Source organism: Lissotriton helveticus, chromosome 12 (assembly GCF_964261635.1).
Source record: "Lissotriton helveticus chromosome 12, aLisHel1.1, whole genome shotgun sequence".
In the NCBI taxonomy this organism is placed as follows: domain Eukaryota; kingdom Metazoa; phylum Chordata; class Amphibia; order Caudata; family Salamandridae; genus Lissotriton; species Lissotriton helveticus.
Window position 1 is genome coordinate 15,852,001 of NC_136073.1, and position 144,179 is coordinate 15,996,179.

A 144,179-nucleotide genomic window follows, 5' to 3' on the forward strand; every position below is an offset into this window, starting at 1 on the left:
CAGATTGATCTGGGTTGGCCATAAAAACTTAGGAAATGCTCCCTAAATGGATCTGAAGCACAATAAACTGCTGACCATGCACTTCTCTAGGAGCCCTCCTCTGGTAGACTCCAATGAGAGCTGCCCTGAGGTCTCACTAGGCCCACTTGCTGCCAAGTACCCCAATACAGGCCATGAACAAAACAAATCAATGTGCTTAATATTGATGTGACAAATATATTTGTTTAAAAAAAAAACAGGCCTTAAAACAGAACCACCATATGTCCCCCACTGCTGGGAATCTTAACATGGTCACAGCTAACCGAGTGTGTGCGGGAAGAACCAGGCACCAGGGTTCAGGCTTGGCAGCGGTGGAGAAGGGTTGGGGGTGGGCTTTTAGAACCAGCGGGGCTCCACACTCAAAGTAGTCCAGTGAGTTTACAAAACTCAGCCCCCAAAGCAAACTGTATTAAGAGGATGGGTAAAATCAACACAAAGGAGAAAATAAATAAAAAAAAGTCCTTTGGCGCAATGCATGAGAAGAAAAGCTGTTCGGTGCGTAGAACAAGTGAAGAGATGCCCACCCATTGCCTTTCGCTCCCTGGGCTCAGCTGAAAATAAAAGGTAATTTTGTTTAATAAAATTTAAAAAAAAAAACACTAATCACCTACTCTGTTGGTGGAGGTGTGAAACCCCAGGATAACACTGAGTAAAATTTCGCAACGTCACTGATCAGACTATCTCAATTATTACATCATTAAAAATTTAAGATTTCACTTCCTGTAAATTTTATATATATTATATATATATATATAATTTCTCATTTTCTGTTTCTTTTGCACCCCGCAGGCCCATCCTGCCACTGCGATGGGGTCAGACCAGGTTGTACTCCTTCAAGTTGAGCTGCAAGATGGTGTCCTTGACAGCGGCAAACACAAAGCGGATGTTCTCCGTGTCTGTGGCGCACGTGAAGTGGGAATAGATGATTTTGTCGCTGTCGGGGTTTAGGTCCACAAACATCTTGAGGATGAACTCGCGGGCAGTCTGGGCATCTCGCTGAGGACCTGCAGCGACAAGGGAAAGATTAGTGCTCACCAAAGTCTGATAAAGAGGCCAGAGTGGTTTGTCTGGAAGAGGGTTGCAAAACCCACTGCACTGTCCCCTCCCAAAACCAGCTATACTTTCAAAACCAACCGAGTCAAGCAAACTTCCTATCAGACAGGGCATGGCGCTCTTCCCATCCTTCATACGTTCTCTGGTGTAAAAGATATTCACCTGCTCTGTTTCCACAAAATGACACAACCCTTCCGTGCGTTTCATGACCATAGTGGACGCACCACTATAAGTGGGCTACTGGCCGCACAGACGCAGACCCACCAGTCTGAAGGTTGCAATGCCCACAGGAGCACCGAGAGCCTATTAGCTCTTCAAGTGGAAGCTTAAAACCTTTGATATTTGAGGGTGAGTAGATTCAAAGTGGCCGTGTGACATTAGGTGCTTATTCCAGCACCAACCTAGGAACACAGCACAATTCACAAACCAACAGATTAACCGCAGCAAAGGGTCAGCGACTCTGCACATGCTGGGCTTTCCAAAATAGCAGGGATACCCACTGGGACTGCAGAACACATACAAGCTCATTCCCAGCAAAGAAAGTCAGGCGGTGCCATGTAATGACAAAAGTTACCCATTTTGCTCAAGCCCCTGCTGTGAAGTTACTCTAGAAGCTTGCCAGAATGGGCAGTCCATGAAGCACTCACCATCAAACTCTGGAAAGTAGTCCACGAGGTGCGAGTACATGATCTTATCTTCCAATAAGTCCTTCTTGTTAAGGAAAAGGATGACCGATGAATTCTGGAACCAGGGATAGGTGATGATCGTGCGGAAGAGTGCTTTGCTTTCCTCCATGCGGTTCTGCAGATAAATATTAGCAATATTAATGCACTACTATGAGACCTTGCACAATCTGGAGGACAATGTACAGAAGCCATAAATACAGGGGTCTAGCAGTCTAAAAGGTGGCGAGCATACAACAGTGACTAGCTGAGTCTACAACGCAATGCGCACTCCAAACATACCTAGGCTCAAGGCATTGAACGTCTTGTAACATCTATGTATTCATATTCCATGGATGCAGACTTGCTATTCGTAGCATCCGCCGTAGCATCCTTAAATCTACACAGAGTCACATTACCAGCATGGTGGTCTGCACCAATAAGTAACCAAGGTAGATTCACTTCTGTACTTTGTGTAATCTTATGTACATAGGACCAACAACTCCCAAGGTGAAGCCACGTATTCTTAAGCATTGTAGCAAAATGAGATAAGCCACACAGCCAGAGCACTTCTGGTGGACCATAAGAACATTGCCCAGCACATTTCAGCGGAGATAAGGAATCAAGTTATCAACCAGATAGTCATTTCTCCAGTTAGAAATATTAAAATTACCTTTAATGTAAGCAAGTGCAAATTGATTGACTTCACAGAGCATGGACTCCAGGTGTAAGAGGAAGCGAGCCACTTGCTGGGGCCCACTCTACACAGTGGAAAGACCGGTATTTCTTTGGATATCGCATGCATGATTCCATGAAGCATCTCGGGTATCCTGCCGTTAGCACGTTAACTGAATGCGTGTGATCTATATCGATTTCTGGTACTTACGTGTAAATCACACTGCTGCTTAAGGTATACCATGTGCAAAGCTGTGCACGATCACACTTATCAGACTTTTCTTTTATACTCTGGAATAAACACCGACTTGGAACATTAACGGGTAACATTGTTTAGACTTCTCATTTCGCTTGCAAGATTGTGAGGTTAATATTTAGCCATGAGTTTTTCTTCATTTGTAGTCTGATTTCCAACTCTTTACTTACAAATTCCTATATATAAAGTAAAGTCCACATTTGTAACGCGCACAATCACCCGTAAGGGTCTCTAGGCGCTGGGGGCCGTCGGGAAGATTAAGCGAGCTATTGCCCAGAGTCACATGGTGCTGGGCTAATCTGCCGCCGGGGCCGGGGATCGAACCGTGATCCCCAGATTCCAGCGTCAGTCGCCCTGGCCGCGGCGCCACACCTCTCCCCACAGGAACCACAGCAATAAAGCAAGACAAGGGGACTTGAGAAGGGGTACCATTATTGTTGGACATTTGGTACTAGGGGCAACGTACCCACTGGGGTGTTCATGTGGTGTGGACTACGTCTCCCAGAAGGCCTTGCAGCCACGCCCAACCGGGCGGGAGATGTTTAAGAGCAGAAGCACCTGGAAAACGTTTCCCCCCTGCACTTTCCTCAAGCCACTGATGAAGAGAGCAACTCGAAACGCGTTTGGCTTTATTTGGTATGATTTCGCCCTTCAAAGAATCCTTTTGTTGGCATGCTGTTCTTTGAAATAAAAGATCTGGTGCACACGACGTGGTCTCATCTGGCTCTTTTCCGAAGTTGGGACTGTTAGTTTTGTGTGTATATATATATATATATATATATATATATATATATATATATATATATATATATATATAAAACAAATCTGCTGGCAGCAGGTATAGTTAGGACCTAGTTTCCACAGACAAAGCTTTTTTTTGTTTAGCTAACAACTTGAACTAGTACACCAATCACTTCAGTGGCTGTCTGGGAAGTTTTGGGGTGATTCGTGAAGTGGGACCAAGAAAAAGGGGGGTGGGGTTGCAAAAAGATTTTTCCCCATGCAGCTTCCCATAGGGATTTCTAACAACTATAGCTTGAATCGCTGAACGGAATGACACCAAATTTCGCAGAAAGCTAGACCTTCGTCCAGAAAGGGTGTTTTTTGTAATTAGGTATACATCGGTTCAGTAGTTTTGGAGTAAATGTTTATGTATATTAAGGGAAGCAAATCCTCTGCGGTACCAAAGGATCTGAAAACTATGACTGATTGGCTGACAGCACTTCGAACCAGGAAGTGTTGGCAGCCATCCTGGGACTCAGCTGAGTCCCAAGACAAAAGATTTAGTATTAAAAAATTGTTCTTTTATTTTTAAAGACAAGGGTGCAGGGTACCTGGCGGGGGCAAAAATTATTATTTTGTTTTTTTGCAGGCAAAACCAAGGTTGATCTGCATGAAAAGGAAAAAAAAGAAAAAAGCAAGTGTGGTTTTCTGTGCTTGTTTTTATATGTCCTCTGGGGTGGGCCAGGGGATGGCACACAGAGGAAGTTTCCAGAGTCAGAAAGGAGGAGGGCATGCTTACCCCCGCATCATCCTCGCTTGCGGACCCCATTCTCTTGGTGTATTGCTGTTCTGGAGGATGCCGGGACCTCACCCCAAGACCCATGCAGAGACACCCCACCCACCCCCCACGTGGAATTCTGCACAAGGGGTCCCCAGTAAAAAAAAAACATCAAGGCTCTCCCAGCTTAGCAGGAGAGCCAATACTATATTATTCACTGCACCCAAAGGAGCGCTCGCATAATGCCCTGCAGAGCCTGAATGTTTTCACCTCCAGTTCGGCAGCTTCTTCCATTGTGATGCCCTTAGGACAACCGGGTCTTCACCAACACCACCAGGAAGACGCAGCCTTTCGCCACAAAAGACGTGAGGAGTCCCCACCCTAAGTTGGGTGGAACTCCAAGACAGTAACCAAGGCAGGAGCTGGGAGTGCTGCACCCTCCAGGAGCCAAGTGTGTGGTTGCATTCATTATGGCATGAAACGCCTATAGGTTGTTAACGGTAGTACATGTATTAAAGCACCCTCTGCAGGCCACGTGTATGGTTGCAACACAGTATTATTACAGTGTGATGCCTTCTTGGGGCTGCTTTTGTGGGTGCAATGTGAAAGTAAAAGATTTATCTAAAATACTCACAGGTTTTACTCATTCTAGATGCTTTATTGGTTCACCATGATGAGGGCTATGATTTCTACTCATGGTATATATGTTTTATCAGTATAAAGTGTTAGTGTATGCTGGAACGTTATTTTTGTATTGCATCTAAGTACACCATGATGATTAGAACATGGGCTTTAGGAGAATGTGGCCCATTTAGGTCACAGGTGATCACACAATGTCATATATTATATTTTCCATCTGCCATTGTACAGATTTGAAAATTATTGCATAGTAATCAGTAGTGTGTGTGTGTGTGTGTGTGTAGAACATGTACTACTACTTTTTCTAAAGAAAAAGTACTGACCAAACAATCACTTATTGAGTGTGGTTATTGTGTGCCAGTGAATGGTGATTACTAGCCCACACCACCTCCCCTGAGTAGGCCTTGGACTGCTCTGCCTCACTACCCTGAGAGAGTCCAGCGCTACAATGGGGTGCTTGGTTGCCAGTAAGGACAATTGTGGACCCATTACTTGCGCAGCGTAGGGTCGGCTTTTTGCATGCGTGTATGGCGGCGGTTGTATTAACGTATTGAAATTAAATATAAGTTTGGGGGTTTTAACGTATAAATTCACTGAGAAAAACCTGCTCACATGGACATTATAGTTAGGTTCATATTTTACACACACAAAACCATAGAAATTCAGCAGCCCTAAGATAACTAAACACTTACAAGGTCCCAAAGGCGAGACCTATTGCATTGCAAATGCTTGTTTTTTTATTAGCCACTAGGCCACCAACCAGAGATTTATTTATTTTTTGGGATGTCAGGGAGAGGCTGCTTGCTCCCCTTTATTGGGGCTATTTTGGCAGTTTCTGCCCCCCCCCCCCCCAACTTCCCCACACAAAAATGCAAGAAAAAATAATTCTGGGTAAGAAAACGTTGGGAAATCCACACAACCCATACATCCCTGGCCTCCACCAGAGTGTCAAATTTTTAGAAACGTCTGGGGTTGGTTGGTTTCCCTAGATGGCCACCGAGCCCGGGACTAAAAAGCCAGGTGACTCTTGTAAAACCAGGTCATTTTGTGTTGGGCAATTTTGATGTCTCCACAATACATTTAGGGTCCTTCCCTGCCGCAGCTGCTTGACCCATCCACACAAGTGAGATACAATTTTTATCGGGAGACTTGGGGGAACGCTGGGTAAGTGTACGAATGTGGCTCCCTGCAGGTGCCAGAACTTTCTATCATAGAAATGTGGGTGTGTTTTTTTTTCTTACAACGCTTGAGGCTTGCAAGAGATTCGCGGTAACAGAACCAAAGCGAAACTCACACTTCACCCCATCCTGGACTCCCCTGGATGTCTAGTTTTCAAAAATGTACAAGTTTGCTAGGTTTACCCAGGTGCCGGTTGAGCTAGGGTCCAAAATCCAGAGCTAGGCACATTGCGAAAAAAAAGGGTCAGTTTTCAAAGAAAAAAAATGTGATATGCCTATTTTGCATTTTGGGGTGTTTGTCATGGGCACTAGGCCTACCCATACAATTGAGATACCATTTTTATCAGGTGACTTGAGGGAACACAGAATTGTAGAACAAGTGTTAACAATTGACTTTCTATACATTTCCAAATATATGACAATGTATAAAGGAAATATCTTATTTTGAAACATTTCCTACAATTCACATGCTAGTATGGGTACCCACAATTTTGGAGATGTGCAATTAACTACTGCTTCTAAACTCTATATTTTGTTTCCATTTCGATGTATATAGGTGTACTTGATTCCTATTTTTCACTCTTTATATGTTACCAAATTATCTTGCTGTATACCATTGCAAGGTGCAGCTCAGTTATTGGCTCTGGGTTCCTCGGGTTCTTGTTGAACCTACCAGTCCCTTATATCACCACAACAAGAAGGGTATTGCGGTCCTAAGGGTATCCTGGTTTCAAAAGTATCTGCGACATCTAGAAGAAGTTACAGGTGAAAACATCTGCACAAAGGACTGTTTTTTTCAACACAATTTCACTATTTTTTATTTCAACTGTTAGTATTTTAAGGAAAAAATTCAAGGCTCTACACATAGGACCATTTGCTGAATTCAGAATTGTGTCTTCTTGTATAGCTTTCCAGGATCCATTATTGCCTTCATACCCATTTCTACCACTAACTGGAAGGAGGTTGATAGCACAAAAAAACCTTGAAAAATAGGCCATTTCACAGTAAAATGCCTTAACAGTGTAGAAAAATGTGGTTAAAAGTTGGCCTGTTCCTGAAAGCTGGGGTGATGTTGATTTTAGGAACACAAACCCTTAGTGGATACCATTTGCAGGGTAAAAACACACTTCCCTATGCAGCACTTTCTCTCCACCCCCGACCCCCCAAATGTAGATTTTTCATCCCCCTCCAGGGGAATCCACAAACCCTGGGTACCTTTAGAATCCTCAGGTTTTTGGAAGAAAAGGAAGCATATTTGACGAGGATTCCTTAAGTCGACCAAAAGTTACAGGGGCCCAAGTGCGAACTACCCCAAATGAAGGGGTTGAGACACTAGCAGGTGTAATTCATGTTTTACTGCATTGTTAATGTCCTCTTGAATGAGGGATGTGAGTGATTTAAAACCACTGAGACACAATGTCTCAAAGCATTTCTGTACCTAAAGGGTAGGATCTGAAGAGGGGGTGCCAATCGCTTCAAATGAACTCCACTGCATTAGCAGAGTTTGGTGTGGCTGTTTAAATAGGACAATGTAAACAACTAGAGAGAAAGGGTCCGGAGGACACTCTTGTACCCCTTAATAACAATAGTAGAAAACAACATAAGAGTGGCCGCATCAATCAAAACACAAATAAGAATTAAGTCATGGAGTAATGATAGTACATACCACCAAGACAAGTACAAAAACCAGATAGGGGTAGGTTAAGTGAACATGCAAAGTGAAAAGAAAAGAACCCTCAGGCACCCACAAATGTTGGTAGCCAATATCTTCATTGGGTTCTTTTTTTGAGACAAGAAATATGTCCAAAATGTGATGAATTAGTGAGTTTAAAAAGAGTGTGGGCTACACCTCAAACAAAACAATCTTTATTACGAGGGTAGTTCTAACTCTATTAAAAACAGTGAAAAGAAGACGGACTTATGTGAGGTTAGGTTAATTTGAACCTTAAAGTCCTATAGAAATATTTAACAAGCATTTGCAATGCAATAGGTCTCGCAGCATTCAAGTTTGAGTTATTGGCATTGTATATGACAATGTGTTGCATGAATTCTTTTCCAAACTCTGTATTGGCTGGTGGTGTTTGTGCCCGGTGAAAGCGTGCACTGACGGATGGTGGTGTTTGTGCCCGGTGAAAGCGTGCACGAACAACTTATGGCGTCTGTGCCTGGTGAAAGTGTGCACTGACGGCTGGTGGTGTTTGTGCCTGGTGAAAGGGTGCACTGGTGGCTGGTGGTGTTTGTGCCCGGTGAAAGCGTGCACTGACGGCTGTTGGTGTTTGTGCCTGGTGAAAGGGTGCACTGGCGGCTGTTGGTGTTTGTGCCCGGTGAAAGCGTGCACTGACGGCTGGTGGTGTTTGTGCCTGGTGAAAGCGTGCACTGATGACTTATGGTGTCTGTGCCTGTTGAAAGTGTGTACTGACGGCCGGTGGTGGGTATGCCTGATGAAACCATGTACTGATGGCTAGTGGTGTGTGTGTGCCTGTTGAAAGTGTGCACTGATGGCTGATGGTGTGTGTGCATGGTGGAAAAGCGTGCACTGACATGTTTAGAAGTAAAGTGCGCCATACTGCGATTGCTACAATAGTTAATTGTGGATGTGCTAACCATTGATGCGTGCACTGATGGCTGGTGGTGTGTGTGTGCTTGTAGAAAATGTGCACTGATGGCTAATGGTGTGTGTGCCTGGTGGAAGTGTGCACTGCCAGCTAGTGGCGTGTGTGCCCGGTGAAAGCGTGCATTGACGGCTGATGGGGTGTGCCTGGTGAAAGTGTGCACTGACGGTTGGTGGTGTGTGTGTGCGCCTGGTGAAAGCGTGCACCGACGTCTGGTTCTGTGTGCGTGTGGTGGAAGCGTGCATTGATCGCTGGTGTTGTTTAAATAGCAACATACTTGGGTCCAGCATATAGAGCACTCTTTTTAAACAGGCATTAAGAGTGAGACAGCACACAATGATCCAATGGTAATTACTAGTTGAAGGCAAATCGCATATAGAACATTAGGAACACTGCAATTCTTTACATTGATTCAGACGGTCCTTGCTGCATTCAGGACATTATCAAAAATCAGTCTGTTTCGTGAGAAGTAATACCTTACATCCTAAACAGCTGTTTTAACAGAATGTTCCCGACTTTAAAAAGAGAGATGACTAAAACATTGGCAGGGAGGCAGCATCCTGAATTTAGGTTGTATGAATGTTACTTTATTGTTTGACTGAAAGAAAAAAGCTCAACTATAATAAACTCCTAGCCAACGCTGCAACACCATTCTGCCAGCTAAGCAAGCCGAGTAAGAAGGGATGTGCGGACTTCACCCGAAGGTGTCAGAGCGAATTCACAATAGAAACAGAACTGATACATGAGAACATTACTAGTGAACAAAATACAAAGGCAAACGTTACATTACATGAGGCAAAAGTGACAATGATAACAAACCGTGCCTTACACAGTGTGTAAGGCACTTTTTGTTATCTTAGTCTAAGCCCGCCTGATTCTATGAAATGGCGGCGGGACGCGGGACAGGCCTTTATCCTTTTCTTTCACTTTCCGTTCCGCACTTCCGCCGCCGCGTATGCGCGTGCCGCGTGCGTGGGGGGCGTGGGCAGCAGGGCTGGCTGCTGCTGAGTGGTGGTGAGCAATGCCAGGCAGCCCCAGGGCACGCACAACATTATGCGGGCCAATAAGCAGTAAGCCCCTGTGCGTGGCATATGGGGCGCGGCAGGCGGCGCGCATAGCCAAAGAAGAAGACAAGAGAAGAACAACGAAAACTACGAACTTAACTGCCTTCCAAGTCCAAGACAAAGCAGCCAGGCGGCCAGGCCCGCCCACGCTGAGCTGCCCTGTCCGATTTCCGAATCCGAGTCCGAAGACCAAAGTAAGTCACTCAGAGTCTGTCACTCCGTCTCCGTCACCGACCGGCGGGGCAGGGCTGCTGCTGGCTGCCTGCCTCCAGGCCTGCTGCGTGCACTAATTAGTTGCTTTCCTGTCGCGCATTTGCCTGCTTCTTATTTATGTCCCAACTTGTCACTCGTGTTTGTCCCTCCTATAGAACATGCTTTCTCGCTTCTGTACTTCTTTGCTCCCGGGGCCGCACTCAGTGTTGCTCTCTGTTCTTGCCTGTGTGCCGCTTCCCTCCATATTGGGTTCGCCCTTGCACTCAACCAGCCCCCCAACCCCTGTTGCTTCCTCGCCTGCTCCATTTGCCCTCGGCTGCTGCTGAAGCAAGCAAGCAGGCAAGCCTATATTATAATAGTTACAGTGCGCAACGCACGCCAGGGACGGATGGTAACGGGCCCCGGCCTATAAACATTAATTATGGTGCCGTGGTGCGCACGCCCTATCGGCCTGGCCTGAGCCTTTTTAAAATTAATTAAATAGTTGGTAGTGGTACGCACTGGAGCCGGGCCGGGCCTTCATAATTAAAATGGTGCACGGGAGTGGCGGCGCGCAGAGTAGTGCTATTTTTATTTTGTATAGTGGTCATTTTCCTGCAGTTTTGCTCTTTTAGACTACTGTAAATAAAATGCGCTTTTATCAGCCAACGTAACGGTGTTCAATGCATTGGTCTTGTTAAGATGAATAGCTAAAATACTAGATTGTTATTCCATCATGTTTTTAAATGTTCAGCATCACATGCTTACTTTCGTGAGCTTTCTATGTACTTATGACATATGCATCATCGTTATAGTTGCTTCAGTCAAGGAAAAAATGCGTGTCTCTGCATCAGATGTTTGGTGATTAGCAGCTGTCCTAAGCAGGTGTTACAAAAGGAACCTTACATTATTAATCTAGTATGTTTGCACTCCGGAATTTTTCAAGCTAGCTCAGTTGGTTGATGCACCTGTTACAATGATGCAACTCTGAATCTGCACTCTGAATCTCCACTCTGAAGCTCCACTCTGAAGCTCCACTCTGAAGCTCCACTCTGAAGCTCCACTCTGAAGCTCCACTCTGAAGCTCCACTCTGAAGCTCCACTCTGAATCTCCACTCTGAAGCTCCACTCTCCACTCTGAATCTCCACTCTGAATCTCCACTCTCCACTCTGAAGCTCCACTCTGAAGCTCCACTCTGAAGCTCCACTCCACTCAGAAGCTCCACTCCGAATCTGCACTCTGCACTCCGAAGCTCCACTCCGAAGCTCCACTCTGAAGCTCCACTCTGAAGCTCCACTCTGAAGCTCCACTCTGAAGCTCCACTCTGAAGCTCCACTCTGAAGCTCCACTCTGAAGCTCCACTCTGAAGCTCCACTCTGCACTCTGAAGCTCCACTCTGAAGCTCCACTCTGCACTCTGAAGCTCCACTCTGAAGCTCCACTCCGAAGCTCCACTCCGAAGCTCCACTCTGAAGCTCCACTCTGAAGCTCCACTCTGAAGCTCCACTCTGAAGCTCCACTCTGAAGCTCCACTCTGAAGCTCCACTCTGAAGCTCCACTCTGCACTCTGAAGCTCCACTCTGAAGCTCCACTCCGAAGCTCCACTCCGAAGCTCCACTCTGAAGCTCCACTCTGAAGCTCCACTCTGAAGCTCCACTCTGAAGCTCCACTCTGAAGCTCCACTCTGAAGCTCCACTCTGAAGCTCCACTCTGCACTCTGAAGCTCCACTCTGCACTCTGAAGCTCCACTCTGCACTCTGAAGCTCCACTCTGAAGCTCCACTCTGAAGCTCCACTCTGAAGCTCCACTCTGAAGCTCCACTCTGAAGCTCCACTCTGAAGCTCCACTCTGAAGCTCCACTCTGAAGCTCCACTCTGCACTCTGAAGCTCCACTCTGCACTCTGAAGCTCCACTCTGCACTCTGAAGCTCCACTCTGAAGCTCCACTCTGAAGCTCCACTCTGAAGCTCCACTCTGCACTCTGAAGCTCCACTCTGCACTCTGAAGCTCCACTCTGCACTCTGAAGCTCCACTCTGCACTCTGAAGCTCCACTCTGAAGCTCCACTCTGAAGCTCCACTCTGAAGCTCCACTCTGAAGCTCCACTCTGCACTATGAAGCTCCACTCTGAAGCTCCACTCTGCACTCTGAAGCTCCACTCTGAAGCTCCACTCTGCACTCTGAAGCTCCACTCTGAAGCTCCACTCTGAAGCTCCACTCCGAAGCTCCACTCTGCACTCTGAAGCTCCACTCTGCACTCTGAAGCTCCACTCTGCACTCTGAAGCTCCACTCTGCACTCTGAAGCTCCACTCTGCACTCTGAAGCTCCACTCTGCACTCTGAAGCTCCACTCTGCACTCTGAAGCTCCACTCTGAAGCTCCACTCTGAAGCTCCACTCTGAAGCTCCACTCTGAAGCTCCACTCTGAAGCTCCACTCTGAAGCTCCACTCTGAAGCTCCACTCTGAAGCTCCACTCTGAAGCTCCACTCTGCACTCTGAAGCTCCACTCTGCACTCTGAAGCTCCACTCTGAAGCTCCACTCTGAAGCTCCACTCTGCACTCTGAAGCTCCACTCTGCACTCTGAAGCTCCACTCTGAAGCTCCACTCTGAAGCTCCACTCTGAAGCTCCACTCTGAAGCTCCACTCTGAAGCTCCACTCTGAATCTGCACTCTGAAGCTCCACTCTGAAGCTCCACTCTGAAGCTCCACTCTGAAGCTCCACTCTGCACTCTGAAGCTCCACTCTGAATCTGAACTCTGAAGCTCCACTCTGAATCTGCACTCTGCACTCTGAATTTGCACTCTGAATCTCCACTCTGCACTCTGAATCTCCACTCTGCACTCTGAAGCTCCACTCTGCACTCTGAAGCTCCACTCTGAATCTCCACTCTGCAGCTCCACTCTGAATCTCCACTCTGCACTCTGAAGCTCCACTCTGAATCTCCACTCTGCACTCTGAAGCTCCACTCTGCACTCTGAAGCTCCACTCTGCACTCTGAATCTCAACTCTGAAGCTCCACTCTCCACTCTGAATCTCCACTCTGAAGCTCCACTCTCCACTCTGAATCTCCACTCTGAAGCTCCACTCTCCACTCTGAATCTCCACTCTGAATCTCCACTCTCCACTCTGAAGCTCCACTCTGAAGCTCCACTCCACTCTGAAGCTCCACTCTGAAGCTCCACTCTGAAGCTCCACTCCACTCTGAAGCTCCACTCCGAATCTGCACTCTGAATCTGCACTCTGCACTCCGAAGCTCCACTCTGAAGCTCCACTCTGAAGCTCCACTCTGAAGCTCCACTCTGAAGCTCCACTCTGAAGCTCCACTCTGAAGCTCCACTCTGCACTCTGAAGCTCCACTCTGAAGCTCCACTCTGCACTCTGAAGCTCCACTCTGAAGCTCCACTCTGCACTCTGAAGCTCCACTCTGAAGCTCCACTCCACTCTGAAGCTCCACTCCGAAGCTCCACTCTGAAGCTCCACTCCGAAGCTCCACTCTGAAGCTCCACTCCACTCTGAAGCTCCACTCCGAAGCTCCACTCTGAAGCTCCACTCCGAAGCTCCACTCTGAAGCTCCACTCCGAAGCTCCACTCTGAAGCTCCACTCTGAAGCTCCACTCTGAAGCTCCACTCTGAAGCTCCACTCTGAAGCTCCACTCTGCACCCTGAAGCTCCACTCTGAAGCTCCACTCTGAAGCTCCACTCTGAAGCTCCACTCTGAAGCTCCACTCTGAAGCTCCACTCTGAAGCTCCACTCTGAAGCTCCACTCTGCACTCTGAAGCTCCACTCTGCACTCTGAAGCTCCACTCCGAAGCTCCACTCTGCACTCTGAAGCTCCACTCTGAAGCTCCACTCTGAAGCTCCACTCTGCACTCTGAAGCTCCACTCTGAAGCTCCACTCTGAAGCTCCACTCTGAAGCTCCACTCTGAAGCTCCACTCTGAAGCTCCACTCTGAAGCTCCACTCTGAAGCTCCACTCTGAAGCTCCACTCCGAAGCTCCACTCCGAAGCTCCACTCCGAAGCTCCACTCTGAAGCTCCACTCCGAAGCTCCACTCTGAAGCTCCACTCTGAAGCTCCACTCTGAAGCTCCACTCTGAAGCTCCACTCTGAAGCTCCACTCTGAAGCTCCACTCTGAAGCTCCACTCTGAAGCTCCACTCTGAAGCTCCACTCTGAAGCTCCACTCTGCACTCTGAAGCTCCACTCTGAAGCTCCACTCTGAAGCTCCACTCTGAAGCTCCACTCTGAAGCTCCACTCTGAAGCTCCACTCTGCACTCTGAAGCTCCACTCTGCACTCTGAAGCTCCACTCTGAAGCTCCACTCTGCACTCTGAAGCTCCACTCTGCACTCTGAAGCTCCACTCTGAAGCTCCACTCTGAAGCTCCACTCTGAAGCTCCACTCTGAAGCTCCACTCTGAAGCTCCACTCTGAAGCTCCACTCTGAAGCTCCACTCTGAAGCTCCACTCTGAAGCTCCACTCTGAAGCTCCACTCTGCACTCTGAAGCTCCACTCTGCACTCTGAAGCTCCACTCTGCACTCTGAAGCTCCACTCTGAAGCTCCACTCTGAAGCTCCACTCTGAAGCTCCACTCTGCACTCTGAAGCTCCACTCTGAAGCTCCACTCTGAAGCTCCACTCTGAAGCTCCACTCTGAAGCTCCACTCTGAAGCTCCACTCTGCACTCTGAAGCTCCACTCTGAAGCTCCACTCTGAAGCTCCACTCTGCACTCTGAAGCTCCACTCTGAAGCTCCACTCTGCACTCTGAAGCTCCACTCTGAAGCTCCACTCTGAAGCTCCACTCTGCAGCTCCACTCTGCAGCTCCACTCTGAATCTGAAGCTCCACTCTGAAGCTCCACTCTGAAGCTCCACTCTGAAGCTCCACTCTGAAGCTCCACTCTGAAGCTCCACTCTGAAGCTCCACTCTGAAGCTCCACTCTGAAGCTCCACTCTGAAGCTCCACTCTGAAGCTCCACTCTGAAGCTCCACTCTGAAGCTCCACTCTGAAGCTCCACTCTGAAGCTCCACTCTGAAGCTCCACTCTGCACTCTGAAGCTCCACTCTGCACTCTGAAGCTCCACTCTGCACTCTGAAGCTCCACTCTGAAGCTCCACTCTGAAGCTCCACTCTGAAGCTCCACTCTGAAGCTCCACTCTGAAGCTCCACTCTGAAGCTCCACTCTGAAGCTCCACTCTGCACTCTGAAGCTCCACTCTGAAGCTCCACTCTGCACTCTGAAGCTCCACTCTGAAGCTCCACTCTGCACTCTGAAGCTCCACTCTGCACTCTGAAGCTCCACTCTGCACTCTGAAGCTCCACTCTGAAGCTCCACTCTGAAGCTCCACTCTGAAGCTCCACTCTGAAGCTCCACTCTGAAGCTCCACTCTGAAGCTCCACTCTGCACTCTGAAGCTCCACTCTGAAGCTCCACTCTGCACTCTGAAGCTCCACTCTGAAGCTCCACTCTGCACTCTGAAGCTCCACTCTGCACTCTGAAGCTCCACTCTGCACTCTGAAGCTCCACTCTGCACTCTGAAGCTCCACTCTGAAGCTCCACTCTTCACTCTGAAGCTCCACTCTGAAGCTCCACTCTGAAGCTCCACTCTTCACTCTGAAGCTCCACTCTGAAGCTCCACTCTGAAGCTCCACTCTGAAGCTCCACTCTGAAGCTCCACTCTGAAGCTCCACTCTGCACTCTGAAGCTCCACTCTGAAGCTCCACTCTGCACTCTGAAGCTCCACTCTGAAGCTCCACTCTGAAGCTCCACTCTGCAGCTCCACTCTGCAGCTCCACTCTGAATCTGAAGCTCCACTCTGCAGCTCCACTCTGCAGCTCCACTCTGAATCTGAAGCTCCACTCTGCAGCTCCACTCTGCAGCTCCACTCTGAAGCTCCACTCTGAAGCTCCACTCTGAAGCTCCACTCTGAAGCTCCACTCTGAAGCTCCACTCTGAAGCTCCACTCTGAAGCTCCACTCTGAAGCTCCACTCTGAAGCTCCACTCTGAAGCTCCACTCTGAAGCTCCACTCTGAAGCTCCACTCTGCACTCTGAAGCTCCACTCTGCACTCTGAAGCTCCACTCTGAAGCTCCACTCTGCACTCTGAAGCTCCACTCTGAAGCTCCACTCTGCACTCTGAAGCTCCACTCTGAAGCTCCACTCTGCACTCTGAAGCTCCACTCTGAAGCTCCACTCTGCACTCTGAAGCTCCACTCTGAAGCTCCACTCTGAAGCTCCACTCTGAAGCTCCACTCTGAAGCTCCACTCTGAAGCTCCACTCTGCACTCTGAAGCTCCACTCTGAAGCTCCACTCTGAAGCTCCACTCTGAAGCTCCACTCTGAAGCTCCACTCTGAAGCTCCACTCTGCACTCTGAAGCTCCACTCTGAAGCTCCACTCTGAAGCTCCACTCTGCACTCTGAAGCTCCACTCTGAAGCTCCACTCTGCAGCTCCACTCTGCACTCTGAAGCTCCACTCTGAAGCTCCACTCTGCACTCTGAAGCTCCACTCTGCACTCTGAAGCTCCACTCTGAAGCTCCACTCTGCACTCTGAAGCTCCACTCTGAAGCTCCACTCTGCACTCTGAAGCTCCACTCTGAAGCTCCACTCTGCACTCTGAAGCTCCACTCTGAAGCTCCACTCTGAAGCTCCACTCTGAAGCTCCACTCTGCACTCTGAAGCTCCACTCTGCACTCTGAAGCTCCACTCTGCACTCTGAAGCTCCACTCTGCACTCTGAAGCTCCACTCTGCACTCTGAAGCTCCACTCTGAAGCTCCACTCTGCACTCTGAAGCTCCACTCTGCACTCTGAAGCTCCACTCTGAAGCTCCACTCTGCACTCTGAAGCTCCACTCTGCACTCTGAAGCTCCACTCTGAAGCTCCACTCTGCACTCTGAAGCTCCACTCTGAAGCTCCACTCTGCACTCTGAAGCTCCACTCTGAAGCTCCACTCTGAAGCTCCACTCTGAAGCTCCACTCTGAAGCTCCACTCTGAAGCTCCACTCTGAAGCTCCACTCTGAAGCTCCACTCTGAAGCTCCACTCTGAAGCTCCACTCTGAAGCTCCACTCTGAAGCTCCACTCTGAAGCTCCACTCTGAAGCTCCACTCTGAAGCTCCACTCTGAAGCTCCACTCTGCACTCTGAAGCTCCACTCTGAAGCTCCACTCTGAAGCTCCACTCTGAAGCTCCACTCTGAAGCTCCACTCTGAAGCTCCACTCTGAAGCTCCACTCTGCACTCTGAAGCTCCACTCTGCACTCTGAAGCTCCACTCTGCACTCTGAAGCTCCACTCTGCAGCTCCACTCTGCACTCTGAAGCTCCACTCTGCACTCTGAAGCTCCACTCTGAAGCTCCACTCTGCACTCTGAAGCTCCACTCTGAAGCTCCACTCTGCACTCTGAAGCTCCACTCTGAAGCTCCACTCTGCACTCTGAAGCTCCACTCTCCACTCTGAATCTCCACTCTGAAGCTCCACTCTCCACTCTGAATCTCCACTCTGAAGCTCCACTCTCCACTCTGAATCTCCACTCTGAATCTCCACTCTCCACTCTGAAGCTCCACTCTGAAGCTCCACTCCACTCTGAAGCTCCACTCTGAAGCTCCACTCTGAAGCTCCACTCCACTCTGAAGCTCCACTCCGAATCTGCACTCTGAATCTGCACTCTGCACTCCGAAGCTCCACTCTGAAGCTCCACTCCGAAGCTCCACTCCGAAGCTCCACTCTGAAGCTCCACTCTGAAGCTCCACTCCACTCTGAAGCTCCACTCCGAATCTGCACTCTGAATCTGCACTCTGCACTCCGAAGCTCCACTCCGAAGCTCCACTCCGAAGCTCCACTCCGAAGCTCCACTCTGAAGCTCCACTCTGAAGCTCCACTCTGAAGCTCCACTCTGAAGCTCCACTCTGAAGCTCCACTCTGAAGCTCCACTCCACTCTGAAGCTCCACTCCGAATCTGCACTCTGAATCTGCACTCTGCACTCCGAAGCTCCACTCCGAAGCTCCACTCCGAAGCTCCACTCCGAAGCTCCACTCTGAAGCTCCACTCTGAAGCTCCACTCTGAAGCTCCACTCTGAAGCTCCACTCTGAAGCTCCACTCTGAAGCTCCACTCTGCACTCTGAAGCTCCGCTCTGAAGCTCCACTCTGAAGCTCCACTCTGAAGCTCCACTGCACTCTGAAGCTCCACTCTGAAGCTCCACTCTGCACTCTGAAGCTCCACTCTGAAGCTCCACTCTGAAGCTCCACTCTGAAGCTCAGCTCCACTCCGAAGCTCCACTCCGAATCTGCACTCTGAATCTGCACTCTGAAGCTCCACTCTGAATCTGCACTCTGAAGCTCCACTCTGAAGCTCCACTCTGAAGCTCCACTCTGAAGCTCCACTCTGAAGCTCCACTCTGAAGCTCCACTCTGAAGCTCCACTCTGAAGCTCCACTCTCCACTCTGAATCTCCACTCTGAATCTCCACTCTCCACTCTGAAGCTCCACTCTGAAGCTCCACTCTGAAGCTCCACTCCACTCTGAAGCTCCACTCTGAAGCTCCACTCTGAAGCTCCACTCTGAAGCTCCACTCTGAAGCTCCACTCTGAAGCTCCACTCTGAAGCTCCACTCTGAAGCTCCACTCTGCACTCTGAAGCTCCACTCTGCACTCTGAAGCTCCACTCTGCACTCTGAAGTTCCACTCTGAAGCTCCACTCTGAAGCTCCACTCTGCACTCTGAAGCTCCACTCTGCACTCTGAAGCTCCACTCTGCACTCTGAAGCTCCACTCTGCACTCTGAAGTTCCACTCTGAAGCTCCACTCTGAAGCTCCACTCTGAAGCTCCACTCTGAAGCTCCACTCTGAAGCTCCACTCTGAAGCTCCACTCTGAAGCTCCACTCTGAAGCTCCACTCTGAAGCTCCACTCTGCACTCTGAAGCTCCACTCTGAAGCTCCACTCTGAAGCTCCACTCTGAAGCTCCACTCTGCACTCTGAAGCTCCACTCTGAAGCTCCACTCTGAAGCTCCACTCTGAAGCTCCACTCTGAAGCTCCACTCTGAAGCTCCACTCTGAAGCTCCACTCTGAAGCTCCACTCTGAAGCTCCACTCTGAAGCTCCACTCTGAAGCTCCACTCTGAAGCTCCACTCTGAAGCTCCACTCTGAAGCTCCACTCTGAAGCTCCACTCTGAAGCTCCACTCTGAAGCTCCACTCTGAAGCTCCACTCTGAAGCTCCACTCTGCACTCTGAAGCTCCACTCTGAAGCTCCACTCTGAAGCTCCACTCTGAAGCTCCACTCTGAAGCTCCACTCTGAAGCTCCACTCTGAAGCTCCACTCTGAAGCTCCACTCTGAAGCTCCACTCTGAAGCTCCACTCTGCACTCTGAAGCTCCACTCTGAAGCTCCACTCGGAAGCTCCACTCGGAAGCTCCACTCGGAAGCTCCACTCGGAAGCTCCACTCGGAAGCTCCACTCGGAAGCTCCACTCGGAAGGGGCAAAGATCGGAGCATCACGGAACTAAAACAAATATAAACAAGGGCTGTGAGTTACTCTGCGCATGCGCGGGGGCAAGCCTGTTCATTCCAAGCCAGCCCCAGCCAGCCTCGGGAAAAACGAAAGTAATAAAAAAGCGAAACTGACACTGCCACTGCAGACAATGCTGCGCGCTCCCGAGGTGAAATCCGGCACTGAAAACGCTCGTAACACTTTGGTGTCCACTCTCCTAAAAACGGATCACATTAGTTGTCGAGCTGACAGCATTCATGCTTCGCATGAATGCTAACGTCAGCTCGACCTAAAAATGGGTCAACATGTTTCTGCTAGCGAGTCAATAATCAACTCAGCATTCGTCAGGACCACAAAGAAATATATCCTCACTCCATGGATGACACACACTAAGGTGCCGAACCAAAACGGAGTGGGCAGAGACAGATATACAACCTTAACTGTGCGATTTGCACAAATGTTGTCTCCTGCGGTCTCTCCAGAACATGAGAGACAGGGAAATATTCTGCAGACAAGAGTCGTTCCCCATGGGCTAGTGGCAGGGGGAAACCTTCACGTCCGGGCTCTTTGCTCCAGGACGACCGCCCGCTTTTGCACCTATATCGGCCTTTTCACTGTTTTTAATAGAGTTAGAACTACCCTCGTAATAAAGATTGTTTTGTTTGAGGTGTAGCCCACACTCTTTTTAAACTCACTAATTCATCACATTTTGGACATATTTCTTGTCTCAAAAAAAGAACCCAATGAAGATATTGGCTACCAACATTTGTGGGTGCCTGAGGGTTCTTTTCTTTTCACTTTGCATGTTCACTTAACCTACCCCTATCTGGTTTTTGTACTTGTCTTGGTGGTATGTACTATCATTACTCCATGACTTAATTCTTATTTGTGTTTAAATAGGACTACATCTTGGTTGTCAGTGATGGCCATGACCCTGCTCAGAAGCCTGGAGACAAAAGACTACCTCCACATGAGGGAGGAAATAAACAAGCATCACTCTATTGTCTGCTTCATCAGCAACTAAAATGTTCTTGAAAAAAGTAAACCTAACATCCGTTGCTGGGTGTCAGGATTGAGGCCAAAAACAGAATCGCCTGAAATACGAAGTACGCGAAACCACATGCTATACTGTGCCAGAGAGCTGCCGTGCCACCACAAAGTGAACCCTCGTGCATTCCCCATCCAGAAGTAATTTTACAGCATACGGATTAAAATAAATATTGAGAATAAACGGTGGAAGCCAGGATACAATAGAGGAGTGTTTGATATTGCTGTGGGGAAAGGGTTAAATCTGGAGGGATGGTTTGACACACATGGGAATTACATTTTATTTGTCTCTAGCTTTTTGTTACAATGATTTTTTTTCTCAGATAGCAAAACAGAAAATAAAAGTGGTTTTAACTGAGAGGCCAGTGAGTAGAATGGGCTCAGTTGATCCTTCATTGGTAACTTTGGTTGCAAAGAAGACAACTAGGAGATTTTCATGGGAGAAGACAACCTAACTAGTCAAAAGTGCAAAATGAAAATATTGAGATGGCGGTTTCAGAGACGAGTCACAATGAACGATTCCTAGCTGGTGCCAAAAATATAAATGAAAAATGCAACAACAACAAAAAGTGAACACCCCCCCCCCAATTGTGCATTTGTAATGTTCACCAGCAGAATGGTGTAACGGATGAGAACACAATGCAGGAATGAGTGTACTTGATTTTCAGATGTGGGATTGTCTCAGCCGGTCCGTTTTCAAGATTAACGCGAGGAGTTTCATCGAGTTGAATGAATACAGTCGGGCTCTTTTTTCGAAGTATGAAGCAACATTCAGTGTTCTGAGCTGCACTAGAGGCGTGAATACAGAACAATCCACGCTGCTATTCAAAGCTATCCCTGCATAAACCGTGACCTCAAGAACGTAGTTTGGGATGGCTTGGGATTATGGATTTGGTAGCCAGGAGTTCTTTTCTATTGGAAATAAGGATTCAAAGTAATACTAGCCACTAACATCTAGGCTTTTAAAAGCAGGTACTAGCGAAGGGTGGGCTAATATATACTAGTTAGCAGCGTTGCTCACCACTCGCAGCTTGGCTAGATACTACAACTTTGGCGAATCCTCTTCCGTACTCGTAGCTGTGCTCTGGAATAAAATAAAGCCTTTGGGTGAAAGTTTCAGTGGAAACTGGAAATAAAAGGTGAATGAGTTTCAAGCCAGGAGAGCACACAGATCAGATGACATCCTTTCAGCTGGAGTTTTACTTCAGTTGTAACTGAGCAGCAATGCTGCCATCCTGTGGCCACATGCAGGCAGCTCGACATTTCTAAGACATTTTGATATTTTGTTTTGAACTAGTAGGAGTTTCTGAAACAGTATTCTCAGTTATCATAAACGACCACATCAAGTCCTTCTTTAATCAGCATAAATAGGGCATGGAGTAATCTAAGCATTCAGTTAACAGGTGTGGGGTTTACTAAAAGACAAAGCAAAAAAAAAAACACTTAAGCAACAAAGTAAACGTGGATTTTATGGAGATTTTGAAGGTCAAAGGGATCCAGCAGGGAGGTGGCTAGGGTGTAAATAGAAGTTATTTCCACAGGAAGGACACTAAAGGCATATGTTGTTGCACCATGTGAGCCTATTTTTTAGGGCACCCTTATTCTATTTCATCCCTGGCCCGTCCCTCAAAGATTTCCCAGGCAGAACCTAACTAGCCTGATAAAAGCTTCTACATAAATACAACCAGAATTAAGCAATACGCATTTTTCGACGTACCAGGGGAGATGACACTACAATAACAGTTTACCAAGTGTTGTCCGGGAGATTGTCCATACACTTGCATGCCTAGATTAGGCCCATCAGGTCACCTTTATCACCGGTGTCAGAAAGTGGGTTTATTATTATACCATTGTGTTAAACACTTGCAGAGTCATAAAACACGTTTAACCAACCCCCTGCTCAACCCGCTGGTAGCAATGGCAAAAGCAGCAGACAATCACCCAGACAAATGTGTGCCAGGCTCAAGCAGTATCAAACATTCAAGTTGAGAACAAATCCCAAAATCACATACTGATCTAAAAATAGCAAAAAACATAATAAAAGACAAAATGAACCAAAAAGGTGCTAGGGAAAATATGGATTTTTAAAACTTTACGGCAAAAAGCAGTAGAAAAACAAAAGAACCACTCAATGTCCGCGTTCATGGTGGACTGATCTATAGGTGTTTACGGGCAGACCCTAATAAAGTAAAACCTTTAAGGTTCTCAAAATCATTCAGTGGCTTCAAGACAGGATACCAGCAAGAGTCCTTCCAAGTCGAGGTTTACCTTCTTGCATGGTCATGCTTTTGAGTCTCAAAATTCTCCTGGGGACAAGGATGAGCAGCATTAGCCAGTAAATGTTTCACAAGACCAGGTACCTTCACTGTGGGTTAAGTCAGCGCAGCCTGGAAGACGTCCATGCAGAACGTGCACCCAACTGGTTCAGTCTCAGCACTTCAACTTGGTTGCCACAAGTCAGAAAAATGATGAAGTACCAAAAGCTTCACTATACTCCGGAAAGTACTCCTGCAGCCTTCAGATCCCGAAGACTGTCTCACAGGCCCCAGCTCTCTCTCCAGCCAAGGTTCTCTCTGGGTCCAGTAGCTACTGGTCAGCCGAGTACTCTTCAGAGAAGGAAGGCCCTTCTGCCTTATGTCCCTAGCAAAAGCAGGCCCTCCACTTGAGTTGGAGGCTTGTTACAGACCCTAAATACCAGAAGTTCCCCAGTATTGGATCTTTCATACAATCACATGCTTGAATCATTCCCCGTCAAAGTGGTAGTCAGACTGTACCGTAGTAGAACAGTATCAGATCATAGGCTATAATGGCAATGGAAAAGTAAGTTTAATAGCCTGTGTCCTTTCTAAAAATAGAGCAAACTTGAACTAACCAATCAGGCGACAGCACCCTCTAAAACACTCCCCACAGAGTCCCTCAGATATTCTACCGCATGTTGTGTGAAGGAAGTCTCCCTGAGCTTTACTCAGTTTCTTCAGCTATTACCTTGTTTGTGGATCATCACAGGTTATATTACATTTCTCTGATCCAGGCACTAATATGTCAGAGTAGCAGAAAACATGGTAATGGACAAAAAAATAGGTCTATCTTTTTCCTCAAAAACTCACGTTCAGAGAGATGAGGCTATTATTGGGACTACAGAAACTTATATCTGTCACTTCTGAAGAGGACAGTGAGGATTCCTTCACCTCACAGGAGACGGGAAAGGGAAAGGTCACGCCAAGGGTCTGCAAAAGGCGTGCAGCTGAAAAGTCTAAACAAGCATTTGCAATGCAATAGGTCTCGCATTTACGCGTTTGAGCTATTGGTATTGTAAATGACAATGCCTTTTATTTATGAAAAATAAAGCATAAATAAAAGCATTGCCATTTACAATGCTAATAGCTCAAACTCGCTTAAATGCGAGACCTATTGCATTGAAAATGCTTGTTCATTTTGTGGTGAAACTCTCGGCTGCGGGAACGAATTTGAATTTAAACATATTTGTATAGCGCACGTATACCGGGCGGTTTCATGGCGCTGTGGGGTGGCTCAAATTCAGATTACACACTCAAAATTAGCTCAGGCTGGAAATGCCTGCAAGAAGAGAAAAGCTTTAAGTCTCCCTCGGAACTCCATGTAGGAAGCTGAGGAACGAATAGGTAAGGGTAGGAAGTTCCAAAAGGACGGGGCAAGAACAGCAAACTTGCATCCTCCCGACCTCTTCCTCCTAAAGCGGGGGACCACCAGGAGAGAGAGGGCGGCGGATCGCAAATGTCTGCTGGGAACATAAGGGTGAATGAGAGATGTCAAAGGCCGGGGCTGTTCCAGCCAGAGCTTGAAAGGTGAGACAGCCAAGTTTAAACAGAGCTCTCTCTTTAATTGGGAGCCAGTGGAGGGAACACAGAGCAGGGGTAATGTGCTGGGATTTGGGTAAACCAAAGACCAGACGGGCCGCTTGGTTTTGTACAAGCTGGAGTCGGCGCAAAGCATAATTAGGGATACCATTATATAGTGCATTGCCATAATCTAAACGTGAAAGGACCATCGCCATAAGGATAAGTTTGAGGGCTGACAATGAAAAGAAACGTGAGATTTTGCGAATGGTACGTAAAATAAAAAAACAGGCCGAAACCACCGTGCTTACATGTGAATGGAAAGTGAGGTGTTGATTCAGAGTGATCCCCAAGGTTTTGACAGAGAAAGAAGGAAGGGGGGGGGGGGGGGGGGACCAAGCAAGGGGGGCCAAAAGGCAGATGACCAAGAGTTGATTTTTCCACCAGTCAGGACAAGCTCGGTCTTATCAGGGTTAAGTTTTAGATGATTGGAATTCATCCAATCCCTGATGAATACCATCACTGACTGGAAGTTAGAGCTAGAAAGGGAAGAATCAGATAAGTTAAAGATGAGCTGGAGGTCATCAGCGTAGTTGAACACTGTGACCTCCATCTGCTGTAACGCAAAAATAAGAGGAAAAATATAAAGATTAAAAAGGAGAGGGGAAAGAGAAGAGCCCTGGGGGACACCACATTGTACCTTGTGAGCTGTGGCGGAGAAGTGGAGGTGTGCTATGGCATGAAATGTACCAGAGTTCGGGCCAAAATCTATTGGTAAATGGCGCAAATCATCTGTTTTTGTGTGAAACACACATGGGGGTTATTTACCAGCCCCTTGCGCCACCCGTACGTCACTTTTCCCAGTGGCGCAAGGGGCTTGTAAATAGGCCCCAAGGTCTTTAAACTTGAAGCATCGGCGTAGGGCCGCAAATAATCTACTATCTTTGGAAATATACCTTGATTTCAGAGTGAACTCCAATCCAATGCATGAACACCTCGCTACTCCCCACCCAACACACCTCTCACCCACCTCCCCCGGCTGCGAAGGGCTGCAGTGAGTGTTTTCGCGGGAGATGCCCCTTCATTTGGGGTGAACGCCATCTCACACCAGTTGGGTAAGTGACGCAGCGAGCCTGTTAGCACGTGAAAATCAAGCACCTTATTTTCGGGATGCCCTCCCCCACCCCCCTAGTTAAAGGGCAGCAACGGAGCCCCCCCCCCCCTTTCTACCGCGGGGGAGTCGGGAGAATGGGCAGTAATTCTTCACACCACCCCAGAACTCGTGGGCGAGTGAGAGCCCCAGCGGAGCCCTCGGGAGAGCGGCGTCACCCAGTCTGGGCCGGGGTGACTCGTTGCGGCCTGCCCCGCCAAGGCTCCCATGCCAGCCCAGCCGGCAAAGGGGAACAAATCGTGAACAAAAGCAGCGCCGCCTTCAATGCGGCCACGTCGTTAGGGCAACCCCCAACTATTCGTGCCACAATGAGCCGCACTTCAAAGAGTCCCCGTCCAGCGGTGACTCTCCTCTCTTCCTTCTGCCGACGCCCCCACCCCTTGTCCCTGCCCTCCATTTGGGGGGAAATTCATCGGCAATGTGTGTTTTTTTTTGCCCTGTTAATTTTTAAACAATCGGGCCGCTCTTGTACCAAGTAAACAACTCCTTCAGACGAGTGGCGCTTTGGTTTCAAGTGGGGGAAAAGGCATCGGGATTTAATGGGTTTTAGTAAAGTCAGCTTCGCGCCCCTACCACTCACCCAAAAATGGGACACAGGCCAAATAAAAATGAGCTGCCCTGATGAAGTGAAAATAGACTGAACTAACTTGCCATGAAACGAAAGGTCAGCGCAAACGTGTCTTAATAGAGTGTCGCGAATCGGGTGCGCCCTGTGAATGCAGCCGGCCTGTGCATCGCCCATTGCCATGGCAATGCCAGCAACCCGTGAGGGCGCACCATGCGGGCAGAGGCTGGCCTGCCAGGGACAGGGCTTTGAAGTCCTTGCAGGTCGGGTAGGGGCGCTGTGGGCGGAGTCTGCCCTGTTTGTGTTTATACACAAGGACATGCTGTGTGGGAGGACTTTAAAGGTGAGGGAGCCTGATGGAGGGTCCCGTTCTACCATCTAACACCACCAGAAAGGAGAGTTCTGACAGCCTTGGTAACATGAAGGTCTGATGTAGGCCCCGCGTGATAAAAATAATCTGAAAACATCCTAAAATAACTAGCCTCCTCCAATACTAAACAAAGGCCGCAGGGCCCACTATGCATGCAGGCTTACAAACACACGTTTCTGTGCACCAAATAAAACAAGGTGAAAATAGGCCTTCAAAAGAGTGTTTTAGCTTCACTGTCAGCTCCCAGACCAACACGCACACGCACACACACACACACACACTTGCCCTGGTACACGTGGTGCAGCTTCCTGAAACCCCTGCTAACGTTATATTTTGAAACATAGCTTGCACAAGTATAAGCAGCAATTTCTAGCAATAAACAGCATCTATCATGAGAATTCACACTTTCAGATATATAGAAATGTGCGTGACAGAAAAATGTCCTTTTTTGGTAATGTACAACATGTAACCATTGTGTTTAGAAAAGTACAAGATGTTCCGGGAAATGTTCTCTTTCAAAAGTACAAGATGTTCCGGAAATGTTCTCTTTCAAAAAGTACAAGATGTTCCGGAAATGTTCTCTTTCAAAGGTACAAGACGTTCTGTCCTAAAAATGTACGGTACATAATGTACTGAAAACATTTCCTTCCGGTGTCCAAAACACGTGTGGTTAAACCACCTGCACCGTAAGGCCAGGGGCCAGCGTCATCATAGAACCCTAGTTCCTCAATTTTGGGTATATCAAGCCCAACTGTCAAATCTGAAATCAGAGCTTTCCTGCGGATGCCCAGCTGCATGAGCGTGGAAGGTTCTCTCGGCTAGCCGAAGACTATCTGACTTGGGACGTCGACGCCTCACTCAGGTTGTGGATCTCCTAGGGCAGATAGCCCATCTCTCTCTCTCTCTAAATCTCTGACCCTTCAAACTATCTCTCTTCATGAATATAGTCCTGTATGGTGGGCTCTTTTAACATAGGAGATTGGTCTCACTCTCAGTTATTACCAGACACTGAATTAATAGCAGAATGCTCTATTTTAGCTAATTCTACTTACGCCTTCTTTGCCTTGCCCTCATAATCCAGGGCTCTGATAGAAATGTGCACTCTATAACAATGGACCTGTTCTAGATGGTTGGCCCATAGACAGTTGGGTTCAATATTCTTGTACTCAGTAGTGTGGAATCTTTGATCATCTGTGTTAGTGCTCCTTTTAATATATTCCATTCCAGTATTACTTTGAGATATCTTGAGCATTAGTCATCCAGCGTTCTTATCAGACAGAGCGAAGTCTGGATGATATTTAGAAAATTACATTGTTGCTTGAATTGATATGCATTTAGCTCTCTGCTTGTTAATTGAAAAATAAAGCGCCACTCCAACTTGAACGTCTGGTATCTTACATTTGTATTCCTTCTCTTACTCAGTAAAGTGCTGTGATGGTGATGTGCGAATTTTAGTCACACCCAAAAGTGGTGACCACTGACCGAAGGGGTCAAGACTTTCCCCTTCACAAGCCCATAGGAGTAAGTTGTGAGGTCACCTGTGTGTGCGTTATGTAATGGCTTTTTGTGAAGTGCACTTCTACCATTTGATTGTAGGCACTTGTGCGAGGCTCCGTGGGTCTCCGGGGTGTTAGATCCTTGCAGGCGCTGCCCGGGTGAGGAGCGAAGCAGCCCCTCCCGCCCGGCGTCGACGAGTCTTCCGTTTCCAGGCAACGGCCCCACTGGCACCAATCCCAGCGCGGCTCCTCCTCTGACGTCAGAGGAGCTGCGCTCGGGATTTCTGAGGCTCCCGAAGTTCCCGGGCTGCGGCGGTGTTTACGGGGAGGCAACTTAAAATTTCCCTACAATGCCGCTGTGGGAGTCTATACCACGCTGCCTTCCTCAATATGTGCTGGCACAGAGCTCCACAGTGCCTTCCCATGCGTAAGGGGAGAGGAGCCCGGTGAGTGGGGTTGAGGGTGGGGGTGTACGCGCGTGTGTCTGTTTGAGTGTGTCTGTGCGTGCGTCTGTCTGTCTGTGTGCGCGTGTGTCTGTTTAAGGGGGGGTGCGTGTGTGTATGCAGTGTGTGTGTGCCTGTGTATGGCTGTGTATGTGCGCATGCGTGAGTGTGGCTTTGTTTGGAATGGGAATATGAGGCACGGCGACGTGCGCGCTCCAGAGGTCAAATCTCGGCCTGAAAAAGCGCGTGGCACTTTGCTGTCCACATTCCCCCAAAAGTAACAACATAAGTTGTCTCACCCTAGACAGCAAAAAGCGAAATTTCGTCTAGGCGAGACCTAAAAAGACTTACCATGAGTCTTGATAAGGCACTTTTGAGAGAGAGAGAAAATTGGAAAAAACTGTCAGAGGCAGACCCTACAACTCCCTCGTTAAACAGAAAGGGAAGAAAAAAAAGAAGGATTCTGCCAGGGGTCAAAACGTCCTCATCAGAAACATAATGTGCTAGAGATTGCTTCAATAGGTTTCCCAAAACTGGCAGAGTAATTGGTCCTTAGACACCAAGGTTGGCTCAAGGCCACAACATTTGTAATATCTAATATTTTACGTTATAATGGCGAGGCTCTGTTTGGCAAGCTTGTTGACACCTTGCGAGCAGTAAAGCCGACTGACACCGCAAGATCTTTTGGCACATTACAATTTCAAAAGAAGCACCCTTTAGAGGGACCCGCGAAAGAGACAGGTCTGTAACAAGGAGGATACCGGCAATATCAGACTTAAAAACCCTCTCAGTGCCCTTAGGTAGCTCAACCACAGTGACAACGTTCTGGTGCTGCTTACGCCATCCTGTAGGAGACAATTCCAAAAAGTTTTCATCTATTACAGAAAACAGCATCAGACAAAAAAGTCCTGGATCTCATCACACATGGACGTTATAGTTCACCCAGATTATGCCCACCACTCCACCAAAATGTGGGCACCCACTTCCTCTCCATCTGCCTTGGAAGGGAGTGCTCGCTACGCTAACTAAAGGTTCTATACAGAAAGGCCCGCATTCTTCGCAAGGAACAGGCTTCTCGTCTCGGTTTTTTCGCATAGATATGAAAACAGAGGAGGAGCGATCCATCAGAGACCTCGGGAAATTAAACAAATATTTCCGCAAACAATACTTTTACATGGTCACCCTCCGAGACACCACATCACCGCTCTGAATTTGCAGGATTCATACTTCCACATTCCCACAGACCCAGAAAAGTTGTCCCATTTGGCTTAAAATCAGCTTCCTGCATTTTTACCTACTGCCTAGCCCTGTGGCAGTTTTTTTAGGCAGGACAGTCATCAGGTATTCCCCTACTTTGACAAATAGTTGATAAAAGCAGTCATAGAGGCATTCCTATAAAACAGATGGTCCAGGATCTCTGCTCATCTTTTCCACAATGCCTTCAATACCAAAGGTTCTCAACAAGAGGAAAGTGGAGTGGTGTCGTCCCATACTGATAGTCCCCAGGTAGCCGACGCAGCATTGGTTCATGGATCTTCTCCTCCTATTGGATTAAACCACGCTCACCTTCCAACATTATGTACACTTTTGACGATGAACTAAGGCCATGTGCTTCATCTTGACCAGACTGATTTCCTCTTTCGGGCACCACTTTTAAATTTAATGAATTGAAAGATCTTAATGTTCCTAAAGACTACAGGTATATTCTCTCCAAGTAAAGTGGAAGCCACGATAAAGACATGTAAACCATAATGGAATCTTTCTGCCTTTGATATCAACACCCTCCATTAGCATAATCTGGCAGATAACTACCCTATCTCCTCTCACTATCTCAGTTACATTTGGTACACGCGTCTTTTATGGTACGGCTTGCAGAAATATCAAGATATCGATGCTCATCACATTTTCTTTCTTTCTGCTCTTGCAGAATTAGACAGTTCAGGAAATAATTTTTCTGAATGTTTTCCAACAGTAAAGGCTCTTTCCCGGGACTGGCACCTGGACATAGTTCTCCCTCAACTCATGTAGAGTTCATTCGAACCCATTCACGGAGCACACCTCATATTTCTCACATGGAAGGTCGCCTGGTTTCTAGTGCTCACTCCAACCAGGAGGGTTGAGGAGATACAGGCTTTCTTAACTCAAGAATCTTCTTGCGCCTCGGCAATTTAGAACTTTTTAGAACCAATACAAAGCTTTATTCCCAAGGTTCCTTTGGATTATGCGTCAATGAACCTATAATATATCTGACCTTCTTCCTAAATCCAACATCACCAGCTGAGACGTCTAGTCATACGCTAGGTATCAACTGTTAGACTCAGATGGACACACTTGTATGGGTGCTCCAGTTACGATGGAGGCAACCGCCGCTCGATGGAATTTCGGCTGCAGTCCAGTTCAACCACTCAAAGGCAGGAGACACTCAGAGGGCAAACCAGGGTGCACTCAACTAGTGTAGTTTTCACCTCAACTACTTCGTTTGTGGAAATGCCTCCTCTAAGACGGCGAATGATTCAAGCATGCGAATCTATGAAAGAGCAATACTGGAGAACTGCCGTTACAGGTAAGTAACTTATTTTCTTCTCCAGACTACTTTCTACAGCCGTCAGGCAGAATTAATCATTCATCTTATAGACGTTGTTCCTGATCCAGTAATGTTCTGATGAGGTGGAAGGTAAGTGCCATGCTTAGACTACATCCTAGCGACAAACTAAAGAATTCCCTACATCCTATCCCCGCATGTTTCTCACTTAAACCCAACCTCCATTTGCAGGACTTCCTTTCACCCCTTACTGTTCACCATCCGAGTCCATTATTTAGTTCGGCACTAGGCCACATTCCTCATCAGCCCGGTATCCTCTTTCAGACACTTCCCCATTGAAACGAGGGACCTTATCTTCTCTTTCTGGTGCAAACAGTTTTCTCTTCTGCTGCGAGCACAGAAAGGTTTGAGGAGACTAAATGGTGTTGGTTCCTGAGGCCACCACTTTAAAAGGAAGAGCTGTTCTATTACTCCTTTTTTTGCAATCAGTTTCTAGCCCCCTCGGAGAGGACTCATACCTACCTACTGGTCACTGCTGACACTACACCAGCTTTCTTGCTCACACAGGAGGCATTTCCTTGCCTGCACCACTAGTGATTGTAAACTGCAGCCAGAGCACAATGGTGTTTTCTGGAGCTGTACACTTTAGTCATACAAGGGGAGGTGTAAATGCACATATAATATTTAACTACCATATCAGTATGTGCAAATGCTGTGCTAAATTATCGAATGCTCTTGCTGGTAGTTGAGTTCATTTTAAAGTGCATGTTTAAAGGAAAGTATTTGCACTGTGTTTAGGGGTTAGAAGCAGAGTCCTAATGCTGACAAAATAGACAAAAAGAAGTGGGTAACAAATACTACCAATCAGGATTTGCAGAGCACGGCTGCATAACCTGTGAGGGTATTGAGGCACTGAGAGCGCTTGCTGCTGGTTCTTCTGTTGGTTGAACATCCAGGTCTTGAGGACTTTTCTGAACCCCTGGAGCGATGGGGAGGCTCTGAGGTGCAGGGAGAGGTCGTCCAGAGAGAAGGAGCGGCCTCCACTGTTCATTCCCGGGGAATTTGCTGGGTGTCTGCTAGGGAGAGGGATTCTGGGTGCTATTTCCTGGTAGGTTGGTGGCATTTCATTCAATGGTTGAGGTACGCCAGTCCGTTGTGTAGTCCCTTGTAAGCATGGGTGAGCAGCTTCAACTAGCATCTCTTCGCTACTGGTAGCCAGTGGAGTTTCCTGAGCTGAAGGGTGATTTGCATTCATCTGGGGAGGTCGAGGAAGAGTCTGGCTGCTGTGTTCTGGATAGTCTGGAGTTTGGTCAGGAGTAGGGCGGTGATTCCTACATAGAGGTAGTTGCCATAGTCTAATCTGCTGGTGAACAGAGACTGCCTGACTGTTCGCCTGGTGTTGGTTGGAAGTCATCTGAAGGCTTCCAGAGCATTAGGAGGGTGAGGAAGCAAGCAGAGGAAACAGCGCTAACCTGCTTCACATGATGCCGATGTTGCCTACTTCTCTGGTGGGTTTGGTGGTTGGGCCCAGCTCAGGTGGCCACCATTTGTTGTTCGAGAGTATCCTTGCTTTTCCCAAAGAGTAGTACTACTATATTGTCAGTGATGAGTTTGAAACAATTGTAGTTCATCAAGGCGGCCAATTATTTCACACATCTTTGGTCAGGGGGAAGGATGAGTTGGGTGTCGGTTTAGGAGATGATGTTGAGTCCGGTTTCTTGAAGTTGGCCAGGGGTGTCATCCATACGCTGAAGAGAGTAGGTCTGCAAGAGGAGGCTTGAGGTACGCCACAGCTCATGTTTTTAGGGATCTAGAGGTAAAGGGGTGGTAAAGGGGTGGGGGGGTGGGGGGGGATGACTAGCGTTCTTCCTGAGAGGTAGGATGCGATCCACTTGAGGGCTACTTCTTGGATTCCGATATGGCGGAGTCTGTTGATTAGTGTGTGGGGGAATATGATGTTGAAAGCTGCTGAAAGTTCGAGGAGGATGAGGGCTGCTGTTTCCCCGCAATCTAGCAGCATTCTGATGTCATCTGTGGCAGCGACCGAGGGTGTCTCTGTTCTGTGGTTTGCTCTGAAGCTGGATTGGGACGGGTCCAGATGTTTGCGGTTCTGCAGATGTCTGGTGAGCTGATGTTGATGGCTTTCTCAATGACCTTGGCTGGGACGGGGAGCATGGAAATGGGTCAGTAGTTCCTAGGTTTTCAGGGGTCCACAGATGGCTTATTCAGCAGCGGCTGGAAGTGGGCCATGGCGATAAAGGAGGAGAGGACCATGGTTAGTTATTTGTTGATGGGTTGATTGCAGAGGTTAAATATATATTGTGGGCAGGGGTCTGCTGGGGCTCCAGAGTGGATGGATCTCATGATAAATGCAGTTTCCTTCTCGGTGAGGATGCTCCACCAAAGGGTGGTCGACAAAACCACAAAAAAGAAAAGGCGATTCTGGGCCGAACCACTAGATGGCTGAATAATGCACAACATGTGAATCCAGTAAAAGATTCATACTGCAAAACCCCGAGCAGCACACCTGAGCACCGGCAAGTAGCCAACACATGTGCGGGCAATTGCTTTCTTGACACTTTCAGGCCCACAAACATGGAATCAGTTTTTGGCTAGGGTCTTTGTCCGGCCCCACCCCAAACTTAAATTCTGTATATATTTTTTCTATTTTGAGGAACACCCTTTTCATGAAAACACCCCTTACCACATTACATTTTACTCTTGCATTGCCAGAACAAAGGCTTTTACATTCCCAGTCTCGGATGACTACCTGCATGTTTCCAGTCCAATTTAGATCAAGGACCTGCTGAGCCTGGCTCTCGAATCTTTATCTTCCTGGGAAAAACACTCTCTCCACCACAGGTAAGCCTGAATTCACCAGCACCGACACTGCTGACTTTTAATGCATATGGAACTGTAGTGAAAGGCTTGCAAAGGATGCAAAAGCTGACCTGACAAAACTATAGATGGCAGGAGAACACACAGCATGCAAGTTAGGCCACCACATGCTACAAAAAAACAAGTTACTTACCTTCGGCTTTTTCTGTCTGATACTCTAACCGCAGATTCTTCACCTTTAGAATAGCAGTATTGCTCTCGAAGGCAAGTAGGTGGTGTCAAGCAGCTCTGCCCCAACTTTAAGCCCCGGAAATGATGAACGGAGCCATATAGGAGCGTCAGCCAACTCTGTGCACTGACACAACCCTGTCCATGGGATGAGATGCTCACCAATAATTTGCTGCACCAGTTTGCAGGTTCCTAAATTGGGACCTTTTTAGACTGACAAGGAAACTGTTCCACAAAAAGGGCAGGTGGGATGGGGAAGAGAGGAATCTGCAGTTAGATGAATTATCCACCAGGAAGAACCTAGCCAAAGGTAGGTAATGTGTTCTTCTGATGGACGCTTCTAACACAGATAGATAAAAAATAACAGTGCCTGCCAAGGTGGGGGGTAGGTGGAATGGATCAAATGGAATAAGCCCTTCCTGTCGTGCCAAGCTGTAAAGCCAGTAGTGCTTAGTGAAGGTGTATGTCAAACGCAGGCATTCTGCATGGCAGTGCAGTGGCAGCAGCTTTTGTCACTGACAGAATGGGCCCTCAAGCCTCCCAGCCGCTGCCGCTTGGTCAGCGCAAAGCAGATCTTGATACAGAGTACTATCTACCTTCAGAAATTCATTCTCTGCACTGAATAGCCTGTCTTCGCCCAAGAACCCCCCCCCCCCACCCCAAAAAAAAAAGCAGATTGTGCAGCAGATGGTCCCCAGTGCTATCTTTGTTAAAGCATAAAATACTTTGCGTCTAGCTTTTCAAGGGTGAGGCATGGCAAAAAATACGTGAAAAGCAGTGACAACTTTAGGTCAAAAAGGCCGCTTTGAACCACAGTGCCACTTTGTCAAGGGGAAAAAAAGGCAACATAAAGTGACTGCTTTGAGAGAGCTGGGTGCTCATGTGACAAGCCCTAATCACTGCGACATGAAACACTGTTTAGAGTAGACCTAGTGGGCAGCGGTGCATGGGTTTGAATAGCCTTAAAACTTGCCTGTCTTCGCCCAAATGATCTCATCTCACCAGTGGCGCATCAGCCAGCGCCATCAGCTCTGGTGGGGCTGGGAGAGGGTTCTTCTGCCCGCTGCGGTTGAGGCACCACTAAAGATCTTTTGCAGTTTGCTTCGAAACCTGGATGGAATTTGAAAGGTCCACTGGGGAGCCCATATGCCAACTGGCACAGGTGCCGAGCAGGATTACCAAGAGGCCCAGAAGCCTCAGAGCCCCTCTCAATGAGACAGGAGACGGAGGCTAAAATATCAGGATAATACCCTTAAAGTCCTGGACTCGTGGTGGAACGAAGGCCTGAACTTGCACTCTATCCAGGATAGGTCCAGTGAAACAGTGACTCTTAAGGAGTCAAGTGTGACTTCGGCACACTGATCCTGAACCCCACCATTGTCAAGGGGTTTGCCGTCGTCCAGAGATAGACTATGAGACTGTGGAAAGCCCGCCTTCAACTGCCAGTCATCAAAGAAGGAAAAAACTGGGCTCCCCTACTTCCGAAAGTGTGCCTCGATCATAGCCATGCTTTTGGCGAACATCTGGGGGGCAGTGATGAAGTCAAAGGCGCGCACGACAAACTGAAAATGCTCCAGTGGGTTTGCAGGAGGGCTACAAGAAAGTGAGTGTCCTGAAGAGCTAAAGTCACTATTCTGTTGCCTTGGTTTAAGGCAGACCAGACCTGGGTCAGCTTCAGCATCTTTAATGTACTCTTCCGTAAGAAGATGCTTTAGACTCAGGGCAGAGATCTGAACTAGGACAAAAATATCCGTTCTTTGGCTTGAAGAAATAACAGGAGTAACAACAAGTTCCTATTTCTTGGGCAGAAACCATATGGATCCTTTGGCCAAAACAGCCTACAGTTCTTGGAGCAAAATAGACAAGTGCTCCTCAGATGTTCTGATGTGGTTGGAAGGTGTGTCCGGTCGAAAAGGTTTGGCAGAGCACAGTTGTGTTAGACTATATGGAGGATCAACCCGTCTGAAGTTATGTTTTACCATCCGTGGAGGAAGGAATATGCTACTTACCAGTATGCATCTGTTCTTGGCATAGAGGGCTGCAGAGTGGTACATTTATGAATAGATCGCCATCTGGTGTTGGGCTCGGATGATTGCACTTGTTTTTCTTCTGGAGAAGTCTTTGTCGTCATAGATGATGACTCCTCTTGGTGTTAGTGCGCATGGGCATCGGCTCCATCCTTAGATTGTTTTGCCATAGTAGGGTTAGATGGAGTAGTGTAGTAGAATACATAAAGATATGCCCATGTAAGTGTATCTAAATAAGATAATGTTGGGACAGACACAGGTTTCCGGGGAGGCAGGGAGGGCATGTACCACTCTGCAGCCCTCTATGCCAAGAACAGATGCATACTGGTAAGTAGCATATTCCGTTCGAGGCATATGGGCTGCAGATGGTACATTTATGAATAGATTATACAGCAGTTACCTCCCTAGCGGTGGTCACCAGTGTCTGTCGCAACTGTTTGAAATAGAGTTTTTAGTACAGCTTGGCCCACTCTGGCTTGTTGTGTAGCCTGCACATCAACACAGTAGTGTTTTGTAAATGTATGTGGTGTAGACCAAGTTGCTGCTCTACATATGTCATCTAGGGGAATGTTCCCTAAGAATGCCATAGATGCTCCTAGCTTCCGTGTAGAATGAGCTCTAGGAGGAACAGTTAATGTTCTCTTTGCTTTAATGTAACATATTTGTATACATCTTACAATCCATCGGGCGATGCCCGCTTTAGAGATAGGATTGCCCTTATGTGTTGGGGAAAATGCTACAAATAGTTGTTTAGTTTTCCTGAAGTTTTGTGTCCTTTCTATGTAGTACAAAATGGCTCTTTTGACATCTAGTGTATGTAGGGCCCTTTCTGCCACCGTCTGTGGCTTTGGAAAAAAAACTGGTAGTTCCACCGGTTGGTTGATGTGGAATGCTCAAATTACTTTAGGCAAGAACTTTGGGTTTGTTCTAAGAACCACTTTATTCTGGTGTAACTGTAGGAATGGTTTTTGTATTGTCAATGCCTGTAATTCACTTACTCTCCTGAGTGAGGTATGGCTATAAGGAAAGCCACCTTCCATGTAAGGAATTGTATCTCGCACCTATGCATAGGTTCGAAAGGTGGTCCCATTAGTCTGGTGAGTACTACGTTGAGGTTCCAGACCGGGGAAAGTGGTAATCTTGGTGGAATGACTCTTTTAAGGCCTTCCATGAAGGCTTTTATCGCTGGCACTCTGAACAGGGATATATGCTGCCTGTTTTGTAGGTACGCTGCTATAGCTGCTAGATGTACTCTGATAGATGTGTACGCGAGATTACATTGCTGTAAGTGTAGTAAGTAGCAAATAATCTCCCTTGTTGATACGTCCAGAGGGTTGATATTGTTAGTGGTACAGTGTATAGCAAACCTCTTCCACTTAGCTGCATAGCATGCTCTGGTGGTGGGACGTCGCGCTTGCTTAATTATCTCCATGCAATTTGGGGGTAGATCTAAGTACCCAAATTCTAGGATTTCAGGAGCCAGATCGCTAGGTTCAGTTGTGTGGGATCTGGGTGCATTATTTCTCCATGGTTCTGTGTAAGGTGCATGGGTAGAATTCTTAGCTTTTGGTGTGGCACTTGTGAGAGTTGCAGGAGCGTGGTGAACCACGGTTGTCGTGCCCACGTGGGTGCTACTAGTATCATGGTCATTGAGTGCTGTTGCAGCTTTCTGACCACTAATGGGATTAGTGGGAGAGGGGGAAAAGCGTATGCAAATTTGTTGGACCAATTTATCCATAACGCATTGCCCTGTGACAGGTGGTGTGGGTACCTGGGCGCGAAGCTTTGGCATTTTGCGTTCTGATGAGTGGCAAAGAGGTCTATCTCTGGTTGTCCCCATCTTTGGAAGAATGGCTGCAGTATTTGTTGGTGCAGTTCCCATTCGTGTATTTGTTCCGACTGTCTGCTTAAGATGTCTGCTATCTGGTTTTGGACTCCTGGTAGGTGTTCGGCTAACAGATAGATGTTTTGAGGAATGGCCCATCTCCAAATTTCCTGTGCTAGTCTGGATAGTTGGAGAGAGTGCGTCCCCCCCTGTTTTTGAATATAATACATTGCTGTCATGTTGTCTGTTCTGATCAGGACTGCTTTGTCGGTAACATGTATTTGAAAGGCTTTCAATGCTAGAAACACTGCTAGTAGTTCTAGATGATTGATGTGCAGTCTTCTTTCCTGCACACTCCACCTTCCTTGCACTGTGTATTTCTCCATATGTGCTCCCCATCCCGTGAGCGATGCGTCCGCTGTTATTGTCACCTGTGGAATTGGTTCTAGGAACGACCGCCCCTTGGTAATGTTTGTTGTGTTCCACCACTTCAGAGAGCGGTGTGTGCGGTCGTCTACCAACACCAGATCTGTAATCTGTCCTTGAGCCTGATTCTACTGTGTCGCTAAACATTCTTGTAGCGGACGCATTTGTAGTTTTGTGGAAAAGTAAATTTTGCCATGTTCTGTGTCCCTACGCGTCCTCCATCATATGTTATGTGCGCATGATTAATATGCATATGTATTCCCCATGTTCGATTAAGGACGCAATTATATTTGTGCCCACCTCTAGTATGCCAATTTCCAGTTCTCGTGAATACTACGAATATCAGGCCTATTTAAAGTCACGTTGCCACGTTTCTCAGTGTGCACGTTATTCCATTGTAAAGTCCCCGTTTCTAGGCCTCAAAAGGGCCTGGACACCAGATTCAGCTCCTTTCTCCTGAGCCTCGCTGAGGAGCGATACAGCCCCCACCTGTGTTCCTGACCCTTCACTTACTTCCTGCCTCACAGTGCCCGGTTCAGCCTGGCTCTGCCTCTGAGTCTGCCAAGAGTATGTTATGATTCTAGTTATCAGTCCAGCCCTCCTTCTCTGCATTCCTAAGCTACTGAACCGCATCAATAGTTTCCGTCATTGTCTAGCCTTTACGTCTCCATGTAAGAGAAATACTGCATTTAATATTCTTCATCACGCACTACATGTAGAATAATGCATGCTCCAGTCTTAGAGTCTGTTCGCCTTTACCCCGATAACTTTTGGATTCTATCAACATGTTCTCTAAACATCAGATACTAGATACTGCTTAGGTACATGTCGCCCTGACTCTCCAGACTTCAGTCTCTGCTCCTAGCACAGAGTTCATAGCCCCCAGCTTCTTCTAGTAACACGTCATTGCCAGTTTGCGCGCACCATTAGGTCAGAGGTCCCGGCTCCTTAGGTAGCCCCCTCCATGTTTCCGCCCCATTCATGACATATTCTGTTACGTTTGCATCACATGTCTATGTATACGCCTCTGTTACACCTACTTTCACCCTTATCTTTCGCGACTGCTATTGACCACACCCACTGCTCCGCCTATCGTATGTATTGTAATGCAACTGTTTTAGTATATATGATCGTGTATTGTTATTAAATGTTAGCGCGCTCATCCCAGATCCTGCCCGGCAGCTGTCGGGACCCCCCTGTCAAGCGCTGCCATCCTGTTCCCGTGCAGGTTGTCCTGTTCCTGTCCTTTATGCTGTAATAAACCTGCAAAACTCCTACTACCTCGAATCTTGACTCTTATTTATTGAGCTATCTGTTATTCATTTATCCATTCAAAAATAGAGGTATTATTTATTTATTTACCACATAATGGCGCCCGAATAGGGACTTGCCCTTTCCCCACGCGCCGGTGAAGCCACGCCGGCCCCCTGACCCTCTGCAGCCGTGACGGAACCATACCGTGCACGTGCAGATATTTCTGCTTCAAGTATCCCTCAGGCCCACGGAGGAGACGGAGGAGGCGGTCCAGCATCCAGACGAGGCGGTGGAGGAACGCGGCGAGTCCCGACCAGAGCCCAAGCCGAGAGTCCAAGGTCCGAGGTATCCGGAGGCCCACCCGTAACAGAAGTTCGAAGTTCGTCCGTCCGGCGTCGAAGCAGTCCAGTCCAGTCTGAGGCCTTCCGTTCTTGCTGCCCGGTGAGTACCGTTGCTGGGGTAGTATCTAGACAGGGTCAATCTAATTGACTCTGGTCCGTGGGTTGGTGGTACACAGACCCACAAAACGAAGTGTCCACTTCGGTGGATGCGGGTCCTGACGTGTCTCTGTATGAGACCGGTAAGTTTCGTACTGTTTCAGCAGTGCATCTAGTTTCTGTTCTAGTCAGTTCTGTTCTCGAGAAAATTCATGTATTCTGTTTTCCGTATTCCAGGTAGTATTCTGTTTGAACTGTTATTCTGAATGTTATTCATGTATTTTAATGTCGTGGTATGAGTGTGAAGTAATTATCGTGTTTATTGTGTATTGTGTTGTGTCCAGATTATAGTTCAGTCATGCCGCTCTTTTCAAAACTGCGTCAGTTAAAAACCAGAAAAGGTCTGCTAGAAGCAGCAGTTCCTGTTCCGCTTAGGGACAGTCCAGGTCATTTCATGTATCAGAAGCATGGCATAAGCGCCATATTGTATCTAGATTTATGGGTAGAGTATACCAAACAGTTAGAAGAAAAGTATAGATGGCCCGTATCGGGTACATGGGATGCCGAGTGCATCATGAGAGTAGAAGAAGCATTATGGAAAAAGAAAGCCAGACAGTCACAGAAAGATGCCATTGAGTTATGGCGCAAAGAATCTCATAAAAGAACCGAAAAAGAAATCAGAAAGTCAGAATTAAGTAGAGAATCCTTAGAACGAGCCCAAGAAAGGGAATTAATCGAGATAGGTGAACGAGTCAAAACCGAACAGTCAGACAGACAGAGGCATGCTCTTATTAAGGGTATGTATCCTCTTCTTGCCGAGGGCTTGCCAAAAGCGACCCCGGAGGCATCTAGTAATTTTCCGCCACCATTAGTTCCGACCAAGCTACGTCACAAACCGACCGCAGCTGATATTTTCATTTCGTCCTATTTGGACGACACAGTCCCAGAATATGCAAATCCTGTTCCTGCTCCGCCAGTCCCTGTAAATCAGGCACTTCCCGCTCCTCCAGACACCGGAGTACCTGTTACGGTACCCCCGGTCCAGCCCGCCATACAAGTCCAGCCTGCATTTCCATTTCCCACTCTGCCAGGACGAAGAGCATCAGTAGACGACTCTAGTTTAGGGGCCGCAGGGGGAGGTCCTTCAGGAACCCCGCCGCCACACAAGCGTTTAACGTTAGCCGAATTACATGCACAAGCGTCACAGCGTACGCCCAGGTATCAGTCTGTTGCAGAAATAAGAAAAGCCCTTACCGAATGTGGCTATGATCCAGTCCCAGGCGAGGATAATATGGTTTTATATTCATTACGCGTGAGAAAGGTGACCGAGTATCTAGTCACCCTACCAGATATGAAAGAAGATCTAGACAGAATATATCGTTTCATCCGTACAGGGAATGATCCAGAAAGTATTAGTGACGTCATGTGCCAAAGAAAAGTTGAAGTCCAGCTCATGATATTAAAGTTTCTGATTAATTGTCTAATAAGGGAACAAGATTATCCGACCAAAGATCAAGCCGAAATGAAAATCCTGACAAGGTGGAGTGATAATATAGCCGAGGGTAAGCATAAGACCATCAGTAGTATAGAGAGTATGTACAAGAAGATTCGTAAAGAAATAATAAGGATACACGAACAACGTAAAGAAGCACAAGTAAGCGAAAAAGAAAATGACTCTTCTACAGAAGAGGTAGAGGACGAGAATCCCGACAGAATAGCGTATGTAGGAAAATCTAGATTTCCAGATCGCCATTTGCGCCTAGAACACAAGTCAATTTTTCATCATCCAGCACCAGAACAAGGTTCTCTGGAACAAGTATTTCAAGTTACCGATCACATTCTGAAATCACGAATCGGTTATAGCGAGTTAAGTACTATGCATGAACAAGGACTAGTCCGATCAGCAGTCCGATGGATTACTGATTCTACCACTTTTCCAGACGAAATAGTGGCACAAATGTTTCTGAAAATGCCCCCAGCCGAGCAACGACTGGCGGGTATGTATATGATCCAGCACCTCATTACATTGTATGAGGGTCAACATTCTGATCCAGGTCCGTTACATGATGTCCTGAACGAGTTACTCCAGTATAAATGGAAAGGTTTAGGTACTGATTTAATTAGTGTCATTCTAGAACAGCGCCACAAATACAGAACGTTTTTGAACCCACATTTTGTTCATGTCTCACCCCCAGAAAGTAAACCCTTTTACATAGACAGACAGAATCCGTTACGAGAAGTACATCCAATTAAGACAGAGGGTGGTGAAATGCAACGAGTGTTTGTTTACACCCCTATCACAAAGATGGAACTCTTAGAGATGAAAAAGTTAATTCCCTGTCATGACAAAGATCCAGCAGGGTTCCACCGAGAATTAAAAGACATGCTCCGTATGGGAGAATACACGTATCCAGATATCATTAAAATGTTAAAAGTCTTGTTGCCCGCAGGGGTATATGAGAAACTCAAAGAAAAGGAATGGGAGGTGGGAGAGAAAAAGATCGATTGGGCAGTTCTAGAAGCCGAAGACAAGGCACGAGTACCAGGTACCGGTCTTGGAGATAAATGTAAAGAATTACCAGAATTATTAATACAAGTTTTGCCTAGGTTATTGACAACTAGAAAAGAAGACTGGGATGCAATCTCAGCCTGTAAACAGAAACAAGATGAAGATATTAGTGATTATTATTCTAGATTTGAGAAATGTTTTACCATAAACAGTGGCCTCAAGACAAGTAGCGAATCATACCCTCATCTTTTTGTTACTAAATTAGTCGAGAATTCAAGTCCACAAATTAAGAATCGAGTTTTGAAAGTCGAAAGTACCTGGCAAGCTAATACCCCGTCCCAAATGTTACAGATGCTTCAATATCACCAGAATAGAATCAGAGAAGAGCAAGATCACGAGAGAAAACGTATGAAAGACACGAAAATGAAAGTACTAGTTGCACAATCCGTTCCTCAGGACAGTCAGAAAAGGGGACCAAATCAAGCCAGTCATCCTGCAGCTCCCGTTAAAGGAAACTGCAATTATTGTAAACAGCCAGGTCATTTTATAAACGAGTGTGCAGTTCTGAAACACAACATAGCTACCGGTAAGACTAAAGAAAGACCACGTCCGCCGAGACAAGAACAAGTTACACAGACTCCGCAGTCACAGAATGCACCACAGACAGTTACAGCACCGCAGCCCATCGCTGCAACACAGCATGTTACACAGCAGATGTACCAGTATGCACAGTCTGAGTATCCAGAGTATCAGCCATATTCATGAAACAGCCTAGAGAGGGAGGTAGGCTTGCCTCTCATCGAGATACCTGTAGATCAAGAAGGTCCCTATGTTCATAGTCAAGTATTAGGGAAAGACAGAAAGTTTTTGATTGATACAGGGGCAAGTAGGACCACTATAAGTCACGCCGAAGTTCCAGGGGCTCCGCTCTCAGGCTCTAGAAATGTTTCCCTTGGATTTTCAGGAAAACCTATTGTGAATGAAATATCAAAGCCAGTTACTCTAGAAGTAGGTCCATTGTCCCGCACTACTGATCTGCTACTTACTAAGTCATGTCCAGAAAATCTATTAGGCATTAAGACACTGAAAGAGTTAGGTGCAGTTATATGCTGTTCCCCAGAGGGAATACGATTGTTCCTACGTGACTTCAAGGGTCACTATGTATTACGAGATTTTGATCCCAGATTGTCCAATGTTCCGCAGCATCTATGGGCGCAAGGTCCAACTGATGTTGGCTTTATGCAAATCACACCCCATCGTGTGACTCTCAAGCCAGGTGTAGTCCTGCCACGAATAAGACAGTACAGACTGCCACCTGAGGCTGTAGCAGCCTTATCCAAAATTATTGACGAGCTCATGGCTCAAGGAGTAGTTGTAGAAACTGACTCCAATGTATGCAATTCTCCGATCATTCCTGTTATGAAACGTACTGATCCGAATGCACCTCCAGTATATCGTTTAGTGATTGACCTTCGGGAACTTAATAAATGTATTATTCCCCAGTATCCAGTTGTCCCAGATATCTCTTCCCTGTTGACAGCCATTGATTCTGAAGCCTCATTTTTTACAGTCATAGACCTCAAGAATGCGTTTTTCAGTGTTCCCATTCATCCAGACAGCTTCTTTTCGGATTTTGTTTAAATGGAAGGAGCTATATGTTCACACGCGCTCCTCAAGGTTTCACAGAAAGTCCTAGTATTTACAGTCAAGCACTCAAGAGACAACTAGACAACATTCACATGCCAACTGACACTGCCCTGCTCCAGTATGTCGATGATCTACTGATCACAGCCCGTTCTGAACGTGCTTGCGAGCGAGCATCCCTTACAGTCTTGTATTTTCTAGCCGAGATGGGACACAAGGTGTCCCCTTCTAAGCTTCAATTCTGTGTCCAGCAAGTGGTCTACTTAGGACACTTACTGTCCAAGAGGGGTAGGCAGTTGACACCAGACCGTATCCAGTTAATAGCGAGTCTTCCTCAGCCCAAGACCCAGAAGGAGGTACGTGCTTTTATTGGCCTTACTTCTTACTGCAGACAATGGATTCCTCAGTATGCATTTCTAGCCAAGCCACTGATACAGTTAACGACACAGGAGGCAGCCGTATCGACTGTCCTCCCTTGGACATCTGAACATACACTCAGTTTCAATGAGTTAAAGAAAGCCCTATGCCAAGCTCCAGTTCTAGCAACACCGAACTACAGTAAGCCTTTTACACTTTTCGTCACTGAACGCGAAGGTACAGCATTATCTGTTCTTACACAAGATCAAGCAGGACAATACAAGCCTTGTGCTTATTTTTCAAGCACATTAGATCCTGTAGCCCAGGCTCTGCCTGCGTGCCTTAAGTCAGTTGCAGCCACAGCCCTTGCTATCAGACAAAGTGATTCCATAGTATTAGGACACTCCCTGACAGTACAAGTTCCACACTCCGTGGAAGTTCTTTTAAACCGAACTCAAACTCAGCACTTGAAAATTGCACGTTTAACAGGTTATGAATTGACACTGTTCCAGCCACACATAGAAATCAGACGCTGCAATGTTTTAAATCCTGCTACATTGTTACCATCAGTTACTTCGAATTCTGCCACACACGACTGTGTGGAAGTAGTTAACATCATGACAAAGCCAAGACAAGATCTGACAGATATTCCATTACCAGATCCCGACCTGACACTTTATGTGGATGGTTCATGCATGAGAACAAGTACAGGAGAACTAGTAGCCGCGTATGCAGTGACTACTGACACTGAAGTTATTGAAACACGCCGCATTGACACCCTGTCTGCTCAAGCAGCAGAGCTAGTTGCTCTGACTCAAGCCTGCATACACGCCAAGAACCTGAAAGTTAATGTTTACACAGATTCACGTTACGCATTTGGAGTTGTACACGACTTCGGAGTGCTCTGGCAAGAGAGAGGTTTCATGACTTCTCATGGAACCAAGATTCAGCATGGTCTCCTTATTCAGGCTCTGTTAGATGCCATACATTTACCGACATCCATTGCTATCATGAAGTGCAAAGCACATACGAAAGTTACTGACACTATTTCCCAAGGTAATGATCTAGCAGATCACACAGCCAAGCTTACAGCTCAGACTCCAGACATTTCAGTTAATCCGACACAGACACACACTCCAGATCCGACTACATGTATGACAGTCAAAGACCCTACTCAAGATGTCATAGATATCCAGTTACATGCTACTCCCGATGAAATCAAGAAATGGTCCGAACAAGGAGGGGTACAGACAGATCAAGGATGGTTAACGAAGGGTAAAGCCACATGGTTTCTCCCCGACTCTATGGTTCAAGTCATTATTAATACCGCACATAGTCCAGCACATTTAGGAGAAAAAGCTATGTTAGACAGTATCCAGAATATTTGGTTCAACAAGCATTTACGAGCTGCAGCCAAGCAGAAAGTCCGTACCTGTATGATATGTTGTCAGTTTAATCCAGGTAAAAGTGTCCCGGTGGAACAAGGTGGATTCCAGCCCCCTGACCACCCTTTTGAAGTCCTCCAGATGGATTACATTCAGATGGAGCGATGTCGAGGATTCAAGTATGTCCTCGTAGTTGTATGCGCTTTGTCCAGGTGGACGGAGGCATATCCAGTCCCAGATTACACAGCCGCGACCACTGCCAAGCAGTTGGTTCGTGAGTTCTTCCCCCGTTATGGACTCCCTAGAGTCGTATATTCTGACAACGGCCAGCCATTCTCATCTGAACTCATGAAACATGTTTCCCTATTGTTAGGATACCAGTGGAAGTTCCATTGTGTACGCCATCCTGAAGCAGCCGGTCTCGTAGAGAGACATAATCAGACCCTGAAAATCCGAATTGCAAAAGTTTGTCAAGAGAAAGGTGTGGACTGGCTCGTAGCTCTGCCAGTCGCTTTGTTCTATATGCGCATGGTCGCACATTCCAGATCAGGTCTGTCCCCGTATGAGGTCGTTTTCGGCCGACCCCCTAACATGTGGGGTACACCTAGACCCCGAAGTATTACCGATGTTTCAAGTAATATGCTGACAGATTACCTAGCTTCCTTGATGTCTGCCCTCAACTCTTGTCGTTCACAGGTTGCCGCCGCATTTCCAGACAATACCGAGGTGGCACCGCATGAAATCGTTCCCGGATCCATGGTCCTAGTGCGAAATTTCGATCGTTCAAGTCCGCTGGAGCCTCGCTGGAAGGAGCCCCGACAGGTCCTCCTGGCCACCCGTACAGCCGTGAAGTTGGAGGGACGCAAAGGCTGGGTGCATCTTTCGCATATCAAAAGGTTTTATGGATTGAAACCAATTTCAAAGAACATTTCCGAGGATTTAAAGGACTGCCAAAGTACTATTCTTAAGGACTGTCCCACAAAAGACACTGATACTGCACCCTCCCTGTTAGAGACAACTCCGCAACAGGAGTATAAGAAGAAATTGAGGTCTAGTAAAATAAGTCAGCCAGTTTGATTGTCTAAGTCCTCCCCTAGGTGAAACGGTTAGACCGGTTTCTGACATGTATAAAATAGACCCCCATAGTGAGAGAGTTAGTCAAAACTCAATCCGATGTATCGTTTTTCTATGTTTCATATTATTTCTCAGTATTATGATTTCCTGCACCAGTTATGCATTTTACTTGTATTTTCCAGTTTCTCATGTAAATAAGTCTTCTAATGTTACAGTAGAGCACACGTTTAGTGATCTGCCTCCTCATGAACTCTCTTACCGCCTCGCTATGCGTAACAATTCTTTTATCCGCATGTTACATTATTCACACCAGACCAGCAATGCCACTAATTGTTGGGTGTGTGGTCGACTCCCCCCTTTCCAGACCCCGAAGGGAGTTCTGCCACTCTTTCCTTATCCATTTTCACATAATGGTTCGTGTGGAGCATGGTCCACGTTAACGTCATCTTCAACAGATATGTCTTTTCTGAACAGTACATGTTTCCCAGACAAGCAAGGTCTTCCCCACAGAACAGGGTTAGATCTAGAAAATGAAGTTTATAATTTGGGTAATTATTCTTCGAATTTCATGGTCCTGAATGTTCAGTCTGATTCCACTCCAGACTTACCTGCTATTTCAGTACTACCAGTCAAAGGCGAATTATGTGTTAGAAATAATGGTTCCGTACATGTAGGACATAGCGATTGTACTACTATTGTCAAATACAGTGACAGTGGGAAATCTATTTTCAAAGCTTCACGTCATTCTTATTTTATTTGTGGTCAAACCGCATATGTTCGTCTGCCCCTCGATTGGGAGGGAACCTGTTACATTGCCTTCCTACTGCCACCAGTTTTCCTAGCCCCATCTGATTATCATAGAAACACACATCTAGTGCACCTTAGACATAGAAGGGAGTCCCCCATTGTCGATTATACTGAAACTGCTCTAGAACAATATACAGATTTCAATAGAGGTTTCTTTTTCTTTATAGGCCCTATCCAGAATAGTAAGCTAATTCGTAGGTTAACCAGAACCCTTGAAGCTGTAGTAAATGAGACTGCCTCTGCTCTAGGTAACTTAACCGAAGAGCAATCTGCTATGAGATTTGTCGTTTTACAGAATCGCCTCGTCCTCGACGTCATATTGGCCGATAGGGGCGGGGCCTGTAGAGTCATCGGATCTAGTTGCTGCATTTTCATTCCAAATAACGCACCGTCTGTTTATTCAGCTATAACCAGACTCCATAAAATTGCCCATCTGTTACACCAAGATCCAGGCACCTGGACATGGTCCGGTTGGTTCTGGAATATAATTTCCGCTTGGGGATGGAAAGTCTTGTCCTTTCTAGGTATTGCAGTAGCGATCATATTCAGCTGCTGCCTCTGTATACAATGTGGCCCTGCGATTTGCGGCATTTGTGCTACCTCTTGTATTCCTAGTCCCAAGTCCCGTTCTAAATCCCGTTCCAAGAAAATTCGAGACGAGCAAATGATACTGTATGAAATGATAGATGGTATCATGAATATTGATGTTTCCTGATGGAAACGTAGTGACAAGGAGGGAATGTGGAAAAGTAAATTTTGCCATGTTCTGTGTCCCTACGCGTCCTCCATCATATGTTATGTGCGCATGATTAATATGCATATGTATTCCCCATGTTCGATCAAGGACGCAATTATATTTGTGCCCACCTCTAGTATGCCAATTTCCAGTTCTCGTGAATACTACGAATATCAGGCCTATTTAAAGTCACGTTGCCACGTTTCTCAGTGTGCACGTTATTCCATTGTAAAGTCCCCGTTTCTAGGCCTCAAAAGGGCCTGGACACCAGATTCAGCTCCTGTCTCCTGAGCCTCGCTGAGGAGCGATACAGCCCCCACCTGTGTTCCTGACCCTTCACTTACTTCCTGCCTCACAGTGCCCGGTTCAGCCTGGCTCTGCCTCTGAGTCTGCCAAGAGTATGTTATGATTCTAGTTATCAGTCCAGCCCTCCTTCTCTGCATTCCTAAGCTACTGAACCGCATCAATAGTTTCCGTCATTGTCTAGCCTTTACGTCTCCATGTAAGAGAAATACTGCATTTAATGATCATTTAATATTCTTCATCACGCACTACATGTAGAATAATGCATGCTCCAGTCTTAGAGTCTGTTCGCCTTTACCCGATAACTTTTGGATTCTATCAACATGTTCTCTAAACATCAGATACTAGATACTGCTTAGGTACATGTCGCCCTGACTCTCCAGACTTCAGTCTCTGCTCCTAGCACAGAGTTCATAGCCCCCAGCTTCTTCTAGTAACACGTCATTGCCAGTTTGCGCGCACCATTAGGTCAGAGGTCCCGGCTCCTTAGGTAGCCCCCTCCATGTTTCCGCCCCATTCATGACATATTCTGTTACGTTTGCATCACATGTCTATGTATACGCCTCTGTTACACCTACTTTCACCCTTATCTTTCGCGACTGCTATTGACCACACCCACTGCTCCGCCTATCGTATGTATTGTAATGCAACTGTTTTAGTATATATGATCGTGTATTGTTATTAAATGTTAGCGCGCTCATCCCAGATCCTGCCCGGCAGCTGTCGGGACCCCCCTGTCAAGCGCTGCCATCCTGTTCCCGTGCAGGTTGTCCTGTTCCTGTCCTTTATGCTGTAATAAACCTGCAAAACTCCTACTACCTCGAATCTTGACTCTTATTTATTGAGCTATCTGTTATTCATTTATCCATTCAAAAATAGAGGTATTATTTATTTATTTACCACAGTTTGGCATATGGTATTAGCAGTATGCAGGATGACATCATCCCTAATAGCTGCATGAACACTCTCGCTGCTAGTGAGTGTTGTGGCTGGAATCTTTGAATGATTGTAAGCATTGTTTGTATCCTGGCTGGATTGGGGTATACTTTGTCTTTTTCTGTGTCTATAGTAGCCCCCAGATATTGTTGAACCTTGCTTGGTTGCAGGTGTGACTTTTTGTAGTTCACCGTGAACCCTAGCTGGTGTAGCAGCTGAATTGTCTTTTGTGTGTTCTGAAGACATTCCTCTTGTGACTTGGCCTTTATTAGCCAGTCGTCCAAGTAGGGGAAGACATGTATTTGTTGTCTTCTTAGGTGAGCTGCCACCACTGCTAGGCATTTTGTGAACACCCTTGGTGCCGTTGTGACACCAAACGGAAGGACTTTGAACTGATAATGTTGTCCGTCTACCACAAACCTAAGGTATTTCCTGTGGGCTTTGTGAATCGGGATATGAAAGTAAGCGTCTTAGATCCAGTGTAGAAAGAAAGTCCCCTTTCTTCAGTAAAGGAAGTACTTGTTGGAGCGTGACCATGTGGAAATGTTCTAAATTTATGTATGCGTTGAGAGGTCTTAGGTCCAATATTGGCCTTAAAGACCCGTCCTTTTTGGGAATTAGGAAGTATAGGGAGTATACTCCTGTTCCTTTTTGGTGCTGTGGAACCTTCTCTATGGCATGCTTTTCTAGCAGGGATAGTACTTCTTGTTTTAACAATGTCAGATGATCTTGTTTCATTGGACGCTGTTTGGGGGGGATGTTTGGTGGGGTAGCTGTGAGTTCTAGGCAATAACCATGTTGGATAATTTGTCTCACCCACCTGTCTGATGTGATGTTTTCCCAGGCAGGTAGGAACTGTGATAGGCGTCCCCCGACCGGTGTTATGTGGTCTGGGGGGAGCTGTATGAAGTCACTGTTTTGGGGTTGGAGAGTTGCGGTTGTTGTTGTTTCCGCGACCCCTACCCTTGTTGTTGTTACCTCTGTAACTGCCCCTAGCATTACCTCTGGGTGATGTTGGTGTAAAAGAGGTCTGTTGCTGGCTTGTGCCTGTATTTTTGGATCCTCTTCTATAGGTGGACCTACGAAAGGAACCTCTTTGGGTGGGCTGTTGCAATGCTCCCATTGATTTAGCCGTTTCCGTGTCCTTTTTCATCTTTTCTAACGCCTCATCTGTCCCTGATCCGAAAAGTGTTTTCTCATCAAAAGGCTGGTTCAATAAGGATGTTTGTACTTCTTGTTTGAACCCTGATACTCTGAGCCATGCATGTCTCCTTAACATGATGCTTGTGTTTGTAGACCTTGCCGCAGTTTCTGCCGCGTCTAGGGCGCACTTTATTGAAGTGTTAGTAATTAACTTCCCTTCTTGTATGAGTTGATCTGCCCTCTTTTGATGTTCTTTGGGGAGATGCGTGATGAGTTTTTCTAATTCATCATAATGAGCTCTGTCATACCTTGCAAGTAATGCTTGCGTATTAGCTATGCGCCAGCTGTTTGCCGCTTGGGATGCTACTCTCTTGCCAGAGACATCTATTAGTTTAGACTCTTTGTCAGGAGGTGGAGCTTCTCCTGTAGATAAAGAGTTTGCTCTCTTACGAGCGTTTGTGACCACTAGTGAGTCTAGAGGAATTTGTCCCTTGATAAATATTGGGTCCTTTGGAGCTGCCTTATATTTTTTATCAATTCTTGGGTTTAATATTCTAGCCCTCACCGGGTCTTTGAATATCTCTGATGTGTGACTAAGTAGGCCTTTAAGCATTGGTAATGTTCCTGATGTTCTTTGTGCAGCAGGTAGTGTTTCTAACAAGAAGTCCTCAATTTGAGGTTCTGCATGTAGGTCTACCTTGTGGTATTTTGCTGCTCTATTAATTAATTGTGCAAACCCAGTATTATCATCAGGTGGTGAGGGTTTTGAGGGATACAATTCAGGGTCGTTGTCATTATCTGACCCTACATTGTACTCCTCCCATGGGTCTGCCTCCTCTGGGATTGTGTCTTCATCATCCCCAGGATGTTCTCCCTCTCCTGTGTCACTATCTACATCTGTTGTAGGTGTGGATGGGCGTGTGAAAGGTTTAGTTGGCCTAGTGTGAGGAAGAGGAGAAGAGGGTGTGTCTCTAGGTTGTGGAGAAGAGGGGGGAGTTGTATTCGTCCCCATTGTTCTCTTCTTCGGAGGAGTTTTGTCGTCAGATTGTTCATTCTTCCTCTTTTTAGGTAGTTCTGTGACTACCTTGCCAGTTTGTGGATCAATAAACAGAGTCTTTTGTTTAGGATCGGTTTTATATTCCTGTATCGGTACCGCAGTTTTCGGGTCCGAAAGGTGTTTTTTCTTCTGACTGTCCATTTGTATTTTCGACACCGAGATTTTATTCGGATCCGATGCTTTCGGCATCGCGGATGTCTTCGGTGTCGAAGGTGTTTTCGACGTCGAAACGTGTTTCGGTGTCGACATGGACTGTTTCGACTTCGAGTTTTCCTTGACATGGAGCTTCGGTGTCGATGTCGTGGTGGGTCGTTTATCGGAACCACCATGATGGGAGACCGAGTGTTTCGGTTTCGTTGCCGGGCCCGAAGGCGGGGCGTCGGAAACTTTTTTCGGTTGTCTGACCGGGCTCGAGGGCGGGGTCGACACCGTGTGGGGTCTGTTCTTGGGTAACGGGACGTCGTCACTCACGGTTTGTTGGACGTCGATTTCCTCGACGTCGGACTCGTCCGCTTCTGACCCCGCCTCGTCGACCTCCTCTTCTAGGTGCTGGTCCTCGAACAGCTCCGGGATTGCTTGTGACTGCATTCTCGATACCTCGTGTCTTCGAGCTCGACTGTTTCTAATCGTCGATTTTGAGGAAAATGCTGCACAGGCGTCACAGTCCCTGGATTCGTGTTCAGGGGACAAGCAGAGGTTGCACACCTCGTGTAGGTCCTTGTGTGGGAACTTAGCACCACAAGTTGGACATTTTTTGAATGGAGTCCTTTCCATGGACTCCGGGCTGGACTACGTCGAGCTGGTCTTCTCGTAGTCGTCGTTCTTCGAAACGCGTCGAGATGGAAGTGAAGTCGCGTTCGATAACAATACCGTCGAATTGGAAAGGGTTACGCGCCGAATATAACCTTCTTTATCGAAGTCGGTCCGGAGCGCTTCGATCCTCATCCGAACCCGATGGCGGAAAAAAACTATCTAAGGATGGAGCCGATGCCCATGCGCACTAACACCAAGAGGAGGAGTCATCGATGACGACAAAGACTTCTCCAGAAGAAAAACAAGTGCAATCATCCGAGCCCAACACCAGATGGCGATATATTCATAAATGTACCATCTGCAGCCCATATGCCTCGAACATATTTGTTCCAGACTCCAGAGGAGGGTCGTGTACCATAAAGGACAAACTAAAGCACAGTGAAAGTTGATGACGGAGAGGGCGAAGTGATTGTTTGGAAGATCACTGTCCTGGTTTGCTTGGGATTAGTCTGCTTAATTCCGAACCCCAAAAGGATTGGGGTAGCTGTTGCTGGGACACCGGTGGTATGTCAACCTGCTGAACTTAGAAAAATGTAAAATCTGGTTGGGATACTATCTGACAAGTTGGTATGAAGGCAGAGGGAACTCTCTAAAATATTCAAATGCAGAATCGGCCTTCTCACCAAACAGCAAGACCCATCAACCAGCACATCCCTCAAAGAGGTTTGCATGTTCCCAGAGAAGCCCATGGATTTCATCCAAAGCGTGCCATCCAAATCACACTAGTGCCAAATGCTCTGTCCCAGCACTCAGTAGTGTTCAGTCCAGACAGGATCATATACTTTACAGGATCTTGACCATCATGGATGTGGTGTGAGCCAACTTGACCAAAAATTCCCCATGCCCTGCTGGCAAGACCTCATCAACCATGTCCCATAGAGCACGGGTATATCTAAACACCAAACAGCTGGGTAGTCTGATCAAAGAAAACATCCGCTTTCCAAAGTCTCGAGACGTTTCAACTCTGTCAGGAGGAGTTGTGGGTAAAAAGAATTGGGATTTACCCTACTGGTGGAAGATTGAACCATCTTACTCGGGTGGAGAGTGTTGCCTTACCCAGTGGCATTTAGCAACTGACCCATTCACCATGAAACCGGAACAGGACTAAACTCAGGTGCCCATAAGCACGTCAAGTCAGGGCCTCCTTAAATGGACTAGGGATTCCGATGAAGTCTGCACCAGTTGCAAAACTTTGATTAGGATACTGCTTTTGACTTCCTTAGTGGGTAGTTTGACATCTAAAATCTCTACTGCATGTCTAATCACGACGGCAAAGGCGGCACTCTCTTCTGATAGTGGTCCAAATGGAGATCACAAACCCGTGTCTAGAGAAGTGCCCAGCCCACTGGCATCAATCCTGCAAGTCCGGCTATAAAGTATCAGAATGTTGTTGAAAATACTCCCCCTTCACTATGGTCATCCTCAAAGGTAAATGGCTCTGATCGTGGTTGTTGAAGCCTGAGGGGGCAGCTCCAAGATATGGGCATGGTTCTGTCTTAGTTGGGTGGACCTGGGTGTGCTGGTGCAGGGTCTAGACAAGACCTAGGTTGAGGCAGAGATGGATTCGACTTGGGAGTCAGAGAGGACGATAGGAGTGGGGTTGTTCTGGCACCCATATGGATGTTGCCGGGACCAGTGTGGATCTTTGTTCCGGAAAGAAGTCAGCTCTGGCACAGCAGAACATGAGGCGGGTTCAGGAGGCCCAGAATATGAAGAGGGCAGACTCACTGGTGGTATCCCCCAAAAAAACCTCTGCGGAACCCTAGGACCCATAGGCATGCAACAAGGAGCCAGAAGGGTGACAAAGATTCACGTGGGGATCTGCCAAAGATCTATTTGTGACAATCCCTAAAGGCATAAAACCTAGAGTTTTATAATGGGACGTAGTTCCTTTACACATTGGTAAAAAAGAAGTTTAAAGTTAACAAAAACGTGTCAACTGTTGAAGAAAGAGTAGAGACGGAGCTGTAGATCTGGGTATAAAGGTGTGGAAAGAAAAGACCAGAAATCAGCATCGAAGTGTTGCGCTTGTATGCGACTTTGTTCATTACTTCAGAGATGAAACGAAGTAGACGCGGAGCCATGACAATACCTACTGGAGCACTCAAGCAATGCTGTTTAAATCTCCCAGATTCAGTTTGGCGCCTGGAGATATGATGAGGAATCTGCGATTAGAAGTATCTGTCACAACACAGGTTGACACCAAACCAGAAAGGAATTTCAAGCTGGACAAAGCAATGTTATAAATACATCTAGTCATTTTTGATAGACTAGTTAGAAAGACTAACATAGGCGACAGTCTCCAAGTCCAGGCATATAAAAATTAATTTCCAGTGTGCTGTTCACATGCCATTAACCAGGTAAAAACTCTAAATGATTACAGGGGAAGTCAAATGGAAACATGCGCTCCTGTTTCACACTACAACATTGCCAGCGTTGTCAAAGAAAACAGAAAGGTTATAGGTGGAATGCATGCAAAAGTCTTCGGTGCACTCAAGCTTGGGTTCTGTGCACCCTGCACCATAACAAGCTGCACTACTATGGTGAGACCCAATAAGGCGGAGAACAATTTAGGGCTGCATGTGTTCAAATTCAGATTAGACACGGCCTGGATTGAATGGACTGGATTAAAACCAAGACAGATTTACATATGGTTGCGCAGTGGGCAAAATAGGATGGACTGGTATGAGGCCCAAACCGAATGCTTCTTTCTGGGTATACTGCAGGCGTGCCACCAATGGTCTTTAGTTTGAATTAAAAAAAAGTATTAAAATACGAAAATAATGAGAGGTTTGGTGTTCAAGCTAAGCAAGAGCATAAAGGAACAAAAGAGAAAATGGTGGGAAATGGGCTCCACCTTGTTACTCTTACCTCATTGTCAGATTCCACTAGGACTTGGTCATATTCACTAAGGGCTACTAAGAACATAATGGATGTCACATTTTCAAAGCAGTGGATCCATTTCCTCCGTTCAGACCTCTGACCCCCAACATCCACCATTCTAAAAAGGGAAAGAGAATACAAATCAGCTCCTTCCAACCGCAGTAACCCCGGGCCCAAACAAGTGCTCTGAAAACATATTCACCTCAGTTGTGATGAGCATACTAACGAATATACTACTATCTAACCAGTATGCACAAAAGAGGTTCTCACTTTGGTTTTTGGGTTCTTAAACAGTCTCAACATTAGATTTTCAAAATGTTATTTATTTAGAGAAAAGTCAGAAAGAAAAACCTCAGTATATTGTGGTTCTTGCAGCTATTTGTCTTTCATTAACAAAATGTAGTAAAAGGTCTTTGCCCATCAGAACTGAAGGATCCCTTAGGAATACAGACTGTAAAACTAGGGGAGACATAGCTCCCAGTCAATGAAAGCTGTGACTGAGTCCAAATGAGTTAGCTCCCAACGGATAAACTGGTTTCTACAATTAACAGCTGGCTCATCCCAAGTAGTTTGCTCAAGAAACAAAACTTCTCTCAGAGAAACAGATGTACATCTATGAAAATGGACTAAAAAGCTTAAAAGGTTTCAAGTTAGGTAATAAGAGTTCTATGTAAAAAAAAAAAAGGTAAAAAGAAGGGGCATCTGTTGTAGGAATCAAAGGTTAGAACAAGGTTGCTACAATGAACTTTTTAGGTTTCCCCTATGGAGCTTAGTTGAAGTTTTATTGTGTACCACGTCTATACTTAATTGCTGCTGTGTCATCCATTCCTTGCCACTGGATGGCTTTATTACCCATCACATTTTCATGCATCGTATTCCATGGCTTTCCTTCCTCTTCTTGAGTAGGTCACTCCCCTGACGCATAGCTTCTTTACCATTCTTCTGACTGGATGACTTGTATTCTTCCACTGCTTACATTCATGAACTACCTTTTTTTTCAGCACTCCATTGGAGTAAATGCTTTTTCTCCTCTCCCTCGCGTGCAGCATTCAACATCAAATTCCCACACCCTTGTGTTGGTCACCAACACCCATCAGCGGCTCGCCTGTTACCCTGTCTCTCTAGCTTTTTTCATTTCTATTTTCAACCCCTCCTAGCTCAACTGCTCCAGTAGAATCCGTTGCACTTGATGCGATATAGCACTGACTTACTCTCCTACAAGCCCCATCTGCCTTTTTTCCCCCTTTTGAAAGCAGCTCCACTCTGCTGGGAATGTTCCCTCCACATAAATATTGTTTGCTTCTGTTCATTTTGCCACATTCACTTACCCTTCTACTGAAAATCTGAATTTGGAGACCGTCTCCTAGGTGAATTTAGAAGTTACATTTTTTTTGTCAATGATGCACTTCTAAGCTGGTACATTTTTCCACGACTGGCCGATTAGCAATGCTATTTCTAAAACGTTTATTCAGCCCTAATTTTCCTCGTATCAACAGACTTCCCGAGTCTATAATTCGATGGCAAACTGGAACCCTCTGTGGACAGCACACAAAAATTCCATAAAAGACAGGCAAGATCCCTTCCAAGTCTTGCAGATCCTGAGCAGTCAAAGACAGAATTCAGAAGTTTGTAGGAAAAAAGGCGTGTTTCAAGGTTCAAAATATTTTATTTGGAATTTTAATGAACACCAAAACCAAGCCAATATGTGTGCGACAACTTCTTAAGTAAAATATGTTGCTTCTTCAGGGCAAACATTAAATATTTCAAGGAGTATAGAAATACTGTTTGAAATCTAATCAATTCATCAGAAAGGTAATCCAATAAATTCATTAGAAACGTTCTGGCTCCCAAATAGTACTAAGAAAAGCCATCTTCTAAAAATGGAGTATAGGAAGACAATTTAGGGTGAATGCCAATTTAGGCACACACATAACTGCACTTCTCTGAAATTCATGGGATAAATAGACTGAAAATGTACAGGGGTGGAAGAGTGGGGGAAGGCAGTGGAAGGAAAGGGTAGAAGGTGAAATCAAGAATGGGCAGAATTGGTGTTTATGGGATGGAGAGACTAAGTGTAGGGTGGTGGAAGTAGGAGATGGAATCAAGACTAAGCATCCTAGTAGAAGGAGTAATAGACAACTAGGGCATAAGAAGATGGGGTTGCAAGAAAAAAAAATGCAGTTTCTTTGCACTTATTTTTTTTGCAACTTAAATACTGCTCCTAGCATTCCATTCTGCTTTCCAGCATGGACAGCCCTCGCTACAAGTTGCAAAACCTACCATATAGCAGAAGGAAAGTCTATCCCGCTCCAGGTTAGTTTTGGTGTTTAGCAGACACTAACCAAAAGGTAGCACCTTTAAGTTTTCTAATACTCTGAATGTTTGCAAGTTACTAACGCACATGCAGTGCAATGTATATCACTTACATTTTAGTGCGCTCTTTGTAAGCGGTCTTATTTGGATTAAACATAATTTCTCGCCTGATTGGTAGACTCACTAGAGGTTCATCATAGAGTAAATTTTAATTAAAATTTAGAAAAATTAAGCCACTGCCTTACCTATAGTAGGACATTTATTTATTCTAAATTCATGGCCTGCCCAAAATCTTGTTCTTATCTAAAGGGAGAAAAGGAATTTACACGCTTCACTAAATCCGAACCCTTTGAATTCACTATGAGAAGCGGGTTCCGGTCATGCACACCCTTTAGCCTATATTCACTGAAGCCAATTCTGCAAGCAGCCACCAATCTTATCAGAGACATGAGAAGGCAGGCCTATCACCCAGGATCTAACGTACCCTGCTATCACGAGTTACACTGACTCACAACAGTCAGTCTTAACTGCAAGGCAGTATGCCAAAAAAAAATACACTAAGAAAAACTGAGGAAAAGCAGTTTCTTCATTATCATCCTAGGGTAGGGAGTTTAAAATCAACCAAAACTTCAAACAACTTACAGTGTTCAGGGAAAAATATAGAAAAACTGCAGTACTTTAAACTGCAGTTACCCCAAAACAATGTGCATGGTCAAATGCAACTCAAAAGACAAATATAAAAAAAAAACAGTCGACTTATGCCTTTGAGAGAAAACGCATGCTTAGTAAAACTGGTAAAAACGGTGCCCAGTTTGCGTTAAATTCTGCCCCATTCAGCTCCAGGCTGGAAATTACCTTCTTCATGCCTAGAAGACACAAGGATGTCGAATGCCATTCGGTTATAGCATGAGGCCCCCCCCCCCTTAACTGTGCAGTTATCAGCTGTCTTGCTGCACAACCCTTGTAGTGAGCAAGGGATACTTGGGTAACTTAAACAGTGTGCGGGCTGGGGATCTGGCTATGTTCATTACAAACATGCAATCTGTAGCATCCAAAATATTCCACGAGGGCTGCAGTTTGGGGCAATCCTCTACCTCCGCATTCCCTCCATCATGCATCAGAAAGTTTTACATCCCATCTGTACAGTTAATAGGGCGAGCGCTATCGGTGAAGTGTTAGTTTAGTCACAGCTTCACTTTGCTTGATACTTCAAGCTGGGGTCTGTCTCTCAGCGACTATGTCCTGCCACTCTCAATTCTTGATCTATGAAGTGGCTTCCTAATTGCTCCTCCCACCGCAACTACCCTAGGGACCTCAAGGTCAGCTTGAATTGCAATTGCAGCCAAGATAGGTCAGAGACAATTTTTTGTCAATGTTCTTAGTGAGGAGTAATATTTTCAAACAGCGTGAGCGGCCTAGAAGCCTCCCAAAGAATGCTCGGGTGCGTGATCCAAAGACTCAACTGATATTCTCAATATCGTTCTCCTTCTGGGAGTGAGAAACTCCAGCTTTTAGAATGGTTTGATCACACTGCCATCAAAAAAACAATTCTACATTCATTTTCCATTCTGCGTACAGATCTTCCCACGTGTTGGAGTGGTCCCAGTCACCGGATAAGTCCCCAGCTGCGGAGGTTTTTGCATAGCTATCTTTTTATTTGCGTACCTAATAAGGTTTGATCTATACACCAATGCTTTTCGGACTCAGTTCTGCCCCACTCCATCATGGGCCAATTGCAGGGTGCCCGATAGCTTCTTGCGACGCTTGGCACCCCCAGACCTCCTTCGCTCAGTAGTAAATACAATTATTTATATTTGATTTGAGTAATAAGTACTTTCTTGCCTTTCATTTCATGCATCACAGCCTCTCTACGATTTAACTACGAAAGGTTTGTATGGCAGGAAAGCAGCCACTAACAAGTGTCTGATTGTCAAATGTGATTACCACAGCCAGGTCTGATAGTTTGAAGCACACACTTTCAGCAGAAAAAAAATCTGCTGATGCTAGTCATGCATTTCAACTCCAGGTCGACACCATGAACCAAACCAACTCCGCATATGCTTGAAGAATTATTTCCTGTCCCAGAGTGCTCATGGCTAAAAAGGCCATAATAGTTGAATGCATCATATGACAGAGCAACTTGGCAGCACTGCAACTCACATGCCAGGATCTATCTGCCAGGTAGACTTTGAGGAGAGTCATTCAACAGCTTCAACAGTGAAAGGCTGGCAAGACGAAAGAATAAGTTCACAACATGCTAGAATCACTTGGTACCAAAAAAAGAAAGGAAGGGGAAAGGGCATTAGAGCCCATTAATAAGCAGTGCCTCTGAAAGGCTGGCAGGATGTGCTATGGCAGAATCAGCCATGTTAATCATGCTTACATGGCTAAAAGGGCAATTAATGATTCTATATTATCAGTAGTGAAACACATTATGAAAATTAAATCTATATTCATTTGCAATGTATCAAAATCTATATTTTATTCTACTTTAAGAAAACATGGTTGAAAAGAGATCTTGGGGGTCTATGAACCGATTAGTTTCTTTCCTGGCATGCAAGTCGAGCATTTTGTTCATTTTCAAGGGCTCTTCTACAAAAATACACAAATGCAAACCAAGTACAGCGCCATCTCCCAAACAGCAGGGGGTTTAGAACTGGAGAACATATGCTCGAATTGGGCACCTTTCTCTAAAGGCCAAATATACTAAATATTGTTGCCTAAATAAAAGATGCTTTTATTGTTTTCATGACCTTTAACCATTTGACAATTGCCATTTCACTTAAAATGTCAGGCGAAATAAAACACAACAAACGAGAACCTGTATAGAGAACAAACTACATAGAACATGGAATCTGACAAATAGCAACAGTGCAGTTTGAACATTGGATATCAACCCCTCTCATGTAGCATTTTATCTTCCCAATGGTAATTCTTCCCATGTGAAAGTTCTCATCCTCCGGCATACTCCATGTATCCAACAGCACATGTTAACAAATCCAGCACAGCAGAAAGTAATTAACAATTAAAAAAAAAAATGTCCATTTATTCTGTACCTGAAAATAATATTTTCCAGATCAAAAGGGTACTCTATGATGCCAGTCGTGGGAACTCTGACACGCAATACATCCTGCTGGGTGGGCAGGTATCCTACCAACGAAATCCGGTCCACGTCAGTAAGGTAACTGAAAAACAAGAGTCAGGTCAGTCTTAGGGCCTACATTTTCTCCACTTACATTTTTCTGCGGTGACCAAAAATAAAAGTAACAGGGTCTTCAAAGAACGACAAGCCAGAACAGCAGAACACCGGATGGAAAGACACCCACTAATATTGACCTTTACAGTGAATATTCACCAAGACAGAACCCACGCCGCAGTGCATGAAACCGGCCTACACTGGCATCCCAAAGTGCATTCAGATCCAACCCTTCATCCTTACCCCATCAACCGCCCACAGAAGAGCCTTCAGCTATTCTGCAACAAGAAAACAAAACCTATGAGAAAAGATCGTGGACTGGCAGAGGTGTATATATGGTATACCCAAAGGAGCTATTTAACAACACAAAAACAGTAAAGACCCCCAAACGAAGGTACATTCTGCAATGGGTAGAAACCTTTTGGGGCAAGAGGAGCATAGAGGAATGAAAAAAATACCTCCAGAAAAGCAGCTGCCTGGCAAATTTCTTTCTGGACTTAACTGCTTCTGCCATGAACAGATCTGCATCTTAAACAGCCTGAACTCCTCTTCGTTATCCCCATGAGCCAAGCAAAGGGGCGCGGGCTTTGGATCGTCACCTGGTCCTCTAACTTCCAGCATTTGGCAAATACCACAATACTTCCAAAGGGAGTGACCTGTCTGGAGATCTTCCTGCTCAGCAATGTGTAGAAGTTCTACTCTACTTTTTCACATGCAGCTAAGATTTTGCTCAGCTTGACTTTGCAGTAACACAAAAACAAGGAAAATGGAAAAAGTTGGTGAAAGGTATGCTACAAAACAGAAAATGATAAACAGATAGAAACATGGCGATGGCAAACAGACAGGATTGTTTTTGCAACTGTGCAGGGTGTCTGGGTGGGATGAGCAAGACAAGACCATACCTTCCCCAACAGAGACTCTAGAAAATGAAAGTGGCAGCTTCGGTACAAAATCGAACAGCAGCAGGATTAAACTGGCCAGGACATCTGCGAATCTTGCAAATGCAGCTTAGCGTCAGGCAAGAAGAGTGATACTTACTATTTGGCGGAGTCGGAGAGCTGATATTCTCGCCGTCTATCATAGCACTCCTGGATTCCAGGGTCATTCCACAGCATCTTAATGGCACTGATGTAGGGCTGCTCGAAGGTACAGACCTTTTCAACATCCACCTCCCGCAGGAGAAGTCCATTGGCCTAAGGCAATAAAGAATTACACATTACTGCCAAGTCACACAAAAGACACCCGCAATAAACCACACAAAGGTATGCCCCACAACAAGACACAACCGCTGCACCAATCACAAGCAATCTCCATCTCTACAAAAGTAGATACAAACCAAATACCACAACATATTACTGTGCGTCAACCAATTACCTACAAAACTCTTACTTTGGTTTTAAAATGTGACTCTCATTCAAAATAGTTAATTAAAATGAGTGCACTCACATGCAGCCACCATACATGTCACAAAAAAACACATGGATGCAATACACAGGCCTGTTAGAACAACAAGTGACAGAAAACAAGCATTAGAAATATTTCAATTACATTTCAACTAATGCTTTGGTTCATATCACTTCTATAGCTACTCCTGGCTTTAAACAACTACAATCAGAACGAGGACTGTCTAGTAGGTGCACGCGATAGTTAAATGTTCCTAAGTATCCATCATACGGTACATGGTTCACATCTGGCACCAGGCCTTACACAAGATTTCTTCATAGACGTGCCCTGGGCATCAGAGCAACCTATTGCGGTCGCTGCCAAGGCTTCCCAAGAAAAGCAGCAGCAGATAATTACCTGTGTACTGCATCTGCAAAGTGAGCTTTGAAAAAAACAACGATTGCCCTGAGCAGCAGAAATGACATGGCAGTGATCACAGAGCCTGCTCAAGGCTCACGGGCCATTAAGAGCAGGCACACCGCTTCACAATCCTGGCTCAGATCCACAGACAGAAGATGGCTACAAGACAAGCAACAATCTGTACTTTCCCTACTTGGGGCCGCCTGGGCACAATTAAAGGCTAGCACAGTAATAGCCCTTGATTTTCACAGGTTTTTTACTGCATGACAAACTTCCAACCAACTTTGTTGGATACCACTAAGCATGCGATCTTCCTTGAGCAAACCAAAGGCATGCTCACCCACTGTATATTATGACAGTCACAAAACGCGAATGTTTCCACGTTTGTCCATGATGTCTCTCTGGTCTCTCCTTAACAGTACACTTCTCTCTTCTCTCTCCCATTTAGTCCTGGGAAGGGTCCTGAGGAAAGGACTGCCATACGACACCTACCAGGTCGTATACTGGGCCCCCTGATCACGGGGGAGCCCTTGCAAATCATATGAGCACCCCTTGGTCCTGACGAATTGCTCTATAAGCAAGAAACATGTTGACCATCCACTCACCAAGGGTTGAATGAGGCTTACTACCTTGATAGTTCTGCCTCTATACCCCTTGTATTTTTAATAGAGCAGTGAGCCATATCATTAAAATCCCAATTTTTGGACTCCACTGACTCCTTTTATTTCACCCACGCTCACTTTTGCACACTCACATATTACCTCCTTGCATGGTCCCCTTACATCCACACACCCTTTGGCGAAGGAATAGAAGATCCCCGCCAAAGAGCAACAAGTATTGTTGCCCGACAGGCATTGCACTGCCAGCCTGGCGCAGGGGCAGGGTACCGATGATGACGCTGAACGATCACCGGGTGGGATTACAAGTGTAGTCCAACCGGCGACTTGTGTGAGGTACCCCAAAAATTCCAAGAGAGGGTTCACTACACTCACCTTTTTACTGTCTGACCCGACAAGAGAGAGACCAATGACAGTCCTTTAGCTGACTGCAACCGGGGAACTCTGTATTTCTTTTTGTTGATACACAATTAAAGGCACACAAGAGGGCGATTAAAATGTAGGTGTGCCTTCCTGCCATTAGAGAGCAAACACCATACTGAGGGCAGAAGAGAACTGATTGACAGTTCTTTGCCTCTTTAATTTACAAGTCAACTTTATTTTTTCAGAAACGGGTCTCTTCTGGAGGTACCACCACTGGACCAGGGTGGTGAGAAGAGATCAACAAAAGTGTTATTTATAGCCACTTGGATTTCTATGGTGTGGTGGCCAGTTTCCGGTTTTTTTCTTCAAACAGACAGGACCATAAATCATGGCTCCAGTAAACAAATAACCCAACCAGACTGCAAAGAACACAGGGCAGTCGCAGGAATATCTTTCCAACCTTGGGGTGCTGGGCGTTGACACAGAGGACCATCTTGGTCAAGGTTTGTTACGATCTGTGTTGAGTGAACAGTCCGTTAGTAGTACTCTGATGCTCTATCCGATAAAACGCAAGTAGCCAGCCTCTCTTCGCAGTAACTCTCCATACTACGCAACGAGGTGGACCACTGCAGTCGTCGTTAAGCTCGGTATAGGCCACTGGCTTGTTGTCTGATCTAATCCTAGCCAAGACGGCACATTTGACACTTGCACCACAAAACCTACATCAACGAGCTCTAAAGTCGAACACAAACACTCTATAGAGACAGAGAACATTTAAATGGCAAGACAAAAGAAACAGAAACCGAACAACTTTACAGTGACACTCCCTGTTTGAAATGATGGCTGTGTAAAGGGATGTTGAACCTTGACCCGGCTGTGCTTATCTCTAGTGTTCTCTGAACTCAAGGAATCAACTGCTTTTAAACTACAGCAGATGAGTAACAGTGAAAAACAGCGATCACTCTCTGTCAAACGTGTATTGAGCCTTCCATCCCATGTTCTGCACCACGCATGACATGAGGCTAGCCATCGGTAAACGGAATGCAGGCCAGATAGAAGGCGCAAGAAGAAATATTTTGAGTAAACTACTAAATAGCTGATCTATAATCAGGAGACAGCCCGTCTGATGAAATCTAAAGGACTGTAGAATACTCGCTTAGAAGGCATGAGCAAAATTACAATTACGCCAGCGTAAATCATACACAGTTTATTTAGGTGCAATTATGCAATATGGGATAACTGGAATTTGTTCGGCTAAAAACTCTCTATGGCAGCTGGGGGCATGTCAAAAGGCGAGTAGCTCTTGCGCATGGCACCGGTTTCTTTTTTAGCTCAAACAGCATACTCACAGCCACAATTGTATACACTAAAATATAGCACAAAATGCAAGACTGCGATTTTGCTTTATTTCTCTGAAATTTCACTGAATTACACAAAAGGAGATGATGGATTTTCCCACTCTTTTATGGAATAATGATAGAATACAGATGCAGGACACGAGGGAGGATGAAGGTGCCATCCACTGAACAGCCAGCCAGAGTGTGTTTCTGTGTGTGCATAAGGGTGCAGAGTGGGGAGGAAGCATGAAAGAAGTGATCGAGGTGTGTAAGGTTGCTGGGGGTGGGTTGCTGGTAGAGATGCGAGTTGAGTGTTACACGTGTGCAGTGGAGGAATAAAATCAAGTGTCTTACAGGATCTGTGTGGAGAATTCTGCCCAATATCAAAGAACTCTGCCGAGTTAACACCATTCTATAACACGGTTGGGGTGCCAGAGCGGATGTGAGCAAGTTACACCGATCGAGCACGGACTCCCAGTACCTGCTTAAGATTCCTCCCCCAGGTTAAAATACTTCTGCATCAAACAAATACACGTACAACTATTGAACCAGCACACTTGACCAACAAATCAGCACTCTGGAGCATACCTAGTCTCAGGAAATCAAAGGCTCACCATTACAATCGCTCAACAGCACCCAAACCTTCATGCATGAACAGTTCCTTCACTCATATGACTAATCCACCAGAAGTTTTCTGACTTTTCCATATTTTCTTCTCATACCTTTGACCTTCTTGCCAGTTTGTAAAGCTTGCCTGCCCCAGCGAGTATGACTAAGCTACACAGGAAAATATAAACAATGGTGAACAACTAATCTCATGCTACTTCAAAATTCAACCACACACACACACACTCTCTGTAAAATACAAGCATGAGGTGCAGTCACAGGGCAGTATAAAGAGGAATGGAATAGGGTGAAGGGGTCCAACAGATCCCCAGCACCACCTTTTCCTGTAGGTGTTACCCAAGGATCAGAGTATGGGCTTCTACATTCTCCCTTAGTGTGAGAAACCAAAAGTGGAGAGGTCACCATCTCTATACCCACAACACACATATCTCCTCTTTCCTCAATTTCAATCCTGTTTCCAATCAAGCATCTGAGACTCGCTGAAATTTGATACTGAAGGGCCCTCAGGCTCAACTCTTCCAAAATGAAAATCATCTACACCATCATAAGGCCTCCTTCCAATTCCCTCCCAAAAGCCTGATCTTTTCCAAGGAGAGGAGGCATCTAGGTAGATGGATAATTCTTCAACGTGCATGGAAAAATGTCCAACGCCACTACTGCAAGTAATCAGGATGTACAAATACAAGTTTGCCTGCCAATTCCCATCACTAAGGCAATATTTAATTCACTTGGACTTGGAAAACTAGAGTATTGCAACAGTCTGCTAGCGGGTCACCCTAATAATCCTTCACGCCACTAGTCTTAAACCTCCTTCGTTTTATGACAAGGAGACTCTTTGTTCAGGCTCTCATCTCTCAGCTTGATTATGGCAATGTCCTTTATTTGGGCACCTCCCATTATATGCCAAAGAGGCTTCAGACTACACAGAATGCTGCTGCTCTGCTTCTGATTGATCTTCCCCCGGCATGAATCTGCAAAAGCAGCCCTGGGAGACCTCCACTGGCTCCCAGTGGAGCAGCAGGTCCAACTTAAAGCCTTACGCATAGGTCTCTTCAAAGAAAGGCCCTGCTCTCTTGAGAAATGAGTAGCCACTCCTTATATCGGCCGCTCCTTTTCACATCAGGCTCCCAGGCTCTGGCATTCCCTTCGAGATTTACAAGCTATCATGCAAGCAAACCTGAGAGCAGGTTATTTAATACCTGTCTTTTTGGCAATTAGCTCTGTTGACTACGACTATGAGATGACTGTTCCAGCGTTGGGAAGCCTTCTGGTAGCCACTCTGCAAGACAGCCAGAATAGTCAAGGGGCTTAGTTTCACTACAAGGATGTTACTCAACCTGTCAAGATACACAACCACCACTGTACCACACGTAGTTGAGGAGCTCTCAGCTAAAAATACATCACTATACAAGCCACCGAATATTGAGTTCAGAGGTACATGGTACTTCTCCAAGTCAACACACATCACAAAAAAGATTCCAGCTAGCCTATCAAATTCTTTTTATAAGGAACAAATCTTCAGACATTTTTAACTCACCAATTGCTTCAAAAAAGTTTTTATTTCATCAACTATAATTTTTCATTAAACATTCATATTGGTATCAGAAACATTATAGAGTTATCTATCCAAAAGGATTACTTCGAATACATTAAAACACACTATTTCATCATAACTTCAACAGCATAAAATAGAATGAAACAACAAAGAACAAACCCCAGTCAATTCTCACATCCATACCAAGCATACACTGTCACACACTCTTAAGACACTTCTTAACAGTCAATGCAAATTTCGGTAACCTAGATGACGCATAACATTCTTGAAGATTTCTCATTTAATACCCTTCTTCCTCAAAAAAAATTATGAGGTTAGGCTATCAAGCACTATAGTTCCTGTATACAAGACAGATCTTCAACTGATCGTAATCTTCAGACTTAGTCAATGGTGCCCACACCCCTCCTATCTACTGGGGGTACACATGGTCTTCTGCGTTACAAAATCCTTCACATCATACTGCGCATGTCAGGCACTTCCTTTCCAAATGCCACCACCGGAGATAGGCAATGTGTTTAATCATTTCTAGGGCAACCTAAAACTTGCTAGTGTCCTCCTCGTTGGTAACAGTACTCTTACATTAATGGTTTCGAGGATCATGCCACCTCACGGATAAGACCCTGACCCATTACACTTACTCTAGCACTCCTAAACTCTAGTCCTCTTACAGCCTCCTGATGTGAGCGTGCCCCACAATTAATGGATTTAAAACCAGTTTTAAGAACCATCTTGAGACATCAGAAAAGAACAATATGTTAAGAGGCAAATGGTATCCAAAATTGACTTGCCGATTCTGGACAATTGATCATTTTTCAACAGTCATCGACAATGTCCAAATGCTCAAATCAAACTTCTGTGGTGTATGTGGTTTCCTAATATTTCTAGAATTTACACTGTGTAGCGTTTCTGCTGATGCCCAAAAATATTTTGTGATCGCAGAATCACTGTTTTCAACTGCAAAATCCATTTTTATAATGTACAAAAACCTCCTAAAATAGGCTTAGGGACCCGTACCAAATGGAAAGGGATGTTACTTCTAAATTGTGGTTTGGCATGATCTGTTTCAATTGCTTGTGATCACAAATTCGGTCCCAAACCATTGAAAAGTTACTATCTTTTTCCAAGGAGGTGGTAATTGATTCCCTTTTAGTAATCAAGGTGTAAGCATCAGGGAGAGTATTCAGTGGTCCAGGGGGCCAATGACTGATCCTAAATGAAGTATTCTAAAGAGGAAAGCAGAACCAGTTTCCTCAAGGAACATGGACTGCTTTAATATATATATATATATATATATTCTGTTGTGAAATCTACCAGGGATAGTGGTCTTGCAGGCCACTATCTGATGATGACAACCTATCACATGCTGCTGCAAATTACGACCTGCCTAATCAATATTAGGCAGAGGTCTTTGTGACCCTGCAAATGGTGATTTGGCAAACCAACCTAAAAGTACACGTCAGTTCTCAAAAGCAGACTCAAATTCGAAAAAAATGGTGTGCAATGTGCCACAACTTTTTGTGAATGTAATCTTTGTAAGTCTGGGCTAATGTTCCAGAAATAAATGAGGGTTTGGCAACGGTTTTAGAAAGGCCCAACCTTGTTCTGTTCGTACTTGTACGGGATCTTCAGCGTCTCCATGGCACGGATCATGGACTGCATGGCAGTGAAGATGTTCTGGTACACCAGTTTCGTGAAGCCCCTCTTGTCCTCCTCTGAATATCCGGAGCCATGAATTATTCGCATCTGTTTGATGAATGTGCTCTTCCCACTCTCGCCTGTGCCTAAGAGCAGAAAGAAAAAGAAAAATGTTACTAGGGCAGAAGACTGGCTCGAAACTCAGCATATAAGTCAACCTATCCATGCTGCGTGCACTCCGGACCGTAAAATGGTCACAGAAGTGGGCATGCTAAAGTGATATTTTCATCAAATGGGTTATGACCAGTTTAACTTCAAGTGAAAATGTTTTACCTCCGGCATGCAGCGTACAGATCAGAGTTCATCAAACTTGCATGAAATCAAGGAGATAGGTGGTGTAGTAGAAACAGTACAAACTTCATAATAATATCCTTGCCAAATCAGGAACACAAAGGAGTGAACAGCAAGCTATTAGGAAGCTATATAATGAGCCGGTATGAGCAGACTAGATATGGGATGCACAGCATAGGTGCAGGAATGTTGTAGACATGCTCATTTTAAAGATATCCATGAGCTGCATTTAATACCATTTATAGAAGGGATAATTTATCAGTAAAAGGTAATTCAGTGTTTACCTGAAAAGCTCTCCCATACCGGCAAATAAATAACCGGCATTCTCTAACCAGAGCTTTTCCACCACATTTTCCTTCACCAAGGTCTTCAGAAATCACATCCACCCATTTGTATCTCGGCTTCTACAAGCCCCGACTAGGGAATGTTTGGTAACCAATACCAAAGGCTAGAGGACGGCACGACTAGCACTAATAGAGGCACGTTCTCACACTGTAGCAAGACGATCCAAATCAAGCTGGTCCACACCGAAGCAAGCCTGAAAAACCTTGTTAGAACAAGCATTTGCAATGCAATAGGTCTCGCATTAATTACGTTTGAGCTATTGACATTGCTAAATATTGCAACACCAATTGCAACAAAAGTCTATAAATTGTAGAACAAATAAAGTGTATTTTTTTGTAGCAATGGTGGCATGCTGCGCTTTAGATGAATAGGTTTAAAAGTAAAGTGCGCCATACTGCGATTGTTACATTAGTTCATTGTGGGTGCGTTAACAATTGATGTGTGCACTGATGGCTGGTGGTGTGTGTGCCTGGTGGAAGTGTGCACGGCTGGTGGTGTGTGTGCCTGGTGGAAGCGTGCTCTGACGGCTGATGGTGTGTGTGCCTGGTGAAAGTGTGCACTGACGTCTGGTGGTGTGTGCCTGGTGGAAGCGTGCACTGACGGCTGGTGGTGTTTGTGCCCAGTGAAAGTGTGCACTGACGTCTGGTGGTGTGTGCCTGGTGGAAGCGTGCACTGACGGCTGGTGGTGTTTGTGCCCAGTGAAAGCGTGCACTGACAGTGGTGGTGTTTGTGCCCGGTGAAAGCGTGCACTGACGACTGATGGTGTCTGTGCCTGGTAAAAGTGTGCACTGATGGTGTGGTTGTGTGTGTGGTGGTTTGTGTGTGTGGTTGTGTGTGTGTGTGGTTGTGTGTGTGTGTGGTTGTGTGTGTGTGTGGTTGTGTGTGTGTGTGGTTGTGTGTGTGTGTGGTTGTGTGTGTGTGGTTGTGTGTGTGTGTGGTTGTGTGTGTGTGTGGTTGTGTGGTTGTGTGTGTGTGGTTGTGTGTGTGTGGTTGTGTGTGTGTGTGTGGTTGTGTGTGGTTGTGTGTGTGTGTGGTTGTGTGTGGTTGTGTGTGGTTGTGTGTGTGTGTGGTTGTGTGTGTGGTTGTGTGTGTGTGTGGTTGTGTGTGTGGTTGTGTGTGTGGTTGCGTGCGTGTGGTGGCGTGCGTGTGGTGGCGTGCGTGTGGTGGCGTGCGTGTGGTGGCGTGCGTGTGGTGGCGTGCGTGTGGTGGTGTGTGTGTGGTGGTGTGTGTGTGGTGGTGTGTGTGTGGTGGTGTGTGTGTGGTGGTGTGTGTGTGGTGGTGTGTGTGTGGTGGTGTGTGTGTGGTGGTGTGTGTGTGGTGGTGTGTGTGTGGTGGTGTGTGTGTGGTGGTGTGTATGTGGTTACTGCGGAGTAGGGGTCTCACACACAGCAGAGACCTCTTCGACTGATGCACACACAGCATGTCTCTAAAACTGGAGCGAGGCCCGGCAGCGTTACCCGACACCCCAAACACAGTGTCTAATAAATGATGCCCCCACAGAAGAGCACCCCCTCCCCCACGAAGCGCTCCCATTTTTTCCTATCAAGGGGGATAATGTCTGTGAAATAAATTATTAAAAGAACACACTTTGCTTTTCGGTGTCTTGTGGTTCAAGATCAATTCTGGGAGCTGTGCTGCTCAGTTGCCTCAGAATTAAATACACATATTCACAGAAAAGATAACGTGGAGTCTGTTGCCTTTAATTTGTGGTGATGATTTAATTTTCGGTTGACTGAGCGCGATGAGCATTTAGGAGGGTAGCGCGTTGCCTGCGGGCACGGCAGAGGCAGCACCCCCCCCCCCTCCCGAGGATCAGGCAGTTTCACCAGGTCCCGAACACCGACCGAGTCAGGGCAGCTGGATTGTCTGCGAATCCAGTGAGGCAGTCCCCCAGTGCCAGCCCCACAGGTTACTTAACAGTGCGCTCAATGCACTAGCGACAAAAGCGCACAACATGAACTATAGCGTTAGATCAGAGGCGCCATTTAATTAAAAGCCAAAAGGAAAGCATTAAAGAAACACCATGCACTCGCACCGACTGCACAGCTTCCTTCCAGTTTAGAATTACAGCGATCAGCGAGGTCTGCAACTTTGGTAATAAACAGCTAGAAGACACAAGTGAAGCTGAAGGCTGAGCGCTGAAAGCACAAGACGTACGTGCGCACTGACAAAAACGAAACCTATCGTGGGGCGGGACTTCCGTCTTGTGAAGCCAGCGCCCACGGAGTGCCTGGCCAGAGGAGCAGCGGTGACGCGGGGCTCCCATGCCCGAGGCAGAGCTCCGCGGAGGCTGCAGATGTCCGGAGTGGCGGTAAGTGGGCCTTAGTTGTAGGGGTGGCGGGGGCTTGGTGCGCTTGTGTCTGTGTCTGTGTCTGTGTCTGTGTCTGTGTGTGGGTGTGTGTGTGTGTGTGTGTGCGCGCGCAGGAGTGTCTCTGTATGTGTGCGTGCATGTATGTGCGCTCGTGTGTGTGTCTGTGTGCGTGCATGCGTGCAGGGGGAGGTGTGGCTGTGTGTGTGTGTGTTGGAGCTTCCCAGGAGACAGGAGATGGCCACAGCGTTCGCGCGCCCGGCCCGCTCCGATCCGATCCGATCCGATTTTTGGATGTGCGTGGCCAGCTCTTGTCTCCTGGAAAGCTGACTCGCTGACATTAGGTCTCTGGCAAAAGAGCGCTTCGCGCTGTAAACGCCACGAGACCTAAAAAAGGATGTCTGGTGTTTTACAGAACATGCCTGCGCCTCAAAAGCGCACAAAAAACAGATGCAGAGAATTTTGGAAGCTAATGACAAGACAGCATGCCATCCCACTGCAGTTCAAAGGAGGGTTTTCCAGAGCAGTTTAAGTCTGTAGGTTCTGCCAATAATAGCGTTGCTGCAGGTTAATGATTCAGTAGTGAGGCAGGATAATTATAACCAGATTTGGATCCAGTAAGTCTGTGTCACTCTGAATGTTCTAGGACATCAAGGCAATAGCCCAACAGCTGAGAAAGCCTTCAGTTGAGCTACATCTGATCACAGCGATACAAGGAGCTACGTCGAAGACTCTCAGCTTCCGCTAGTATCAGACACTGAAAATTCAGAAGAAAGGGCTCATGCAAAAATGATAATATTAAAAGAAAGCAAGGTAGTTGGAGATAAACCACCAGCTCCTATCAAGAAAGCTACAGCAGCTACAGAGATAAGCAAATGATTAGATATTGGGCTGTCATGATCTTTCTGGGTGGAGAGAAAAATGTGGTCAGTCAGTTCTGGTCCTTTTGCTATCCCCCTTTCAAGGAAGCCATGTAGCAGCTCCTCCCTACTAAACATGGAATTGTTACTAAGGTTCTCCAAACACAAACCAACAACGGAATCATCCCTGAACAGCAGCAGTGATCGAATCTGCACATGCAGGAGAAGGGTAATGGAAGCAGGCTCGCACAGAAACTAATATGAAGGTGGGAATGCCACGTCGAAACCAAAACGGACTTTGTGAAATTGTAGCTGATATAATGGAAATGCAATGTTTAAATAAAATATTAAACTGAAAGAAAAAAGTATATTAAACACTAGGCGGCAGGGCTGGTGCCTGGACGACACAGGAAATACAAATACACATGGCAGAGCCAAACCATGATCCATGAATATGGAGGACTAAGTTCCAGTGCAGTGAAACGTCTGACAAACCAATTGAGATTTTAAGTATTAGCATTCAAGTAATTAAAATGTAAGTAGGCAATGTGAACCATGAATCTGGGATGGCAGGTCACTCTCAAATGGACAACGGATTAAAAAGGGACAACGTCTTTCCTCATTTCAATGCAACAATTTTACTTTGTGGGCAAATTCTATGAAGAACACGATATTTGGGAAGGCATTATACATGCAAGCATTGCAATTGTGAGCAAAAAGGTTGTGTTTAAACTTTGATGATAAACTCAACACCGGTAATTAGAATCAAAAGGCAATCCAGCTAGTATGTGCTTTGTTAAAAAGTCCAAGTTCATCATGGATTGACATTACCAGCACAGACCGAAAACTTATTTTTGCATGTTTTCACACCAAATGATTACGTGTTTGGTTTCTTCCACCGTACTTAGAGTACAGCGGTTGGATCGTGAGCGGACCATCGCAGACGCCAAGGATCCACAATCCCTGGCACTGAAGGAGCAGTCTTGAGGCTGTAATGCGATTGGTGGTGCACTGCGGCACCGCCAAGCATATTGCACATTTCCTCACTACAACCCTAACCACGGTGGCGAGACAGCATTTATAAGGGTGGCAGTGAGAAAACGAACACCCCGTCATGGCCCACGAGATTCATGCAGATTGCACATGGTGTGCCCCAGTGTGCACATGCACCCCTTTCCTGCATGTCATGGACTTCAGAGTCCAAGTTGCGCAGGAACAAGCTTTGACGTTCCCATTGCGGAACCTTTTAGAAAGGCACCGCTGTGGGAACGTCAAAGGACCGACCGCCAGCCGGTTGTTGCGTTTGGCAGTGCAGGAGAGGGGCCCTGTTCCTGCACCACCAAACTTGGGATCAGGCCCCATGTACTTTGTTGGTAAAACACATACGCGTGGTAAAATGCCAGTTGTAATGGAGCATGCAAGATGTCAGGATGAGATTAAGGGAATACTGTACTTCTAAAGTGGCCACGGTCTCGTTCCATGGACAAGCTCTGGAGGCCACACCTTGGGATGAAAATGTTGAGTCAGCCAAGAAATTGGCCTAAGTTAAATGGCAAGCTTGAGAGTCTAACTATGCGGGAACACTCAGTCTCAAATCTGCTAGGATATTGGACAGCTTTAGCATAAGAATTTCTACTCCGAGGAGGAGCTTAGCGCGCACCCAAGATGGTCGCGTGAGCTCAGAGCTCCCGGACCTTCGCCACCTCCATCGACTATCCTGCATCTAATCCTGATTTGGACGACGGGCTTCTGTGGTCGTGAACCTGCTGATCACTTATCCGTTGGCGGATTTCGCTTTGGTCTCCGGGAACCTAAGATATGGCTTTTTGAATATTTGCGGCCTGCTCCTTGGCACTGCCCCGGGCTTGCCTACTCTGACAGCTGGGTAGTAATTGAATAACAACGGCCTGCTTTAACCTCCCTTGCCCGGTCTTCTACTTTCGGTTTCGATTTTGATGATCCTACGTCATTGACCTTGCCTTGGTCGCCCTGGTTGCTTGCTTCACTCGTTTATTCGCAACATCGCTTGGAGATCCGGACTTTCTTGCTCTTTGCCTAGTGACTGGTCCTCACTTTATTCCTTGAGCTTCTGCGGGCACATCGAGTGTAGCCATTTTCACTAGGTCTCAGACTACCCTCCGGGGCACACGACCTAAGATGGCCACCAAGCCTGAAGCGGAGAGGCGCAAGACCAGACCGGCAGCTCGAGGAGGTTCTGTCCAATCCAACGTCATGGACCGATATACCCTCACTAAGAGCTCTCCAAGCGGAATGGCTAAACCCCCGGCCGGCATTGAGGACGAATCCCTGCTGGGTGATGACCCGTCGTTGAAAGACGTCATGTGCGCCATTGCTGGGATGAAGGCCGCGATGGGACAACAGTATGAGGCCCTAACCCACAAGCTGGACACTGTTGCCATAGATGTCAATTTAATCAGGGCGGATCTTGCAAAAACCAACGAAAAGGTCAAGTCTCTCGACCTGAAGACTACTAGTCTCATCGCCGACGTCTCTGACCTACAGACGGAGGTCGGTAATCTGAGATCCGCCCGTGACTATCTCTCCCGTCGCTTGGACGATTTTGAGGGCCGAGCACGACGGAACAACGTCCGACTGGTCGGTGTCCCGGAGAAGACGGAATCGTCAGCTGTGGACCTATTGGTGGAGGACCTTGTCCTAAATCATTTAGCGCCCAAGGGCCTGAGCAAGTTCTTTGCAGTAGAACAGGCCCACCGTGTCCCGGGTGGCCCGCCCAAGCTGGGTGCCTCTCCGCGCCCCATCATTGCGCGGATTTTCAACTTTCGCGACAGGGATGTGATACTGCAGGCTTCCCGCACATCAGGCCCCACGGAATATGAGAACGCTGCGGTCAGCTTTTATCCGGACTTCACCCAACAGGTCCAGAAGCAGCGGCTAGGATTTCAAGGAGTGAAGAAGAGACTGAGAGACAGGGACATGAAATATGCCATTCTTTTCCCGGCTCGATTGCGTATCGTCCACAATGATAGAACATTTTTCTTTGACCATCCTGAAGCGGCTAATGACTGGTTGGACTCGCTGCCTACGGGACGAGGGCGGTTTGAACAATCGGAACCTTCCGGTGGAGCGGAGGGCGGCCCGACGGAGCAGGAATAGGGAGCGACATCGGCTCCCGGACCAACGTTTTGACTTTCGGCAATGGTTCGATGCTATACTGCTAATGATTGCTACTCCATTGTCTTACTGGGGTGTGGGTGAGGGTGCGGGTGAGACTTCCTCCTCTGGGGTTCTTTTCGTAGATTAGTTGTATGTTAGGGCGACAGGCACGCTGCGAGTTGGGGTGGCTTTTGAGTCTAACGCAGGGGTGCGGGGTGGGGGGTATGATGTTTTGGGGGGTTGGGAAGTTCAGGGATGTGTTTCTTTGTTTTTTTCAAGGCATAATGCTGATGATCTTCTGTGTTGTGGTGTCGCGGCTGGCGTGGGGGGAGACTTGGGGTGGACTCTGGGATGGGGGTAGGGGACTACGGATACTGTGTTGGAACGTCAATGGTCTGGGAGACAGAATTAAACGGGGAGTGGTCTTGCAGTTACTGAGACGCTTGTCCCCTGATGTGGTTTTGCTTCAGGAGACGCACTTGCTGGGTAATACGTGCCACGCCATGAATAGGCGTGGCTATCGTCTCATTGCACACTCAGGTTTCACTTCTGGCTCCAGAGGGGTGGGCATTCTAATCCGGACCTCCCTCCCCCTCGCTGTTGACGACATTATACTTGATGATAGAGGGCGGTACGCCGCCATTGTGGGGCGTTGGGAGGGTAGGGTGGTTACACTATTTTCTGTTTACATACCCCCAGGTCTTCAAACTACGACCTATGCGGATTTGGAAAGAGTGATTCTGGGAGTCCCCGAGGGTTTGCTTGTGGTCGGGGGAGACTTTAATTCAGTAGTATCTGGGATGTGTAATCGTTACCCTCCCCGAGTTCTCGCTAAGTTCCAATCCTGGCTTGGGGACTTCATGGAGGCGCTGGGGCTGACCGATTGTTGGCGATTACATCATCCTGGGCAACAACAGTATACCTTCCACTCTGGGGCCCACGGCAGCCTTTCGAGATTGGATTATGTTTTGATGCCCTCCTCCCAGACTTCCCGTATAGGGGAGGTGAAACATCTTGCCAGGGGTATTTCGGATCATTCCCCACTGTGGTTGGTTGTGAGCGCACATGGGGGTTCGGAGGGTCGAGTGGCCCCGATCAACCCATGGTACCTCCGTGATCCTAAGATTAGAGCGGAACTACTTAAGACAATTGATCACTACTTTGCCGAAAATGTGGGGTCAGTATCCTCTTCTGTCTCCTTGTGGGAGGCGTACAAAACTGTAATTCGGGGGCAGGCCCTCTCGTCGATTGGCAATGTTAAGAGATGTAGACGAGAGGAGGTTGTTCGTCTTGAGACTGAAATTACCGTTCTTGAGGGAGAGTTTGATGCTGGAGTCTCCCCTGAGAGGCTTCATCTGTTGGACCTAAAACAACATGAGTACAAAGCTCTGGTGACTGATGCAGCGAAGGAGATGAGTCGTGAACATCAGGGACGTCTGTATGATGTGGGAGATAAGGCTGGGAAGTTGCTTGCTTGGTTGGATAGGAGAGAATGCGCGAGTCGAGTGGTTCCTGTTATAGTTGACGCGAATGGTGAAAGTATCACGGACCCTGCTGGGATTGTTGAGAGGTTCGCCGATTATTTTCGGGTAGTGTACTCCCCTGTGTCCAATAGACCGGAGCAGGACTCCCACATGCTTTTACGCGATATCTCGCTACCATGTTTGTCTGAATCTGAGCGGGACCTGCTGGAGGCTCCGCCTACGGCGGATGAAGTTGCGACCGCTATCCGTTCGATTCGCTCCGGGAAGGCCTCGGCCCTAATGGACTCCCTATAGAATTCTACAAGCTTTGTCCAGATGTACTGGCACCGTAGATGCGATCTATGTTTCTGGAATCACTGGCGGAAGGGTTTCTTCCTCCTGACCAGAGATTGGCTTCCATAGTGGTTATACATAAAGAGGGTAAGCCACGTGACCGCTGCGAATCGTACAGGCCTATTTCCCTAATAAATGCTGAACCCAAGATCCTGGCCAAAGTTCTTGCTAATCGTCTGGTGGCTGTTATAGGCGATCTGGTTCATCCGGACCAGTCCGGATTTATACCACATCGCAATACGGCACTTAATCTGCGGCGCTTGCATGGAGTCCTCGCGCGAGCGGGGACATTGAGCGAGTCGGCCATCTTGGCGTCTTTGGACGCCACCATGGCGTTTGACACGATTGAATGGCCCCATCTTTGGGCGGTCCTCTCCAAATTCGGGTTTGGGCCCACCTTTATCCGTTGGGTTCGATTGCTTTATGCTGATCCCTTAGCCCAGGTAGTGGTGAATGGACGTGTCTCGGCCTCCTTTGTTCTCGGTAGAGGTACGCGCCAGGGCTGTCCTCTGTCCCCACTCGTGTTTGCCCTTGCTTTAGAGCCACTGGCGGCTTGGCTGCGATGGGAACCATCCATGAAGGGTATTCGATGGTCTCCGGACTTTGAAGACCGTGTATCTCTGTATGCAGATGACATCCTTTTGTACCTCACATCGCCCCGACAGTCGTTAATCGTCCTTTTTGACGTTTTGACTTCTTTCCGTAAAAATTCCGGCTTAGTTATAAATTGGTCTAAATCTTGCGTTTATGTTCTCTCCGGTGATACTCCCCTCCTGCCCCGTGATTGTCCTATTCCGGTGGTACTAGATGGTTTCAAATATCTGGGAATCTTTGTCACCTTGGACCCCACACTTCGGTATGAGCGCAATCTGCTGCCCCCTCTCAGACGCCTTCGAGCGGCTGTCGGGACTTGGAGCAAGCTCCCCCTTTCTCCCTAGGGACGAGCTGCGTTGTTTAAGATGATGTCGCTCCCCCGGTTCCTTTATGCGCTTCAAAACACGCTTGATGTAGTGCCAGCGGAATATTTTCGTGAGATTGAGAGTCTACAGCGGCAATTGTTATGGGGGGGCCGTCCTCGCATCGCCCTCTCGAAGCTTACACTCCCTTGGTACGATGGCGGCATCGCTCTCCCGGACATTCGTCGCTATTACTGGGCCTCTCAATTGGGGGCCATCAACCATGGCACCTACACTCCCCCACTAAACCCGGCTTTTGCGATGGACAGATGGTTGCTACCCGGTGGGGACTACAATAGGGCTCTATATGCGAAATCAGCTGGTGACACTCTTACGGGCCCCACCAAAACAGCAGTGCAGGTGTGGCGTAGAGCTACGGCGGCCACGGGATGGGCCGATAGGCCGACCCGGGCTACCCCACTATATGCTTCGGATAAACTGGGCTCCCTTTGGCAATCGAAGGGAGTTTATCGGTGGGACATGATCGGGATCAGTAGGGTGGATGACGTATGGATCAAGGGCAGGGTCAAGACGTTTGAGGAATTGAAAGTTGAGTATGGGCTGAATGATAAGGAATTCTTCAGATATGCGCAAGTCCGGCATGCGGTCTTGTCTGTTTTTCCACTAGGCTCGGACGTGCCGGAGGCATCCCCGCTCCAGGATCGGATTCTGGATGGTCACGTTCCTGATAGCACGATCTCGCTAATTTATAAAAAGTTGATCAATACCAGGACTGATCTACTAGATAGTCTTCGAGGGTTGTGGACTGGAGATGGTCTGGAACTCGATGATGAGGACTGGCAGTCCGCTATTTCTTCCCCGAAGGAAGTAGCTATCCCGGCACGTCTTCGGTTCGTCCAACTGAAAATTCTGCATAGGGTGTATGTGACTGGCCCACGTCTGGTTCGTATGGGATTTTCGATGGATGGATTGTGCAGGCGTGGCTGCGGTATGGTGGCTACGTTCCTTCATATTATCTGGGAATGCCCTGCTGTGATACGTTATTGGAACCGCGTGCATGAAGTAATGAGTGAGGTGACGGGAGTGCGATTGATGCCTGAAGCGTGAAGATGCTTGTTGAATGTCTGGGAGCCGAATGACTACAATCGAGCGCAGCTCCGCTGGGCGACCTTGGGAAACATGGTAGCCAAGCGTGATATTGCTCAATTGTGGGGCGCTCAGAAGCCTCCGACACTTCTGGGATGGACACAAAACATGGATTAGTGCATGTTTCGAGAAAAAACTGTGTATGTTTCCCGTGGCAAACCAGGCAAGTGGGGGAAAGTGTGGACCCAATGGAACGCATACCGTGGAGATATATGTACTCCCCCAATGTCGGAATTTGATGCTGATTTGTCTTCCTCCCAACCTGACGTTTCCTCCGCAGGAACATAGTTGTTTTGTATGTATTTTGGTCTCCTCCCCCCCCCTCCCCCCCCCCAATTATTGATTGCGTTACTGCTTGATCCCTCTATGTACCCCCCCACGGACCACGTGATGACACGTTTTAATGTACTGCCTTGTTTTGTATTGTTCTTTTGTTTTCTTGTTTTTAAAATCAATAAAAAGTTTTCACCAAAAAAAAGAATTTCTACTCCAAGGTTCAGATTGCGCTATATTAAAAGGCAAGGAGGACAAGAAGTACAAGAGAGGCGGCAGCCTATACAAACAGAACAGAAACAAGTGCTCCGAGGTTCCGCTAAACCCTTATACTGTACGATACGTAAATCGGCTCAACAGCTAGAAACATTGACCACCTCAAACATTTCCAGTGCCCAGAAAGACACTCTCTGGATTAGCCCAAGGAAATTTAAGGGGGCAGAAATATTTGACCATATCCTGATACTGCTTGCTGGATCACTGAGAAGCTGGCCTTATCCAGTTCCAGAAACCATTTCAAGTAAACTTTTGCAATTTGTAAGACTGTACCACTGTACCAGTGGGAGAGGTGTGGCGCCGCGGCCAGGGCGACTGACGCTGGAATCTGGGGACCACGGTTCGATCCCCAGCTCCGGCGGCAGGTTAGCCCAGCACCATGTGACTCTGGGCAATAGCTCGCTTAATCTTCCCGACGGCCCCCCAGCGCCTAGAGACCCTTACGGGTGATTGTGCGCTTTACAAATGTGGACTTTACTTTACCAGGCATGGTTTCACTTTAGAGATTCTCTTCAAACGTGCAAGGGCAAGATTCATGCTGCAGTAAAAGTGAAAGGGGTTGATTCCTCATAAAATGATTCTAGGATACTCAAAAAGGCTCTAAAGTGAATGGTACCTCCTCACCTTGGGTACAGGTATAATCAATTACATGTAAGTGAATAACACTGCATTCAACTAAACTTTTCATTAAGAGGCTAAATGAAGCTGCTGGGGCATGGTGCTAGATGCTTGTGTGAAGCACGCATAGGGGCAGCTATGGAGGCTGTAGCTTCAGGACTCAGACTATAACGTCCGCACCCAGAGAGGATTTCCACGTCTTCCTACATTCTTATCTGGGGGATTTCAATACCAGTACCAAAACAAGCATTGGAAATGCAATAGGTCTTGCATTAGAAAAGTTGGAGCTAATGGTCTTGTAAATGACAAATATTTTATTTATGTGTTGGTTTTTAAAATAGCTAAATTGATAGCTTTGTCATTTACAGTGCCAATAGTTATAACTTTCGCGAATGTGACACCTATAGCATTTGTAATGCAACATGTTTTGTATATAGGTGACTTAGATGGCAGCTCTGGTCATTAGGCCACATCTCTAGAGAGATGTACAAAGTACTGAGGAAGACAAGATAAACTGCACTTCAATAATGATGTCGAAATTAAGTTAGTACCTCTTTGATCGTTTTACTGCAAAATTGTGAAAATTAGGAGACTAGTTCAGAACAGTTCGAATTCGAGTTTGTGAGCAACAGGGAGGCGACGAAAGGCAGCAACACGGAGAAGTGGTAGGTTGGAGATGAAAGAAGAAATGTGAGCAACTTTATTAGCTACTGAAAACACGAGCGCCAAAAACAAAACACTTCAAGTAAATTTTTAAAAAATCGTAAATCAGTGTGAACATATGAATATCAGAGCGACGGGCGCGAGGTGGTGGTTGAAATGAAGGCATGCGTTCTGGCAAGACAGATTGGCAAACTCCATACTTGGGATAAAACCAAGCATTGCCGAAATGATATAATTAAAAGCAAGCGCTCGTGAGTGTGGGGGGGTGGGTGGGGGGGGAGGAAGAGGAGCAGGGGAGCGGCGACGGATTAACAAGTTAAACAAGTTAAATGGTGTGAAACTCAAAGCACGGCCGGCCGTGAAAGCTTTTGATCAGGCAGGGGGTGGAGAGGCACCAAGCTGGGCAACAGATGGCTGGCGATTTGATGCTGTGTACGCGCATTTTTGACCTAAAAGCGCACGGGCACAGCATCAAATCGCCAGTCTAGGTAAGGTCTTTTTAAGCCCCTATAGTCTCGCTCCACTCAATGCGCATTGAGAGGCGAGACCTAAAAAGTGAACTTCAATGTTGAGTTTTACTGTAGTAAAAATCCCCAAATCCAGTAGGGTAGGGAGAGAAACTAATATGCAAGACCCAAAGGATTCAGTCTTAAGACTGCAGACTTCTTTCTGGCCAGCAGGAAAGTAAAGCCTCCATTAAGGCTCTCATTATGAGTGACCTGGAAAATGGGATGTAATCTTAGAACCCTTGAAGTTAATGATACCGGATCGGGAGCACCAGTAACTCCAAAGATGGGGAAAATACGGCACATTATAAGGTGGACCCTTAGGGTCCACAACACAATGAGGAACTAAACAGAACAATTCCCAGACATATGTCCCATTTTTCTGCAGACCAACACAGCTATTATAGCTGTTTTCACCAGCCAAAATCTCAGTTTGAAAGTGGGAAAAGTACAATTCCAAGAGGGTTGGTAACAGCTATTACCAACCCCATCCTAATTAAAGGGGACTTGTAATGTGGTCCTACAAATATTCTATACACATGACCTTTCCACCTACTATGGAAATTTCGGGGCACCTGTGCCAGTATTTTGCAGCTACCATTTAACATCTGATACACAACTTTCATGGCTCACACGCTGCTGCAGGTATAAACAAACCAGCAAGCCTTGAATATTTTCTGTTTAAATCGGTATTTCACATGTCATGGACTGGCACTTTCAATGTATGTATTAACGTTAAACTTAGGCTGAATATTGTCAGGACTACATATAATTATGACAACCTCTGATATTCACCAGTTAAGCTTACTTGACTCTACCCTAGTGCACTTCAAACTTTTGCTGCTTTCTATTCAAGACCATATGTTACGCCTCTGGTGGGTTCTGTAACCAGTCATTTTTTTTTTAACGTGTACGTAAAGTTGCATCAAATGCTGCATCAGTGAGTGCCACTACAAGCACAGAAATACTGTACAATTTGAAGTTTATTTTCTGTAAATCTCAGCCAACCCAAGACTATGTCAGAATTGAAACGGAAAACAGAAGTTCATAGCTCGCAAAGAAGGTTCTTTTCAGGAAAATGAGGGCACTCAGTGTGAAGAGTTCCAAAGCTTTACTTGACTACGGAACGGACAGTTCTGGAGTAGAGCAGATTTGCATTCACTGGACGGGTACATTTTCAGGTTTATTTGCAGCAGTTTCCAAACTTCAATATGGCTTAAATATGTGGGTGACAATGACAACATTACAATTCAAAACTACCAGAGGCAGAACATCAAGTTCTGCCAACGCCTGAATCTTTCCCCAGCCACACCTAGATGTAGATACATTTCATTTACTAAATTACTGATAACTACTTTTCAGAGAATTCCCTCAAATATAAAAAAAAATGCATTAAAGAGAGTGGTACTGCATGCCTGTGAAATGTAGCAATGCCTACACCAGTCGACCAACAGTGAAAGTTTTTGTTTTACTTAATGCACCTCAACTCAATATTAAGCTTAAAAAGGAGGTGGAAAAAAAGTAATTCACATTAATTTGAAACCTGCAAGTCTTGCACTAATTATACCTAAAGGGTGTTGATGAAGGTTCCATAACCGAGTGGTGTATAAGAAATCTTCAAGCTAATTTTTTAGGTCTCGCGCCTAGTGATGCACTGCGCAGCAGTGCTTGCGCAGCGAGAGTCCTTTTGTCCGGGGTTCTGAAATGGACCCTGGAAATGTACACACTTGTGCGTGTGTTTTTTGTCTGCTCTTCTGTGATTGGGCTTGGAGTGCGTGTATTTTTTAACAGAGCACGCAATAGGCCAAAGGCGGGCGCATTGCTCCGCACACGGCCTATTGGTGTCTGTTACGTGCACCAAAGCCCATGTGGGTTCAATTATCGTGCCCAGGCACGGGGGTGATAATTGAAAGCACATATCCGCTGTGGCGCGCGCACGCAAATCACTCGCGGGCGTGGTTATTCTTCTTCCAATAGCGATCGGGAAAGCAATCGCTTTCAGTGCTGCTTCTTTTAATAAGTTTGAGCAATATAGGAAGCTCTGGTTCTGCTCGCAGAAGGAGGGCCCAGCGGATTTAAGGAACTGGGCTGTCCGGGGAGGGGCCGCTCTTCCCGCCAGGCGTCAGCACAGGCCCAGTCACTGCTCCGGCCTTCCCCGGTTGCACAGATTCCCGGGCGATAGCATGTAAGAGAAAGAGCTGTGAGTCAGTGAGTGAATGAGGACACTTATAGTGCACACTGCACACAAACGCCTCTGGCCCTGGGCGAGGAGCGGCGGAAGCCAAAACAGTGCACGCCAGCTGCCAAGCAAAGCACACCCCTCTGCCTTGCGCTGCCTAGGCTCTGCAGCAGGCGCTTTAACCATCTGAGCCACGTTAATGTACGTGCGTTCTTTATTGCATGGTTAACTAAAACAGTTACAAAGCATGTCAAGTAGAGGAAGAAGCTGACCACAAGTTTACATATTTAAAACCGGTAAAAACAATATTTTCTGAGCAATAGTAATGCCCAATAAGCAATTCATCATATGTTAAATTTATAAAATCTTGAAATCTACTAGTTTTAGGATATAAAGTGCAGTGCAGCTGGCAGAAAGGGGATGGTATAGACTTTTTTTAGCCAGCAGGTGTGGGACATGATCCATACATTTCACACATTTGCAGTTGCGATGTATATGCTGGCTGTTCAACCTCTGGATCAAACCATGATTAAGTATGGCGTGTTTTTTTCTACAATCGCGAAAGCGATCGCTTTCAGTGCCGCTTCTTTGATCGATATAGGAAGTCTATGACCCAGGAAGACGCACACTTTTGGCGTACACATTCACACACCCCAGAACCAGAGCAGGTTCAGATAGCACATTCCAACAATCCTGAACCAATGTACACAGACAGTGGAGGTGCACACATTTCCACATCGCAGATCTAAGGTGCGCATATGTGCCATTGTGTGCTTATTTCCACACCCTAGAACCAGGAAGCACCCAGCCGCTCCTGGGGTGCCGAGTCACACACTCTAGTGCCCATGTGCATTCAGACGCTGTAGGCATGCTCCTGTTCAGTTGTCAGGACAAATGTGCGTACCGGCCCTTTGGGTAGACTCATTCTCAAACCATAGAAGCGAGGCGAATACATTGTGAGTATGCGTATTCTCAACACCCAGAGCACAGGTGAACGCAGATACTGCTGGAGTGCACATTTCAACACGCCACAACCAAGGACAGTGCAATGCAAAAACCGCGAGCAACTTTTTGGTTTCAAAGAGTCCAAGCAAACTCTAGTTTCTTTTTAGCTTTTGACCATGCACTTTTATATAGTGCATGGCACTGTATGGTCTCCAGCATCCCCCTGCCCCCACATCTATACCCCCCACACCCTCTGCAAATGGCGCCCCTTCCCCCTCCCTCCTCCCCAGCCCCTCCTCGCTGCTCTCCCACTTTGATGTTCTCGCTTCCACTAAACAATCTGCGCTTCTTTTGTTCACAGCCCAAGCCCGGCACTCTCCCCAGACGAGCACACAAGGGACCCCTCTGCCTCCCACCTGCACAGAATACCACACGCTGCCAAGTCTGGAGCCCTCGGCCCCGGGCCTCATACCACTGCCTCGTTTTGTGCCAGACTCGCCCCGCTGTGTTTACAGGCTAGGCCAAGCGCACGGCTCCAGCGAGGCATCCATGGTGCTTCAGCGCAGCAGGACTTGGGGTGTCAGGGCCCCATTATGGCCATTTTGTGCTACTAAACCAGATGGTGGAGACCTGTTTCCCATGCTTACGTTAGGGCCCAAAGTGCCGTCTGCACACGTTCTCTTTGGATACGGACCGGCTCAGCGATGGCTTCTACACGTCCCGCATTCTCCAATCGCGTTGCTGGAAGGGACTACTTGGCGGGTAGGCAAAAATTCAGCTGCCTGCAAATCGAGGTTTTGTTGTGCTTTGATTGCTGAACGGGACAGTCTCATGAGCATCAAGTCTGCATATGCAGATTTGTTCTCATTTGTAACTCGTAGGGTGAAAACACAACGTTTCATGCAAGAAGGAAGGGCAGCCATTCTTTCCCATTTGTATACTTTTGTAGCAATATTGGCATGCCACGCTTTGGCTTAGTCTCCTTTATAATTCCCCTATCTTACAGCTCTGTGTGTCTGCTCCGTTTCCTCCATTAAAGTGATGTGTCTGGCTGCGTTTTAGGCTTTTTTTCTCCTTTTTAGGTCAACGCATAAATAAATGGCTTTGCAATTTACAATGCCAATAGCTCAAACTCTAATAAGTGCGAGACCTATTGCATTGCAAATGCTTGTCGTCTTAGGTGGCACACAGGAGATATTGACTTAGGAAAACCTGGTCTGCACACCCAGCAGCAGAGGGGCACAACAAAAAACCCTGTCCAGTGGGCGCTGGTCACAACCAAGCATTCTACTAAGCACATGCCAGGCGTTACCAAGAGTCTTTTCCCAGCGGAAATTTGGGGTGAGGACAAAGGTCTCCTAAAGACGTTCACCCCAAAAAAAATCTGTGACAAAACTGAAGAACATGTATGGTTTATATTTGAGGAGCCCTGGTTTTACTCATTTTTTACAGATAAACACAGACAAATCCATTTTTCGGTCTGCATTTATTTTTAAAATATGTTTTTTTCTGGAGGGCTTGGGATTCTAAAAGCTGACAGTAATGACTTCAATCAATCAATCAATCAAGGCATTTATAAAGCGCGCTACTCACCCGGGAGGGTCTCAAGGCGCTGGGGGAGGGGGTATGTTACTGCTCGAACAGCCAGGTCTTGAGCTGCTTCCTGAAGGAAAGATGGTCCTGGGTCAGCCGAAGGTGGATGGGGAGGGAGTTCCATGTCTTGGCTGCCAGGTAGGAGAAGGATCTTCCTCCGGCGGTGGCTCTGCGGATGCGTGGTACGGTGGCGAGGGCATGGCTGGTCGATCGTAGCTGGCGGGTGGGCGTGTAGAAGGTCATGCGGTCGTTGAGGTACTTGGGGCCCCGTCGTGGAGAGCCTTGTGTGCGTGGGTGAGGAGTCTGAACGTGATTCTCTTGCTGACTGGGAGCCAGTGCAGGTCTCTCAGGTGTCCGGTGATGTGGCTGTGTCGGGGGCTGTCCAGGATGAGTCGTGCGGAGGCGTTCTGGATGCGCTGGAGTCTTTTTTGAAGTTTGGCTGTGGTTCCGGCGTAGAGGGTGTTCCCGTAGTCCAGTCGGCTGGTGACGAGTGCCTGGGTGACGGTCTTCCTGGTTTCAGTGGGGATCCATCTGAAGATCTTGCGGAGCATGCGCAGGGTGTTGAAGCATGAAGATGAGACGGCGTTGACTTGTCTGGTCATCGACAGGGAGGAGTCCAGGATGAAGCCCAGGTTGCGTGCGTGGTCCGTTGGCTTGGGAGCGGTGCCGGGGGCCACCAGGAGTCGTTCCAGGCGGAGGGTGATGATCCCAGGATGAGGACTTCCGTCTTGTCTGAGTTCAGTTTAAGGCGGCTGTTCTTCATCTAGTCGGCGACGTCTTTCATCCCTTCGTGTAGGGTGGCTCTGGCGGTGGTGGGGTCGTTGGTGAGGGAGAGGATCAGCTGGGTGTCGTCGGCGTAGGAGATGATGTTGAGGTCGTGTTGGCATGCGATGGGGCTCATGTAGACGTTGAAGAGGGTGGGACTGAGTGAAGAGCCTTGTGGTACGCTGCAGATGACTTCGGTGGCCTCGGATCTGAACGGGGGGAGGCGGACTCTCTGGGTTCTTCCGGCGAGGAACGAGATGATCCACTCCAGTGCTCTCTCTCAGATTCCGATGTTGCTGAGGCGCTTCACTAGGGTGCGGTGGCAGACGGTGTCGAACGCCGCAGAGCGGTCCAAGAGGATGAGGGCCGCTGTTTCCCCGTTGTGGATCAGGGTTCTGATGTCATCGGTGGCTGCGATTAGGGCGGTCTCGGTGCTTTGGTTGGCCCGAAACCCGGACTGCGAGGGGTCGAGGGAACCATTCGTCTCGAGGAAGGCGGCAAGCTGTCTGTTGACGCTCTTCTCGATGACTTTGGCCGGAAAGGGAAGGAGCGAGATGGGACGGTAGTTCTTGAGGTCGGTGGGGTCCGCCGTTGGTTTCTTCAGGAGGGCGGTAAGCTCGGCGTGCTTCCAGCTCTCCGGGAAGGTGGCGGTGTGGAAGGAGGAGTTGATGATGTCCCGGAGGTGGGGTGCGATGATGGCGTCGGCTTTGTTGAAGACGTGGTGTGGGCAGGGGTCGGTTGGTGATCCGGAGTGGATGGAGTTCATCGTGCGGGTGGTGTCTTCGGTGTTGGTCGGGGTCCAGTTGCAGAGGGTGGTGGTGGCGGGCGTTGGTTCGGCGGTGGGGTGCGTGGTCTGTGCGAAGCTGTTGTGTATGTCGGCGATCTTGCGGTAAAAGAACGTGGCGAGTGAGTTGCAGAGGTCTTGCGAGGGGGTGATGTCGTTTTCGGCGCTGGGGTTGAAGAACTCTTTGACGATTCTGAAAAGTTCCTTGCTGTCGTGGGCGTTGTTGCCCAGTCGTTCTTTAAATGCTGACTTCTTGGTGGCGCGGATCAGCTGTTGGTGTTTGCGGGTGGCGTGCTTGAGGGCGGTTCTGTTGTCTGTGGTCTAGTTGAGCCGCCAGGCTTTCTCGAGGGTGCGGCAGTTCTTCTTGGATTCCTTGATTTCGTTGGTGAACCAGGGAGTTTTCTTGCTGCCGGGTCTGCTGGGAGGGTTCTTTAGTGGTGCGAAGTCGTCGGCGCAGGCGGTCAGCCACTTGGTGAGGTTGCTGGCTGCTTCGTTTGGGTCCGTTGTGTTGGTGGGTGTGTTCTGGCTGAGGGAGGCGGTGAGCTGCTCGGCGGTGATCTTGCTCCAGCTCTGTCCGGGAACCTGTTGTGGGCCAATGGCCATGAAGATTGACATGTAAGGGAGCCAAAAAATGATAGGACATTTCTTAATGTTACTGAAAGAAGCATGGATTTGAGCTTGTCGATGCTTATAACAAAAGAGTTTTAGACGGTAATCCAAAGATCAAGGAAAAAGCATACTTACCATATGAGCACACTTTAAGAAATATCCCTAGTGGATTTTCCAGAACATTATGACTTTCTTTACAATGTTTTACCCCCACCGGTTATATGAACTACCGATTAACTCAGATTGCCAGTGTGAATGTAAAAATCTCAATAGGGTAAATTGGCGCAATCTGAAGGCATACTCGGATCAGAGCGAGTGAAATCTCTTGTATCTTGTGTCCAACGTCACAAAGAGGACAATCCTAACTAAATCGAGCAAAAGGACACCAGAAGCAAAATACACATTTCTTCAAAGCAAACTACTAAAGACTTCAGTTAGGTTTCTCATTATATATTTTTTCTTTTTTGCTTTTAAACAGACGTATTTTTTCATGAAACAGCAGCAGTAGCAATGATTTTTTTTAAACTCAACGTAAACAAATGAACAATTTAGCTTAAAGTTTCCTTTAGGAACAGCACACCATAGCACAACCGCCAGTTTACCTGGTTCTTGCCCACTAACAATTTCAATGACATACTACTAAGCAACTAGCAGACCATGAAGCACTGGCAGCTCAGTTTTTACCAGGAGCCAACGCACTAGAATGAGACACTCAAACTCATCCAAAAAAGGGACCGCTCTATATTTCAATCCACGTTGAGTTCTAGAACGTCCCACATAAAGCACATGCAGGTTATCAAATAAAGTTTGAAGGTACCAGACTGTGCTCTGAGAAATGTTAATCTTTCACATTGATGAATATAAAAAGTCTGGCAACATCTTGAAGCAGTGAAAGAAAAGCAAGTCAGACTGCCGAGTTCTGTAAATGGTCAATCAGTGAGAGGCACAAAAAACCACAAGCTGGACAACTCCCCACCGGGAGGAAGTAACTCTAGTATTATCTGTTTAGCCCAAATCCACACAGTCACGAGGTGTCCCTGCAGTATTACTCAATGTAGAATTGTTGGGGAAAACGGGCAAGATTGCTCCAGTAGTACGTTGTTGCTGTATTGTTACATAATGGGAAAAAAAATCTGCCAAGAGATGAATCTGACCAACATTCCAGATAAAAAGCTTCATAACCAAAAAGACATACGTGAAGACTCCCAAAAATTGCGTTAGCCAAAAAAAAGAAGACTAATCCCCATTTTATTTTGACTCGTCTTAAAAGCGATACTAGAAAGCTTTGACTTCAAGAGGGTGTCTGAAACAAAAAAAAAATTCCATACACGTCTTTGTAAATGATTGTTCTTGAGCTTCACATAACCAACTCACAACTAGGGATACGTTAATTGTAGGAACCCAGAGCAAATGTTTTGTTCTGATAGCCTTTAGAGACATCAGATGGATGCTAGGGTTCAAAAACATGCTGTCAGATATAGTATGAAATTTGTTGTAGTCCTCAAGTTCACTGTGGTTAATTCAGCCAAAACGCCCTAGAAAACATCAAAAACAGCGATTTCGTAATACATTCAAACAAAACACGTCAAATTTCCAGTAGACAGACAAAAGGGCATACAAATGTATTAAAAATACATGTTAAGATTGTTTTGTTTGGATGGTGTCTTTAATCATGTGTTCTTTTGTGCAACATACTTAGTCAACTACCACTGCAGAGCACTCAATTGGGAAAGAGCACATTATGAAAAGAAAGGCCAACCAGGGAGAGAGAATCCAGCAGGAAATACACATTTGTACGTGATCCACCAGCTCTCAAATATTTTCTTTGTAATGACAAGTTCTCAGACTAAGCCAATTCCCAGACCTAAATCTGTTTTAAGGCTTCTCTTGATTCCAAGATCGGTGGGATAAGCCCGGAGGTGCGCCTCAAGGTCTTATAAATTGGGCCCATGTGGTCATCTAATGAAGTCGTTAGGGTATTAGTTGAGGTGATTGTGTAGTCACTAGCGCCCAAGTGAACTAAAAATAAACCACCACCAATGATTTACAGTAGAAAGTTTACCGCACGCAAAATGGTGTAGTTACACAACAAAACTATCTTCCTCTACGATTGGTAACACTCATTGAAGAAGAAAAAAAGACCTCTCCCCGCACGTTTTCTAAACCCCAAGGAGATTTTAGTAGAAGGTATAATCCAGACCGTAAACCAAAGAGCATAATGTCTAGTAAGTGGTAAAAGAAGTCGCTGCAGAACTACGAGATGGAATAGCTGCACTTATAAACAGACATCCAACTGGATCACTGGAATAGACGTTTCTGTTGTACTGTTACAGTATGCCAACGAGTTCAGGACGCATTACTGGAATATCACAAGAAAAACATCTTTTAGTTATTCTAAGGGATTTGGAGAGGGTGTAGTGAAGTGGGATTATGGGTTTGGCAAACCCCGGACTGTTATTGGAACCAATTTCTCCCCTACACAATGAAACAATATAATTTCTACGTTATCGCTACAAAACACAAATTGTTGCCTCACTCACTGCATAAGTTTCAGAATCTCCTTCGTAAGTCGACTTCAAGTTGCCTGAGACATGTTTTCACATCGTAGTGTTTTCCCTTCTTTCACCTAATGCCTTTCAATTTTGGCGGAGTGACCCTATTAAACTAGAGCTGCTGTGTCTTCTAGGAAGAAAACTAAAACCGAGATGAACAGTCCGCATCAGCACAAAAATAGCAGGTGAAAGTCACAAGCCAACAAGGATACTAAACTGCAGAGATTCTGAAGCCAAAGAAGGCATCCGACGTGGAGCGTGTAAGCACATACAGTTTCAAAGCAGTGATCATATGCACACTTTGATCCGCTTCATCTTCAGGGAAAGACATCAAGTGAGACCCCACGTCTTCCTATATGAGGCAATGACGAAATGAACGTAACAAATAAATAATAATAAAAAAAAATCAAAACTGGAATACAACCTAACTTATTCCAATGAACTAGTAATTCTCATAGTCTTTACCACTGGCTCTTCATCACCACCAACTCCGGTCTACTGTACTAAATGCTCGCTTTCCGCCAAGCCAACTTTCAGGCATTAAATTGTGAAGTCATAAATATATTTTAAAAAATTGCAGCTGCCAACTGTAAATACTCTCTCTCCTAAGAGGGCCTGAGGAGAATTATCAGAGTGCATGTGTTCCATCAAAAGATCAGAGAGGATAACCAACAGCAAAACCCTTGCCTACTGGGGTAATCTGGAGATTTAATGTTTCAACATACCTCTCTGCACACTTTAATATAGAGTAATAACCCACCATTAAATAAATACAAACTAACATGCTTCTCACAATAAATGCAGAGCCTTCTGTCTTTATCGTGATTTTTCATAATAAACATATCAATCCTTTAACCTTGATCATTAGCTTGACACTGTAGCTGTGGTAGTGCAAATAAGCTTCCCCACAAGGCAAAATGTTAAATAAATGCACAATGTCAGTGGAAGCACAAACATCCTGCCTGAGCAGAATTGCAGGTATGTAGAAAGTCATGAATTCAACGTGAGAGCACAACCACAACAAGAGATCCAAGCAAGGGGCAGTAAAGCACGAGTCGGTTCACAAACACAAGTAGCTCTTATTAGTGAAAGAGTGGGAGACTCCTGCACTGGACAACCTGCGTTCTCCCACTCTTGTATCTTAATTAACAAAGGAAAGCCAGCCACAGCAAGCATCTTCTCGGTGGTTAAGAGGGAACGTAGCAGCCTTTTTGAAATTACAAAGAAAATAAGCATACCTAGAGCGACTACATTATTTCTCAGAACCATGCAATTTGAAAAATATTTTTCAATTAAAAAAATTACAATTCTATTTCTGTCAACAATATATGTGAATCCAAAAAATAACGATCTCAGGTCACTGCAGCAGCTTCAGTTAATGTAAATTAGACACCTAGTCGCAAAGATTTGCAGACAAAACTGCAAGAGGCAACGGCAAGAGATCTCATGTGAAACATGTACACATTACCCATAACTCAATGACACGTTCACTTCCAAAGTTTTTCCATATTTTTTTTTGTACACCCTCAGAGCCCAAAAAATGTTTTACTGCTGCTGGCACGTGCAGCATGAAAACAACTTATCTGAGCTGCATGGTGGGTGTGCCCTTGTTTGCGGTCACATCATCACGTAACTAAATGGCCATGTTACGGCCAGTAGGAGTACTAAAGAAGCACTTTTTTAGTGGAAGGTAAAATCTTTCGCCAAATCAAAATCTGTACTCAGGTAAACCAATATGTGGGCAGACCCAAACAAAGTCTCACACACTCCGGAAAGCTCTTTTAGACTGGCAACAGCTGAGCTTTCAAGCCAGACCTAAAAGGATATTTGCTGGTAAGAAACCATGCAGAATATATCATGAAACCCTTACTTGAGATGGGATATGCGACCACTATACACAAAGCAAACCAGTACAAGAATTTGTTTGAGAGACTGTCCGGTGATACCAGTAGGTGCGAAGAGGTGTACAGTTCACACACTCTCAGTAAGACAGAAGACCCACGGGTATAGAAGTCAGTGGATGAAGGTAAACAACCTAAATGTGAGTAACCTCTTGCAAAACATTTAGTGGCACAAACCCAAGAAGAACATTTATGCAAAGAAAATGTTATAACGGGGGGCTAACAAGAACAAAAGAGTGAACCCACGTCTCTGCGCCTAGAAAGTGATACACATGCAAAATATGTGTCTGATTGGCTTACTGAAACCGGAAACACCACCACAAAATTCAGAAACCAAAACCAAGACTGGTTAGATATCTGGCAGGCACTTCCTGATGGTTAACCACAGAGGCAAACAAACAAACTAAAAAGGAAGGCGGTGCATGGTGTTCTACGCGACTGGTTCTCTCTCCACACCACGCTACCTGCACTCACACAGGCATACGTCTTCAAAGAACAGCTAGCTAGCCAAGCTAGAAAGCACAGCAAGATGGGTCAGCGCTCAGAACTGCACGTCCCTGCAGGTTGCTTTACTTTATGCACCTCAGCTTCAGATATGAATGCACAGATGTACATATGTTCATGTATTTAGGGCATTACGGTGCAATCAGTTTGGCCACGTTTTCCAAGACAGGCTTTTCCAAGGACTCGTCTACCAAGACCCCTAATGGTTTGAATCTGCTTAGTGAGTACATCAAGTCTCAGCAAGACCAGGGCTTATTCACCGCTCGATGGACTTTAAGCATCATAAATGGACTGCATTTACAGGGCGTGAACTGCCAGCGCAAACAGTGATGAGAATGCCCACTGCCCGTTGTGCAGCAAGTTGGCCAACACCGAGCAGCCGAACAAGCCACCGACCAAGGAGCTGTGCAGTAGCACTAATAAAGGAAGCAGGCCTGTAACAGCCCATTCACTCATGCAGCACGCAATATTCTACTTTCACTCAGCCCACTTTGGATTATGAAATAGAGATCCGGGTGATGAACTCTGGCATTGATGAACATATCCTACTGTACTTTAAAAACATGTAAGCACATGATCTAAAGATGTAGGATGCTGCTTAGATGAAAAGCCATCATATGGCTGGCCTTCAAACAGCTACAAGGCGGTAACAGGCTTTTGAAAACATAGAATACAACGTGTACCGTGGTTTAAAAGAAAAATAATTGAATTATGCTGTGAAACCACCCCAATACACAAGCTACCTTTGATCCAAAGCACTTAAATCTGTAGTAAATCTGGATAAAGAAACGTCGCCAGCTGCAAAATCCATGAACACAAAGACAGCTACAGAAATCAGATTACCTGTTTTCTCACTCACGCTACAGCAAAACGCCAGCCTTGCAGTCACCATACTTAGCAAGGATGATGATGCCCGAGCCCATTTTTTAATGACCATGTTAGAAGATAAAGGAAAGTGACTAAAGGGCCAGGAACATATATTCGGCAAATTTGTTCCTACCATATGGTATATAGCGATTCCTCTTCAAACGTTTTTCTATGATATCACATACAACTATTTAATTTACATCACAGCGCCCAGGACTTCAGCCTGAAAATCGAAATCTATGCCCTAAAAATTTGGAACGGCAACCTCCCTGCACCGTGCATTCTGTATCAATTGTAAAATGCAACTGTGGGCACAATTATATTTCTCCGATTAGGCTTCACTTTCCATTCTATAAGAAAACACAGCAGCCAAATCAAAACATTCAAATATCAAAAACCTTAAATTTCCCATGGAGTCTTCCATATTGCTCTACCAATAGAGCCCCAGTAGACCCAAGGTACCAGAGTCCTTTCTCTTTCTTTAGTTCGGCAGAGCAAAAAGCTAAGTACATTCAATTTCTTAGTCTTTTACAGATATGGTGATTTACTGTGATTGCTATTACTGACTTGCCTCTTGCGCGACGCCTTGCATGGGATAGTTGGTCCCCCACCTTATGCCAGCATGTAGCGGGGAGCTTTCTGAAGACATGTGGTGCTCGGTCCTCTGTCTATTGTGACCGCCTTGCATTCGCACTAAAAACAAGCAAGATTGGCTCCCAATTTGGAGAACGTGTTGCTGGTGACTGCCTCTCAGAAGCAGTTGCAAGAAGAGGTGCAGCCTCCCGGTAAGCGCAAACACAAGACACATAATGTGCCTGGTGCTTCAGAGACTCCTTGCTATAGGAACCTGGGATTTAACCCGCATGACATCCACCCTCACTCCACAAACTGGGTTCCATGCCCTGAAGTGGCTGACGATGTGAGGTTACATCTTTGCAAGGGATTTGAGAGAGAGGCACGAGACCCTGTCCTCTGAATGCCCTAGGTCTCCTCTACAGGCTAAATTGGCATATCTCACACATTTGGATCTGAACATGACCATCTTTCTTTAAAAAAATATGCCAAAGACCCCAAAAAAGGAATCAACCTGTGTTAGCACGGATGTCAGGATAAGCTATTTGATATATCCGATCCCCATACTAAAATTTTGGAGTTGAGTGGACTGTCCAGGCCAAAGAAGCGAGTACCCAGATAGACCAGAATGTCCTCGTCAGCTGGACTCAGCACACCATGTGCATCCGGGGTCATTTCAGCAGAAAGGCGCAAATGATTGGTGAAATGGCGTCCATGGGGGCGGGCCCTTCAGCTAACTGCCTGTTATTCAGCGATGTTGGTCAAGGAATTGGGGAAGCGCATTGCCACCTTCTTGGCCCACTCTTCTATCAGGAAGGTATTTGGGGCTGGCCTTTTTGCCAGGGCTGGGCATGACAGAGGTCGTGCACCGGGCCATGCTTTCTTCCAGGGCTCTACAGGGTTACACCTCGAGAGCGGAAGAGCGACATGTTTCTACTCAGGATCCAACTCCTGTTATCCCTCCAGGAACCAGAGGGGAAGTGGAGGGTCTTAACGAGGCCAGTACTGTGAAGACAATGCTATTTCTGATTCAACAGGAAAAGATTATGTTCCAAAGTTACTCTGGGAGCAGAGGTGTCAGCCTGGTTCTCACCCTCAGGTAGTTCAATTCTTGGGTGGTCTAATGACACTTCAAGATAGAAGGTATCCATCTTCTGCAGGATTTGTTACTGGAAGGAAATTGGATAGTCAGACTAGATCTGAAGGTCGTCTACTTCACAGTCCCGATTTTCTCTCTTCACAGGTTTCTCCAATTCTGTTGCCATCAACGATGATACAAGTTTGTGATTCTTCTTTTCTGTCTCTTGTTAGCCCCTTGGTGTTTCACCAAGTTTTTGCGGCTGGTGGTTCAATACCTCAGGGAGGTGCGTTTGTCTATTTAGATAATATGGCCCAGGACCAATTATCGGTCCTTCATCTTTTATGGGCAATTCATCTTATCCATGATCTGGGCTCCATCATCAATCCGGAGAAATTCCTTTTGGTCCCGTCCCAATTTTTGGATTTCCTGATATTTCATTAAAGAGTCGAGACAAGCCCTTAACCCTAGGACAATATCCTTACGGATATTGGCCAAGCTGGTGGGTCTCCCGGCCTCTTCCATCCATGCCATCTTTCCATGTCCCCTCCACTATTGGGCTCTTCAGAGGTTGAAAACGATCCCCCCTCCGGAAGGGGATTAGCCTATTAGGAGCAAGTGAACTTATCGGAGGATGCCCACACTGAAATTTCCAGGTGGCTGGTAAATATGGACGTCTGAAAAGGCAAGGAGATTTTTACCTTGGTTCTGGAGGTGATCATAGTCAGGTGCCAGACAGTGGGGCTAGGGAGCAAGGTGTGGTCAGGTGGACCCCCAGGGAGCCTAATCTCCACATAAACTGACTCAAGCTCCTTGGTGGCTCTTTTGGGGTGAAGCCTGTCAACTCACAGGGTGAAGTGTTGCACTCTCCTTCGGATGGACAACATTTTGGCTGTGAGATACACCAACTGGCTGAGGGGGACTGGGATGGTCTCATCTCCTGGCAGTGATTGCCAAGGATTTTCGACATCACTTCCTTGACCTAAAACTGTCGTTAACAGCGGAGTATATTCCGGGGCGCATGAACATAGAAACATAGTAGCGGACTGGAACTCCAGGGAATCAGACTCTTCTTCCTCGAAGCACCGACTCGATTGTGGGGCCTGAGTGCACTGGACATTTTTGTATCCCGCCTCAATTTTCAACTCCCACAGTTTTAAAGTTGGAGTCCCCATCCACTAGCGATGAGCTTGGATGCGTTTCTCCAGTCTTGGACAGGTAGCTTGCTTTACAGTTTTCCTCCCCTTCGCTATTAACTTTTGAGTGTTCTGGCCCATGTACGTCGGCAGTGTGCCAAGCTGATTCTGGTGACCCCTTGCTGGGGGGCACAGTCATGGCTCATAATGGCAATGGAACCTTTATGTGCCCCACCAGTACATATACAGCCTTTCCAAGAACTTAGTTTGCATCCAATGGATTGTCAACATCCTATGATCATGGAGGGGCAGTTATCCCTCATTGCTTGGAGAGTATCGGGAGACGTTGGCAAGTGCCAGGCATTTCGGAGCAAACCAAGTTCTTTCTTTCCGGAGTGTGATCTCCCAGTACCCATAAGAGGTATGCCTCACAAAGGCAGGGATGGGTTTATTGGTGTGGTGAAAGGAAAGTGGACCCCTAGGGGGCCAGTGTGCCGTTAGTGGTAAATTTTTTGTCGAAGCTTGCTGCTCAGGGTTTGACATTTCGAACAGTTAATTTACTTTCCCCCATTTCGGCAGGTCATAACCAGATTTCAGGTATGCCTGTACGGGAGCATTCTTTGGTCTGCAAACTCCTTAGAGGGATCAGAATGGTTCATCCGCCTAAGTTCAAGTATTCAGTCCTATGGGACGTGGGCATAGTGCTTTGATTTTTGCGTGCCTGGCCTACGAATGAGATCTTTCGAGGAAGCAGCTTTCAGCTAAGCGGCCTACATTAATGCCCGATGTCGTGTAGATGAGTGCTTGAGGTGAAGGCTCTGGACATTACAGGTAGAGAGTTAACACCCTGTGGATTTCTAAATCACATGAAAACGAATCCATGTCGTGTTAGCTACCCATTTCCAGATAATCAAAAATTGGGTGTTGTTAGATGTCTTATGGTGCATGAGGATGTTACACAAGAGTTTCACAGAGACAAAGGGTGCAGCTGCTCATTTCTCTCAATCGACCCTTTAATTCCCTGTCTTACGCCACCATACCTAGGTGGGTCCGGTAGTTTACACACTTGAGTTTGTCTTGTGCATCACTGCCTTGTGGAGGCAGAAGGATTGCAAGTGGACACAAGAGTATTAAGGCTCAACAACCTCACAACACAGCAAGCAGCTTTAACAATCACCACTTTTAAGCAAATAGCCTCTGCAAATAATTTTCGCCTTCACATTTGTACAAACTCTTGCCTCCTTCACCTTGCACCAAGCCGTAGGGCGTTACAAAAATAAACCATTCAATATTTCAGAACTTAATTCTGCCTTCTGTAAAGTGCTATATGTGACTGACAGTTCATCACTGGATACAGGGGCTACAAGCTCCACAACTACTCATCACCGTTCATTTTCACAGGAAGAAAAGAGTGAAAGGCCTACACAGAGGTCCTGCAGGAGTCAGATGAATGTGGTGTTGCTTGATAGCTGGTGCAGTGGGAAAGAAGTATGGCACCAATATGTCAAAGACAGCAAAGGAACGAGAGACAGCCAGTGACTGCGGTTTACCACAAAAGGAAGAAACCAACAACTCTGCTCCGATATTAGAGGCGGCACCAGACATCTAAGCTCAAACCGCATAGAAAGGGAAATGTCTAAGCCCCCAGCCGATAGGCAGAGGGAGTAAGGTGAAAATAGGCTAAAAAAGATCCCATAGCAGAATGTGGGGAGAGGATACACACACATGGAAAGTGTGAGCCACTTCAGTCCAACTCTTGTCTTCATCTCGCCAACTTGTATAGCACTCAGCACATGCTAGAATACAACTCAAAAACTTAACACGAACAGCATTTTGGACATAGCAATACACATGCACGCGCAAGACAGATATCGGGTATCTTTTGCGTATGGTGATCATCTAACCCTGAATAACAAAAAAAAAATCACCAGTTTGAAGTTACTCAAAGAGCGATTCTTTTTCACATCTGCCCCTTGTAACCTCAGATGGCAAACAGCAGACACTTAGAGAAAAAAAAAATCACGCCCTTAATGTGATGTGACATTACCTGCATACTTTCGATAGGGAGGCTAAGACTATCAATATGTACAAAACCTACGCACCCTAGACATTTAAGCTCCAGAGACTCCCAGCATGTTTTAGGCACTGCTAAGAAGCAATGGTAATGCGACTTGCCTTCTACTGCCTTGGATGATCACACAGAATGTTTTGCTTCTAGAAGGAATCTGTGCAACAATAACACGAACCAGAGAATAAGACCCGTAAAAAATGTTAAGGTGCAAGTGGTACAAATTAGGACTTTTATACTGGGTTTCAGCTCTCCTCATGATAACTTTGAAATGTAGCACAGTTCGAATTGCATGTCCAGGATTATTGGCGCAGCAGGAGACGAAGACTTGACCCCTGTGTGTTAATCCAGTTCTGTTGACTAGTTAAAATCTATTCAGAATAAGTCAGACTTTAGGGGCCTCCAGAAGTGTAGATAGTTGGGCTCTTCCCTCAAGGGAGAGCGCAGTGCACGTCACAGCTTGCTTTGGGTATGGTACTCCTAGGAATCAGCCTCCGCGAAGGCATGCCAAGTAGTCTGACGATAGTGTTGCCCACATGTCTAGTTGCGATACAACTTGTGACAAGATTTAACCTGTACCCGTTTTATGTGCAATACAGAGCATTAAACCAGAAAACGACTTCTACTTTCAGTCAATGAAATGTATTCAATAGTTTATACTGGCTTTACATGTGCACGCTTCAGAAATTCTGGCGCAGGTTGGCTGCCCGATTCCTCAATTGTCCCATTTTATCACGATTTTAAAATTCTCAAACATCCCACGTCTCAGTAGTGTAGCTGAGACCTTTCTAAAGATATCACCAGTCCAGCACAAGTGGAGCAAAAGGTGAATTTTTCAAGACAAGACCAGCCACAAAATTGATGCTCTCATCCATAGTGTTGACTTTGGTAAGACATGCCAACACCAAATACAAGTACACTGTAGAAAAGAAGTGCCATAAAATCGGCCAATGTTTGAGGGGGCACTGGTGCTAAATGTAAGCAAGAGATCAACATGTATGTTTACATGCACCAGAATACAGGAGTCTGGTAGGTCTTCTTGCAGCATGTGTACTGCACACAAAGTCAGACTTAAATATCCATTCAGAACTGTGCATAAGGCAATTTAGACTGAACATTAAACATCGTCCTTTGCATAAATCTTCAGAGTGAAATGACAACATGTTAAAAGAATATTGAACTACATTATTCGATTATAAACATGAAACAAGGCCTTGCGAACCTCAAATAGGGTGACCAGATTTTGGAAACTAAAAACTGAGACATTCAGCAAACACAGAAGGACTAAGAGTGTCCATCAGCCGAGAGGCCCTCGATGACAGCGCTCATCAATATAGAAACACAAATGAGGCACTAAATTAAATGCAACTTTTAAATTCAGTCCCATGCATGTAAAGTAAACTGCCTTGCGATAGGAGCTGCTAACTTTACCTGTCTGAAAGAAAACATAAAAATTGTGCCTCGTTCCTTTTGAGTCAATCCTCTTTGAAAATCGAAACATGGGCTACATTTTACCAAGCCAGCTATGATAGCTAGTGGAAAAAAAATCGAGACTGTCCCAGTAAATCCAGGACGCCATGCACCCTATCAGAAATGCCGACTAACAGTTAGAAAGGGGAGCAAAATCTGATTATTTCAGGTGGTGCGAATCTCAATGATTGGGAAAAAGAAATCCGCTACAGTATGCAGTGTTGCCTGCAGCGCCCCTGCCTCACCACCCTTCAGCAATATAAGCACCTATAAAATTCTTAATGCACAGTAAAAAAAGTTCTCAAGTCACAGCCACTAGATTTCTGTTTCACTTGTACTTCCTTGATTAATGGCCAGTATTTCTCAAAACATAATAACCTCAAGCAAGCAGACCCAAGCGAATAGAGATGAGTTCTTCTCAGACCATGACAGCGAGCAAGAAATTCCTATTTAAAGCAACCAAAAGGTATGGTACCTTGTAGAAAGGGTATTAGCCTCTGCCATGCATGCATACTTGGAGCTTTGTAATCAGGTTTTTACAGATGCATAAAAAGGAATGTTTAAGATGCAAGGGTGAAGCAAAGGTTGAGTAGACAATACCTATGGAATCCAGAGAGGGCTCAGCCAATAGGACCTCAAAGGGTGTAAGATATGGGACAAGGCAGTCTCCAACTTGGGATGCACAGCCATAATTTGTCACACCCAGGGAAGGAGCCAGAAATTCTGTGCTCTCGCATAGGTCATATTATCAAGGTTAGGGGCAATAAGATTCCTTTCATGGTCATTTTGTAAACAAAATAAGTAGGTGCTACTTGCAGCACAAACCCTTTGGCCATTAGTGTGCAGTACAGAATCATGGATGTGTAAAAGAGGATTGCCTGCCACGAAAGCTAGGTTTACATTTAGAGTACAAGTATTTATGCAAAGCCCTCTAAAGAAATACGGAGGCCAGTCTGCAATACTATCAGAGGTTACAGTACAAAATGTGTACTTACTTACATCATTTGGCAATGTAAGGCTAACTACACTGCCATCAAATGCTCCCCGAGTGTATGCAAATACAAGTATAAGCATTAAAGCGAGATTGATTGCTTTCACAAAAAATATGAAAAAATTGTAACTTTAAAAAAACGTTTTTCTAAACTACTGTAAAGCTTTAAATAACCTTGAGACATAAAATGTAGTACAGTGGTCTTCAAACTATTTAATGCGGCACTCCCCCAGTGGTGGTGGTGGGGGGGGGGGGGAAGAAACATCAGCCCCCCACAGAATTGTTCACAATGATGCTATTAAATTGCCAATGTTTCAATACTTCTAGACTTACTTAAGCATTGCAGTTAAGTTCTGTTACCGTTTTAAAAATGCAATCAAATACATGATTGCCGAACATACTATTCTGGTCATGCAGGCCTTACTAATACGTTCAAGTATTCACAGTGTGTTTAGTCAAAATGTGGGTGGGAGGGTTTGAAGGATAGTTGGAGTCCCTTCCCTTTTGACACATACTCCTAGCTCTCAGGGAGGGAGGTGGGCAGAGGTAGTAGTCTGCAGAGAGGTTGGCACGGTTTGCAAACCCCCAGGGAGGGAGGTGGGCACAGGTGGTCTGCAGAGGGGGTTGGCACAGGTTGCAATCTCTCAGGGAGGGAGGTGGGCACAGGTAGTAGTCTGGAGAGGGTTGGCACGGGTTGCAATCCCCCAGGGAGGGAGGTGGGCACAGGTAGTAGTCTGCAGAGGGGGGTTGGCACAGGTTGCAATCCCCCAGGGAGGGAGGTGGGCACGGGTAGTAGTCTGCAGAGGGGGTTGGCACGGGCTGCAATTCCTCAGGGAGGTGGGCACAGGTAGTCTGCAGAGGGGGTTGGCACAGGTTGCAATCCCTCAGGGAGGGAGGTGGGCACAGGTAGTAGTCTGGAGAGGGTTGGCACGGGGTTGCCTCAGGGCAGTGGTTCCCAAACTGTGCGCCGCGGCACCCCGGTGCGCCGTTATGAGTTGCCAGGGGTGCCGCGGCACAATGTAGGAAATTGCAGTAGCAGCGCTAGAAATGTAGAAATGCCACCTCCATAATCATGGAAAATCCGCCGCTTTAAGGAAACAGGAATGGAAAGAAGGGGTAGTCTGATCTTTAAGCAACATGCAGAGTGGAGCTGCAGGGGCTCTTAGAAGGGGTGAAACAAAAGCAAGGCCTCATTAACATGCAAATGGTCTTTTAAAGACCTGTGAAGTGCATGGGTGCGACTGTGTGTGCCGGGGAAGCTGTCTCATCCCGGAGGGAGCAGGCATGGAGGAAAGGGGCAGTCTCAGGGCACAAAGGGAGCAGGCATGGAGGAAAGGGGCATGCTCGGGGCACGAAGGGAGAAGGCATGGACAGACGAGGTAGTCTGAGAGCACGGAGGGGGCTGGGATGGACAGAAGGGGAAGTCTGAAAGCACAGTGGGAGCAGGCACTGCCAGATGGGTCAATCAGGGGGCACAAATGGAGCAGTCATGGACACAAGGAGCAGACTGAGTGCACAAAGGGTGCAGGCATGGATAGAAGGGGGAGTCAGAAGGCACGTATGGAGAAGGCATGGACAGACGGGGTAGTCGGAGGTCACGAAGAAAGGAGGCATGCATAGAAGGGCAGTCTGAGTCTGTAAATGTAAATGTAGTTGAGCTTATATAGCGCACAGCTACCCGCAGTGGGTTTCCCGGCGCTTGCTTAGGGAACCCTTCCTGGTATTCCCCTGTGAGATAGCAGGGTATCCACAAGGTGAAAAAGTCAGGCATCCCGCCGCGAGGGGCCGTTGTGGAGATTAAGCAGGCTATTGCCCAGAGTCGCAGAGTGTGAACCCGTGAGTCGAGGAGGCACCGGGGCGAGAATTATCGAGTCCGTGAAATTTTTAGCCCAAGACCCGCCGAGGCGGGGAATTGAACCCTGGTCCAGGACCGATCTCAGCTTCCGGGTCTGCTGCCTCTAAACCCTGAGCCACACTTCTCCACTAAGTCTGAGTGCGCGGGGGCAGGCATGGACAGAGGGGGCAGTCTGAGTGCGCGGGGGCAGGCATTGACAGAGGGGGCAGTCTGAGGGCACGGGCAGGTATGGACAGAAGGGGTGGTATGGGGGCAGGCACGGACAGAAGGGTAGTTGAGGGCACGACGAAAGCAGGCATGGACACTAGGAGCAGACTAAGTGCGCGAAGGGAGCAGGTATGGAGAGAAGGGTAGTCTGAGGACACAAAGGGAGCAGCATGGATAGAAGACAGTCAGACGACGTGAAGGGAGTAGGCATGGAAAGAAGTTACAGTCTCAAGACACGAAGGGGACTCACATGGGTAGAGGGGGCAGGAGGGGTCACGAAGGGAGCAAGCATGGGTAGAACGGGCACTCCTAGCGCAGGGTCAGCCACAAGGCATAAAACAAGAGACGGGGGAGACATCCGGGGGCAGGGGGAGAGGGTTGGCAGGGTTCTGGCAGGCAGGGGGAGAGAGTGGCAGTGGGGAGAGGGGTGGCAGGGGGGAGAGGGGTGGCAGGGTTCTGGCAGACAGGGGGAGAGGGTTGACAGGGGTGTATTAAATGAATTTCGGCATGCGTGTTTGCCTGTGGGTGCATTTTTCCTCCAGTATGCAATGATAACACCTCCTCTTAACTTGGTGGAATTTAACTCCAGATTAACCAAGAGTTCTACTGGGTTTGGTCTGGAGTGGATTGGAGGAGTGACGATGGCCCTGTCTGTGGGCGCACACTTGGGGATGTTTTTTTAGACGGAAAACACTTTTTTAAAAATTTCATTGTAAAGGCATAAGCCATATATTCAATAGGGAATACGCATTTACGGTTAGATAAAAGTAAGGTGTGTTTTGTTTGGAGGACATCTTCAGGTGTGCGTTTGCAGGCGGGGCCATCGTCATTTTTCTGGTCTATTCTGAACCAAACCCAGTGGAACTCTCGGATGGTCCGTGAAAGGGGAAGGCATTCAAATATTACTGAAACATCAGTATGGTCACTGGCTTCAATACAGCCTCCAACGCCCGAGTTCACGACTCATTTACATTCTCGATGAGAGAAAAGGTATCAGCACATAAAACAAAAGTTTGTTTTTCCCCTTTTACAACGGTTATCTTTTTATTTTGTTACAAATATGATTAAATACCTTCATTGCATTCCAATTAATTTAAGGAAGACAACAGGAAGTACTCCCGAGGTCGGGCTTACATCCCCACCCACCCGTCCACCGATAAAAAAAAAATGGGGGGGAGCCAAGGCCAACTGCCAATTAGATCAAGGGAGCCACGGGTCAAAAAAGTTTGGGAACCACTGCCTCAGGGGGAGGTGGGCAAAGGTAGTCTGCAGAGGGGGTTGGCATGGGTTGCAATCCATGAGGGAGGTGGGCACAGGTAGGCATGGGTTGCAATCCCTCAGGGAGGGAGGTGGGCATGGGTAGTCTGCAGAGGGGCTGGCACAGGCTGGTGGTGCTTGAATGTAAACGTAAGGTAGTCTGCAGAGGGGTTGGCAAAGGTTGCAATCCCTGAGGGAGGTGGGCACGGGTAGTAGTCTGGAGAGGGGTTGGCATGGGTTGCAATCCCTCAGGGGGAGGTGGGCATGGGTAGTCTGCAGAGGGGGTTGGCACAGGTTGCAATCCCTCAGGGAGGGAGGTGGGCACGGGTAGAAGTCTGGAGAGGGGTTGTCATGGGTTGCAATCCCTCAGGGAGGGAGGTGGGCACAGTCTGCAGAGGGGGCTGGCACGGGTTGCAATCCCTGAGGGAGGTGAGCATGGGTAAACTGCAGAGGGGTTGACACGGGTTGCAATCCCTGAGGGAGGTGGGCATGGGTAGTCTGCAGAGGGGTTGGCAAAGGTTGCAATCCCTGAGGGAGGTGGGCACGGGTAGTAGTCTGGAGAGGGGTTGTCATGGGTTGCAATCCCTCAGGGAGGGAGGTGGGCACATAGTCTGCAGAGGGGGCTGGCACGGGTTGCAATCCCTGAGGGAGGTGGGCACGGGTAGTAGTCTGGAGAGGGGTTGTCATGGGTTGCAATCCCTCAGGGAGGGAGGTGGGCACATAGTCTGCAGAGGGGGCTGGCACGGGTTGCAATCCCTGAGGGAGGTGGGCATGGGTAGTCTGCAGAGAGGTTGGCACGGGTTGCAATCCCTCAGGGAGGGAGGTGGGCATGGGTAGTCTGCAGAGAGGTGGGCACGGGTTGCAATCCCTCAGGGAGGGAGGTGGGCATGGGTAGTCTGCAGAGAGGTGGGCACGGGTTGCAATCCCTCAGGGAGGGAGGTGGGCATGGGTAGTCTGCAGAGGGGCTGGCACGGGTAGTCTGCAGAGAGGTGGGCACGGGTTGAAATCCCTCAGGGAGGGAGGTGGGCATGGGTAGTCTGCAGAGAGGTTGGCACGGGTTGCAATCCCTGAGGGAGGTGGGCACGGGTTGCAATCCCTCAGGGAGGGAGGTGGGCATGGGTAGTCTGCAGAAGGACTGGCACAGGCTGGTGGTGCTTGAATGTAAACACAGCGGCAGCGGCGCCCCTCCCGGCCCTGCCCCCGGGCCTTGCCCCGGGCCTCCCCCGCGGCGGCGGCAGTGCCGGGGGCTCCGGTGCCCCCTCCCCGGTGCTCCCCCCTCACCCAGCAGCAGCAGCTTGAGCTCCCGCCGGGCGTCGCGCTTGTCCTTCCGCAGCTGCTTCTCGATCTCGGCGTTGATGCGCTTGGACTCCTTCACCTCGTCGCTCAGGCAGCACGCCATCATGGAGTCCAGAGTCATCCCTCCGGGGCTCCGGGGGGCCGCGCTGCTCACCCGCCGAGCATGAGACCCGCACCGCCCGCCGCACACCGGCCCGAGCCCCGCTGCCCGTAGAGCCCAGCCGAGCGCAGCCTAACCCGCCCGCGCGCCGCACAACAAGCCCCGGAGCGACGGCCCGCCGCGGCCAATGGGCTCCCGCGCTCGGCCCGCCCGGCCCCGCCTCCCCGCCGACGTCAGCGCCGGGCTCCGGCCTGCCAACGCCAGGAGGGCAGGCAGGGGCGGGGCCGGGTGGAAGAGGGCGGGGCCATCAAGGTCGGTTGAGCTGCGCGAGGATCGAAGGCGCACTCGGCCGGGGCGTGGCCGCTGGGGATTGTGGGAACATGGAGGACCGAGCGGATTCCGCCCTCCCTGCTTCCCACTTCCGGTTCCCCAAGGCCTGGGGCAGGGCTCAGCCAGTAACCATGGCAACAGTAGGCAGAAGGCTAGGGCTATGGCATGGAAAGGGTTTTATGGGCACCAGATAGGGGATTCTATCAATAGATTTCCACAATTATTCTCCCAAATGGGAAGGGAGTTTGAAAGAGGGACATGTGGGTCCCTATGGGGGGGAAGGGAGGGCATTAGATCACCTGCAAAATCAACTTGAAGTAAACTCCTTGTTGACCTTTTTCAAGAGCTAAAAAGCTCAAAAAATGTCTAGATTGACAAAAGCTTTCAAAGTTTAAGACAAGCCAACTTGCAAAAATTTCCACAGTGAGTCCATTTTTAACGTTCATGGAGATAGTATGCATTTGACCGCCAATATTTGAGTGATGGAGGGGTCTAAAATCTTCAGTGCCGGATTCTTCCTAAAGTGTCCAACACCACAGTAAATCTTTCAGTATTAACCACAGTTCTCCTCTCTGCCTTTGCTCACATCACTTATCAACATTTTGTCTTAAAAATGCGGGTGAAGTCAGGCATGTTTTGGACTGTGATCCCATTAAAGTGAATGGAGAATTTAAATTTTTTTGGAGGGCAATACAACTATGAAAAGTGGGGAAGTAGCGGATTGAGTCATTAGCCCTCCTGGCTTAACGCCTCACTCCGCCACTTCATAAATGCAGGGCTGTACTATATTTACAAGAATATGGTGCAGCCCTACTCTTCACCCAGTCTAGCGCTACACTTACCAGCCTAGCGCCAACGCAGGCACCCTTGCATGGTGCAAGAGTGTGAGCATGCAGGGGAAGATTGTTTATGTACAAAAAGCTACCCCTTCCTGTACATAAACAATCTTTAAATGTCGTTTTGTAACATCTCTGTGTGCTTCCTAATGTAGCACAAATAGTTGCAAAACGGCATTTAAAAAAAAATTATTGTTTATGTGTAGGAAGGGATACCTTTTGTTCTTGGAGATTTTGTGCACTGCAGAAAAGTCATTTGGAATAATGATTTTATTAGGAAATAGTGATGTGTTAAGTGCAAGACAAGTTTTAAAACATTTGTTGAATACATTGACATACTCTGCCATAGTGGAAGTTTACTCCCAGTTAATGTCAGAGTATGTTTGCTGAAGTTTAAAAAGAAAACTAGAATCTGGTGTAACCTTTCAGATGTGTTCTGCTACATTGGAAATAATGATAAAGGAGGCCTTTCTTGACCCAGTAAAGACAACTAATATTTGGGGGATATTACACTATCATAACAATGTTACAAATCATTTCTGTTTTTCGCATTGTGAGGTAAAGAGCCAGACCACTCTGTTTATCGAAGCTTCAACATCAATTACATTTATTTTATCATCTCTGAGGCAAAAGTGTATGTGTTCTCCAATGAGAATGTTCTTGACAATTGCTCCTGTGTGGATGCTAATTTAAAAGTCCTGTAGTAGAGGAGCTATCATCAACAACACATGGCAAGGCCATTGAGCGGTTGGATAACATCTTCGCAGCGTGGGGTATCCCCACCATTCTCAAATCTGACAATGGTCCACCGTTCAATAGAAAAGAAACCAAGGAGTTTCTAGTCGGACTAAATGTCAAACATAAAAAATGTACACCTTTGTGGCCCCATGCCAATGATGTTGAGGAACGATTCATGGGTACCCTCAAAAGGGTGATGTAACTAGCCTCAATGGAGGGAATCTCATTAAACCAGGTCGTGTGAAGCCCTCCATGCTTATCATTCAACTCTTCACTCCACCACTGGTGAGAGTCTGCCACCTTGCCATCTGGGAGAGCCATCAGAACCAAGCTGCCACAGTGGACAGCAGGTCGATCTTTGAACACTGAGAAGGTTCCTGTCACAGACACTTCTCGAAAGTGCAACATGAAGACATATACCAATCGGTATCAACAAACCCAGGAAACAGTCTTCTATGAAGATGACTGGGTCCTGGCCAAGCAGAAAAGACAACGGAAAACATACATTTATTCATTCATTGAAACTTTATTTCGGCTATTATAGCTATAAAAGCACATAAAAGAAAAAATTTACAACCACATAAAATACAATCATAAATGTAATCATTTGTCAGGTACGAGGTAAGATGGAACACAAACAATTATGTACTCGCAATTAGGAAGGTAGGCCAGTAAAAGTCATCACTGTGGGAAATTTGAATATTTATAAACTACATTAAAAATATATTTTAAAGTTTCAATATTAAAAATAATAAAAAGATTTGTATAAAAAATTATGTCTAAGCCCTTCATCACTAGCAGCCATTTGATATCTGTCATGTCGATTAGTCGACAGGTACCAATACTGACAGAGCTAAATCTTACAATCAATAATCACAACAGATGGATAATGCAATGGGTGTTATATGTTCTCATATCAATTTTTAAGCAAATACCTCCGTTTGGACCACATTGCAAATAAAAAATTTGAGATTACAACCACAAAAACCGGGTCAGTGTCTGTTTTTAGAATCCTATAGAATTCTACATAGTTTCTAATACCCAGGTTTCTGCAAAGTTGAATCACCCACTTTATTCTGGGCCTCTTATAGGCCGGGCAAAGAAACACCACATGGGTCACGGTTTCTTCTTCCACTAAGCACCCAGGGCAGGGACGACCAGTAACGACCGCCCACTTATTGGTTAAGGCATTCAGTGGGAGCGTCCCATATCTCAATTGCAGAAACAGCTTTTTTGCTAAGGGTGGTTGTATGGAATCTAACACCTCCTCGAATTTGTACTGCAACTTAATATCGAGGAACCTGTGTATTAAACTGGAGGGGCTGGACATCTGTAGAATACGTGTCAAGTTGTATTCCTTCAAAGCGCTCGCTAACGTTTTTTTGGTGATCGCTGCGCATGACTCCTCAGGTGCAATCCATAGGTCCTCCCTCCCCAGTGCTCGAAATGAGTCCCTAACAAAGGATAGCCAAGGGATTCTGCCCACCCCAAGAGTGGACAGTACCACTTTTAATTCTTCTCTGTAGTGGCCCAAATCTGGCGTGCTCCATAGCCGTCGCCAGTACAACAATGGACGTGAAGAAATCACCTCCGCTATCGGGAGGATACCCAAATCCATCCTCAGTGGAACTAGGGGTGTATTTTTGGGCAGAATTAGAATCTGTCTGATAAAACTATTTTCAGTTATTGTGAGGGCATTTGCTGAGCGGTGTCCCCACAGTTCTGCCCCATACATGGCAGATCCCCTAGCTTGAACTTTATAGATTTCCACTGGCGGGCTTATGGTCTTCAGGGCACAGCTCTTATGGAGTTTTAGTATCCCCCCCAATTGCCTGGATTAGCTTTAAAATTAGCCTTGTTTATTTGTGGTCCCCACCCCATTTTGTCATTTAGAGTAAGGCCTAAATAATCGAAGATGGGGACCCTATCCAGAGGTCTACCATCCATTCTAGGATGTGGGCAGTTTATAGGATTAGCATTAAAAAAACATATATTTAGTTTTTTAAATATTAACCACAAAATTCCTCCTCTTACAGAACTGGCTAAATTCCTCCAAGACATGCTGCATCCCCATTGGTGATTTCGAGAGGAGCAGAGTGTCGTCCGCAAACATCAATGCAGGAAATTTACGATTAGCTAGTTTTGGTGGGTCGATATCCTTGATGGCTAAAAGATCGTGGATTAAACCATTGAGAAAGAGAGAGAAAAGGGTCGGCGCAAGCACACAGCCCTGCCTCACCCCCTTCTCAACCGGAAAGGGTGCCGTCAGTTTCCCATTCCTACCGAACCTCACTCTCGCGAACGTTCCCACGTGAGAGCGTCTGAGCTGGTGGCATTAATAGGGTGGGGCCCCCATATCCAACATAATCCCCAACATTTGTTCCCGATCCACCATATCAAACGCAGACTTTAAGTCTATGAATGTGAGGTACAGGCTCCCACCCTCCATAACTATGTGCTTCCAATAGATCAGTTGTAACCTAAACAACTGATCTATGGTTGATGTTTTGCTTCTAAAGCCTGCTTGGAGTGGGGTTAAGATATTGTGGTCCTCCATCCATTCTTGGAGTGTGGCCAGTGGTACCTTGGCGATTTTTTTTTGGGACACATCGATCAGGATGATTGGCCTATAATTTACAGGGTCAATGGGGGACCCCTTCTTATGTATTGGGATGATCTCTGCCCCTGCCTACGTTTGGGGCAGGGGAAAACCTTGGAGGATTGCATTAAAAAGTAATTGAAGATATGGGGCCCACACTACCGGTTTGCTCCTATATAAATCCCCGGGGACTCTATCTAACCCAGAGGCTTTATTCGGTGACACCTTAGCGATGGCAACTAATACCTCAGCCAAAGTACAAAGCGGTGTGTCCCCAAGAAAATCAAAAATTCGACAATGGGCTACAGTCCTGCTTGTGCTTTGATCGATGTTTAGGCTTGAATACAAATCCTTAAAATGAAGGCGCCAGGCGACCTCGCTAATATTAGGCTCAATGATCGTCCGTCCCTCTGATCTACCGGTATTAACTTAATTCCAAAAGCCTCTTATGTCCTTGTGGTCCAAGGCACTTTTAATTGCCTGCCATTTTTCCATTTCCCATTCAGCTTTGGCTTGTAAAACCATAAAAAAAAAAGCCTACTATCCCTTATACTTAAACTATCTTCACTCATAAGACATACCAGCAACGCTCTTTTTGCATCCCTTCAAGATGAATTATACCAGAGATTTTTTTCTCTAGGCCGGTTGCTCTTAATTGTTTTAGTACTATAAAAAAAATCTGCAAAAGTTGCTACCAAATCCTGATGGACTTTTTCAAGTTCCATTTTTTCTTCTTCATAAATACCATTACCTGGAAAAAGGCTTACCTTTTCCAGGATAGGGATAATACAGGTGTACATATTCGCCATCGTTTCTGGGGATTGAGTGATTGTACCCCAGCGGATTCATCGCCCTCCATCTACCACTACTAAATTCTCTTGTTGATAGGGGTCCAGGGATTGCCCTGCTTCTGCCAATTGTGTGAAAGCAGAACTTTACAACTTTGTACCAGATTTCAACATTTATTAAAATGTATTCTATTATGGAAGCCTGGCCAAGTTTGTTATAAGTAGAGTGCCCAGGGTTGTCGTCTGGGAACCGGCCATTACAGGCCCTCAGCGAGTACGTGAGTGTAAGGGAGGTCAGTTGCAAGACCAAGGGGGTCCATCCCCTTGTCGGGTAGGCATTGGGTAAGGGGATTGACAATATTGAGTCCTCCTCGCAAGTGATAGGTGACGGCAACCCATTAAAGGGTTAAAAATGGCAATTAAAGTCACCACCAATAATAAAGTACGCTTCACCTGAAAGCGCAGTAAGAAGTACTGCTAAGCAATCCATTGTTGGTGATGTATATCCATGCCTGACTGGCCTAGAATAGACATTAATAATGGCCAGCTTGGGGAGATCTCTATTAGTGAGGAGAATGCATAAAATATCTGGTGAGTGGGTATCTATTCTCTTCACCGTATATCCTAAATGGGTACCCTCTCGGGCCCTTTACTGCAGTCTCACTATACGCTGCAAAGCCTACTCTGTATAAGGGCTTTAATGCCTAAGTTTCTTGGAATAGACAAATCTCGTGGGAGTCTATAAAGTTGCCCCACTCAGGCAACTCTAGTTTTGCCATTAATCCTGCTATGTTCCATGACAAAATCTTGAGGCCATTTGAGGCTACTTCCGTCCAACTCTCAGAGGTTACCTCCAATTCCCGCCTATCTGAAACTTCTGGGGACCCAACATTATTGACAATCGTCCCAGGGATTTGGGGATGTGCTCCCTCCTCACTAGTTTTGCCATTATTAGATTTAGGATCAACCAAAGAATTCCCGAGCACCTCACCGACACCTACTGTGGTGTAACTGGTTCTCTCATCTTCCCCTGACATACCGCTTCACTCTGGCTGTTGATTCAAAAGCTCAGCCCCCATGACCAAAGTGATGTCACATGGCTGGTTAAACCGAGTAGGGGGGCAAATATGAGTTGGGGTTAGTCAGTCGACCATATCAAGAACACTATATCTATTGCTAAGGGGAATGCTATACACGGTGCCAGAGCCATCCAATCCAGTCCTATTCATAGGGTTACCGGGTAAGAATCGCCCTTCACCGGTCTTATCCCAATAGCCAAATTCCTCCATGCATGGTGGGGCGCTATAAAAATGGCTACGGTCAAATGTCTGGATTGAAGTTCTCATGTTTTGATGAGGCCACTCACATATATGGTGCACTGCCCGTCTGTCTCTGAAATTAATGACTATACAATTGCCTGGTGTATCTTTGGTTCTCCGGCCTACCCAGCTTACTCTGCGGGTGAACAGGATTTGGCTATGTACATTTGGGGGAAGGGGTCTATTGGTATTCAGCCAGTGGATCGTTTTATTTTTTAGTTCAATATAGGATTCAACACTACCCTTGGTTAACCCCGGGACCCCTGTCAAAACCACAACATAAGTTGCAGACACAGGGGGCAAGTCAATATGTGGCAACAAATTCTTCTGGGCAACACTATTGTATAGTCCTTTTAGACCCCCCTGCAAAGTTTTGGACATACCCCCTCTCATCGGTTGCCGAACTTCACTCCCACCCTTTGCGCAGTCCCGATTTCCCAGTGGGGCTGTATCACCCTCAACAGAGTGACCAGCCACAGCATTCCCGCATGCGAAGCCATCCATTGGGTCAGATACAGGTACACTGGGAGACAGATTCCTGCCAGGTGGGCCCATGGGACCATTCATGGCCAGTTCCTTGTCCCGAATGCTCATTTGTAAGCTCTTCTTGATATCATCTAGATTACTTAGAGTCAAATGTTCAAATTTCGCCTTCCTGTCCTCAATGGATGAAAGTCTATCAAAAAAAGGCTGTAAAGAAGAGGTGATAAGGTCGCCTATTTTTTTCCAAAGACCCTCGTCCATCAAGAGTGGAGAACCAGCAAAGGAAGTCATAGGGAGGGGATTTGCCAGTGGCATATTCACTTCTGATGGCCCAGGATTTGAGGATGCAACGTTTGCCAGATCACCATGCTTATTCAGTTTGGGCATTTTGTTTTTTTTTCCCCTCTGCGCGCCTCCTCCTCGCTTCCTCTTCGGAATTGCCCCAGTAGTTGACTCTAGTGGATTAGGCAAAGCTTTTAACGTAGACCCCAAAGAAGCGCAAGTGGCTACCTGGTCAACAATAGCGGCCGTGGTACTATGTCGTAATCAATCAGACTGAGTGCACTCCACATCGGTCTAAATAATCGGCAGCTCCTGAGGCGTATGATTTACACTTTGACTTAGAGCCCCAGCGTCTGTAGCTTTGTGAGTATACCTCTCCGGGGTGCGTGCCAACATCAACGCCCCCAAGGATGACCGTTTTGGGCGGCGCTCAGTGATTGCAATTTCATGCGCCAGTACCGATCTGGCCCTTGTAATAAACTGGTCCAGTGTCCCGGCTACATACCCGTGCATAGCAGATTTGCTCCCCTTTCCCTGTAAGCTTCATTAGATGCTCTAGTTTACCACAGGGAAACCGTTATAATTAATAATAGTTGTTTAGTACCAAATTGCTAAAGTTGTGGTTGGTGATGTCAGAGGGGGGGCCCGGCCTCCTCCGGTCTCCAACGGGCTCAAACGGGCCGCCATTGGTCCGGGCTTCGCCTGGCGCACATTTCGCGCATCGGGTACTGCAAGGTGTTATGTGGCGGCTGGTGGCTGGTGGGAGGGGCTGCTGCACCTCCAATGGCGTGGGCGGTAGCCTCCTGGGTCCTAGAGTCCTTCACAGACTCTGCTGCTCTGCCCCGGTAAAAAAAACACCTCCGGCGATGTGGCACCCGCGCAGCGGGTGCCGTGAGACGTTATGTGGCGGCTGGTGGCTCGTGGGAGGGGCAGCTGCGCCTCCAATGGCATGGGCAGTAGCCTCCTGGAGTCCCTCACGGACTCTGCTGCTCTGCCCGGTAAAAAAAACACCTCCGGCAATGCAGCACCAGCCCAGCGGGTGCCGCGAGGCGTTATGTGGCGGCTGGTGGCTGGTGGCAGGGGCTGCTGCGCCTCCAATGGCGTGGGCGGTAGCCTCCTGGGTCCTGGAGTCCTTCACAGACTCTGCTGCTCTGCCCCGGAACAAAACACCTCCGGCGATGCGGCACCCACTCACCGGGTGCCGCGAGGCGTTATGTGGCGGCCGGTGGGAGGGGCTGCTGTGCCTCCAATGGCGTGGGCAGTAGCCTCCTGGGTCCTGGAGTCCATCACGGACTCTGCTGCTCTGCCCCGGTAAAAAACACACCTCCAGCGATGTGGCACATTTGATTTGCTGTCAATCCTTTGAGGGTTTTGACATGCAAATGACACATGGTGACAGCACATCGTCCCGAAAAGTCCATTACATGGGACTCCCAACACTGTGAGCATCTACTTCGACGGTCATCAGCTCCTGCAATCATGAATGAGGCTATCCTGCCTAACAGTCAAGATCAAGCATCAGAACCTGTGCCATCAGTGCCAAATCAGAATACATCTCAAGGGATGTATGTCGTTTCAACGCATGCTTTTATCACACATGCCTTACAACGCGGGTATTACAACGCAAGTCGTTACAACGACTTGCGTTGGCGGGCGCTGGATAGTGGAATAGTTGAATTTTCTATTCCAACTCCAGTCCCCGTGGATAGTAGGGAAGGTGTTGGATAGAAAATTAAACTCTTTCCTATCCAACAGCGCCCTCCAGCGAAAGTCGTTGTAACGACTTTCGTTGTAATTCCTGCATTGTAATGGTAGTGCGGGGTAAAAGTCTTGTTGTAAACGATGTTCCCCCATCTCAAGTATCTTACACCACTCAATCTGGTTGACCAGTGCAAGCACCTCAGCAACTTATTGAAGAAATATGATGTTATTGCTGTTGTTGTGTCTTGAGACTATGTATGATGGGGCCCTTGTAGTTCTGGGTGGACTCAACACAGGGCCAGACTGGCCGTAGCGGGCACCGGGCGTTTCTCCGGTGGGCTACCATGGTGGGGGCTGGATTTGGGCCCCTGGGGGACGTTTTTGTTACCAGGGGCCAGCAATTTCAGCCCCTGTAACAAAATCGTCTGAAACCGACCCTAACAAACAGCTCGGCTGCACTTCCTTCCCCTCCAGGGGGGCTGGCCGAGCAGTTTACCAGGGCTGGTTTCAGTTCCCAGTCCGGCCCTGACTCAACAGAGGAATTACATAACTTGCTGGCCGGTGTTAAGGTGTGGTTATTAAAGGTTAGGACATAATGAGTATGCTGAGGAATAAAGTCGTCTTTTGTATAGCTCCGTGTTTAGCATATTAATTTGCATGCTCCTGGGCTTGGGAAGACGCTACAGATCCCACCCTTTGGGACCTACCTATGACACTCCAGCATAACATAGTCAATAATAATGCTTAAAAGATGCCATTGATCCAGTCAAAGTCGGACATCCAATCTACGAATCTATGTCTCAATTCATCCAGTTGGAGCACACATTTGATCCAAGAAAATGCAACTCTACCACCTCCGCCAGAGTAGCTTGAATTCAAGGGCATAGTGAGCTAAGGGCCCATATCTGGGCATAACCTCCCACTTATGATAAGCATAACAACACAAAAAGATGATGAACAGAATGCTGAACCTTGTCAAATATTCACCTCCGTGTACAGAGAGCTGAGTATAAATACATAGTTTTTTTGCTTACCGCATCTTTTCAGTTTGGATCTAACCATATATAAAGCAGTCTTTATCCTGCTCCCTCTGGAAACAGTTCATCATGAACTGCTTGCCCAGATCCTCTCTTGACCTGAAACAAGCAGTCAAGCACCAGCCTCAGGATGTAAACCCTGATCTGCCAGGGTAGCTTGAATCCACTGGCATGGTAATCACAGGACACACGCCTGGGGATACCCTTCCCACTTAGGGTGACTATAATAACACCAAAAGATGCTGGATGAATGCTGAATATTGTCAAACATTCTCTGCAAATACAGAGAGCTGAGCGTACATGCATCATTTGTTTGCTCACCATGCCATTCCAGTGTTGACCTAACCATATGCAAATCAGTCTTGACCCTGCTGTACATGGGAACAGTCCAGGCCGAGCTTCCCAGCCAGGTCCTCCTTATACCAGAAACAAGCATCCTGGGACTGGTTTCAGGGTATCACCCCATATCAACCAGGTTGGCTTCAATCCAATGGCATAGTGAGCACAGAAACCACGTCTGGGCATACCCTTCCACTTATGGCGACTATAACAACACAAAAGATGATGGACACAATGCTGAACATTGTCAAACATTCATTGCAGTCCAGAGTTCTGGGCCTAAATCCATTGCTTTTTTGCTCACTATGCCATGCCATTCCAGTTTGGACCCAGCCATATACAAATAAGGCTTGACCCTGGTCCGCATAGAAACAGTCCAGCCCAAACTGCCAGGCCAGGTTCTCCTAGAACCTTGTCATAGTTCCGGATGTAGAAGGGCTTACAATGCTCCACAAAACCACCTCTTCTTCGATGGTAGGCAACAGAACAGGGCCCCCCACCTCCAGACACGATCAAATATTTTTGCCCTATGATTATACCCCTCTGGATCTCTCTAGACTGCGATGGGCCCCTCCCAGTTTTGACATCATGGGACATCTAAACAATCACCGGTGTGTACCGGATAACATTTGGAGAGTGACCTTTTCCCTTTACTGAGGTGATACTTTCCAACACGTAGGTCTCTCTCTCTCTCCCCCCATCCTTCTGTCCTGTCTCTCTCTCTCTCTCTCTCTCTCTCTCTCTCTCTCTCATTTCTCTCTCCCCCATCCTTCCATCCTGTCTCTCTCTTTCTCTCTCTCTTTCTCCCCCTCTCCCTCTCTCTTGCTCTCTCTCTCTCTCTACATATATATATGCCACCGACCTGAAGGAACGAGGAGTAAAGAGTGATCGCCTCACATTGTGAACACAGCTTGGAACAGCGCATTGACATTGTGGAGACCGGCTCATCTAGAATCGGTAAGCCAGTCAAATTAACTACAATTCTGTGATGCTGTGTTTGGTGGTCGTGGGCAGCGAAGCGAGGCATTAGCAGCAAACAGTCATCGGGCATTTGTTGGTCCCCGGGACCGGGTGACCAAAGTGACTAACAACGAAATAACAGAACATGTTCAACATGTCGGAACGCAGAGATGCGGCTGGTGACATCTTTAAGAACAAAAACCCAGACATTTCGAAACCGCCACCTACATCCAGCGGTCCAATTCATAATACCTTGACAACTCAATTCCAGAAATTAGAACGACTATACGAACGTGAACTCCGCAAGTGGTGGGAGGGTACATCTCTACAGGGGTACATTGAGGTACAGAGAGTACCGCGAGGTTTGCGAATTTTTACTGTACCCGCGTATGAAAACCCTGACCCCCTCCTGCTGGAAACCTGGGCGAGTCACATAGCGAATTCCTGCAAAGGTATGTTGGAGATCTTAGTCCAGTTCGCATGGAGTGATCGCGATAAGGTCGTTAAGGAAATCGAAATTCTGGAGGAGTTGATTGCCCAAAATACCGATAAAGAGGAACAAGAGAAATTGAGGGAAAATATGAAAAAGAGATTACATAAATATGAAACAAAGATCAAACAAAGAAAACAAGAAAAGTTTGACCGGGACGAGCGGGACTACGCTATGGGTAGGGTCCTCACGTTCTCTAAGAAGTACGACCAACCACGCAAGGAGGTCGCAAGAAAGAGCCACATATCCAATGTTACAGTAGAATCACCGGCTGTAACTTCAGAATCTGATTTGACTGCTAGCGAATTATCAGGAGATGAAACTCCAAGCACAGCAGCAGTACCAACTACTAAAACTCCTTTTCAGCAGGAGTTCAAAGTCATTCGAGAGAGTTGGCTCAGAGGCGGGAAGAACAAGCCCCCAGAAGATCAAGACAAACCAGACGTGGCGGTTGGAAGGGGAAAAGGAACCGCACAAACAGGAACAGTCCCAAGGGTAACCAGGAGCAAAAGGAGAAGCAGATGGTGAGAGCATCTGACCAGCTAACCATCGTGAATTTGTCCCAGCGAACATTGACACCAGCGGAGGAATCTGTTCTTAAGCTGGGTCTCACGTTCTGTCCAAATAACAACATGGAATACACCCAAACCCGGATTGACCTATACAAATTCATCCGAAAGGTCAAACTTCATAAGTTCTTCAAGACAAAACCTACTGGGAAAGAAGCAAAACAACTGCGACACAACAAGAAAGACACTGACCTTTTATCTGTCAATGACCTAACAGCGTGCGAGGTCCTGCAAAATCTTAGACAAGAAGGAGACATGGAAATAGTGGGGAGTGGCCACACTCTCACACAGAGATTGAGGAACATTGATGTTGATCAAGAGGCGCCCAAAAGCAAATTCAAATTGGCATCAAAATTTGTCCCCCAGATTGCAACTGATGCAATAGACGTTTTTTCTGATGCGGTCATTAGGGATCTGATGGCCATGAGGAGAGACCATAATCAAGAGAGAACAAAATCTCACAACATCACAAAAGAACAAAAACTGTCAATCAAAACGTTAATGGAGGACAAAACAATTGTGTGCAAACCCTCCGACAAAGGAGGAAACATCGTGATCATGTCAAGGTCGAGTTATGCCTCAGAGGCTATGCGCCAATTACAAGATGTGTCCTGCTACATGCCAATAAAAAAACAAGATTATCTGAAAAGCATTGACAACTTGTACATTTTGCTCAAAAAATGGCATGATAAACAGATGTTGGATCTTGAAGAATACCTTTTTCTGAAGATCATGAACCCTATTTTGCCTTGTTTCTACCATCTACCTAAGATTCATAAGAACAGTGACAGTCCCCCTGGGAGACCCATTATTTCTTCTATAGGAGGTTTAACCGAGAATCTCTCAAAATTTCTGGACCATTTTCTTTTTGACTTTGTGCTATCTTTGAGCTCTTATATCAGAGATACCACTGATTTCATTGAGAAGGTGGAATTGTTAACCTGGCGATCCTCTTATGTACTAATCACATTGGACATTACAAGCTTGTACACGTGCATAGACCACGAGCAAGGTCTTCATGCAGTGGAATATTTCCTAAAGAAAAGAGAATTGAAGTACGCAATGCACAACAAAATGTTATTAGAATTGATTGCATTTTGTTTGCGTAATAACATCTTTCTCTTTCTTGATACCATCTACTGCCAACTCTCTGGTACGGCCATGGGTTCCTGCTTCGCCCCCAGCTACGCGAATTTATTCGTGGGCTGGTGGGAGGAGCAGGTAGCCTGGGCCCCGGAGAACGCAGTTTGGACTAACAAGGTGGTGTCTTGGCACAGGTACATTGATGACCTGTTCCTTGTTTGGGACGGGTCTATAGAGGAAGCCATAGAATACATAAAAATACTTAACCAGAATGAGTGCAATCTAAAATTCACTGGTGATGTGAGTAAAGACAGTGTTAACTACTTAGATTTACAAGTAAGTGTTAGAGAGGGACACTTATGCACCCAACTCTATCGAAAACCAACAGCTGGGAACAGTGTATTGCACTCGTCAAGCAGCCATCCCCGTAAACTCATTAATAGCATCCCATACGGGGAATTTTTACGACTCAAACGGAACTGTAGTCAGACCGAGGATTTTGAGCAAGCTGCATTAGAGAGTATGGAGAGATTCAGAATTAGAGGATATAGTGGGCAAATTCTCCAGGATACTTTGAATAAAGTTAGACAACTACCCCGTACAGACCTTTTTGTTAAGAAAACACGCCCCATTTCAGATGGTAAATTCCGCATGATAACACCATATGCTGCTAACTCTAACAAATTGAGATCCATAATGTCCAAGCACTGGCACATTTTGAAATCGGATTTGATTGTAGGGCCAGACATTCCATAAAACACCACTAATCACGTTCAAAAGGGCAAGATCATTACGTGATCAGATGGTCCATAGTTACTTGCAGCCTCAAGAAAAACAAACAGGTACCTTAAAAGATGCAAAAGGGTTTTTTCCCTGTGGGAAATGCAAAGCCTGTACAGCCAGCAAGAGAACGTTAACATATGTAGTCCCTGGCTGTAGAGATGGCAAGAAAATTGACAAATTCATGTCTTGTCATACGGACCATGCGGTTTACTGTCTGTCATGTCCTTGTTTATTGAGATATGTTGGGAGTACCATCAACCCCGTCAAACTAAGGGTGCTCGAGCATATGAGAGCCATCACTAATAGAGATTTCACGTATCCGGTGGCTCGACATTTTGCTCTGAAGCACAAGAGTGACAGGAATCTCCTGAGATATTTTTGCCTAGACTATGTCAGTGAAAATCCTAGAGGAGGCAACAGGTTACAAACACTCAGGAGATTAGAATCTCGATATATTGTTGATCTAGAGACAAGGGCGCCAAAGGGCCTGAACATGGGTGAAGAACTGGCATCACACTTAGGATGATGAATCAGGAGTATATCAATGTGTAATTCTATAATTCTGAAATTCTTTGATATGGCATTTTCTAAATTTTTTAATGTGTAAGTTTGACTGATTTGTAAAACAATATGCATAAGAATGGGTTTTTGTCTTAAGCTGCACCTAAACTTATACATCTATTGTATTTCTTGCATCAGGAAACAATTGGGGAAAAAATTCCTAGTTTTTGCAGCTAATATTTGGCTGCCTGTGCCGATCCACGGCAAGATATATGCCCCCGTGATTATCGTTTAATGTGGTTTTCATGTGGATGTTGCGATATTTTGCATGATGTCTATTCTTGTTTTTAGTTTGGATTATTCTGCCTTACTAATGATTACAAGCAATGACTGGAATCAACGTTTGCCGATACACAGCTTTAAATATGGAGTGAATAACCCATTTTATGTTTCAAATGATGCATGTTTACTTACCACACACTTAAAGATGGTGCGCGAAATAGCGCCGGTGATGTAGTCCACTGTTTGTTTCTATGACATCTGCAAACATAGATAATGGTGCCACATAGCGTGTTTCCGATGTGAACACTGACGAAGGGATTTTTTCCTGAAACGCGTTTGTTCTGAATAAAGCCCTTTGATGACATGCTGCTAGATGCATGAGTGCTGTTTTTCCTTAAACCCGGCTGGGTATTTTTAGGATTCTGGAGCTTGCATTTTTCACGCGGACACCGTCGTGTGACAGCACCCGCTTCTGTGAGTGACTCGTTGAATGGTGTAACCGGAGCTTGGATATATATATATATATATATATATTTCTCTCCCTCACCATCATTGTGTTTTTCTTTCTTTCTCCTCTCTCTCCCTCCTCTCTCTCTCTCTGTCTCCTTCTCTCTCCATCCTTCAGCCTCTCTCCCACTCTCCCTCCCTCTCTTTTTGTCTCTCTCTCTGTCTCTTTCTCCATCCTTCAGTCTTTCTCTCTCTCTCTCTCTTTCTCTCTCCTCACCTCTCTCTCGCTCTATCTCCCTCTCTCTAGATCCCTCTGTCTCGCTCGCTCTTTCCCTCCCTCTCTTCCTCCATCTCTCTCTCTCTGCCCCTCTCTCTCTGTCCCTCTCTCTTTGTCTCCCTCTCTCCATCCTTCAGCCTCTCTCCCTCTCTCTCTCTCTATCTATCTCTCTCTGTCTCTCTTTCTCCATCCTTCAGTCTCTCGCAATCACTCCCGTTCCCTCTCCCTTTCTCTCTCCCCCTCTCTCTCTACCTCCCTCTCTCTCACTCGCTCTTTCGCTTCCTCCCTCTCTCTTCTCTCTCTCTCTGGGGCATATCATCAACGAGGCGATATCAAATTATCGCCGCTTTTGCGTCCGTTTTCGGACAAAAAGTGGTGATAATTTTATCGCCTAATCAGCCAGGTTACGCTATCGCGTGAAACCTTGCATCAGCGCCTGTTTACTGAAAGCCCAGCTTTGCATCTCTAATGAGATGCAAAGTGGGCATTCCTGCCCTGACATAACTGGAGAAATGTCGCTAAGCGACATTTCTCTAATTAACAAGGGGCACGCTAACCTGCAGAGCGACAAGCAAAGTAGCGATAACCTCTGTTATCGCAACTTTCCTTACGCCTGCTTCGAGACTGACTTAGCCATGATATCCTATGTAAGATGGATATCATGGCTAAGTATGTCTCGCCCTATCATCAAGCTAACGCCAAACTTTGTGAGATTATCACTGGGTGTCCAGCGATAATCTCACATTTGGCAGTTAGTGCTTGGAAGTTTATCGATTTTGAGATAAGCGTTGCTAATAGCACGCTATCTCAGCGATAAAATTTCACGTTACCCAGCGATAATTATCCTAGCGCTAAGTGCGCTTAGCGATAATTATCGCCGGTCTTTGATGATATGCCCCCAAGTCTCTCCCCCCTTCTCTGTCTCTCTCCCCCTCTCTCTCGCTCTCTCCCTCCCTCTCCATCTCTCCCTCTATCTCTCTGCCCCCATACCCCCCACCCCTTATATCTCCGTGTCACCCTTTCGTCCTTACTCTTCGCTAAGGAACTTGTTGCGAAAGCTGCCCCAGGGAAAGCAATGGATCTGCTGTTTATTTTATTTTATTTAATGCAGTTTTACATAGCGCAAACTCTAACCAAAGGTGTCAGAACGCTTTACAAAAGAACCAAGGGGCATATTTACAAGGGACATATCTCCGCTTTTTTGGCTTTTAAAGCCAAAAAAAGTGGAGATAAAAATATCGCCCTATTTACTAGAAGGTGATAACATGCATTAGCGCATGTTAGCACCCTTTTACCCGATGCCTCCTTTTGCATCTCTAATGAGATGCAAAGTGGGCGTCACTGGGCAGTACAACCTTGTAAATATTGCTGATGTGCACATTGTGATATTTACAAGGATGCCCATGCATTTTAGCAGACGTTAGTTTTTGGAGTAAACCGCTGTTTTCGCCAAAAACTAACATCTGCTATAATGCAGATTTAGCTATACTTATCATTGGGGGTGGATTATGCTGATACGACCACAGGGTCATATCCGCAAGTTTATCGCCGTTTTCCATGGAACATCGCTGGAAAACCAGCGATGTTCCATGGAAAACATCGCTATTGCTGGGAAATTGTCGCCATTGTGCTATGCATTGTTAATACAGCGCTAGCATGGCGAAAATTTTCTGCGATAGTCGGCGATAATTAGGGGGCATATTAGCAACAAATAGCGAAATTTATCGCTAAATGCGCTTAGCGGATTTTTTTTTATTGCTGCCTATCGCTGGATATTTTAGCGGCGAAAATATACTATTAGTAATGTTTTTCTCCATTGTGCTAAAATATCCAGCGATAGTGGCAAAATGCGAGAATATCGCTGGAAATCCAGCGATATTCTCGCATTAACTCCAATGGGGGCTTAATCTGATAATCCACCCCCCATTGACTATACAGGTAAGTCAACTTTTTAGCAGGCATTAGATTCTAGCGATAGTCGCGCTTAGCGCAATTTTTCTTATCGCTTCGCCTGCCTTGCTAAAAGGCGATAGCTGTGTTAGCGACTGTTTTCAGTCGCTAATAGTTTGGGTACGCCCACTGTGCATGTCATTAGCGATAAATATCGCTGACATGCAAAGCGGGCCCCAAACATATAGCTATCGCATAAAAGGTGTCGCTAACTGCTGTTAGCGACAGCTTGCTAATAGGGCGATAAAATTATCGCCGCTTTAGCGGGTAAAAGTCCCGGTAAAGTGGCGATATTGCCCTTGCTAATATGCCCCTATTTTCTCACTAAGCACGGCCAGCGATAATTATCGCTGCCGTTTGTTAATATGCCCCCAGAAAAAGGTGAGTGTACATTACCAGGAGCCGTGGCAATATAGGGGCATATTAGCAGCAAATAGCTAGATTTATCGCTAAATGCGCTTAGCACATTTTTTTATATCGCTGTCTATCGCCGGATATTATAGAAGAGATAACATGCTATTAGCAACGTTTATCTCTAATGCGATAAAATATCCGGCGATAGCGGCTCAATGCGTGAATATCGCTGGAAATCCATCGATATTCAGGCATTAACGCTAATGGGGACTTAACCTGAATATCCACCTCCCATTGGAGCTAAAGGTTAAGTCATGGTCTGAGCAGGCGTTAGGTTCTGGCGAGAATCGCGCTTAGCGCAACTTTTTTAATCACACAGCCTGCCTTGCTAATAGGCGATAGCTGTGTTAGCGACTGCTTTCAGTTTGGGTACGCCCACTTTGCATGTCCTTAGCGATAAATATCGCTGACATGCAAAGTGGGCCCCAATCCGGTCGCTATCACCTAAAAGCTGTCGCTAACTGCTGTTAGCGACAGCTTGCTAATAGAGCGATAAAGCGGCGATAGTGCCCTTGCCAGGCACGCAACACCCATTGGTTGCGACAGCTTCGCGGGCTGTTGAGCATCTAATTGCAGCGGCACCCGAGTACTTAACAGGTCTTTAAAAGATCATTTACTTGTAAATGAGGCTTTTGTTGTGTGTTCACCCCTTCTTACAGCCACTCTGTCTATGGTTGGAAGAACTAGCCCCCCCCTGAAATATTTTTCAGCCCCCCCGAAATTTGGCTCTAGTTGCCCGCCTGGCCCTTGCTAATGTGCCCCATAATTATTAAGTGCAACTAATGAGAAATAAAATCAACAACATAGACAGAAAAACGTGAATAAACGTGGGGGTCATAAGATAAAAAGCCCCTGGACCTGAGCTGAGGCTGGACATGAGTCCCCGCCGCTCTGCTAACGCCTGAGTTTTCTAAGTAATAAGATGTAGCGCCTTGAACCTGTGTGCCAAGCAGACTCCTTCGGAGACTGCTTTTGAAGCTGCCACTGCCAGGTGTCCGACAAGGAGCAGGAATTCTGTTGGCAGCAGCCGGTGCCCCTGGCTAAGGCTGGCGCTTGGCAGGCGAGACTGGTGCCTGCTGGTGCCCAATGTGGAGGGAGGGGCTACTGAGCATGTACCAGCAGCAGACACCCCCCAGCGCCATACAGCGGGCCAAGAAAAACATTCCCAGTCGGCTGCTGCCATCTTGTGGACATAGTGGGAACTGATAGGCCCTAATATATAAATGCTTAATTTGTCACTTGTGCAGTTTTGGGTATGTATACTTCTGGAAAAGCCTTGTGAACGCTACAAATCGACACCCACATCAGGGAGTAGACCTGCGGATGCAGATGAACGACTTTCTTTGTGAATTGGGTCCACCGCATAAACACCAGCACGTGCTTTGGTATTTGGGCCCTAGGCCCTCATACTGCTAAAAGGAGGTGACACGTACACAGTGTAGATGGTTGGTTAACTGGCCCTGAGCACGTGCGCTCAGCCCTTTTTATTTAGCAGGGTCATCTGACTGATGACGCCTGTGGTGGGTGGGTGTTCAGTGTGTGTGACAACATGCTGAACACTAGAACGTATCCAGTGCGAAACTACACGTGCCACACAGCTGCGATGCCCATGCCCTGTGCGTTAGTTAGCAAGAGTGTGTCCACATTGGTATGTGTTGGACGTGTGTCACTTAGAGGTCCGGGGGGAGGGTGCAAATGATTTCAGGTGTACTCAGACAAGCTACAGCAGTCAAGAATGCAGGCAGGATTTCCACCAAGAGAAAATTGTGTTTGTTTTTTTCTTCATGAGGGAAATATTTCCCCCCTGCACCCCATGAAATATGGAAGTGCACTCCACAGCCTCTCCTGGAAAGCCATGCACACTTTTAACAAGAATACGTGTGAGCACGTTTCCATGGTAGGAAACTGTTTGTAAAAGATCATTGAATAAACCACTAAAAAGGAAAAGCACACAAACAAAGCATTATATATTTTTTAAACTTCAAAACTACCTACAATATTTGTATACCAAAGCTTCTCATAAAAAAATATACTCTTAGCTGTGGAATAAATAGCCCACCTTTGAAACAACAACTAAAACAAAATACATTGGCAGGTGGGAAATGTGATGGTTATGACGTTGCGTCAAACTTAGGGCGATGACCTGAAAGTTGAGAAGAAAAGCAAGGCTATGTCGTGCTGTACAATTTGGTGGTTGTCCCGTCACTCTGGTAACACCACTGGCTGAGGCATGTGTGAATAGGCAATTTAATGGCAACGCCCTGCAATGCATTATGGGCCGAGTTTGCAGGAAGCAGTGCATTTTATACTAGCAGCTTTCCTGCTGTGCTGGAGTGAGCCCCTGTGATATATCTTTGTTGTTTTTTGGAGAATGGGGCCTGGCTGTCAGGTCTTTATTAGAAAGAAACACCATGAGATCCTGTTCTATCTCATCATATAAGTATTTTGCTCTAAAGAAATACCTGCACTTCAGATTTAGAAAATGATTAACTAAAATAGATTGAAACTACATTAAGAAAAATAAAACATCACAGCAAATCTGGTTTGTAAAGGATCATTGAGTCTACCACTAAAAAGAAAAATCCCATAAACAAATCCTCACATATTAGTTTTACCTTCCAGACTATCTACATCATGAATATACACAAAGTTACTCACACACAATCAACTCCTAACTGTAGAACAAAAATTCCAGTCTACAATCACCAACAACAATTGCATAGGCAGGTGAGGAAGGTGATGATTCTGACATTGCCTCAAACTTAGGGCGGTGACCTGAAAGTTGACAAGAAAAGCAAGGCTAGATCATGCTGAACAATTTGGTGGTGGTCCCGTCACCCTGGTACCACCAGCAAGTGAGATATGGGTCAAAAGGCAATTTAAAGGCGAGGCCCTGCAAAGCATTATGGGCAGATTTTGGAGCAAGCAATTAGTTTTATAGCATCAGCTTTCCTGCTGTGCTGGAGAAGATCATTGTGATATATCTTTGATGTTTTGTTGTTTGTGTTTTTTAGCACGAGACCTGGCTGCTTGTTCTTTATTAGAAAGTAACACTATAACACCCTGTTCTAACTCACCGCATAAAAATTGTGTTTTTTTCAGTAATAATTGTACTGCAATTTTAAATAATGAGCAATCAAAAACAAATTATAAGAAATAGAACTTCCTACTATAAGTACTTAGCCAACGAACATAGATTTATAGGCATAGAGTAAACCTCAAGCAATAACAACTACACAAACAACACATTTTGTATTTTTAAATCTACCAATCAACTTACAATGTGATTACTCACAAATGGCCCGAACGAAACAACAAGCTTAGCTGTAGAACAAAAGTCCCAGCTTTGAAACATTGTACAATTACAAAGCCCTGGCGGGGAAGGTGATGATTTTGACGCCCCTTCCAACTTAGCGGGGTGACCTGAAAGTTGAAAAGAAAAGCAAGTCTGCGTTGTGTTGAACAATTTAGTGGAGGTCTCGTCACCCAGGTTCCACCACCGGTGAGATATGTGTGAATATGCAATTCATTGACAAGGCCCTGCAAAGCATTATGGGTCGAATTTGCAGCAAGCAGTGAATGTTATACTAGCAGCTTTCCTGCTGTGCTGGAGAGAGTCCCTGTGATATAACTTTGTCGTTTTGTTGATTTTTTGGGAGAGAGGCCTTGCTGTTAGTTCTATTATATTAGAAAGTAAAACCATGACATTCTTTTTTATCTCCCCGCTTAAAAAAATGTGTTCTATAGAAATACCCGTACTGCAACTTGAGGAAATTAATATATATATTAAGATAGATTTAAAGAAATAAGACGTCTAATTAAACTTGCTCTGCCAAAGATCTTTGAGTTAAAAAGCACACAATTATCCCCTGGAAATCAGAGCCACACAAACAATATATTGAACGTGTATTAACACACCACACTTAGGTCTTTGGGCTTTGACACAACTTAAATTGCACTGGAAGGCAGGGAAGATGATGATTTTGACGCCCCCTCTAACTTAGGGTGAAGACCTGAAAGTTGACAAAAAAAGCAAGGCTCCGTCTAGCTGAAGATTTTATTGGTGGTCCTGTCGCTCTGTTACCACCACCGGCTGAGATATGGGTGGGAAGGCCATTTAAACGCAAGGTCCTGCAAAGCATTATGGGCCGAGTTTCCAGCAAGTAGTGAATTTTATAGTAGCAGCAGCTCTTCTCTGTGCTGGAAAGAGCCCCTGTGATAGATCTTTGTTGTTTTGTTGTTGTTTTTTTAGACTGAGGCCTGGCTGTTAGTTCTATATTAGAGTTAGTAACACCATGACATTCTGGGGCATATTACCAACGATTAGCGATATTTATCGCTAAATAGGCTTAGCGATGATTTTTTTATCGCTGAGCATCGCCAGAATTTATCGCTGAGATAACGTGCTATTAGCAACGTTTAGCTCAAAAGCGATACATTTTCCAGCAATAGCGGCGAAATGCCTGAATATCGCTGCGAATACAGCGATATTCACGCATTAGCGACAAAATGCTCTTAGCCATGTTATCCACCTCCCATTGGATAACATGGCTAAGAACTGGTCTAGGCAGGTGTTAGTATTTGGAGATATTCACGCTTAACGCGAATGTTTCCATCGCTACGCCTGCCTTGCTAATAGGCTATAGCGATGTTAGCGACTGTTTTCAGTCACTAATAGTTTGGGTACGCCCACTTTGCATGTCATTAGCGATAAATATCGTTAACATGCAAAGCGGGCCCCAAACTGCTCGCTATAACCTAAAAGCTGTCGCTAACTGCTGTTAGCGACAGCTTGCTAATAGGGCGATAGAATTATCGCCGCTTAGCGGTCGAAAACGGCCACTAAAGCAGTGAAAATTCCCTCTCACCACCCTTGATAATATGCCCCTCTGTTCTATCACACCATATAAATATTGGGTTGAACAGAAATAACTGCACTTCAACTTGAACTTTGGGGTGTAGATTACTTACAATAGATTCAAACACAATTAGGAGAAATACGATATCACAGTAAAACTGAATAGCAAACAAACATTAAATAGCAACCATACAATTAGCCGCTAAGGACAAAGGGGCATATTAGCAAGGGCAGTATCGCCACTTTAGCAGCACTTTTTTCCGATAGAGCGGCGACATTTTTAACGCCCTATTAGCAAGCTGTCGCTAACAGCTGTTAGCGACAGTTTAATGGCAATAGCGGCCGTTTTTTTACCACTTTGCATGTCAGCAATATTTATCGCTAATAACATGCAAAGTAGGCGTTCCTCACTAAAAGCAATAGGAAGAAGTCGCTAACACAACTTCTCCCTATTAGCATTGCCCGCGAACCGAAAAAAAAACCTGTTGCTAACCGCGATTATCGCTGGATTTTAACACCTGCTAAAATCCTGACTTGGCCATTATTTTCTATGGGAGGTGCATTCTATGGCTGAATCCTCACCTGCCCATTAGCGACCTTTTCCTTAGCGATGGGAATTCATCGCTGGAATTCCCGCGTTATTGCTGGAGAAATCGCCGCTATCGCTGGTTTATTATCGCTTTGGAGATAAACGTTGATAATTGCGCGTTATCTCCGCGATGTAAACCAGCGATAGCAGGCGATAAAAAATACATCGCTAAGCGCACTTAGCGATAATTATCGCTCAGCCTTGCTAATATGACCCCAAAGGGGCATATTAGCAAGAACCCAAGAACCCAAGTTAGATGTGCAGGACATCTAACCTGGGCTTCTATTGGAATTCTATAACGCATATTAGCAAGCCCATTATCGCTGTTTTAGGGGCAGTTTCCTGCCGCTAAAACTGCGATAATTTTAACGAGGTTCTTGCTAATATGCCCCATATTCACATATGCAATACTTTATACAGTTTTCAGTTTTCCACATCTACTGAAACATTACTGTGCACAAACCCTTAGAAAACAAAGGGGCATATTATCAAAAACGGTGTTAAAATGATCACCGCTTTAGCAGCAGGAAATTGCCGCTAAAGCAGCGATAATGGGCTTGATAATATGCCCTTGAGAATTCCAATAGAAAACCCATGTTCACATCAGAACCTGGGCTTCTATGAGAATTCACAAAGGTACATTATCAAGCCCATTATCGCTGCTTTAGCTGCAGTTTCCTACCGCTAAAGCTGCAATTATTTTAACGCCGTTTTTTGATAATATGCCCCAAAGTTCTCCCAGCTGTAGAACAAACACTCTTAAAGAAAATTTGTAAGGCAGTGAAGGTGCTTATTTTTAGATTCCCTTGTCACTCTCTAACTTAGGGTGATGATTCAGACATTGACAGTAAAAGAAAGGCCAAGTAGTTCTGATCAAGTTGATGGTGGTCCCGTCGCTCTGGTACCACAACAGGTTGAGATATGGGCAAAAAGGCAATTTAAAAGCGAGGCCCTGAAAAGCATTATTGGGCGAATTTGCAACAAGCAGTGAGTTTATTTTGAGAATGGGGCCTGGCTGCTAGTTCTATATTAGAAAGAAACACCATGAGATCCTGTTCTATCTCACCATATAAATATTTTCTTCTACAGAAATAATTGTACTTGAGTTTTAGAAAATGAATAACAAAAAATAGATTGAAACTGAATTAAGAAAAATAAAACAACACAGTAAATCTGGTGTGTAAAAGATCATTAAAGCATTTACCTTCTCAATGACTGGAAGAATTTTCAGGGCAACGATCTTATCCACCATAGGGGTAATTATTATTTCCAAATATGTTGCCTCAGATGTTACTACTACTCCTGTCGGAGGATCCTTACCCGCATATAGTATTTGAGTTTTTTCTATATTAAGTTTATACCCCGAAAAATGACCAAACTTTGCCGCTAATATTTTTGTTGCCGGAAGAGCTGTTTTGATATCGCTAGATACTACAATTATATCATCAGCACAGGCCAGTGCTCTTTACTCTACACCCGTAAACCTGATTGCTTTGATAGCAGCTTTTCAATTTAGCTTATTCAAAAATAAATCAATATAAAAGCAAATAAAAGGGGGAAGCACGGTCACCCCTGCCTCGTGCCCCTACTAATATTAAATACATCAGATTCTACCCCCGATATCCAAATAGTAACCACAGGTCTTACATATTCAGGGGCAGATTTATGATGACTGGCGCATCCCCAGGGATGCGCCAGTCATCCTGCGCCGCTGCTCCGCCACCCATGGTGCGCCGCATTTACAATGCGGCGCACCATGGGGCAAAAACGGCACAGATGCGTGACGCATCTGTGCCGTAAAGGTGGCGCATTGCTGGAGCTGCGTCGCAAGCGCGACGCAGCTCCAGCAAGGCTCAGGGGTGCCCCATCTCCACAATGCTGCGTCAAGACCTACGCCTGCTTCAAGCAGGCGCATGGTTTTGACGCAGCATTGTCCTGAAAGTGACTGAGTGAAATCTCATAGATTTCACTCAGCCACTTTTAGGAGGCGTACCTGCCCCGGAACGCCCCCCCTGCGCAGGAACGCCACCTTATGGCGCAGGGCTTTACAACGTGACGCATCTCCTAGATGCGTCACGTTGTAAATAGGGCGCATTATTTGCGCCGCTGTTGCGTCAAATAAAGTGACGCACCGGCGGCGCAAGTCCTTCATAAATCTGCCCCAAAGTCTTAACTGCTTGTTTGAACTCCACACAAAAACCCTTCCAGCGCAGGACCTCCTACATATATTGTTGAATGCCTTTTCGGCGTCCAACAGGATCACCCCCAGCGTCGAATCCGTTGCCTGAGCCCAATCCAGAAGAGCAATAACCCTTTTTACATGATCGGCAGTATCCCTCCGTGGGATAAACCCATGCTGAACATCAGAGACAAGAGGGGTTATAACTGCCCCTGGACGTAAAGCTAACATTTTAGAAATGATCTTGCTGTCCAAATTAATCAAGGATATCGGCCTCTAAGAGGATGGAGAAAGTTTGGGCATACCTTTTTTTAAAGAAACAATAATCGTAGTCTTTCGCCATGACTCTAGTGCTATACCACATTGGGCGCCAAGAAATAATGTTGTGAGCTCTGGTTTCAGCACTCGACGAAAACTTCTGTAAAATTCCAGTGAAATACCGTCAGGGCTGACTGCTTTGCCCATAGATAACGATAATATCGCTGGCTCCACCTCTTCCCAAGTTACATCTGCTGCTAAAATCGCATTTTGGTCTTGTGAAACTTTATTTGTTTCAATATTGTCGCAAACTTTTTTAATTTACCCTTCTGTATTAGTTATTTCACCCTCTGTATAAACATCAATATAAAATTGTAACAGGTTCGGGGCGGGTGGCCATGAAGACTGGTGGACCCCTGACCCTAACTCCCCTCCTTACCTGCAGACGGACACTCCGAGGGCAGAATGGGAAAGCCGTTCCGAACAGGAAGAGGAAGACTACCCCGGCGCCTTTAACTGGGCGTATGTGGACCAAGACGAGACTCCGCCCCCTGCTGACGTCGAGAGCCCCAGATTGGTGAAAGGGCAGGAAGTCCTGTTTGCAGAGTGTGACATCACCCCGGAGGTCGAAAAAGAGCGCCCCTTTGTAATTAGTGTACAAACCCCTGTGTGTGCCTTTCCTGTGTTCCTTTCCATACCCTTCCCCTACCGTACCCGTCCCGCGTTCCTCACACCTCCCCTCCTCCCTGAGCACGAGCACGTTCTATTTGTAGTATTCACGGGTGCTCCCTCACCACACTCGGTCCCAAAGCGGGTAAGCCGGTATCAGACGGCAAACTAACGGTTCCCTCTGTTGGTCTCTCTCCCTTACGGTCCTGAGACGGAGTATCCGAGTGAGAGGAGAAGGAGTCCACCTGAAGTACCTTCGGCCATACAACATCGCCACCACGGATAAATTGGACTTTGCAAGAGAGAGGCTCACCTTCAGAACACGTCGAACCATAAAAATAAAACCCAGTTTAAAGAAGCAGTCTGGTCTTCCACTTGTTGCTGTGGCCGCGCCCCTGTCCTCCTCCCCTCCCACGCCCACAAAAATCTACGAAACACATTCAGAACTTCAGCTGATGAATCCTGTAACCTATCATGATGGTCCTGTATCCTACATATTCGATTAGAAATTTCCCTTTGCTGCAATATTTTAGCTAAAATTCTACCGGCATCTTCCCCTGATTCATAAACCTGGAACGTCTGGATCATCTCCATCTTTCTCTTCATGGTAGATGCAATTTTTAAAAAATGCTAGTTCTCCCTAAATTCCTGTATATATTCAGAACAATTCCCTTAGAGTTTTCACACTTATGGTTTTTAAAATTGGAGAGGATGTGTTCTAGATTTTTGTGGGGGTACCGTAGAACAAGAAGGGCATATAAGAAAATGATTCTTCAGCGACATTGGGGGGGTTGGCGTATCCCACATTTTATAATGTATTATTGGGCTGCCATGATGCAGATTATGGTGCCACTGGTCGTGGGGAGCAAAGCCGATTCCCTTAAGCCATAGACCATCAATTTATGAACTTGGGCTGGGAAGTGAAGCTAACGGATGTCTAGTAACCATTGTAGAGCCGAGCTCCTATAATAAATAAGGTTTAAGATTTTGAAGGCAGCCCACAGAGTCTGGCAACAAATTAAACAGCTATATCATATTCCAAAATTAAATTTTAATACTCCCTTTAAGGCCTCTGGGCTACTTCCGGTTATTTTTCGGGGTCACATTGCACTCAAATGGGGCCTGAAAGGTATATGCTGTCTATGGGATTTGTTTGATCAAGGGGATATGTTTGCATTTTCAGACCTTAGAGAGAAGTTTGGGCTAGACAAGCAAGGTTTTTTTAAATGTTTGCAAATTCGTCGTTTCATGTGTAAATGTGGGCAAACAATTTGGGAAAAGGGGGCTAATCGAGAAAATGAAGAGGAAGATACCTACAGGGCAGTATTATCGACAGTTGGTTGAAGTCCTCCCAGGTGATTTGGAGGAATGTCAAAGGAAATGGGAAAGCAAACTTAGTGTACAGGAACTTAGCATAAATACATCGTTGGAGCTCGCTAACACCGTTTTGATGACAGGAAGATCACGCAGCCAGCATTATATGGCTGTGTATGACTTATATTACACACCTAGGAAGATTTCTCGGTGGGGAGCAACAGCTGGGGTGAAATGTAATCGCTATGGGTTTTTGCGGCTGATTCAGTCCAAATGTTTTTCTCCTGTCCAAGATTGGGGGGATTTTATCTAAAATTGGAGGGATTTTTAAGTATTATATTTGGGTCCCCCATAGTGGTTACGGGAGATTTAGTGATTATGGGGGTAGGTTCGGATTTAACGGCCAATGTAAGAGATGATGCTTCAACTGTACTTTTGTTTATGATAATGGCAGTGGTACGTGCTTGTATCACTAACGAGTGGATCAGTCCCGAACCCCCTACTTTCTTGAACTGGAGAGCTAGATTGCTGGCTATGTACAATTTTGAATCGTCAATTTATGCTACTAAAGGGAGAAGGAAGAGAAGAATGGGTGCCAAAATTTGGTCTCCCATCCGGGATTGGATTTCCTAAAGACTGGGGGAACAGAGGGGGGCTGCTCGAAATAATCGAAATTTAAGGGAAAATTTAGGATAGGCAGGGAGGGATTATCAGCAATATTACAATCTGTTAAATGTTAGCTTTTTTTTTTTCGTTGTTTCTATTTTATGTTTGAATTGTACCATAACCATGCTGAACAATATGTATGCTTCCAAATGTGCCAGGGAGAAAATGGGGGTAAAATTCAATTAAAAAAAAGTAAAAGATCATTGAGTCCTCCACTAAAAACAAAAAACACACAAACAAATCGTTATATAATTTTTAAACTTTCTGATTACCTACAACATGTTTATACACAAAGCTTCTCACAAACAATAAACTCTTGGATGTAGAACAAAAATTCACACTTTAAAACAGCAAAAACATTTAATAAATAAAATAAAACAAAGCATGGGCAGGTAGGGAAGGTGATGATTATGGCTTTTTGTCAAACTTAGGGCGATGACCTGAAAGTTTAGAAGAAAAGCAAGGCTATGTGGTGCTGCATAATTTGGTGGTGGTCCCGTCACTCTGGTAACACCACCGGCTGAGACGTGTGAATAGGCAATTTAATAGCAAGGCCATGCAAAGCATTATGGGCCGAGTTTGCAGCAAGCAGTACATTTTATACTAGCAGCTTTCCTTCTGTGCTGTAGTGAGCCCCTGTGATATATCTTAGTTGTTTACCTGTTTTTTTAGGACTGTCTGCTAATTCTATTTTAGAAACTAACACTATAACACCCTGATCCATTTCACCACTTATAAACTGTGGTCCTCTGAAATTACTGTACTGCAACTTTAGTGAGTGGATAAACTAAAATAGATTAAAAGGAACACAAGTTTATAATAAAATTATTTTACCAATGAACATTGAACTATAGGCATAGAGACACCCCCTGAAATGTCTAACAACGCAACCAACGGATTACATATTCTTTAAATGCCCAATTTACATACTATATGATTAATATCAAAGCCCCTAACAAATAAACTGTTCTTGGCTGAAAAACTTAAGTTCCAGCCTTGAAACAACTTAAAAATGCATTTGCAGGCTGGGAAGGTGATGATTCTGACATTGCCTCAAACTTAGGGCGATGACCTGAAAGTTGACAGGAAAAGCAAGGCCAGGTCGGCTGAACAATTTAGTGTAGGTCTCATCACCGTGGTCCCACCACTGGCTAAGATATGTTTGAATAGGCAATTCATTGGCATGGCCCTGCAATGCATTATGGGCCGAGTTTGAAGCGAGCAGTGAATTTTATACTAGCAGCTCTCCTGCTGTGCTGGAGAGAGCCCTTGTTATATATATTTGTTGTTTTTTGAGAATGAGGCCTGGCTGTTAGCTCTATATTAGAAAGTAAAACCAAGACATTCTATTATATCTCCCCACAAAAAAAATGTGTGTTCTAACGAAATAACTGTACTGCAACTTTAGGGGGTTAATAAATAAATTAAGAAAGGTTAAAAGAAATAAGCCTTCACAATATGTTTGCTTTGCCAAAGAGCTTTGAGTTAAAAGCATAGAGTCAGCCAGTGGAAATCCGAACCACGCAACAAACACGCTGTATATGTATTAACTTTCCAAACTACCTACAATGTCATTAAACAAAAGATCACAAACACAACCCTTAACTGTAGAATACAAATGCCACACTTGACAGAAGTTAAAAATTAGTTGGAAGGCAGGGAATATGATGATGTTGACACCCCCTCTAACTTAGGCCAATGACCTGAAAATTGGCAAGAAAAGCAAGGCTCCGTCGAGCTGAAGAATTTGTTGGTGGTCCTGTCGCTTTGCAACCACCATGGCTGAGATATAGGTGAGACGGCAATTTAAACGCAAGGCACTGCAGAGCATTATGGGCCGGGTTTGCGGCAAGTAGTGAATGTTATAGTAGTAGCTTTCCTGCTGTGCTGGAGTGAGTCCCTGTGATATATCTTAGTTGTTTTGTTGTTTTTGGAAGAATGGGGACTGGCTGCCAGTTCTTTATTCGAAAGAAACACCATGAGATCCTGCTCTATCTCACCATATAAGTATTTTGCTCTACAGAAATAACTGCACAGCTTTAGAAAATGAATAACTAAAAATAGATTGAACCTAGATTAAGAAAAATAAGACATCACAGTAAATCTGTTTTGTAAATTATCATTGAATATACTGCTGAGAAAAAAAAACGAAAAACAAATCATTATATACTTTTAAACTTTCAGACTACCTACATCATGATTATACACTAAACTCCTCACACGCAATCAACTCTTAGCTGTAGAACAAAAGTTCCAGCCTTGCAAACACAACTAATAAATAACAAGCATTTGCAATGCATAAGGTCTCGCATTAGGAAAGTTTGAGCTATTGGTATTGTAAATGACACATTTTTTATATATGTGTTGGTTTTGAAAATAGCAAAAATAATAGCTTTGTCATTTACAATGCCAATAGTTATAACTTGTGACACCTATAGCATTTGTAATGCAATATGTGTTGTATTCACGTGACTTGGATGTATTGATATTACAAATAACAATGGCTTTGAATTTTTTTAATAATTAATACTTAAATAAAAGTTATTGTAATTTATAATGGCAATAGCTTAAACTTTTGTAAATAACTTTTATGAAGAATATGTTCAGTGTATTTTATTGTGACGAAAATCCAAGAACAGAAGTGAAATACTAACCTCTTTTTGTGACATTTGTAATAAAGCTTGAAACATTGAGAGATCATATTTGACCCAGTTGTTGGTAAATGGTTGCACAGATTGATGCTGTGGTGGGGCTGAGAGATGTTGTGGTGGCGACTAGTGATGCTGTGGCATTCAATGATCCTGTGGTAGCGCATAGTGATGTTGTTGTGCCCCTTAGTGATGCTGTGGTGGTGCTGAGTGATGCTGTGGTGATGCTGTGGAAAAGTAAATTTTGCCATGTTCTGTGTCCCTACGTGTCATCCATCACATGTTATGTGTGCATGATCAATATGTATATGTATTCCCCATGTCCGATTAAAGACGCAATTATAGTTGTGTCCACCTCTGATATGCCATTTCCTAGTCCTCATGAGTAATATGAGTGTCAGGCCTATGTAAAGTTATGTTGCCACGTTTCTCAGTGTGCACGTTATTTCATTATAAAGTCCCCGTTTCTAGGCCTCAACAGGGCCCGGACATCAGATTCAGCTCCTGTCTCTTGAGCCTCGCTGAGGAGCGATCCAGCCCCCACCTGTATCCTCGACCTTTCACTTACTTCCTGCCTCGCAGTGCCCGGTGCAGCTTGGCTCTGCCTCTGAGTCTGCCAAGACTATGTTGTGATTCCAGCTATCAGTTCAGTCCTCCTTCTCTGCATTCCTAAGCTACTGAACTGCATCAATAGTTTCCGTCATTGTCTAGCCTATGCGGCTCCATGTTAAGAGAAATACTGTATTTAATGGTCATTTAATATTCTTCATCACGCACTACATGTAGAATAATTCATGCTTCAGTCTTAGAGTCCGTTAGCTTTTCCCCTCATGACTTCTAGTTTGTATCAACATGTTCCCTAAACATCAGATACTAGATAGGGTTTAGGTACATGTCGCTCCGACCCTCCAGACTTTAGTCTCTGCTCCTAGCACAGAGTTCATAGCCCCCAGCTTCTCCTCGTAACACGTCATTGCCAGTTTGCGCGCACCACCAGGTTAGAGGTCCCGGCTCCTTAGGTAGCCCCCTCCAATGTTTCCGCCCATTTGTGACATATTCTATTACGTTTGCATCACATGTCTATGTATACGCCCTGTTACACCTCCTTTGTACCGTTATCTTTCGCGACTGCTACGCGTCACACCTTCTGCTCCACCCACTGCTACGCCTACTGCAATGTAATGCTATGTGTTTGCGTTATGTATATATACTCATGTATTGTTATTAAAAGTTAGCGCGCTCATCCCAGATCCAGCCCCAGCAGCTGCTGGGCCCTGTCATCCTATTCCTATGCAGGCTGTCCTGTTCCTGTCCTTATGCTGTATTAAACCTGCAGAAACTCCCACTACCTCGAATCTTGACTCTTATTTATTGAGCTATCTGTTATTCATTCATTCATTCAAAAATAGATCCGGTATTATTTATTTATATACCACATAATGGCGCCCGAATAGGGACTTGCCCTTTCCCCACGCGTCGGTGAAGCCACGCCGACCCCCTGACCCTCTGCAGTCGTGACGGAACTCTTCTGCGCAGTGGCAGATATTTCTGCTCAAGTATCCCTCAGGCCCACGGAGGAGACGGAGGAGGCGGTCCAGCATCCAGACGAGACGGTGGAGGAACGCGGCGAGTCCCGACCAGAGCCCAAGCCAAGAGTCCAAGGTCCGAGGTATCCGGAGGTCCACCCGTAACTGAAGTCCGAGGTCCGAAGTTCGTCGTCCGTCGTCGTAGCAGTGCAGTCCAGTCCGAGGCCTTCCGTTCTTGCTGCCCGGTGAGTACCGTTACTGGGGTGGTATCTAGACAGGGTCAATTTAATTGACTCTGGTCTGTGGGTTGGTGGTACACAGTCCCACAAACGAAGTGTTCACTTCGGTGGATACGGGTCCTGACGTGTCTCTTTAAGAGACCGGTAAGTTTCGTACTGTTTCAGCAGTGCATCTAGTTTCTGTTCTAGTCAGTTTCTGTTCTCGAGAAAATTCATGTATTCTGTGTTCCGTATTCCAGGTAGTATTCTGTTCGAACTGTTATTTTAAATGTTTTTCATGTATTTCAATGTCGTGGTATGAATGGGAAATAAGTATCGTGTTTATTGTGTATTGTATTGTGTCTAGATTACAGTTCAGTCATGCCCATATTTTCCAAGTTACGTCAGTTAAAAACTAGAAAGGGTCTGCTGGAAGCAGCAGTTCCCGTCCCGCCCAGGGACAGTCCAGGTCACTTTATGTATCAGAAACATGGCATAAGTGCCATATTGTATCTAGATTTATGGGTAGAGTATACCAAACAGTTAGAAGAAAAGTATAGATGGCCCGTATCGGGTACATGGGATGCCGAATGCATCATGAGAGTAGAGGAGGCATTATGGAAAAAGAAAGCCAGACAGTCGCAGAAAGATGCCATCGAGTTATGGCGCAAAGAAGCTCATAAAAGAACCGAAAGAGAAATCAGAAAGTCAGAACTAAGTAGAGAATCCCAAGAACGAGCCCAAGAAAGAGAATTAATCGAGATAGGTGAACGAGTTAGAACTGAGCAATCAGACAGACGGAGGAATGCCCTCATTAAGGGTATGTATCCTCTTCTTGCCGAGGGCTTGCCAAAAGCGACCCTGGAGGCATCCAGTAATTTTCCGCCACCATTAGTTCCGACCAAGCTACGTCACAAACCGACCGCAGCTGATATTTTTATTTCGTCCTATCTGGACGACACAGTCCCAGAATATGCAAATCCTGTTCGCACTCCGCCAGTCCCTGTAAACCAGGTAATTCCTGCTCCTCCAGACACCGGGGTGCCCTTAACAGCCCCCCCGGGTCAGCCCGCCATACAAGTCCAGCCCACGTTACAATTACCCACCCTGCCAGGACGGAAAGCATCAGTTGATGATTCTAGTTTAGGGGCCGCAGGAGGAGGTCTTCCTCAAACCCCGCCGCCATACAAACGTTTATCAGCACTCGAATTACATGCTCAAGCATCACAGCGTACTCCCAAGAGTAATAAGTCTGTTGCAGAAATCAGGCAAACCCTTGGCGAATGTGTCTATGACCCAGTTCCAGGCGAGTTTAATATGGTTTTATATTCCGTACGCGTAAGGAGAGTGACCGAGTATCTAGTCACCCTACCAAATATGAAAGAAGATCTAGACAGGATATATCGTTTCATCCGTACAGGGGATGACCCACAAAGTATTAGTGATGCCATGTCTCAAAGGAAAGCCGAGATTCAGCGCATGATATTAAAGTTCTTAATTAACTGCCTAATAAGAGAACAGGATTACCCGTCTAAAGACCCGGAAGAAATGAAAACTCTAACAAAGTGGAGTGATAATATAGCCGAAGGAAAGCACAATACCATTGGTGCCATGGAAAGTATGTACAAGAAAATCCGTAGAGAAATAATAAAGATACACGAACAGCGTAAAGCCGCACAAGTAAGCGAGAAAGAAAGTACCTCTGATCCTGAAGAGGAAGACGACGAGAATACTGCCAGAATAGCGTATGTAGGAAAACCTAGATTTCCAGATCGCCATTTACGTCTAGAACACAAGCCAACTTTCCATCATTCAGCACCAGAACAAGGTTCCCTAGAACAAGTATTCCAAGCTACCGATCACATTCTGAAATCACGAATCGGTTATAGTGAGTTAAGTACTATGCATGAACAGGAACTAGTCCGATCAGCAGTCAGATGGATTACTGATTCTACCACTTTTCCAGACGAAATAGTGGCACAAATGTTTCTGAAAATGCCCCCAGCCGAGCAGCGACTGGTGGGTATGTATATGATTCAGCACCTCATTATTCTGTATGAGGGTCAACATTCTGATCCAGGCCCGCTACATGATATCCTGAACGAGTTACTCCAGTACAAATGGAGAGGTCTAGGTACCGATTTAATTAGTGTCATTTTAGAACAGCGTCATAAATATAGAACATTCTTGAACCCGCATTTTGTTCATGTCTCACCCCCAGAAAGTAAATCATTCTACATAGACAGACAGAATCCGTTACGAGAAGTCCACCCAGTCAGAGGAGCGGGTGGCGAAATGCAACGAGTGTTTGTATACACTCCGATCACAAAGATGGAACTTCTAGAGATGAAGAAATTAATTCCCTGTCATGACAAAGATCCAGCAGGGTTCCATAGAGAATTAAAGGACATGCTCCGTATGGGAGAATACACATACCCGGATATAATTAAAATGTTAAAGGTTCTGTTGCCCGCAGGGGTGTATGAAAAGCTTAAAGAAAAAGAATGGGAGGTGGGAGAGAAAAAGATCGATTGGGCAGTCCTAGAAGCTGAAGATAAGATACGAGTACCAGGTACTGGTCTCGGAGATAAATGTAAAGAATTACCAGAATTATTGATTCAAGTTTTACCCAGATTATTAACAACGAAAAAGGAAGACTGGGATGCAATCTCAGCCTGTAAACAGAAACAAGATGAAGATATTAGTGATTTTTATTCTAGGTTTGAAAAATGCTTTAGTATCAACAGTGGTCTCAAGACAAGTAGTGAGTCATACCCTCACCTTTTCGTTACTAAATTAGTCGAGAATTCAAGCCCACAAGTTAAAAGCCGAGTTCTGAAAGTCGAAAGCACCTGGCAAGCAAATACTCCGTCCCAGATGCTCCAGATGCTCCAGTACCACCAGAATAGAATCAGGGAAGAGCAAGAACACGAGAGAAAACGTATGAAAGACACGAAAATGAAAGTACTAGTTGCACAATCTGTTCCTCAAGACAGTCAGAAGAGGGGTCCGAATCAAGCCAGTCATCCTGCAGCTCCCGTTAAAGGGAACTGCAATTATTGTAAACAGCCAGGTCATTTTATAAATGAGTGTACAGTTCTGAAACATAACATAGCTACTGGTAAGACTAAAGAAAGACCACGTCCGCCCAGACAAGAGCAAGTTTCACAGATTCCTCAGCCACAGAATGCACCACAGATAGTTACAGTACCGCAGCCTATTGCTGCAACACAGCATGTTACATCGCAGATGTACCAGTATGCACAGTCTGAGTATCCAGAGTACCAGCCATATTCATGAAACAGCCTAGAGAGGGAGGTAGGCTTGCCTCTCATCGAGATACCTGTAGATCAAGAGGGTCCCTATGTTCACAGTCAAGTATTAGGGAAAGACAGAAAGTTTTTGATTGATACAGGGGCAAGTAGGACCACAATTAGTCATGCCGAAGTTCCAGGGGCTCCGCTCTCAGGCTCAAGAAATGTTTCCCTTGGATTTTCAGGAAAGCCTATCGTTAATGAGATTTCAAAGCCAGTCACTCTAGAAGTAGGTCCATTGTCCCGCACTACTGATCTGTTACTTACTAAGTCATGTCCAGAAAATCTATTAGGCATTAAAACACTGAAAGAGTTAGGTGCAGTTATATGTTGTTCCCCTGAGGGAATACGATTGTTCCTACGTGACTTTAAGGGTCACTATGTATTACGAGATTTTGATTCAAGACTGTCTAAAGTTCCGCAGCATTTATGGGCGCAAGGTCCAACTGATGTAGGTTACATGCAAATCACACCCCATCGTGTGACCCTGAAACCAGGTGTAGTGTTACCACGAATCAGGCAGTATAGATTGCCACCTGAGGCTGTAGCAGCCTTATCCAAAATTATAGACGAGCTCATGGCTCAAGGAGTAGTTGTAGAAACTGACTCCAATGTATGTAACTCTCCGATCATTCCAGTCATGAAACGTACTGATCCAAATGCACCCCCAGTATATCGATTAGTGATTGATTTACGGGAACTTAACAAATGTATTATTCCTCAGTACCCAGTTGTCCCAGATATATCTTCCATATTGACAGCTATTGATTCCGAAGCCACATTCTTTACTGTAATTGATCTTAAGAATGCATTTTTTAGTGTTCCCATCCATCCAGACAGCCAGTTTCTTTTCGGATTT

At 46.1% G+C, this 144,179-nt stretch overlaps 1 protein-coding gene across 1 annotated transcript; it reads right to left on the reverse strand.

Annotated features, from left to right (window-relative positions):
• Nucleotides 1-706: 706 nt before the first annotated feature.
• Nucleotides 707-107,022, reverse strand: GNA11 (G protein subunit alpha 11). The gene is made up of 7 exons (XM_078670880.1): nt 106,759-107,022; nt 68,890-69,074; nt 62,030-62,184; nt 60,852-60,980; nt 55,471-55,600; nt 1,740-1,893; nt 707-1,043 (listed from the first exon to the last, which is right to left on the reverse strand). Exons 1-7 carry the CDS (start codon nt 106,892-106,894, stop codon nt 853-855), a joined length of 1,080 nt encoding a protein of 359 aa, XP_078527006.1. The 5' UTR covers nt 106,895-107,022; the 3' UTR covers nt 707-852.
• Between the last annotated feature and the right edge of the window lie 37,157 nt (nt 107,023-144,179).

Bases quoted from the DNA above. Each gene is read 5' to 3' on its own strand.
- GNA11 (XM_078670880.1), bottom strand. From the start codon at position 106,894: ATGACTCTGGACTCCATGATGGCGTGCTGCCTGAGCGACGAGGTGAAG. The intron at 69,075-106,758 runs GTGAGGGGGGAG...TTCTGCTCTTAG, and splicing joins GCTCAAGCTGCTGCTGCTGG to GCACAGGCGAGAGTGGGAAG. The intron at 1,894-55,470 runs GTAAGAGTAACA...ATTTATCTGCAG, and splicing joins TAGTGGAATCTGACAATGAG to AACCGCATGGAGGAAAGCAA.